Source organism: Oenanthe melanoleuca, chromosome 5 (genome assembly GCF_029582105.1).
Source record: "Oenanthe melanoleuca isolate GR-GAL-2019-014 chromosome 5, OMel1.0, whole genome shotgun sequence".
In the NCBI taxonomy this organism is placed as follows: domain Eukaryota; kingdom Metazoa; phylum Chordata; class Aves; order Passeriformes; family Muscicapidae; genus Oenanthe; species Oenanthe melanoleuca.
In genome coordinates, this window is record NC_079339.1 from 24,428,199 (window position 1) to 24,569,149 (window position 140,951).

Here is a 140,951-nt window from a genome sequence, read left to right on the forward strand (position 1 = left end):
TGCTTGAAAACTGGAGGCTCTGTTCCTTTGCTGAATACTGCTTGTCAGGAATGTGTAGCAATCTGCAGAGAGTGAGGACATGGGGCTCATTTCTCATTCCGCTGCTGAGAGATCCTGGATATGCTTTTCCAGGAGTCAGCATCTGAATTTCTTTATTGATGAAATGCAGCTACTCGCCCCATTTTTCAGTGTAATGTTTTAATATAGTTTCATAATAATTTGGATGAGACATGCTAAGAAAGTTCTGAACATTATTATCTGCTTGTACTTTCTATTTTTTACTTTTTTAGCCTAGCAGTGTAGTCGCAAAATACATGCTGTCCCTACAAACACTCAGAGAAACTGAACATATTCAATTTTTGAAGTAGCAGCCTGACAGATCTATGAAAGAAATGTTTTCTTTCTCCCAGGTGCTCAGTGCTAACCTAGTAAGAAATTTCATCTGAAAGTAATCTTTTGTGTATGAAACAATTTTTATTTCTTGCCCTGAAAGCTTCTGTGGAAATGCATGTACATGTATATATGTTTCTGTGTTTTTATGAAGTCCAAATTCTGGTTGCAGAGAAAGACCTGAAAAATGCACACTTGTAATATGAACCTTTAAAAAGATTCCCAAAAAGCAAAGAAGTTAGGCAAAAGGAGCAACTAAAAGAATAAAAACTTTAAAATGGCAAGAAAATATTGTCTGAAATGGCAATAAAATAAATACTAGACATTGTAAAAATACAACAATCATGCTTAGAAACAGGAAGCAGCAGAAATAAAGAATGGGATATCTGAATAGTGAAAATAAAAAGTAGTGTAAATTCTGACAAATGGCATCATATAACATGGGTTAAATGAGAATTTTAAAAAAAAATTCAAAATTGATGAGATCAGTAGATAAGCATTCCCTATAGGAGTTGATCTGAGGAAATCTTATGTTTAGGAAAAATGTCTCAGAGAATATACCACTGTGACATGAAAAGGTTTTAGCACAAATCAGAGCAGTAAACAGTAAAACTTACTAGGAGCAGATGACGTTCACCGAGATCAGTGGCAGCTCACACAATGAACTGCTCAGCTGCTGAGTGAGCTCAGTAAGTGCTGCTTAAATCACCACAGTGCCAGAGCTACAGGAAAGTGCAATTAAACTTTAAAAAGGATCCAGGATGAACGATTGCATTTCCTCTATATCATATCTTTGGCCTAGACTTGGTCTCTTTCCTGGACCTTAGGGCTATGTTGTGTCCTTGTCTTTAGTCTTGTCTCTGCCTTCAACTTCTGGATGCAATTCACATCAAACAGGCTGTGCTGAGATACTGAGAGACTCCTGTAGCCACAGCTCCTAGGGAGCCCCCCTTAGAGAGTAGCCCTTTTCTGGCTGTTCCCTTCTGGCCCATTTGTCTTGGTTCTCTTTCAAGGCAAATCAGGAAAGAGGTAATGATCTATGCTGTGTAGTTGAAGCGGAGCTAGAACAGATTAGGATTATTTGGGTTCTGCAGTAAAAGCTCCTAGGAGGACCCATCAATAAAACAAATCTTGAGATTTGATTTCTCTCTTTTAGAGAAAATCATGCAGTTAAACTGCCCATTTTCCTAATGAGCCATCAAAGCACCTCAGAAACACATTGTGGCATTTGTATGTATAATCTATAAGTATCTGAAGGAGGTGTGTACTGCAGTCACAAACTGCAAAAGCTAAACCAAGGTTTTGAGATGGTTCAGGCTAAAACTGATGAATCACTTCTCAGCACAGCTTACAGGACAGACTTTTCATGCCTATAAGCATTTTCTGCAGGAAGCAGTTAGTGGTCCCTACTGAGACAGGATCAAAGGAGCAAACAGACTATGAGTGGTGATGGGGCATTCCTGACTGTTTCTGGAAATGTGTCCCACTTGCACAAACGGCAAACCACTAGAGAGCAGCATTAAATCAGGACTTCTATTATGTGTCTGAACATAAGACAATGCTTTAAGTGTGATGTTTGCAGTAGGAGACTGGTTTCAGACCAAGTTTTACAGAACTAGGGAAGCTACAGACCAGCCAGTCCCATCTGGCTCAGTCCTTGGGTATGTAGATACTCAAACACTGAAAACAACCTTTGTAGCTTGTCTCCAGGAACCCAGCTTTCCCCATGCATCAAGTTCAAAAGCTATAGTAAAGTTCTCTTCAGCCTACAGCTACTGCAAATCAGAGAAAACCAACTGTGCTGTAAATGCTTCAGCTGGTTCTTGTCACAGGCATCATCTGGGGTTAAGGCTCACTGACTCCTGGACTTATCTCCAGTGCAAAGTCTTTCAACTTGCACCTTTCCTTTCTAGCATTATGGTATCACTCTGACACTGGAAAGGTAAAAGGTAAGTGGTGGTAAAATAGCAGAGATCACACTGCTCTGGAAGGTCTGGGAGGAACAGAGTCTGCACACGTGCTAGTTAAGTATTGACACTGGTGGCTTTTTTCTTTTAAAGAATAAATCTTTCATTTAATTAAAAACATACCTAAGATGTAGAAATATGTCAATATATGCAATGGAATAAAATGCTGCACCATACATCTCAATTGACCAATTATATTAAAACTAGCATTCAAAGGTTTTTGTTTATTTGTGTATGCTTTGCTCAAAATATTTTCTATGAATGGTTGCTTTTGCTGCCTGGTAACTGGGACAAAGTAAGGACCAGGGGCCAGATTTAAATCTTATTTTTGTGATTTTGACCTTTTTCTGCAAAAGCCAAAACACTTTTGCATTTGATCAAGGTCAATGATTTAATTATTCTAAACTGATTAACTGACTGACAACTCAAAAGCAGGAAAGCTCATTTTCTTCTCTCAATCAGTTAATGAGGCATGAATTGCATGCTTTCACTAATCTTAGAATCCTGAAAGACACAATATCTGTAAACAGTTAACTCTTAAATATCATTATTTTGAACACAAATAAGTTTTCTGTATATTTTTATTGTTTAACTCTTTTCAGCCTGTTATAGTGTAGTATAATAGCTTCATTTAATGGCTACAAAGTTATTTTAAAATACTCTTCTGGCAGAATCTGACTTCTCCCTAAATGCAGAGTTGCTCAAAGCAGCCTTAAAAAGAATTGTCATGTAGTAAGTGCAATGCTTTCTTTAACTGTTACTTTAAAAATTGGGATTTTTAATGAAGTAAGAACAGCTGGCCTCTTTAAACATGTAGAAATATCTGTGATTCCTCCTCAAAAGTAATAAGCTTCCTAAGGTGAGCACACAGTTAAGTTATGCCAACTGTTTGTCCACTAGAAACTGCATAACCTTTGAGTTAATAGCTGAGGAACAGAGCTTTAATGGGATATTGCACTGGATGCTGAGATTATCACATGGCCATTCACCCTCCTGAATTTTGTTTCCCTTCACGGAAAGGGAACTCTTCACAGGTTCATTCACTCAAAGGCTTCAGCCAGGGAAGATGCCTCTGTACTTTCTCATTCTGGAAAAAATATAGGACATACTATACTTAATGCTTGTGATGACATCTGTTACTGATACAGAACTAGGTAAAAACCCTCTACTTAAACACCTACAGGTGTTTGTTTTTCTAACTTTGTCGTTTAACATTTTGCCATGGATTGCATGGTGAAAAAAGTGCTCATTCTCTGTCATGGAATAAAGGTGAAACTAAGTAAGCATCCCCAAAAATTTGATAAATGTAATATTAAAATTTCTAACAAATAGCAGTGATAAAATAATATGTGGCAGATCAAGGACAGTGTGGCTAAGAATGAGAACTGTCAAAAGCAGTGTAAGAAAATACATATGGGAAAAGTAAAGCAAGTTACAGTTGTGTAGTCAAATTATTTGGGTAGATAATGAAACCAAGAGCTGAACATTATTCTGGTAGAATATCAAAACAGATAATGTAGACAAGCAGCATCAAAAAGGAAATTTGCATCTATGAGCCAACTCCTGATAATGTGTTATCAGTGATACAAGACTTTGGTCTATAAATTAGCCTTGAAAAATACCCAGTTTCTGGCAGTCAGGAAAACTAATTAAACCATGGGATTAATCTCTTGATTTGAGGGGGTTTTTTTCCCATGGAATGAATATGCAAAACCGTATGGCAGAACTTCAAAGGGCCCTCCCATCTCTGCTTGCTGCACACCTGGAGTGACCCAGCTGCAGGCTCTCCACAGTGATCTGGTCTTGTTCTCTTGCTTCTATTGCCTAATAACTTCTGTTCTCTCCTCTGTCATTTTGTGATGTGTAGCAGCAGAAGTATGCTTCTGTGACTCCTGTCTCTCTTTTGAGCCTGATCTTGAATAGACAGAGAGGTTGCTTGGAACTGTACTGGAGGAGCTCTGGTTAACAATATAACAAACTAATGAGGACTTCTGAACTTCATCCTCTGATCAGCTAAAGAAAAAAGGGTCCTTTTTATCTACACCTCATTATTTTTCTACATGGAAATGATAAATGCAGATAAATGTGACTGTGGAATGTTTTAGAAAGTTGAGGAGCAAACTATTAGTAGGATAAAATGAAAATATTAGTAGCAAAGCTTTACATAATATCAGCTAAAATTTTCCTAGCAAAATACTCCTTCAAAACAAAGGACCAGCCCATGTATCTCTCTGGAAAGGTACTTGCCATCTTGATTTTCTATGAACCACATAGGTTACTCAAAATATTGTCTGTGCAGGAAATGTCAAAGGTTTTCTTGCTTGTTTGTTAAAGATCTGATACAGTAAATCTTTACTGTAAAGATTTTCTATACATTTCTCAAATTTCTATAGCTCCTCAGTATTTGTGCAGGGGCTGAAGCTGAGAGAAGAAAACAGGATCTGCCTGCCTATGGTGATGTTCATGTGGCTTTAGCATGAATATTCTTATTCTTTGGCTTACTCTTACAGTGTGAGTTTTCTAGGATTCAGCCTGCTTTTCTAGTCTTGTTTCTATTCATGGACATCAAAGGAAGGAGGGCTTCCCAGAAGCTGGGAAGCCAAAACTCTGTCACCTGGTGGTTTTATGCATTTGCAGGCTCCAGAAAGACACACAATTTCTGTCAGCAATGATTATATAACAATACCATGTTGGAAAAACAATTTCTGTCAACAATCAGATTCATCTGTGACTCCAACAGATTTTTAGTGCTCCTGGCCAGAAATGCTTGGCTGGGAGCTGTGCACAGAGGGGACAGGCAGATAGATGGGCTCTGCAGAGCAGGGTATCTCCTGGCAGCAAGCTAAGGAGTTACTATTACAGGTAGTCAGTGTGGATGGATCAAAGAGTTCCTTGGGATGGAGTTTTGCTGTAAACAGACTGCTGCCGGATATCCTGTCCCTTGGTCAGTAGTGACGGGACCTGCAGCAGCTCATGGCTTCTTCTTAGAATTAAAGATGAGTCACTTTAAGGTTAGTGAATTTTCTTTCCTATTGCTCCACTTCCTCTGTTTTCAAAAGATAAATAAGAAATGAGAGCCTGGAAATTCTCTTGAGAGGTCCTGCAGCTTGTTTGTTTTGTGAAAATACTTCTTGTTATCTAATTTTGTTACACTTGTTAACAACAGCAGCAGCTTTCCCATAAAACTTGCCCCAAGTAAACTAACCACAATTAGAACTAAGCTGCAGAGCAGAGAAGATCATCTTGGAAATTTGAAGATGAAGTACTTTTTTCTGCCAACTCATTTAGCATTTCTCTGTAGCTTTGCACTAAGTAAACCCGTCCAGGTGTGTCCCTGCTCTGAGATGCTGAGAATTTACATTGCTGTTGCTGAGTTGCTCTATCTTAAAATTTATTAGAAACTCTTACTGCTGTGATTCTACTTGATAGAAGTTTTCTGCTATGGAGATGAGCATGTACTAAAATATATGCACTTTCTTTTTTCCAGATAGCTACAAGAAAGAATGACTTAGGTGAGTTTGATTGTAATTATTATATAAATTACTACAGGTTTTGGAGAAGCTGCATCTGTATACCTCAATATCATTATTTGATATATTTTTCTCTTTGAAAATGTTTGGGGTTTTTTTTCCCACCATCAGTGAAAGGCAATTCACAGAATTCAAATGTGTTTTAAAGTCATATTCAGTGTGATTTTTTATGTTGCTGCAATAAAGAAATTAAGAAGAACTATTGAACAATTCCTACATTAAATGTTCTTTTCCATATGTAGCCCTAGCAAATCAGAGTATTTTTAACTTTTTTGTCTTTCTTATGTGATATATTGTACTTTCCTAAAGTCTGCTATACCCAAGACTTCTATAACTTTTCTGCCTAAAAACAGATAGCTTTTGTCTGTGAGAAATGTATTCCCAGTATTTTAGAGTCAGAACTGACGAGCACATCATGTCTTATGTCAAATTCACAGTTGACCTGGAAATTAATAGCTTGCATACATTCAATATGCATGATAAAAATAGTAATTTCTGTTGTATGATTAATCCTATTTTTACAGAGATCAGTTGTGATTTTTCTTTAATTCCACAAGCTCTAATGAAGAGAACAATGACTTAGAACACTTAGCATTCCACTCTGAAAGCTCCAAAGCCTCTTAAGCTAAATTTTATTTAGTCACAACTTTGATTACAGCTGCACTATGACATTTATATTAATACTAAACTTTTCTATTCAGGAAGCAAGGCAGACCTAACCAGTCTTAGCATAGTAATCCTTCCTCACATTATTAGGAAATGAACTTCAGTGAAACAAATTTCTGAAGATGCAAAATCTTGGTTAGTGTGTACCTCCTCATCTCCATTTCTGCACACATATTTGCCTTCTCAGTGCCTTGTATGTTCTTGATTTTCTACACCTGCCAGGGAGAGAAATAGCTGTGTATGAAGGAGACATCCTCTTGAGAAGAGGGCGACGCAGTGCAATTAACTGTGAGAGCTGTTTATGGCCCAAGTCACAAGATGGACTGGTCAAGGTTCCAGTTAACATCTCTTCTGATTTCTGTGAGTGTATGCAAATGGATGCTCTAAAGTTAGCCTTGATTTTCCAGTCCCTGCACTCCCTGTTATTTTATGTTTCTCTGGCATGCACTAAAAGCAACCTTTGCACAAGTGAGAATTTATTGACACATCTCTTTTTCTATCCTGTTAGCCCCATGGAAGTTTGGCTAAGATTCCAAACAGATCACACTAAAATATGTGGTTACTTGGGCCAATAGTCAGGTAATTTATTGTAATTTCAAATATTAGCTTGCTCCTGTTGGCTACAATGTACTTGGATATTTAGCAAGTACATTAGAAGAGGCATAATTTGTTCATATTATGAATGTATTTTTGTCAAAATTACCACTAGGAACATGTTTTTGAACTCTATAATTTTCTTTCAAATCTCTCATAGAAATATTCTCACACTAGAATCCCTGTAAGAGGCAAAAATGGAGGAAAAATCCTTGGAGATATTTTTCCTTTGTTGATTCCCTCTCATCAGTCTGTCCTGTGCAAACTGGCTGCGGGAGTGAATTCCATACAGACCCTTCTTCAAAGATCTTACCTTGCGAGAAAATGGCATGGAAGTAAAATACAGCCTGAGCCTGATTCCTGTTCCTTGGGGAAAGGAACTGAGGAAAGCTCAATGTCTGTGTTATCTAGGCTGCTTCTCTGCCCATGTGGCTCCAGAACTGCAGTATATATTCTTTTTGATAGGTGAGGGCTATTCCCTCTATCCCCCTCTCTCAAAAAACTAAATATTAGGAAATTGAGATACACATCAGTTGTAGATGATTCATAACTGAGGAAGCCAAATAAGCCAAAATGTTCCAAAGTAGATAAACACTCTGATCCTTATTTGGTACCTGAATAGAAACACTGTGATCTTCAGAGCCTTGCTCTCTCAAGTGATTCCAAGGGGGCTGTGGCAGGCATTTGCTCTTTCTGATAAACAAACTGGGTTTTGGTGCTTAGCTACAATCAGCTGGCTCACTTGGGATACTTTAATCCAACTATTTGTATCTGAAACTGCCTCATTTCTTCTGTTTTGTCTAATGGAAGGAACAATGCCAATCTTTTGCTTTCTATCAGCTGTCTACTAAATAACATGCATATGGGATAGTTGTAATTGTTATACTTCCCTATAAAAGTCCAATTAGTTTGATGATCTCTGAATGTTTGGTGCCCTTTTTTCACTATACTTGCATAATAAAGAGCTAATGAGTGCTGTGAAGTTTGGAAGGAACGCACCCCATCAGTGCACCTTGGTTTTTGATTAACCAAGAAAGATTTCTCCTGGCCCCCCTTGTCTTTCTAGCAATAACTGAGAGGTCTTGGATTGTTGATGCTTTGCAAGAGATCTCCACACTGACATGTGTGCAATTTGTAAATCGGACTACAGAAACAGACTATGTTTATGTTGAACGAGCGCAGAGGTAAGCTCCCCATCTCCTGAGAGTGGCAGTACTCAAAATTCTTTTTTAATTTGTTTTGGATTTAAGTAATTATTTGATTTGGGTTTTTTTTCTCATCCTAGCAGTAAAGATTTAGAGAGAAAATGCAATTTTTCATTTTTCTTTAGATATACTGGTAGTTACATCAGTTAATAGGCTGCAGGAATAAATGTGTGTGTGGATTTAAAGATAATGGGCTGTAATTCAAAATAAGAAACTTTCTTTAATTGTAAAAATTTAAATAAGTTTGCTTAACATTTTATACTGCTTTGCCTTAGTTTGATATAGAAAATATACTGGTTTAAAATTTGCCATCCTCATCACAAAGGCTTTATTTCCCTCCCACCATGTCATTTGGCAGCTTTCAGAAGTCAAGATATCTCATGCCAGTGACTGCATGTGCCCCTGCTGTGGCTATATATCTAGAGAACCCTGGTGACATAATCAATACATCTATATATTTGTATTTGCTAAATGTGATCCTTTTGGTTATTGATTGCTTATTCTTAGCTGCTGGTCTTACTTTGGAAAGATTGGAGGACGTCAGGCAGTAGGCCTGGTGAAAAATGGCTGCATGGATAAAGGAGCAATTCAGCATGAAATGAACCACGCACTGGGTTTCATCCATGAACAGGCACGGAGTGATCGGGACAGGTTTGTCAAGATTATGTGGGAACACATAATGGCAGGTATGTCCACTAAATCTTCAGAGAAAATATATACTTACAATTAAAGGAGAATGTTTCTCCTGTGAACAGCAATGCAAATAAGAACCATGATTAATGTTGGCTGAATTGCAGCAGCAGCAGCACATTCAGTGTGATGGAATTTCTTGTTCAATGTTTGTATTAAGGGAATTTCTGTGGCTACACTTTTGGCAGTGTGAAAGATGCAGCCTAAAAGTAGCTCTATATTTTTATTTTGATTGCCATCCTGAGCCCAGACCCCAAAATACCAGCATCACCAGGATTAAATGTTGTTGCAAAGACTTGGCCAAGAGGCATGACTATGGGACCCTTAACTGAGGGGGGTAAATTGTGACATTCAAGATCATGTTGGGGAATCACACAACAATTCTATCCTGGGAAAGCCATGGAAATAGGGGAGGGCAGCACTAGGCATCTTTGCAGTGAGTAAAATGCTCATATCCTAAAATGTGTATGAACAAGGGGCTCAATGTGGAGACACTGGCAACACATGCAACCATTAGCCTTTGCAAAATTCTGGGACCTGGCTTGATGTGAGAGGAAAGACTTCAATTATTTCCTCCTTGTGGACAGGATCATATACACATGAAAAGAAGGAACCATGGGGAGCAATCAGGAGCGGTAATTCTGTAGAGGAAAAACAAGTGGATACTATTTACAGAAGGGAATACAGAATTAATAGTTTGGGCACATGCCCATGATCTGTATGCTGGGAACATGGACTCATTATATACAAGAGCTCCAGGCTCTAGGGAGGAAAGAGTAGAGAGAATGGCAAGAGATCCAAGAGAAAGTGAGAAAGTGGCACATAGAAGGAAAATACCAGAAAAAGTATACAGGGAGTCACTTGTCTGACAGCTATTAGAGAGCTGAAGAGTAATCCATAATAATTGTAAAAATACAATGGTCTATTTAGTTCATTATAGAAAATAATAGTAAATGAGGCTGGACAATTAAATACCAAATTCTATTAAGTCTCTTCAACAAATATGATACTGAACTAGTCAATATCATGCACAGCTAAAAATATATCCATCTTTTTCTCCAGATGTAACTTGATTGTTTTTATTGCAAATTCCTAACACGCTGTTCTCCAAACTTTCTTCAGCTATTCCCATGATATCCTAAGTAAATTCCATTTGTGTTATTCTTTATTGAGGTTTCAGCTCTAGTGTTAAGGTGTAATTTTGCTGTGAGTTGTTTGCCATTGTACAAGGGTGTGCCATGTTTGAAATGTCAGCAAAGGATGTGCTAGGAAAGAGAAGTTGAAAACATGAAGTTATATACACTAAACACATATAATCTTACACTATTATTGCAAAGGAAACTCCACAGGTTCAGATGTTGTAATTCCTGAAGGATACAGACATAACCAAGCTCTGATTCAGGCACAGTATCATGAAATGATAAATGAGGGGAAGAGGTAAAGAGGACAAGGCTATGCCAAAGGAGATGAGATATATCATTGGTGTTTTGAGTATTTGCCATGGCTGGAGAATGAGATGATTGGTATGGCAAGGGAGTTGGAATGCAGAGTGTGCAGCTTAAGCACTGTAGAGAAAATATGCAAAGAAATGCAGGGAAAAGGAAATGGAGAAAGAGCTATGTTCATGAGGACTGTAATGTAAAATCATGCTGCTGTTAACAGTGCTGATGGCAGAGTTCCTGCTGACCTTGGTGTTGCAGAACTAGACCTCAAGACCTTTTCCAGCATCCCAGCTCTCTCACACAAGCTGTTTTCCTCCTGCCAGGACTTTCATATTGTGAATGTTTTGTGGGTTTTGTTTTATCCAGCAATTTACCTTGGAAGCCATCCTGCTTCTTTGTTCTGACAAAATGCAGTCTGATTGGTTGCTGTCCACATAGCTACTTGAAACTCAGCTTGTTTTTCCTACACTTTTGGGGAAAAAAAAAAACAACATATTCAGAGTCTTCAGCCATAGTTTCCTTTTCAGCTCTCCTGAGTCATTGCACTTGCATTCTGGCAGAGGTAGATTTTTTTTTTTCTTTTTTGAAAGTGGAAAAGGTGGGGTAGGTCCCCAAACATGTGCAGGTCTAGACAACCAGATCTCTTTGGCATGAGATGAGATAGGTAGTAGTTTGCTGGCAGCACCTCAGTCCAGCCAGGATGCTGTCACTTTTTCTTTATTTAGCAAACTAATTCAGCAAAGCACTTCAGTGCCAAACAGTAGCCATATGCTTCAATGTTTCACCACGTTTGAACTGTGTTCTCTGTTCATCACCTCAAAAAAAGCTGCACACTTGCTGATAACTCTTTTTGAAGTCAGTATGGCAGATAAGAGGGGCTGAGATTAAAACAGAGTCAGGAAGGGCAATGCTGTTGAGAAACAGTTTAAGCCTTAACTAAGTTTTACAGCTATGAAAAGCTCCAAATTCATGTTTTTCCCCAAGTTTTCTATTAATTGGGATTTCAAATCTTCTTTTTGCATCTGTTAGCCCTCAGCCCAGGACCAGTGCTGAAGGACATCACTGGCTGAGTTGCAAGCCATCGCAAGTTGCAACTCATTATGTAGATCTCAAGGATGTCCAACTCTGAACTCTTGTCCAGATGGTCTGTGCCTTACAAACCACATTTGTAGTTACAATAATGAAGGTACAGAACTTGAAAGGAGTGCTCAGTGGCTAAGGGTTTAGTCTTAATGCCAGGCTGTCTGCATTCAGCTCCCTGCTCTGACAGTGCTTATTTGCCTGTCTCACCATGGAGAAGAGACTCAGCATATAATTCATATTCATGATCTCCAGTAAGTAAGAAAAAGAAGTGCCTTCTTCACATGAAACTCCCTCCAATGTCTCTCTTTCTTTCCCTCTCCTCTGACTATCCTGGAAGCCTTGAGAAATAGCTTCAGTGCCTAACTTGGAGAAATAAAGCTAGGTGACATGAAATCTAGGCTCTGTCCCTGGGCCCCAGCCCTGTATCACCTTCTTATCTCATATTGGCTTTTTAAGGCTAAACAGATGAAAAGTGATGAGATGCTCAGCAGCTGTTCTGACAGAATTTGTTTTTCTGCTTCATGTGAGTCATATCACTTCACTCTAGTCACAGCTGATGGGTTTGACCAGAGACAAAGCCAGAACATGTCTGGTAGCATGGGCTCTGGGACAAGTAACAGAGAAAATGTATTCCTTTATTTTGTGGCATTATAATCCTGTGATGGAAGGACTCAGCAAAACATCACCCATGCATAGCTCTGAATTTTTCATCTAGGTGGTCAATCAGATTTCCCTCTCAAGGTACGCAGGCAGCTTTGGGGACATAGGTTGGATGCTTATAGTATTCAAGATAATGCACTGAAATGTATTTGGAGACACCCTAATGAAGATAGACAGAGGAATACTTTTGCTTGAAAAGTAGGATGTATTTAGTGATTATATAAAAACTTAGTTGATTAACTTTATATTCTGAAACCTACTAAAATCCCTGGTAGTTTTGACAGATCCAAGATCTCATCAGAACACATATTAGTATCCCCTGTTACTCTCTGCATTATGACAGCAGGTAGTGTACTATTAGTAATAATTGTTCTGACTGAAATATTGTTTCCCTACCTTACAGGGGAACAAGGGAACTTTGGAAAAATGAATTCCAAAAACCTGGGCCTTCCCTATGACTACTCTTCAGTGATGCACTATGGCGCGTAAGTCATTTGCTGGGATATCCTTTCAAAGCAGCAAACAGCTTTCAGGTCTTCTGCTCAGATCTAGGAAGAAGTTGTTGCTCTGTTCAGGGAGTGACTTTTGCTGTTCCTTTAAAATTGAGTGCATGGACATAATTAGGATGAGTATACTTCCTTTGTCAGCAGGATTCCTGGAAAACGAGAGTTGACATGGATAGAAACAAAATATAGGACAACATTTTCTTCCAGCGTACTCTTGCCTCGTGCTAAAGGCCTTTGACACGGCTGTGGCCCAAAGTCCATCTCTACTGAATCACTGCTCTAAAGCAGTTCTGAAGTTTAAATTATTTTGTAAACATAGTAACAGCTGATTACAGACAACAACATTCAAGTATAGAGGCAAGAAAAATGGAAAATTTTTATATCATTGAGGTATTGTATGCTGCTTTATGTTAATCTGGGAACACTGTCTAAGACTGCATTTTAATCCATAATGTGCAAGCAAGTACCAATTTTGGAACAAAACCATTAAATAAAACTGGACTAGCAGAAGGCAGGAAATTGCAGATAGCAAATAGGCAATCAGTAACTGAGACAGAACTATTTCTGCTCCTCTGCCTCAGGAAATAAGAAGGTGGGATTTGGTCCATTTTGCTGGACATTGGTGAAAGGCCTTTTCAATCAGAACAGAGCAGCTTTTTCTGCTTGCTTGCTTTCACCTGCTGAACACCAAAAATCTGCCATGCTGGTCCTCTTCAGGGAAGGCTACCAGGTCTCTGAGAAATTTCTTGTCCATTTCCATTAAAATTATGTTTATGTGGTACATGAAAAATGATTCTGCAGTTAGAAAACTTCCCTGTCTATGAAAAGCAATCTAGAAATGTGATTTCCTTATTTCTACAGGTATGATTTCTCCAGCACTCCAGGAAAACCAACTATTGTACCAGTTCCTGACCCCTCTATACCTATTGGGCAGAGAGAAGGGCTGAGTAACTTGGATGTAGCTAAAATCAACAAGCTCTACAAGTGCAGTAAGTGCTGTAGATAGAAGACATGTGAATACAGCTGATGTCTGTAGGCACTGACAGACATCCACCAAAGGAAAGCAGCCCAGAGTCCCTTCACTACGTCTCTCTCACCCTATATCAGGAAACAGAACTGTCCTGTGCCAAACTGCTGCCTTCTTGGAAAAGACAATTTACTTGCAATAATTCACTCTCATTTTGAGTTATCCTCACCTAATCCCTGCTCTTTGAGATAAGCAAAATCCATCAGAGAACTCATGGTTGCTGCCTCTGTCAAATTCATATTTCAGGAAAGCTATGGAGGTTGCAAAGCATGTAAGCTCTCCTCAGCCATGAGTATAGCTTAGGGATATGTGCATCAGTAATGCCATCAGATTTGTGATTTCTCTTAATTACAAAATGACTGCAGGGCTGTAAGCATGGGTGCCATTCAGCCTGATCAGAACACCTTTGAGGAGAAAATCATAGGCATTTTGTATAGGTATCTACTTTCTTGCCACATCTATTTGTTAACTCATCCCTGTGGTATCTTAAGGTCTAGTAATACCTAGCATTCCTCTGTAAACAGCAACTACAGCCAGGATGCACAAAATAATTATAACATCATGCTCCTGCACTGCACAGGTTTTGCTTTAACTCCCAGGACAAAGGCTAATTGAGTTATATGGTATTTGACTTTTCTGAGATGTTATTCAATTAGTTTCTACCAAAACAGCAAGAAGCATTAACAAGACCTAAATGTTAGAGTACTAAATTCCACTGTTGTGTTAGAACTTAGTTAAATAATTAGAATTTAGAAGGAATCAGCATTCTTTCAGTTGGATTGTTAGGTACAGAAATCATTGCTGTGAGTGGTCCCTCCAAATTCGCAACTGCAGATAAGACAACTTTATAATTTATGTGTCTCAAAGATAGTGATAACAAGTATTTAGTGATATTTATTCTTGACAGTGGGGCTGGGAATGAATCACTCTTCAATACCATTACTATGTAATTTCATAATTAGATCTGTGTGTTTTGAAAGAAAGGGATTACATTTTTAAAAAAGATAAAAACTCAGGGACTAAAAAAACCCATAAAAAGTCTAGTTGTCTCAGGAAAAGTAGGAAGCAAGAGAAAAATGTCATAAATTCCTATGAGCAGATGTCATATATTCACATTTTGTAATTTGGGGAGTTACATAAAATGCAAAAAAATGAAGATGTGGAAAGACAGAAGTCAGATGATATCAGACTTTGTATATCAGTCACTAAGTCTGTTGACTTCAGTGTTGTCTGTTACTGTTTTCCCTCAGTGACTACCTCTCTTTGCTTTGACAAAATCATGTTTTCAAACTTGATTTTTCTGTACACTTATGAATACACATAGTTGCTAATGGAAATTGATGTCATTGAAAGTACTTCTGTGACTGAAGTTAAGGAATTTCACAAAAGATCCAGGCCTTTTTTAGTAAACTAAAATATGTGAGCAAAGCCCAATTGTCCTTAAAAAAACATTAGCAGCTGAAACAGGTAAGTACCTTAACTACTTTTATTTCACTTGCAGGTTTTTAATAACTTTTACCCCAGGAACAGCAATACAATTGTAAGCATTATCATTAATTTATACAAGCTTGACTGCTGCAAATAGTTGGAGAGACTTGTCAGGCATTATGGGAATATTTTTGTGCAGTTTTCATTCTCTTCAATGCTGTTTGGTTCTTCCCCTCAGATTGCTGTAGCTCTGTGTTGCCTAAACCCAAAGGCTCGTTCTCCTCTGTCAATTACCCATCCCCATACCCGAACAATAGCAACTGTCTGTGGTTGATCCGCACCCGTCGAAGTAAGGTAATTTTCATTAGGAGAAAATAGGTTTGAACCACAGTATCCAGGCTACACAGCATTATTTTGTTACCATGAGTAACACCTGGGAGTCAGTTTCATGGATCAAAACATTTTTGTTATGCAGTAAATGAATGTCTCAATAATTTTCATGAGAATTAAGGCTATTAGAGGGATTATTTCTCTCAATTTTTATCCAGTTCAGATTGGATGGCTTTTCAAAGACAAGCAGTAGTGAAACATCAGTTTCTGAGATCTCCGTAATAGGACAGCTAGGTGAAATTCTGTGCTCTTTTTATATAGAAAGTAAGGTTTCAGTAATACATGGATAGTAAAATGAAGGTTCACTTCATATTCAGGTAGATGGTTTGAGACTTTCCCTGTGTATAACATTAAACCCAACTTTTGCTTTTTTTTTCCTCCAGATTTTCCTGCAGTTTGAGGCTTTTGATCTCCAAGGCTCCTTGGACTGTTCTTCTGACTATATAAAAATTTACAATGGGAACAGCAAGAGCTCCCCTGTCCTGCTGGACAAATACTGTGGGAAGGGTCCACTACCCTCCTTAGTGGCATCTGGATCAACAATGCTGGTAGAGTTTGCAAGCGATGAGAGCATTACAGCCACGGGATTCAGAGCCTCCTACAACAGGGGTATGAACACTCCTTTACAAAGCTTGGAGAACAGCATTAGCAGTGTTTGTACAGAAGAACTAAAAACTTATGCTATACACTACAGAGCAGGTCTTTTTGCTGTCATTCTTTACACTTTCACAGCAACTGTAAATGCAGAAGTTTAGGCAATAATGTGTCTGAAGGTTCACAGGAAACAGAAAACAGGATGTTGAATGGGTGTCATGTTAGTTATCCTGAGATCTCACTCACGTTCTTCTGAGAGCCTCTGTTAGGCTTCTTCATATCTCCAGAATGTTGTCTTTAAATAAGAACAATGCAAGGACTGAAATTAATAGGAGCAGTGCAGCCAAAGAACACAAAGACTGCAAAATCAACAAGAGACCTAACTAATGAGATGCAAGGCGAGTAGCTGGGCAAGACATTATTCAAGATTTTGTGGGATTTCATGCAGCAGGAGAGGTACTGACCTTGAGTACCTTACACTTTCTGAATTAAAAGCTTTTGTTACATACACGAAACACAGTGCTTCCTGTAGTCACATGAGGGGTGTCTCTTTTGCAAACATACAAATGCATTCTGGACTGCCAGACCAAATTCTGTTGTACTGTGACATGATTTCAGCAAGAAGGCAGTAGCCCAAGGTTGCCTCATTTCAACTGAAAATCCAAATTTCTGTAGAACATAAATTGAAGAAGTCTTAGAAAAGTGTTATTTTTACTCTTTTTGCTTTATTCAATGGAGAATTTCTAGAAAGCACTAGATTTAGCTTGACAATGCATCTTGAATACTTGAGCTGATTCTTGCCTGAAGAGCAGCTAGTGCCATCAGAATGCTATGCTAATATGGTAACAGTTGACTGGAAAGTCAGATACAGCTTTAGATGCAGCTGTTCCCTGTCCTCCAAAGATTATTTATCAGACATGTTTCTAGTTCCTTCAGTACAGCTGCTGATACAAATACTAAGTGAAGAAATAGAGTACTTCAGCAGTAGATTTTCATGCTAGCACATTTTTTCTTGAAGAAATAATACAATAGGGTGTAAGTAAGCTCATTTCTACTGACAAAACAGTCTTGTTAATATATCTGGTTTTCTCCTTTACTCCTCAGTGAATTGTGGAGCCACTTTCAGAGATTCAAAGGGAGTCATCACCTCCCCAAATTACCCCAATAAATACCCCAAAAACCGAGCATGTTTCTGGGTCATCACTTCTCCAGCAGGATACAAGGTAAGGCACAGATGAATTCATTTGTGGGTTTCATCACTGTTCTCTGATGAAACCTCTGTTTCCCTTGAAGAATAAGAGCTGTTATGTCACTTTTTCAGCAGACATTCTCAGAGTAAAAATCTGAAAGCAGAAATTCATTTTAAGAATTTATGCTGAATCTTGGTATCTGAGGTGCTCAGCAAGGGAAAACCTTTACATGTGCAAGTGAACTCTATAAATCTAGCCTGTACCACAAGGCTTTATTCAAAATAATCCCTAGGTAAGAGCTCCCACTAGAAAACTGAAACATCACACAGGTGCTGTTTTTATATTTCTCTAGAGGAAAGAATGTGAAGTGTAGAAGATCAATCTTGTCCCTTGCTTCTCCTTCCAATCCAAATACTGATGAACTAAGCAAATAATTTGCTACTAATTTGCATTGCCATATGGGATCAGAATGTGGCACACACACAGAATAAAAAATGGTGCCTGCACACAAGGAGTTTAGAGTATTTGTCATTGTTAAAAAATGGGTAAGAGAAAAGGCAACCTGGAAACAAAGTGCTTTGGTTGTATTTTCTCCAGATATCTCTCAAAATGTTATCCTTTGAGCTGGAATATAGTGACAGATGCATTTATGACTACTTGCTCATACATGATGGAAGCCGCCCTGCGTCACCTGCAGTTGGCCCTTATTGTGGGACAGAGAAAGTTGCAGACTTTACTTCCACTGGGAACTTTGTGCTGGTTGAATTCCACAGTGATTTAGTGTGGGAGTTGCCTGGATTTGTGATGAGTTATACATTTGCTAGGTAAGTACAATACAGATGGGGTTTGAAAAACACAGAATGAGAGTAAGAGTCCAACTAGCCACAGAGAGAAGTCAAGATGCCACCAACTCCAGAAAAAAATATATATAGCCTGATACCTTTAACAAGCATGAAGTTTGACCTCTTAGTCTTACATCTATAGTGGTGTAATTTCCATGGTGAATCAAGGACAGAAATGTTCTGCCCATGGGTTGCTTCCATCTGAGACTGTACGCTTTGTATTATAGTATTCTTATTGCTGGTGTTGTATGGCCAAACAAAATAGCAGAGCTGAAACTATGTAAGCATCAAGAACTTCTAGTGGTAGAAACTGTGCCCATAAAAAAATTTAGAACATGGCTGTGTAGCAACTTTAACCTGTATTCTGGCAAATGCTATTACCCAACCTTTATGTGCATTCCAGCATGCATACAGAAAAATCTTCAGACACATTTATTTATGTTTTGAAGCCAAGATCACTTACACAGTTCATATAGGCACCAGAGCTTAGCCTGGAAATCACCACTTGACACCGAATAAGTGGTGTCATAGTACGGTATGACATACAGTACCTCAACTCAAAGATTTGCACTACTCCTCTGTGAGATGAACCAGGTCAGGGAACAGATTTACCTAAAGAAACTAAACTTAAGAGTGGCAGGAACAAGCAGTGAGGGAGAAGGAATGGAATGAAGCACATATTGTAACTTTGCTGTGGCCTGAGTCAGGTATTGAAATTATCCATAAGCTGTTACCAAAATATTTTTTAAAAATGAAGCCTGAAAACTTAATGCAAAGACTATTGGATGTTCTCTTTGGAGAGCATTTTAGGTGTAAAGTACCTTGTCTGTAAACAGAAATTCTCCTCCTCTAAGGAGATGGCTGGAGAAAGAAATCAACACTGTAAACACCTCACACTTTGCCTTGATTTGATGTGTTCAGAATTAAATGCTAGTGCCAAACTGGAAGATGCCAAAACATAATGAATAATAAAATATTTTGCTGAGATTACGTCTTTGTGAAAAAAAGAATGTAGAAATTGCCAATTTGCTTTCCTGGTGCAGCCAAGAAAATGTTGAATTATGACGACTTTGTAGCAGTGAGGAGGAGGGGTTTAAGATCTGTAATATTTTGCTTTTTAAGCTCTGGTTAATTTTCACCCACAGAAGAATTATAATTGATAAGTTGTGGACATCAGGGTTTAGAGCTTGCTTGCATCATGGTGGGAAAGTGCATGCACAGCAGGCAACAAATATTTGTATTTCTTACAAGCTCCAATCTTCTGGCTATAAAAAGTATTTCTTCATTTAATTTGGCTCATTATTTAGATTGTCATGTATTTGAAGAATGTAACCATTTCATCAGCATGACAGAAAATTAAACTCTACTTCTATTTTTAAGCTCAGCTTCAGACTGTAAAAATGCTAATTCTTCTACTTGAGTCTGAGGACTTTGATGGAGGTGCAAAAGCAACAACCCCATGATAAGTCTCATTGTATAACAAAGTTTAACTGGTCCCTGTTTTAAACAGAGCAGTGCTGAATAGCTTTGTAACTTGAGTGTTACTTTAGGTTCCCTTCCCTTGGTCTGATGTGGAGCTCTACATATGTGCAATGTTTTAGATATTCACCTATATTTGGCAAAAGAGCATGAACCACATATTCCAGAAGGAATATACCACATACAGGAATACTGGTCTTGCAATTTGTCTCTAGACATATGGTTTTAAGTAGGACATTGCCCATGCATAAATACACTCTGAATATATTCTGAACAATATGAAGGAAGAGTAACCAGCTAGTAGACACAAGGAACAGTATAGTCAAAAGTTTAGGACTTAAATACCACAATAGGAGGATTTTCAGAAGGTCTAATTGAAGTTCAGCACTCAACACACTTTTGAAATCCAAAATGTAAGGATTTAACCTTAAAACACAGAGGTATCCAGCAGTGTTGAATATAAGCATTCCCACAGATGTACCTAACTCATGACACTAGGTATTACCTTAATTGCATACAAAACCAGATGTTTTTAAAGAGAGACCCACTTCCACAAGCCTGTATATGTGGAAGAAATGAGTGTTTGTGCCCACATTTTTTACCTGCTTTGAGACTGGTTCCTACCTGGGAGGCAAATCAGAGGCTTTGAGTGCTATGCTTTTGTAGTCTGTAAGAACCAGAACAGAGATCTGTCAATTACTGCTGCAAGAGAAAAAACAGTCTGGAATAAAGCATTACAGAAGCACACAAAAATGTTCTACTCATAGGTCTATTTTTGTGTTTAATTTAAAACACATTTCCCTTACATAAATAAATAACTGTGGTTGAGATGATGCTTGCATGACTACAACCCCGCTTATTGAATCATAGAATAGTTTGGGTTGAAAGGGACATGTAAAGGTCACCTAGTCCAAAACCCTGCAATAAGCAGTCATCTTCAACTAGACCAAGTTGCTCAGAGCCTCATCCAACCTGACTTGGAATGTTTCCAGAGGTGGAGCATCCACTGGGCAACCTATTACAGTGTCTCACCATCCACACATAAAAAATTTTATCCTTATATCTAGTCAAATCAACCCTCTTTTAGTTTAAAACCATTGTCCCTTCTATCACAACAGATCCTGCTAAAATTCTTGTTCCCATCTCATATAAGCCCCCTGTAAGTACTGAAAAACTGCAATAAGGTCTCCCCAGAGTCTTCTTGTCCTTTGACTCAACTCGATTCCCTCAGCATGTCCTCATAGGAAAGATGCTCCAGCTCCTTAATAATTTTTGTGGCCCTTTTTTGGACTTGTTCCAACAGGTCCTTGTCTTTCCTGTGCTGAGGACTCCAGACCTGGAAGCAGCCCTCCAGGTGGGAGCTCCCCAGAGCAGAGTAGCTATAACTGTAGGACAGAGAGCGTTCAACTTACTGTGCAGCAACTGAGTTTGGCAAGAAGACATAGAAACTAAAGCCCATTTAATCTCTCCTACACTTCAAATAGAAATTGAAAACCTTATAGGCTAAGTAGTCACATAGGATTTGATAATCGAGTTGGCTTTACCACGGGAAACATCGGCGGGCAAAAAAGAGAAATAAAGGAAAGCTGCCGCTGCTCTGCTGCCAAATGGCCTTGGGTTCAGGAGCTGGAGAACGGCGGGGGCCGGGCCCCCTCTGGCGGACACCTGCAGGGAACGGGAACAGGGACGGGAATGGCAGTGGCAATGGCAATGGCAATGGCAGCGTGCAGCGCTTCTGCAGACAGGTGTGTGCGAAAGAGACACACAGAGACATGTCCCCTCCCGCCCTGCCAGGCTCCCGGCTCCGCGGGCAGAGCCGCCGAGGCGTTTCTCCGCAGGGAGGCTCCGTTTCCTCGCCGTGATCCCCTCGCTGCTCCCTGGGCGGGGAGGTTTCCTTGGGTGCTGCTTGTGTTTTCCCCTAAAGAGCGGCACTCCAAATTCCACCTGGCAATCGGTAGGTTGCACTGTAACATCAAGATTGAAATCTCCCGTTCCTGTTTTATTGAGCAGCTCAATAGCACAGACAATGAAGCCTTTCATTTGGGTTTATGTTTGTCTCCATTCCCTCTTTACGCCTGCAATACCTGGGTGGTCTCTTAACACAATTGCCTGACAGGTGCAAAGTTCATCTTCCAGTTGTCTCTCTAATGCTTTTTACCATTAAAAAACCAAACCAAACAAAAACCCCAACAAGCAAACAATTGCCAAAAATTAAAGATGGAGAGACAAACCCACCCCCTCCGATTTTTTCCCCTTTAAATTTAGCTTTATTCAGATATTAATGACTTTTACTTCCTTGAATAAATCAGTCCCTTTCCTAATTTAATTGTGTAGGTCTTTACAACGTGGGGTTATATATTAAACAGGAAAGAATGCACAATGTACCTGCAAACGCAGGCGGTTTGAGCAGGATGACTCATTTGCACTCCGTGACTCTTTTCACAAACACTGCAGGTCACTTACTCCTGAGGGCAGGCGGATCAACACTGCCAGGATGGGCTGGGGATAACTGGAGTTTTGCAGTTCAGCTGATTCTTGCTATTCTGAGCCAGGATCTCAACACAGGTTTAGGACAAAAAAAAAAACCACCCTAGAGGAGCTTGAGCGCAACACTGTCAGCCTTAGAGAATACACTTTTTTGCCTTATTAACACCCAAGATCAGCCAATGCCCCCCGGGACATGGCGCCTCCGGCGGGGGCGGACAGGAGCACCAGACTGCAAGTACCACAATGCAACGCGCGGCGATGGTGGCCCAGCCGGCCCGGCACTGGGGGCCGTGTGGAGCCCTGGGCAGTGTAGTTTATTCGCGGAGAGCCCCCTGGCGTCTGAAGGGAGAAAGGAGGAGCAAAGAACTACAATTCCCGTAGGGCCGTGCGCCGCCTGCTCTGTGTTGAGAGGACGGGAGAGTGGTGTCCGCACCTCCCCGCTTGTGACAGCCCCGCTCGCCACCGATCCTTGGGCCTGAGGCAGCCACAGCACCGGGGGCACTATGGAGCTTGGCATAGCGGGGCTGCAGCGCTGTGCCTGAGGGCGGGCTGGGCCGCAGCGCCATGGATAGCCGGTGCTATGGGTGCGCGTCCAAGTTCTCTGTCTTCAAGAAAGAGGCAAGTCCTTCTTGCTGCGGGCGGTCAGGAGCGGGCCGGTCCCGCGGGTGCCTCTCCCGCAGTGCGAGGGGCTGAGAAGGGAACCGGGAGCTGCTTCGCCCGGCGCGTCCCGGGCCAGCAGCCTGGCATTGATGTCCTTGTTTACTGAGCTCTCGTGGTGCCTAATTCCGATATGTCTTCAAATATGGGAAATTGCTAACCAAAAAAAAAGTTCTTGAATGCCATCCCTCAAACCCAGGATTCTGTCATGGTCTCAGACAGTTCACACACCTTGTTATACTATGGGGTGAAGTGGTGACTCAGCTCCCAGCAGGAGTTATGTGCTGCTGCTCCAAGGCTCTTGAGTCTCCATATCTTCAGCAGCAGCTGGTGGAACAGTTCTGTCACAAAAAAAAAAAAAAAAAAAAATCAGCATACCCCCATCATTATTTTGTGTGTCTGCTGCGGCCCGGCGGAGCGATGGGGGTGTGTGGTGCCGAGGTGGTGACGCCCTGTCCTGCCCCTCTCTATCTCTGCAGTGTGGCTGCAAGAACTGCGGACGCTCCTTCTGCTCGGCCTGCCGGAGCTTCAGTGCTGTTGTTCCCCGCTGTGGAAACACTCAGCAGAAGGTGTGCAAGCAGTGCCATGGAAAACTAACTGGGTAAGATGGAAGTGTTTCTTCACCCAAAGACTGTTTCCTGCTTTTTTTCTTCAGTTCACGTTCCATGTGGTTTTGGAGCTTTCTGCAGGAGAACTCTGCCTTCCATATGTGCATGGATGCTGCCTGTACCCCGGAATTTCAAGACAGGACATCTCTGAACTGTTGTTAAATGAGTTGTGCAGTCCTAAAGTAGGATTCAGTATTTGTACCTGTTCTCTATGGTTGACAAAGTAGTTTGAAAGCATCAGGTTTAAATCTTTGTGAATGGACGCTGAATTCCTGTGAAGAGCTTAACTAGATGGGCCGAGGTTAAGCCACACTGTGTTTTTGCCCAATAATCTACACCCCTTTAACAATTCTGACAGTCTTCTCAGATGTGTATAGTTGAGTAGCCTGACAATAAGGTGTTAGAACAGATGTTATTACATCTGGGGGCAAACCATGATATAAAGCCTCCTTGTTGAGGGATCTTCTATGTGTGTCCTGAAGACATAAAGCTTTGTAGCCTAAAATCTATAAAACTTCTGCTTTTAAAAGAAAACAAAATTATTTGCAAACATAATCAGTTGTTGTTTTCCTGTTGAAAACAAAACATGTAATTCAGTAGCAGCAGAATTATAAACTTGAACAAGCAACACAAGAACACAGGTGTATACCAGAATTCCTCTGTCAGGCAATTCTTCTGTGTCCTCCTTTTTCTCTCGCATTTCTCTTTTGCCTTTTCTTCACTTTTTTCCTATAGCAAGGAATTTTCACCAGTGAGGGGGAAATTTTCTGGCTCTGCAGGTGTGTAAAGGAGAAGAGCCTCATTAGTGAAGGTCTTCATCTTCATGGGCTGCTGAAAACAGTGAAAGACAACATTCAGTCTTTTCAGTTTTGAAGTTTTCTGATTTCGCTTCACAACTTCAAAACTATTAAGAAAGCAGGGCTGCCTGTCTTGACATTTCTTCTGGGTCTTTTTTTCTCATAATTTTAATATCAGCGCTAGAGAGCTACAGAAGAAGAACAATCTTCCCTGACTGCATAGCAGGTAGATTATAGAATCATAGAATGGCCTGGGTTGGAAGGGACCTTAAAGATCGTCTGTTTCCAGCCCTGTGCTGTGGGCAGGAGCATCTTCCACTAGATGTGGTTGCTCAGAGCTCCATCCAACCTGACCTTGAACACTTCCAGGGATGGGGCATCCACAGCTTCACTGGGCAACCTGTTCCAGTGTTCATCACTCTCCCAAGTAAAGAATCTTTTTCTAGTATCTAATCTAAACCTGCACTCTTTCAGTTTAAAACCATTCCCCCTTGTCCTGTCACTACATACTCTTCTAAAAAAGCCCTCTGTCTTTCCTGGAGGTTTCCTTCAGGTCCTGGAAGGCTGCAGTTAGGTCACCATGGAGCCATCTCTTTTCCAGGCTGAAGAATCCAAATTCTGCCAGACTTTCCTTGCAGGACAGGTGCTTCGTCCCTCTAATCAATTTAGTGGCCTCCTCTAGACACACTTCAGCAGGTCCATGTCCATCCTGTGTTGGGGACCCCAGAGCTGGGTGCAGCACTGCAGGTGGGGTCCCAGGTCAGAGGAATAGGAATATTCTTCTTCCCCTCCCTTGCCACACTGCTTTGGATATAGCCCAGAACACATTTGGCTGTCTGGGCTGTGAGAGCACATTGCTGAATCATATCCAGCCTCCTACTCACCAGCACTCCCAGGTCCTTTTTGGCAGGGCTGCCCTTGATCAGTTTGTCCCCCAGCCTGTGTTGATACCAGGAGTTGAGTTGCCCCAACCCAAGTGCAACACCTTGTACATTGTGTCATTTAACCTCATGAGATTCCCAAGGCTCCTCTCCTTGAGTTTATTCAGGTCCCTCTGGATGGCATCCTGTTCTGCACGTAATACACATAGGCTGCAGTTCTGTAAGTTGCATATGTTGTTCTTCATTCAAATAGCTTTCAGAATTGAAGCCTTAGAACTTTGGAAAGCGTTCCAACAGTGTTGCATTCAGTCTCATTACTGTATGGGCCTTAGCTGGGATTTCTAAGAACAAATAAAATGTGTTAACTAACTTACATAAGTGTCTAGTTTAGTCCCTCAGCCTGAACACGGCAAAGTAGAGGAGTTATACATGTTTGTGTTGTGATGTTCAAGTGTTCTGGAAGATGTTATATAATAACTTTTGTAACACTATGTTTTGCATGTACATTATATAATTCTGTATTTGTTGCGTGTCCCAGCTCCTTCCAGAGTGTCCTGCTGCATGGGAGCTAATTACACTGGGAGTCTTACCTAAGTACTCCCTGCTCTCTGAACTGGGAGGTGCAGGCTGTGGGAGGCAAGGGTATTTCAGCCCCACCTCCTTTGGATCACCAGTGACCATATTAAATCACATTTTGTCCAGATGCAAAACAACTGGACCAAAGGACAGAGATGAAGTCTCCTACTGTCCTGGGCAGCTATATTATCTTAATCCCTTGCATAAGCTGATTCCTCTCAGTATTAATGAGGTTAAGAAAGGGGTTGTACCAAGAGGTCAAGTAACACCTACTGATTCCTCTTGAGGTGAGAGACTTAAGTGATTGTCAGTATTGTCAAGTATTGCAAGTATCTCGAGTTCAGAGAAATCATTTTTGTCTTTTAGAGAAGGATCTCAAAGCAGTTCAGCAAAATGGTCACCACCAGAAAACTACAAAAAGTGAGTTGCACTTGTCAAGCAGTTCTTTCTACTGCAGATGAGCCTTTTAGGCCCTCCTCTTCCCCTATGGATCCCAGCAGAAGTGGGGTTTGCAGTGTGGGTATTTGCTTGTTCAGAGTTAGATTAAGGGTGGAGCTTTTGTTTTACTGTTTGGGTTGTTTGTCTGGAGGGGTGGGGGATATGCTCTTTTGAATATACTCCTGAACAGCCACCTGCCGGTAATTATCTGTGGCTGATCAGAGTTGGCTTGGAAACAGGAACCTTGTGGTGAAATGTTCCTTGTTTCCTGGGAAGTGCTGCCAGGTGTGCTATTCTTGTGAGCTAACATTTTCCTTACTCTTAGGATTACTTTATTGTGCTGATATTGGAGAGAGTGGTTTCATTTCTGTTCTGCCCTGGCATTCTTTAGATAGCCTGTTGGGTTCACAGAGGTTGTTTTCTTATCTCCGGGTTAAAATCCCTGTTCTCAATTGTCATGTATTTTTTCCTTTCTTATCACAGGCGTGTAGCAGCTTTTGAGGCTAAACAAAACCAGCTGAAAGACCAACAGAAGGCAGCTGCAAAACCCCCAGGTCAAGCAGGCTGCAGATACCAGGGGCTCTCAAAAGAGGATAGAGCGATTGCTGAGAGACTGGAGAGGCTCAGGGAGGAAAGGAAACCAAGTGAGTTTTAGAGAATACCATAAATGCTTTGGGTGGGAACACTGCTATTTGGGAAACAATGAACCTGGAGGGAGAGGGAAGTGCTGGGCTTTAAGAGGCTGTGATATTAGGGGGTTGAAGGTTTGAAATAGGACAGAGCATCCAGGTTCTGCTGCCACAATGGTCAACTTCTACAATGATTTTAGGTCAATGTACCAGTTTCATTTTGCTTCTTGGGGTTTCTCTTGAAAGAACTACTCAGTTTTGCAGCAGTGTCTAACCTGTAAAATCACTTTCTCATTTTCCATTTTGGGGGGGTAAAAACCCACTTGGAATAGAATGAAATGAAAGTCTTTGGCCAAACTATCTTGAAGAAGGTTTCCTGTGAGTCACTAACTTCACCAACAGCAGTTCCAGTCTCTGTGGAATTACGTTCTGACCAACCTCGTCTCACAGAGAAGGAAAAGGATTCTTATCCCAGTCCACAACTGTCAGGTTCTGGTACTGCTTTGAGGTGATATATATGGTCTCTAAAATAAAAAGAATACTCTTCAGAATGGTTACCTGGTTATCATAGAATCATCAAGTCCTACTGTTAACCCAGCACTACCAAGTCCGCCACTAAACCATATCCCAAAGTGCCACATCTACACATCTTTTGGAAATCTCTGAGGATGGTAACTCAGCTGCTTCCCTAGACAGCCTTTTCCAGTGCTTGACAACCCTTTCTTTTTCCTAATATCCAATCTAAACCTCCCCTGGAACAACTTGCAGCCTCTTGTCCTTTATGTGGCAGGGGAGGGCCTCAGTCTGATAAGGCTGGGATTGCATTAGGAGATTTGGGATCAATGGACTGAACTGCCTAAATGACGCTCATTTCTCTGCCTGTCCCTAGAATCCCAAGTCAGCTGATTTCCAGATGACATCACCCTAATACTTGTGTTGTGGCTGGGAGATAAAACTGTGAAGGAGGCAAGGATTTGGAAGGAAGGGATAGCAGTTAGCATCAGGGTAGTCTCTGAGTCATTGCAGTATGACCCCCTCATTCACATCAGGGCTGGGTGAGGTTTTTGCTCAGGTGTTCAGAGTCTGATTCCAGAAAGAAACACAATTTTGAGGGGAAAAAGCATGTAGCTTTTCATTTTCAATAACAGAATAATCTCCTCCCTTGGTTTATTGTGAATTGCAGAGTCCATCCCCACTCAGGCTGAGATTGAAGCTAGGCTGGCAGCCCTGAAGGAGGATGGCCGAGGACCTGTTCCATCCACACAGGAAATGGAGGACCGCTTGGCTGTCCTGCAGGGGAGAGATCCTCCTTCCCAAGCTCCCAGACCTGTAAGCTCCCTCAGCTCTTTAGTCAGCAATTTATTCTGAGCTGACACAGTAACTGGTGTCACAGCATGCTAACCATTCTTCCTTCTTCAGCCTTTTTTGTGTCCAGGTAGCTTCCTTCAGAAATCTCTATTTCCTGATTTTGTCATTGCTCCTGAAGCAAATCACCAGCCTTTACCAGTTCACTGCTTCAATTTGAATGTAACATGTTCCTTTATGCCAGATGTAGTTTGAGTATATTTTTCACAATAGATGCTAAAGCTTTTTACTCTCAACACATTTATGTACCTGGGTGGTCATAGTTTTTCAGAGCTGTTTGTGTTGGAGGCTTATCAGCCCTACCTTTTAATTACATCTTCTGGTTGTTACTGCATACCAGCTGGGCAGAATCCTGTTAATTTTTTTAGAAATGGAAGCCCAGCATGATTTGTCTGGGGTTGCAGAGGAATCAGTTGGATATATACCTTGAAAGCCTATAGGAATGATCTTGTCCCCCATATACCATTTGCTTATGGTTCTTTCAGCTGCATGTCCAGCTGTTACCATAGGTCTCTGTGGGGCTGCTGGCTAGCACTGTTGAGAATGGCACTTTGTTTACACTGGAGTTAGTGGCAGAGCTGGAGTTGGGACCCAGGAGTATGTATTCCTACACATTCAGCATCCCTTTGCCTTGTTTGGATGTCTGCTCTTAGAGCTGTGTGCATTCAGCACCTCTGAAAATGAAACCCCTACAAATCTTACACCACATAACTGTAAACTGAGATTCTCAATGTCCATGGAGCCATCTTTGTATGCTGCCCCCATATAGGGTGATCTTGGTTTCCAAAATTCTCCTTTGATTTGGTATGCTACTTTCCTCTCATTTGCCTTTTCTCACACTCCTCTGCTTTCTTAGGTACACCAACCTCCTGATACCCGGAGTCTGGTCCAGCAGACAGATGACCTCTTAACTCAACTGTCTGAGGAGGTTGCCATTGATGAGCATTACAGACCAAGAGTTCAGCCTCAAGGTATCTGTTTTGGCTTCTAAAGACCTGTTTATGTCTATTAATGTATGTGCTATGCTGAGAAGGAAATCTGTGCCTCCCTATGTAACTTACAGGTGAGCTGAGTGTCCAGTTTGTCCATATCTTCCACTTATAATCCCCCACACTGACCAAGAGCAGCCATCTGGCTTCACACTGGGTCTCAGTGTCTTTGCTTGGAGAAGGTTCCTTCTTGTCAGGGTTGTATTATTTAGATTCTCTGTTTCTCTAAAGTGATTCCTCCCTGGGGAGGGGCTGTTGCTGTTCCTAATGCACCTGTGTGCTGTTACAAAACATCAGAATTTGCCATACCATTTTCTTCCTATCTGCATTAATTTCTCTGTAATCTCACTGTAGGCCAGAGATTAGCTCATTTTCTTCTCTTCATATACAGTAAAGATCCTACTGGCATGCCTTTCCCTCTTGTTATCCAGTTTCATGGAGAGCAGCAAGCTGCTGTTATAGCATTATTTGTCACATTTACTGTGCCCAAGGAACATTGCTGCTGTGTCACCAGTGTGTTCTGTGTGTCTGTCTGCAGCTGTTAGTAGCCAGAGTTTGAATGATCTCAATCGGGAAAGTGAAGATAGCGTTTGCCCTGCAAATCTGGACCCAAAACAGCTAGAGGAAGAGAAGAATAAACTTCTGGCAGAAGCTGCTGCTGAGCTGCAGGAAGAGAACACTAGGCAGGAAAAGATCCTACAGGTTGCCAAGAGACTGGCAGCACTCAAAGGCGAAGACCCTGAGAAAGGTGGGTAGCAGATGAGAATACAGTACCAAGAGAGGAATCAACTTGCTATAACAGAGTAAATTCTTTATTAGTGTTTATCCATTTAATTCCTCCATTCTGCAAGAAACAGACTGAGATTTGGTTCTGTCTGCAAAGTTGTACAGGTTGGTTTGTCATGAAATCAATATGAAAGCTCTAAGCTGAGGGTGAAGGCTGGGGCTGTAAGGTCAGACTGCTTTGTCTTGCATCCTTCTTTGGGATAATTCCAGCACACTCTGGTGAGGTTAACAAAACTTTTAAAACCAAAACTCTGGTTTTAGTGGTGATCTTTTCCTTCTCTCTTCCAAGTACTAAAAATAAACAGTAGTATTGTTTTTGAGGAATCTACACCTTAAAAGGTCAGAGCCAGAATGCCACACCAAGCTCACAGTACAAAAATTGTCTCTGGTACATTAGTGGACACAAGGCTTGAGGCAGGCATGAGTTACAGTCTCACATTTCTTACTCCTACAGTTACACTGGAAGCCTATAAGCTCCCTGACAGTGATGAGGAAGTGGCTGAGGAGGAGGCCATTCGCAGAGTGCTGAAACAGGTCAGAAGTGGCAGCTGTTTTTCTTCCTCTAGCTTGTGCCTTGTGTGTGTATTACCTGGTGAGTTTTCAAAGGATGTGTTTCTGTTCTGAGAAGAGTTTCATTCCTTACTTTCTTAGTGTGTTTCCACTCCATGGCTCCCATGGGCCATTTAACTGTTTGACAGACAATTGACAACAGTATTTCTAGTCTGTCACATTGTCTTTTTCATTCATGCTTAGTGTCTCTTGTGGTCTGCCTGTGTCTCCTGTATAACCATGTTTTGCTAGTACTTCCTCACTTCTTGTTCTGTATTTTCCTCTGGTCAGTTAGAACATGGATGATGAGATGTGTGCTGTGTAGCTCAAGCTTACACCTACGTTTCTCCCTAAAATGTCTCTGAATTGTCTTGCAGGCAGACCTGAGCTAAAGTTTGTCTGATATGTCACATGTGTGTGATTAGCATGATGCTGAGGGCCTGCTAACTGCACTGCAGATTGTGTGAGCTGCAGGCCCTGGCTGCTGAAGCTGCATTCTGACTTGTCATCTCCTGTTTCTGCATGAAAGCAACAGTGCAGGAGGTTTAGGGCCTAGCACGAGGCTCCCAGCTGTGTTTGAAATGAGATTTCGTGCTTTGTGTTGTTACCAGCTCACAGAGGAAGCAGCCCTGGATGAAGCAAGTGGATTCAACATTCCCCCAGATCAGACCACCCAACCAGGATCCTCACAACAGAACCTGTGTAAGAAAGCAAAGCAAAAGGTCAGTGAACTGGTCAGGATCTCTTGCAGAGATGTCTCAAATGTTCCAGGGTGTCAGGAGAGTACAGTTCTGTAGCAAAAGTTTGTTGTATCCTAGGCTTGATGCAGGAAAGAAAATTAACCAACCTAGTTTCTCCAGAGCAAACAAGCCAAGCAGCTTCTGCAAGGCTGACCAGCTCTGAGCTCAGCTGTGAAATCATCCTTGTACTTACAAAAGGAATTGTTCCCTGGATTACAGTTCCTTATAGGCTGGCTTTGTGTTGAATGTTACGGTGTCATGTAAACCAAGAGAAGTTGGTAGGCACCTCACAATATGGATTTTAGAGAATTATACATATATATATGTATAATTAAATAAACAAGGCCATGGTCTAGTACCGTACACTCTGAACCAGAGTAAATGGGAGGTTTACCTGTGCTTTCAGCATGTGCAGAATAGAACTTCTAGATAATATTCTACTGTTCATGTTCTCATATAATGTCAGAAGAAGGAATTAGCAGCAGGATATCCTATGCTCAGAGTGGATTCTGGCCTACTGTGGAAATATATACATGATCTCTAATGAATATGACAAAAATTAAATGCAGCTGTGATTCACAGGCACCTGTCAGGCCTGCTCCCACTCGAAGAAATTATATAATTATAAGCATTATCAAAAACATCCATCTCAGGTATGACACCTTGCATTTCTGGCATTACTGATGCAAAAGATAGTGTTAGGAAAAGATTGTGTCAGAAAGCTGCCTTTGCCAGTGTCCAGGCCCTATGACTTGGTGTGTTTTCAGTTCCACAAGAGTTCTCTGTAAGAGAGAAGGAGTCCATAGTTGGCTGTATGGATGTATTTAAATTATGATTTCAGAAGATCTTTTTTGTCTCAGCCTCAGGTACAAATGAATAGTAGGGGCCTTTTGGCAAAGCACTTCCTTTGTCCCACAGTTTCCTTTCTACAGCAGGGAGAAAACAATGCCCCCACTTCTGCGTTCCTTTCCCTTCCCACATAGCCCCTTTCAGCAAAACTGTTTAATCTCTTGCTTTTGCAGCAGGAATTGTCTTGTTACATGGTGTTGTTATGGTGCCTGCCAGAATATCTGGGCTTTATGCCCTTAACACAGCACACACAATGTGGGTATACGTCACTGTAGACACTAAATGAGGCTGAATACCTGTTTACATTCCAAGCACCATAGATTCAAACCCAAATTCTAGCAAGTACCTTGGGTTTTATTTAACAATCTAGATGCATATGGAGCCTGTCCCTGTGCTCTGGGCAAGTCCATCTCACAGACTTAGGATCAATACAGGTGAAACGGGAAACTGTGGAGCATGGGACAGGTCACTGTGGCCATCATGTATTACAATTAAAGCCCTTTATTGTCTGTGCTGGGGTTTGAACTCTCTATCTCTTGTTTTCTATATGAATTAGAGCCACACTCCAGCCACCACAGCTCTTGCAAGGGCAGATGATAGTGACGAGGATGAGTTACCCTGGTGCTGCATCTGCAACGAAGATGCCACTTTGCGCTGCCATGGCTGTGACGGGGACCTCTATTGCCAGCGCTGTTTTTGGTGAGTCTCACAGTTCCTCTGGGTCTGAGAAGTGGGTCAAAGGAAAGCTTGGCCCCTTTTGTATGTTTTTCTCATTGGGCAGGAAAACAAGCAGTAGGAGGCAAGATTTGAGGAGTCCAGATTTGAACTGAATGCTAGCTGTTAGAGAAATACTTTGCGTGATCAGTAGTTGTCCCAGGCTTCAGGGACTAAACTGGTCCTTGGCAGAAACGCTTCAGTGCATGTTTGGGCACATTGTCTGAGTGTTGTGTGGAGCAGCTGATGTGCTGCATTACGTGGGATGGGATAAATGAGACCATTGTTCAGTGACTCCTATGGCTTGTTAATGCCATTGATGGATGACCTGGGCTGGATTCCCTTAAAGGGGGAGATCAGATAGTATGAATTCCTGAGGCTTTTCTTAGGTTGAGACTTTGCAATCCTAAACCATATTAAAAAATTCTTCATTGAAATATGTATGTGTGAGCCTTTTTTCACCAGTCAGGCTTTGCAGCAGCTGTAGTCTTCGTTCTTAAACATTTGATTTTTGACAAAACTTTCACGTCTCAGATTTGGAGGGTTAATTCCTTTGAATACAAAGCTATTCCTAACATGTTGTGTGACTTTTCTTTTTTCATGCCTCAAGAGTATTGGGTAATTGCCTGGGTTCTCAGATTAGTGCTGGATGACATTAAGACAGCAGGTTGCTAAAAATGTTGTTGGGATAACAAGAGATGTTTTTGTGCATATTCTCTCATTTCCTGCAATGCAGTCAGAGAAAACCATATGAGAATATTCATAAACATGTGACTGGCAGTGTTAGATTATTAAAAACAAAGCATACAAACAAAAGTATCTGACAGCAAACATTAGTAAAAGCAGATTTAACAGTCTGGCAGGTGAGTGTATCAGCCACACTCTGTGGATGCAGGCTTATATCTTACCCAACACTGCCTGCTCCTGAGCGTAGTTAAGACAGCTGCCAGTACACTGCATTACTTTCAGTTAATTTCCAGAGTTTTCTGGAAGAGACTGTCATTTTGTCTGTTGTCACAATTGCTAATGTCCCTGGAATCACAGACACAGTGCTGAAAATGAGTCATGAGTTAGATGAATCTCTTCAAGTGGGAAAGAAACAGAAGGACCTGTTGTCATTTTCAAATCCAGCTGACAAGGATGAGCAGACCTTCCCATAAAGCACCTCAGAAATTTCTGTTACAAGCAAATATCTTAAGTAGTTTGTCCACATGGCTGTGAGTCAGGTCCTCACAGCCCTTGGATAAGTTTCTGGTTAAGGACTGCTAGGAGATATCTTGTGCAGTGGCTAAGGGTGAGTTCCTGGCCTGGGTATTTACTACTGACTGTACTTTGTATTTGCTTCTTAGGGAAGGCCATGAGGAGTTTGACCTGAAGGACCACCACACCTCCCGCTATCATCTTCCTTGCAAACAGAAGTGATCACTCTCTTCATGGGCAGAAAAGGAGCTGGAGAATGGAAAAACAGAGGAGCCGGCCAGATGGAAGAATCCAAGTGGATTTGCAGCCAAAACGGGTGATGTTTTGGACAGTTCAAGGATGTGCTGTAATCTGAGAGAGGCTTGGAGGGCGTGACTTTGTCTTCACAAATACAGCTGAGAAGTGCAGGGTTTGTTGTGCATGCTTGGGGATAAATGAGGACTTGATATGAGGAGGTGGATACAAGTCCATAAATACAGATGGTAAAGCAATGTGGGTAGCAGTAAAGGTGTATGTTTAAGGCAGTACTGACTGGCTGATAAATAACTTCCTGCTTTTACTAACAGCTTATACACTGGTTCAACAGGCAGCAAAGCCCTTTGCACTGAGAAAAATGTCTGCATTGTGATCACATGTGTGATGAGAACTTTCAAAGCATAATAAAAATTATTTATTATAGAGGCCTGTGGTTAAAGTCTCTCCTGAAAATGCCTGATAGCCCTTAACAAAGTGTTGCTTTCTTATAATGGTATGGTAGTCCTCGTGTCAAGCGGCTTAGGGAAAGAAATGAAGAATAGTGAAGTCATCAAAAATGTTTTTGTGGCATGTCTGGAAAAGATGCAGGGCAGTGTTGCTCACTGACTTGAAAGGAAAGATCCTTTCAAAAGGTTATCTGCTACTTGATACAGTGTTGTGGCCTATAGTGGCTGTGCCAAGGTCATGTCATCTTTAAGAACAACCTGTTATTCTGAAAGATTTGTGTATTAGTCTGAAAGCAGGATTTGACTTTGTTTATTGTTTGGTCCCTGGTAGGATAAAGATGTTACCTGTGTGATACTCTTCATCTGGTTATGAGAAGCTCAGTTGCATATGTCCATATCCCTCCTGGGAGACAATCCAGATGCAAGTGGCACTTGCCAGTGCCCAGAACACCCAGAATTGCTTCAAATACCCAACTAAATTGGCTGTAAACATGCTCTATTGTTCCATTAAGTTGAGCTTTTTCCAAATAATGTAACTTTTGAGAGAGCTCTCTAAGGCTGATAAATTCCAATTGCAACAAAATAAAGGATTTGCCCTTGACAGGGAATTTCCAACGAATCTTGCCTGTCTGGTTTGACACTGCCACTCCCAGCTGTCTGCCTTGCCCCCTGTGCTTAAGGTCAGTGCCTCCGAGGTGAAGTGATGAAACAGTGTTTACCTGCACCTCTGGTCAGAGGACAGCAAATGAATTAAACCACTGTTGAAGGTGGGTTTCTGCTAACGTGCTGCTCTGGATCAGACTCTTCACCAGAAACCTGATTCAAACAATGTAGAATAGTAATACTTTAAGTTAACACACTAAAAATGGCCCATGTATCCAGCAATGCCATCAAAACCTTTTCTTAGGAAGGGGTGGAAAAACCTGATTTCTGTGGACAGTCTTCTTTGTCCTGGCAGCCCTTGCTTCACCAGAGCCTGTCTCCTTGGGACAGGTAGATGGAAAAACTGCTTGAGTTGTTCTGATGAAAGAGCTCACAATTAGCCCTGTGTTACACAAAATTTAAGTTACAGCTGTGAGAAGCTTGCAGTCTTAAGAGTCAAAACAAAATGCTTTTCTTTATTTATGTTGTCATAGGAGTGACGCTTTTTCATTGCTATTTGACATGGATAATTAGTCTGATAGTAAGACAGCCCAGTTCTGAGGTTAAATCCTTTCATGTTTTACATATAAAGGGGAAGGTGCAACTATCTCTTCTTATTTCTCTCCTGCTTTTCCACTGCTTTGGGCTTCAGCCTGTGTCTTCTCCAAGAAGTTAGTCATAATTTTATTTCTTGATTTACAGGTGCTGATTTTCTCAGTATCTTAGTATGACCTGGTATGATACTTGCAACATTTTGAATGCTTCATCAGCAACAACAAAACTTTGAGCTCCCTTGCAGTTAGGCAGCCTCTCTCTTGTATGCCTTGCCCTGCACACATCAGTAGGAATGAAGCAGGTTGCAGCCGGAAGCAGTTTATTTAGATTCCCGGTTTGGTTTCTGTGGGGCCATCCCAAGGAATCCAGAAATGCACCCAGCCCATTACCTGAAATAGAACTTAGTCATACATGGAAGAGTCTCTTCAGTCACACAGACACATGCTGCTGCTTTCCCTGCACCACTAATGGACATTTTTGTGGCTGCTGCACTTTCTGCATGTAATGGGCCATTTTAGTAGTAGCCCAATCACTTTCCCCTGAAAAGCCACTGTAGCTGTTGCCTCAGTGAGCTCCATGCAGGAGGGGCAGAGGGGCATCCAGATGGGCAGGAAGCACACCTAGCTGAATCTGTTGTGAAAGAGGAATGCTGCATGACCTTTAAGTGGGCAGTGCACTGTTAGTTGTGCTGCTTACTCCCTATCCTTGTGTTTGAAGAGGCGCTGGTAAACAAAGACACTGGTAACCAATCAGTTCCTGACAGGCCAGATCAACTTCAATCATAGCTGTTCAAGGACAGAAGACAGCTTGGCATCTTCCAGAAAGAGATTCAACTTGTTTGCTCTTGTCTTTGGAGCAAGTTACGAGGGAAAATAAGATTTTCTTTCCCTCTCACAATGTTTTGTATGTGAATTATCAAATTTATGCTCCACTCCAACAAGAATTCAAATTAGAAAAGCTCATGAACTTTCATACATTGAGTTATCTTGGTATGATCAAGAGGGCAAAGTTCCTTTCAAGCAACAGTGTTAGATAGTGTCTACATACTTACGCTAGTGGTGGTGCTGTTTCTCAGCAAAGTTAACTGGAAGATGTTTGTAAAGAAATTTTTCAAGCATTGATTTTAATCTATGCTTGTGGTCTAGTGTGAAAACAGCCAAAATGTAAATCAAACCAAGTATGATTTACTGCTGTTTAAGAACGAAACAAAAAAGAAGTTACTCTGATTGCCTTATGTTGCTCTTTCTTTTGCACCGGTGAGCTGAGAAACCATCTACCACTGGCCACATGTTGTCTTGCTCCCCTGATCTCACTATGCTCAGTTGAAATGCTCTCAGGTATCATTATGTATCAGAATTCCTTATGGATCAGAGCCAACTGCACATGATAGGGTCTGCAGCTTACTCCTTTCCTGCTACTTGCAGAATAAGAATGAAGACAACTTTGGTCAAGCAAAGTTTTCAGAACCTGCTTTGTCTTTGATTCTAACAATGTCTACCTTAAAGCACAGACAAAAATTCTTTTTGCATCACTCCATATTGAGGAAATACAGAACAGTATTCAGGGGGGAGAAACTATTTTTCTTGGGCCAGAGGAGAGGCATGTCATGTCTTTGTACTGTTGCAGCTCAGCAGAATAAAACAAAGAATGTTGGTGGGGTATGAAAGTAATCTGAACTCCTATACTATTGTGCTGCAGCTAACTGCATCTCTAGTTTAGGACACTCTCCTCATGTCCTGTCCACCTAGCTCTTCCACCTGAACTTCTGTTTGATCCTACTCTTTTTACCAATGCTCAGAGCTTTTTGTCAATATGCTGCTCTCCTTTCTCAAGCAGTGTGTTACATGAATCTTAGCACATGTCATCCATAAGCAGTGCCAGATCTGCAACCATTGCAGCTCTGGATTTAATTTTTTGTTTTTATTTTATTTATAAAGTTGAGATTTCATGAGGGTAGGCATGCCCCACTAGCTCCTTTTTAAGCCAAAACTGCATGTTCCCAGGCTACCAAAGATATATATTGGACCTGATAGAGACCATTTTTCCAGCCTAATGGAACGTCTTGGAGAGCCTTAGAACAAGGCATGAAGAAAGCAGGCCCTTACATCACAGTTGTTACTGCAGCTTGGATTTTGTCCTCTCAGAGGACACAACCCACAGTTTGTTCACTGACACCTGGAAAATAGGAGGAAAAAACAAAATAATAGTCATCACTCTGCTACTGATAAAGATGGAAAGACTAATGCATTTAAGATAGTACTGGTCCAGCCCAAGAATCCTTGTTTGTCTTTGTTAGCTAACCTGCACATCCCTCTGGTTCCATAGTTGTTTGCTTCTGCCCTGGCTCACCAAACAAAAGAGGTACTCAAAAGCTGGCCTTGAATATTCTGCTCTGTAGGAGCTCCTCTGGATGTGACTCAGACTCATCCCTTTTGTTTCCATGGCAGGCATCATCATAGGGACAAGGGCAGAATGTGAGAGTGCTTTGCCTAAGCAATCAGCCTCCGTTTGCTGTCTTATTTCCTAATCACATGTGTCAAGTTACTGACTTGCTAAGAGGCTGGATGTAGTTTCCTCTGTATTTTTCCAGGCAAACATTAGTTGTAGCCAGAAGAGTTTGTGCAGCCAGGTACTGTGCCCTGTTGCTCATTTGTGAGACCTACCTGTCTGCAAAAGACTTGTTCTGAGATTCTCTCTGGAGGGAAGTTAAGAGCAGGTATTTTTTTTACTTCAGTTTTTCTTTAGTATCTAAAGAGAGAGCAAAAGCAAGCAGGTTTTCTCGATTTTAATATAAAGTATTTTTCTAACACCTTTTTAAACTAGCAGAAAAATCATTCCCAGACCTTGTTCCTTTAGAAAAGGCTTCTAAGTCTTAAGTCTTAAATTCCACAAAAAGGAAAAAAAAATAGCCATTAGCCTTAGCAGCTGTTTCACAAACTTCCCCTTAGGTAGACCAGGTGCACTCAAAAATTTTCCTTCCATCCTATCATATATTTTCTGTCCAACCTTCATAAATAACAGAGGGTTAATAAAACTTACAAAGTATGTGCAATGCTGTAGAGTCAGGTACAGCAGTAACAGGCAGGACATCACAGTTGGGTCCAAGCCAGATTGAAATGAAGTGCAGCTTAACAGTGGCTGATTTTCCATGTTGATGAATGAGTGATAACCAATGCCTTGTTTTCCTTGCAGTGGATGAAAAAAAGAAGTCTTGATGAGCTCCTGAGAATTGTATTCAGTGCTCCTTGGCCAGCATGGAAATTCCTAGAAGAATCTAAAGAAGGGACATCTTGTCCTGTTCCTCAGGTTAACACACTCTTTAAGAATCAGAAAAATGTACAGTCTAGCTCCCTGCTGTGTATGTACATCTGGAAGGAGTGGAGACTTCAAACCGCTGGTACAAAGTTCACCAACTTGGTGATTTTTCTCAATAATAATAAGTCCTAAAGGTATTCAGAAGTTCTGTTGTGATCCTGGTTTTTGTGAGGAAGATGCACATTTCCTTGTAACCAAAGCTGGGTATTCCATGTGAGCCATGAGGTCATTTCTTCTGAGGGTTGGTGACTTTTCGGAGACCTCTCAATCGACTAAGCAGTTCTGTAATGAAGTCCTACAATAAGAATTGGTTGAAGAAGGATGTCATATTAATTCCAGTGCTCACCAGCCCCAAGAGTACTATGGTGTTTCCATCATTCCCCCATTCACCCTTGCATTGAGCAGAAACCAAAATTTTTACATATATAGAGCAGACCTGTCTTTCAGCTTAGGAAAGGAGACCTTGTGATGGAAGAGAAGGGTCTAAAAGCTCCTCTACTTCCCCTGTCTCCCTTTGGAACAGCCATGTTTACTTTCTTCTCAGGAGCTAGCCTGACCCTCTTCATCCCAGATACCTATTTTTCCCACTGTGAGATGACCTCAGGATGCTGTTGTTCTCTTTTAGGTTACACTGCTTCCTGTTGCCACCATAACCTCCTGCCCACTTCTACTGCCCTCCCAATCTAGGGCAAAGCGAGCTGCCCCTCTCGTTGAACCAGTAAAGCTCCATGTTGTGAATTGCAAACCATCCTGGAGCTGTGCCAGTTCTACAAGGAAGTGGCTGGTAGAGAAGAGGTGGAGCAAAACATGTAGGACTAATGATAACGTTGAGCAGGGGTTGAGGACAGGCAGAGCAGATAGATGAGCAGTTAATGGAGACAAACCCTGACTACTTTGCTGACACAGCCAAGGACTATGAACTAAACTGGCCTATCTGGTTATTCCAAGCAGAAGGCAATGTGACTGGTGCAAACTTTACCCTTTGCATGGCTAGTAACATCACTATAAAGAAGTGTGCAGCCTTTCTTACCCAAAGACATAGCTACATGTTCTTGTAATTAGGCAAGGCCACTGGAAGTATGGCAGCTTGTTACCATTTGTGCTATGTGGAAGCCCAGAGTACTCACTTGGGTGATCAGAGGTTGCCACAGTATGCTCTTTAAGTAAATACCTAGGATCATACATTCCTTTTCAGTCAGTCCTTTCAGTTGCTTGTCTGCTTTCTGCAGTTAAATTGCTGTGATCTTTCAAGGGGATTGGATTCAAGATCCCCAGGGTGAAAGTAGTGTTTTTGTCAATGGGGCAGCAGTATCTGTATTCAGCATGTATTCATGGTTTATGACTTAGGAGAGCAAACTGTCTTCAGTAATCGTTCTGGCAATGTGGGGTTCTTGCCTCAGATCTGACATTCAGACACTCTGAAAACTATTCCATATTGCCAGCTTTGCTGAAACCCATGCTAGGAGAGTATCTGTGATGATTGCTAAGCCCAGTTTAATTTCAGTGATATTAATTGTGATTCAGTGATTGAATTTCATGCATTCATCTCATTTTTTGTAAGTTCATCACTGCACAGCCACATTGGCTCAACAACATGTGGAGTCTGATGGATGATGTGCAAGCAGAATGCTCACCTGCAGCGCATGTAGCTGAAGAGTGATGGGGACCACATTTTGCACAGGTATGCAGTGCAGCAAAGGCAATCTCTGTGTGGTGAATGCACACAGTATTGCAGTCAATCATCTGGACATTGTGGGATTTAACTGTCTAGTTCAAAGTCAAAACTTGTGAAGTTACATGGGGGAAAGAAATACATGTGTAAAACTAACCTACATGGCCACTGCTCAGCAATTATCTGCCCCATCCAACCTTAAGATCATTCTACATTCTTGTTAATCATAACCCTAAAGTGTTTTAGGCTTAGAATGCTTTTTTTAATAGTGTAAAAAATGCTGTGTGAGTTACATCACTGTCTATAGCTTTGCTACGCTAAGGATCAAATAGCAACTCAGACTAATCAGCTTAGGATGCCCAAAACATGGAAAGAACTTCCTCTGATTGTAAAGCATAATTCCTTATTTGCTCCAGTGCTCTGCCTTCAGTTAATCCATGTGTATTTATATGTAATTTTACAATCACAGAATAAATTGGCAAACACCTCCCATTATGATTAAAGAAATCTGCAGCAATGTAGTGTCTTGGCTACTCAGCCAAGCAGGAGCAAAGACACTGTAACAGAATAGTATGACATGTATGCATGTAAATGCATATGGTGCTTCACTCACCTCTGTGGGGCTGGAGCACTCATGGAGGATTTCCTAAAAAAACAAGGAGTCATCATTTTAGTATTTTATGCGTTGATCTAATTCTCCCCTCCCTACAAAAAGGAAGGTACAAGAAAGCATCATGAAACACTACAAACATCTATTATCTGCCCCACATGCCACTAGTCTTTATGAAGAAAACTTCACAAACTTAAAAGTCACCAAGTCCCTCTATCTGACCTGCAATTTTAATTTCTGTTCTTCATTAGGGACCTCCAGGAGATCCTCAAGATCAATTTGTGGTTCAGGAGCTGCTGCCTCTGTTTCTTCCCTTAGCTAAAAAGGAAAAAAACCACCAGAGTTAATTAACCTTTTAAGAATTCTAGAGGCCATCTTTAAAGAACTAAGCAGCTGAGTTACAATAAAACTATGCTGCAAATTTAAGGTCAAGATATAAATCCTCTCAAAACAGGGAGGTTCTTATAATGCTAATTGCAATCACCTACTTTGTATTTATACTACGGTTTTTTTGCAGTAATGGAGAGAAAAATACTTATGTTGTTGAAAGACCTAACAATATTTTGCCTGCTTTCTCTAATAGTCAAGAGAGGAGTATAATAGTCTCCTTTAAGAGAGACCCCAAGTTTTGGTGACTGGAGTAATAATGTTGTACTACAAGGGGGTGTTAGTTGGAAACATTTTGTAGACTCAATCACAGATACTTTTTAGCTTCACAAATCTCTGCAAGGAAAGCAGCCTGTGTTTTTCCAGTGTATTTGCAAAATGAATCTTTCACAACACTAGTGATATTTTGGCATAGCAATCAGTTGAATAAGGATACTGGGTGAACAGTGAAGTACCTGACTGCCAGGCTGTGGCATTTATGGCAATACTTACAAGAAAAAAAGAAACTTTTCCTGAGCAGTCACTGATACCAAACCAGAATGGAAGTAGAAAGCCTTTGTTTAGCTTTGATACACAGCTGACTTAGGAATAAATAATAAACCAGAGTTAAATATATTGCACTGTGACCCACACAGTATTTCTTCTTAAAATAGTTTTCATGTGACTTTTTAGAAAACAGGTATTGATCCAGTCTGACTTTGTCTCTGGTTAAGAAGCTAAGTAGGCTGGGAGGGCAAGATAAGGTAGGAAGTCCCTGTGGTTTTTAGTCCTAGTGTGGATGCTGTTCTGGCTTCCATATGCAAGGAATCATCTTGAAAATCACAGAATCTTAGTTTTGTTGCAAAAAGGCCTTATGGCAGTAAGCATCACAGCATTCCCTGTATCAGGAGGTGATGTTAGACTAACCTTGCTGGCATTTGAATCTCTGGAAGGCACCCTGGAACGTTGCACTGCCAAGGGCAGGTGAAGCAAAGTAAGAGATAACAAAGAGACAATTGTAATGGAAGTTGATGGATACAAGGAAACCCAAAGAAGCAGGGCAAGTAAATAGTCTTGTCACAATGCACAGAGCAGAGCAGGATGACCTGCTGGACATCTCTGTGATTACAAGTAATTTACTGTGGCACATGTATGTATTTGAAGCAATCCTATTGACAGTCTCTGACCTGGCACAGCATTATGTTATGTAGTTCCTTGTAGCAAATCTCTTGTGCTGGCCTGAATACATCAGGAAGCAGAGAAATCTCTTGTGCTGAAGTGATACTAGCAAGGGCAATCCACTGGCAAACTGTTCCTGTAAGGGCATGGCTGGGTTTCTCACTTGTGCCTGCTGGGTTTTGCAGTAGGGAAAAAGAAATCCCTTTGGGCAGCTACTCTGATGACAGTAAACAGCTCTTAATTCTCTGGAAAACAGAAGTGATAACGTCAACTGACTTGTTTTTCTGACACCTTTACAAGTGTAAAGGTCTATCTCTGCATTCTTCAGCAAGTAAGAGTAGCACATGGAGAACCCCGTCTTGGGTCATGTTACTGGTCATACCTAGTGCTTCATGTCTCTCTCAGGAAAAAAGTGCCAAAATTTTAACTCTCTAAAACTGCAGTAATTCTCCAAAGGGCAAGATGTTCTGTTAATCAAAGCAGCAGCCATTCTCCTTGCTTTTCTCTAGCAAACCTCAACAGTCAGGAAAAGGACTCTCTGAACTGAGCTACCAACTCCAGGACAGTCCCTTAAATGCCAATGCAGGCATGGTGGGGAAGCACTATTGTCACTGCCACTCTTTTGAACAGCCTTCACTCACCAGGACTACCATGCTAGCACTTTGCTAGCATGCTAGACACACTGAATTTTGCCTATCTGACTGGGTCTGCTGATAATTTCTGCTCCCATGAGCACTGTATGTTTCATAATGCATTATCAAGAGGCCTAAGATACAGCTGAGAATTTATTAGTATAATTTTAATAAGCAATAGAAAATAACTAGAAATTCACAACTAACTTGAAGAGATTAGTAATTTTTACTAAGCAAGCTATATTTGGGAAATCTAAAAAAGTTAATTAACCAAACAGAAGCAGTAATATACTCATTTTCAGAGGAGATGCATTTGCAGCAGAAGGAAGGACGTTTTTCTCCATATTTGTTTTCTGCCTGTTCCTTGCGTAAGGTTTAAATTAAAACAGAAATGAACTATTTTCCTCTCCCAACATAGCATGAGAATCTGGCACATCCCCACAAATATCAAATAAGAAACAATCACACAGAAAATTATTATAATAATGATTATAATAATAAAAATCAACAGCAATAATAAGAACAGACTTAGAAGTAGACTTAGGGTCTTCAGCTGTGGAAGTGACATCATTCTATAGCTCTCAGGGCCCAGAAAATCAGCCTGAGCAGACAAAATTTTCTCTATACCATCATTGGAAAGTAGCACAAAACCCACCATTCCTGGCCTGTTCTAATATGTCTACTTCACTGTTGATTGCAATTTGAAACTGCTGATGCTCAGAGCGGAAGACTCTAAGCAGTCATCAGCTCTTATTTCTTGTATCCCAAAAGTGTGCTTAACATTGCACTGGGGTGCAAATACAGAATACAGGACAGCAAGGGCCTGGCAGTTCATTTAGTCTGTCCTCATCCAGGACATAAATAAGCATTTTTACACAATTTGTTAAACCCATCTGTGTCAACTGCTGAAGATGGAGATTCCCTGTGAGTCAAGAAAGCTGTGTTCTCTTACTGTATCACCCACTGCCCTAGAGGGAAAAGCAAAACCCTTAATCAAGCTATTTAAATGTGTTTAAGATCATGATGTACAATGGGGAAAAGCCTTTAATCTTTTACTGTACTGCACTCGAAAGGATTATCTCAAACACAAAAGAGCACTATTGCTTCTGAAAGCACCGAGCATAAGTGTCATGCATCTAAGGACAGTATATGAATAGAAGTGATAGTGCAGGGTTAAAATTTCAATATTAAACCCAGGCAGTGCTGGAACTTGAATGTCACTAACCCAGCAAAAATACAACAGACCTATACCATTCAGGTGCTGTAGGCACTCCTGGAGCTTTCCTACTGGAACCGCTCTCAGGCAGGCAGGAATAATTTTGGAGTGACTGTTCCTGGTGCAAAGGGAAACTCAGGCAAGGGAGACATATCTGGGAATTGGTGAAGATGAAGGCTTATGCCTTCTCTACATTTGAGCAAAACTTTTTTCCCATTCTTCCCTGTTGCCAGTAGTGTGTCCAGACTCTGCTGTTACAAATACAGCACATTCTGAAGTGTCTCATTCAAACAGCAGGTAGAGCCTCACTGTTGTGCCAAAAAGGAACAGGGATACACTGATCACTCTAACCCAGCTAGCTTGGATACTGCTCACTGCAAAGCCATTCACCACATGGAGTTCATCAACAAGAATCATCCTGGGTTTATACATCCCTCTAGGTTGTGCTACTCATGCTGAGCAATAGCTAGACCCGTTCAGTGGATGCAACAGTAGGCAGTTCAAAGCCTGTTGGATTGCATCAGTGCAAGCTTACCTGCCTGCCAACACACCAGTGCTGCAGAGGGGGCATGGAGAGACCTGCTGGAAGTCAAAGACAAGAACTATTTCCAGTGAGGCAGAGCAAGCAAAGCTCTGTGCAGCACACAGGGCCTCTGGATCCATTCACCTGACAAGCAAGTGGCTGATTTGCCCCAGCTACTCACCCGGCACTGGTACAGCTCCTGCAGCTGGGTGTTGATCCATTCCTCCAGGTCCAGCCAGCGCTGTAGGTCTTTGCGGTTGTACTTTATGGTCAACTTGCCCAGTTTCCTGTGTGATGATTCCTCCCCAGGTTTCTCTGGCGTCTGGAAAGTCACCCGGGGCAGTGCGCTGGAGTTGCTGGCCATGCTCACCACCTCCTCCTCTGACAGCAGGAACTCACCTTCCTCTGGGCTCCCTCACACCTTTTCTCTGTCTCCTTTAACCAAAGCCTCTCTGCAGCCAGTGTCTCCCAGCACAAGCTAGTTACAGGCACCAGAGGTGGGAGGCATTGGTGATCCTAGGTAGAGAGTTAGGGGTGGCCACAGGGCTGGGGAAGCAGCCAGGCTCTGCAGGCAGAGTTACAGCCGCAGACTCTTGGGTTTCACCATCAGATGTGCAGACAGGAGCAGGGAGGCAGGCAGAGTTGTTGTAATAACATCTGTTGTTAAAAGAAGCCAAGTGAACCAGGGAATTGATGAACCATGTTTGTTAATATTTAACACAAGTCAGCTCCAAGAGGTGGGGAAGAAGGAGGTTTTAAATTACTGTTTTCCTACAGGCATAACTTACATGCATGTGCAATTCCAGAGGGCTGATCCATGCATAATGCATTGAATCCTGCTGAAATTCCTACTCCATAAACTGCCTGCAGCTACAGGGTTTAGCTCCCTTTGAGATGGGATATTTGGCATTTCCCAGCTAAAGCACTGGACCCAGCACCAATAAGAAGTGGTCTGGAATCAGGCAGCTCATCCATTATTTTATAGCAGTAGATCAGGAAATGACACTGCAACCCAAAGTTGGGCTCAGCAGTTCCATTTTTTGTTCTCTATTCTCTAAGTTAACCCCAGCTCTCTCAAAAATTTCTGTAGAAATCCTATGAATTTGAAATCATTTGAGCAAGAAAATTCTGGGATAAAAGAAATCTGTGCTCATGTTAGGCAAAAAATACAGTATTTGATGTGATAGCACTGCAGGGGAAGACCTCACTAGGAATATAGAACCATCTCCTTCCCACAGAAAAGTATTCACAGTAAGCAGGCTTACCTGATGAGGCATCATAAATGGCTATCAGACAATATATTATCAATGCTTGGTTTGCAGTTCCTTCCCACCTGGGTAAAGGTCTGCAGCATTATTGCCCTGTACCATTTAAAAGGATATGTGTGAGAAGTGCACACTGCTGTTCTGTTCAGAGGAACAGAAGTCAGCTGGCTGTGATTACAGGGTGCCAGGACACTGGAACACCTGTGTCCCTCCAGACACTCTCACACCTCTTAATTGAGCTTTATTCAGAGCCCTCCAGCAGCCTGCCCAGGGAGCTGCCCCACCACATGGACAAACCAAAACTCTCCATCCTGAAGCAGATCAAACACCTCCAGTCTCATGACTCATGTGGAAAAAGCAAGTAAGCCTCTGCTGTCAGGAGCCAAGGTAGTTCCAGTTTGGAGACCAAGAGCTAGATAAGTCAAAGGAAAAGCAACCAACCCTTCTCCCACTGAAAGGTTCTGCCAGGCAGCATGAGGCAGTCTGCAGAGGGGCTGGTCTCTGAAAAGCTTGCCCTGTCCCTCTGGCACAGTTCTGTCCCCAGAGGGATGGTGGTACAGCCAGCCAGCAAAATCTTGTACACAGAGTGGTAGAAAAAAAAAGCAGGGCCATTACAGACCTTCTTTTCATTCTTAATGCGAGCAAAAGAAAATCCTTTTCAGATGGGTAGGTATACCTGAAACTGATATCTCCTCTGTTTTTCTGACAGCCTAAAACTTCTGTTCAGAAGACAACTGCTAGCTAGTTAATGTTAGCAGCTTTACCCATTTTTCCTCACTGTTTGGGCTGTATCCTCCCTCAAATCCCGCTCCTAAAACTTCCTTATTTAGATCAAAGTTACACAGAAAAATGTGTTGAGAGGCTCGTAGCACACTTAGTGAGTGCAGATTCTTCAGAGATTCTTAACTAGTGGACACCTTGTAAAACCCATTGAACAACTTATAATGCCTTTACAACTATTGACTTTTCAAAGGTTAGCATGGCCGAAAATGGGCAGATATTCACAAGGTAAATCTGGACCAAAGGACAAACATTCAGGTGATAAATTCCTGTCTCCAAATAGGAGCACTCTATTTTGGTGTTCGAGGACCGACATATTTGAAAGGGGAAAAGAGAGGGGAAACTGCACTTCTTTGGTCCCAAGGATGTCCAGAGAGCCTGGCATTGAGAGCAGAGAAAGAGGACCACACTTAAAGGCGAAGCTGCTTATTATCACTGAGTCACTCCAAATATCTGCAGCAGCTGAAGGACTGGGAGGGAAGCCCCTTTCTTCCATCCCCTGTGCTAACTCTGGTGCTCTTGAGCACTTCAGGTAATCTCTACATGAAAGGTGGAGTTTGTCCTGTTAATATTCTGCCAGCATGGTTGAATTTATGAAGCAGAGGATCCAGAAGTCTCAGGAGAGCTGTGAAAATGAGGAAAGAGGAAACACAGCCTACTCTAGTGACTCTTCAAATAGCTTGTACCAATGTTGAGTTGTAATCTCACATGAGCTGAGATGCCACATCTGTAAAGGTCCACAGGCCTGTTCTCTGAGTAACAGACTCACCCCACAGCCTGTACTCTATCAATAAAGAAGCAAGGGGCACAAGCCTCAGTGCTGCTCCATCAGTGCCATCCTACAGCTGAACAAGATGTTCAGAGGATGATGTCAGAGGCCCTCTCAGGAAAGCTGTAAGCCAAAATGAGGCAGATTACAGGATGTTCATCATACTGCTTTGGCTTATTTCAGCTTAGTCATGAATTTGTCGTAATACGAAGGTGGCAATATAGGAACAAATGTCTACTGATAAAGTAAGCCTCCTCCAGTAATAAACTGTTTTAATCGATGATTAAAGCAAGAAGAAGGAGCAAAACCAGTGCAAGATCAGTCCTTGAGGGTGTGGTAGAAGTTCCTGCAGGCACAGGACTCAGTGCCTCATTCGAGGTAGGGGATATTGTCATCTGGAATGAGGCAGCATCTCCTACGGGTGCACCAGCCACCTGCCAGTGCTGGTAAATGCCAGCTGCCACCAAAAAAGAAGCAGCTTCAAGACTTCCTTCGCAGTGCCACACCCCATCCTGTTCTTTGTTTGCATTACAGCAGATTCATGTGGCCAAAGGGACAGAAATTCATCATTTTGTTTGGACAGAATCTCAGAGATCTCAGGCATGGCTAGGAGATGGAATTTTATTTTCAACCTAGTTATTTCTCCCTATAGCCTCAGGCATACAACCTGGAACAAAATTTCTGGAGTGAGCACACATACTTGGACAACTCAGTCATCTAATCAGACAACCTGTTTTTTCACAAGAGCTGTGCACATGGAAGTAGCAATGGACCTCCTGCTGCAGCTGCTTGTGATTATGTCCTCTGCAAATCTGCATATCATTTATCTTGGTGAATAAAGGGAGTTTAAACAAGGCCGACACATTCAAATTGTTAGACTGAAAGAAACATTGTGCCTCAGTTTCCATGTGTACAACCTGGGGTTGATCCTCCAGGCCCACCCTAAAAGTGAGGTGCCTCTGAAAGGAGGAGAGGATTCAGTACTTTGGAGTTGGACTTTTGTGACTATCTATATTGCCAGAGAAGGCCACCAAACTGAGCATAGGCATCATAGTACCAAACAGCTTTGACATTGATCCAGGCAGCAGAGCATCCAAGGGCATGAGTCAGATCCAGTTACACTCCCCTGTTCTTGAAGCCAGTAATCTCCATCCCACACCTGTGACCTAAGGTGGTGCTTAATAATTCAGCAGGGCCCCAGCTCATGTTTCCACAGAAGCAGGTTGGCCCCTTTCCCTTGAGTCCCAGCCTAGAGAGGAATATTTCCATTCAAGACAGCAGAAGCTACTCTCCACCTGCTTTAGAGAATAATCACTTTCCCTATGGTTGCAAACATGATAGTTAACACAAATTAAACCAGAGAAGCCATTAGGGGTGACTGTATCAATACTACAGTGGCACCACAAGGTAAAGAGGTTCTGCTCCTTCCTGAGAATGGGAATAGGCATGGAAAAAAATGTTGTGCAATAAGACAACGTAGCCAGGACTGGAGATTTAAAAAATCCAGAGTCCTAAGTGAGCAACCCCAGTACACCCAGCATCCTGATGTCCATCATCCACCTTATTTTTCAGTGTCTCCATGGGAGCATGGAAACAAAAAAGGCTGCACCATTGCCCCAGAGTTCTAGCAAGTAGAGGGAAAATGCATTATCTCTCACCCTCAGCTTCTGGAGAATAGGGAAGCAGACAGGGATATGCAGCTCATATAGTCCCCAGCTTTACCTGAGATATACAACCACCTTCCCATCAGCACAGGCTGAGAAGCCTTGTGTTCTTCAGCCAGGTATCAGTGATCAGCCTTACTCCTTTCTCCTTACAGGCTCACCTTTCATAACGCACTGGAAGGGCACTGGAAAGAATAATGACAAGTGGCAGAGGGAAACATTTCCTGATTTGACTGATCAACCCAAAATTGCACTATTTGGCATTATCTCAGAGAATAGAGAGGTCTCAGCAATGAAGAGGTCAGGTGAGCTGGCCTGTCCATCTGTCCTTCCTCTGGCCTCTGCTACTGACAATCAAGTGAAGCATAAAGGCTAATGTCTCATCAGCAGTTCTGAAGGGTAAATGGGAAATAGTTGTACCTACTCCTTTGGCACACCAATTTTCCTTGTCTGTGTCCATCCACAGACATCCTGGAGGCAGCAGGTTGAGTAAGCATCTCCACTGAGGATGAAAACCCCCTTCCCCTTGAATACTTAGGTGAAGCTGACAACATGAATGAGATGTCCAAGTATTTGTTTGGAGATCTTTGAAAACCTGCCATGTTATTTGTTGCTATCCCTCTTGTTTGTTGCTCTCCCTCAGTACTCTGCTGTTTTCCTAGAGGAAGAGGCCTTTCGTACTGATAGAATAATCAGTGTTTTCATGTAGCACAGAAGTTTCAGCAAGTCTTCAAATGGTGGAGTTGGAGAAAAGAAAAGCATTGGCTGAATAGTTGAAGAGGATCTTCCATGTTTTCCAGCCTGCTTTCAACATTTTAGGCTTGCAGAGACTGTATAGTTCTTGCACCAAGAATTTTATTATGACCCAGCCCCCTTGAAAGGGTACCATTCCATTTGCAGGGACTGTACTGCTCACACCTGCAGAGAAATCACCATCTACAAGCTGAGTGGAGAGCAGACTTTCCCAGGAGGCACTGGCAGCTGGTCTGAAGGTGTTGAGAGAAGATTTCTGGAGATGCATTTGCTGTAGGAAGTAATGGAGGAGAGTCTATAGGGAACCCTATACTCAATCCTGTTTTATTCACAGATGCTTTGAAGAACAGATCAAGTTGTCTGTGAGAACTTCAGTGGGAAATACAAGTTCATTATAGTTCCTACAAACTGAAGGTTCTTTGCTTCACATTTCCATACTCATCTCCCTGTAAAAGCCTAGCGTAGACAGCACAAAAATGCAAATACCTTCTTGGTGTAACAGTCTAGACACTCTTTCCACTTCTACCTTTCCCACTGCTTCTGCCCTTAAGGGTTTACCTTGAGCAGCAACATTAAAATAAAAACTAGTGCCATGAAACTGTAGACAAGAACATCCCCAAAGAAACAATATACCCTCACTGTGACTCCCTTCCCCATAGCTACCTCCTTGCAATGGGAACGGCTCCCAGGAGGACTCAGCAGCCTGTCATCCTTTCTCCTGCTTTGTTCCACAGGACCAGGGGTTAGTCATAGCCTGATGAGGTCCCTTCCTGTCTCCTTCCTTTGCCACATCTTTGTGCCGTCACTTGCATCCAGGTCTCACCCCTAAACCACACCAGGAGGTTTAACCTGAGGCAAATACAACAAAACAAGCAAGCAAACCTGTCTGCCAAGGGCTAATTACACATGGAGCGGTTCCCAGGTAAAACACAGCAGAATGGATTGGTCTGCAGCAGCCGGTGGGACAAGCTGCTGTGAGGAAGTCATTGCAGATGGTGATGCCATGGAGCTGGGCTGCACAGCGGGGCAAAGGGGAACCTCAATCAAGTCTTCCTTATTTTTCTGCCTGTTGGAGTCACTTCCTCCTGGAGAGTGAGCATCCAGCTGCCAAAGCTGCTGTGGTCTCAAGAGCAATCAGAAAGAAGGCAGGTGATGGAGGCTCCTGCACTGCATTTGTTACAAGGCATGCATGTCTAAGACCTCTTTTAATCTTAGTCAAATATTAAACTATGGTGTGGCTTACCCCCCTGAGTCATCTCTGGAATAGTTATCACCAGACTGAGAGCAGACACTTCAAAGACAGACAGAAGTTAACAATGACTCACTGCTTCAGGACCCCTTAAAAACACTCCCAAGTTATAAAATCACACACCCTACTTTCCCTTCACACTAACATGAATAATACATGTCTCAGCTGCAGCCGTGGGAATTTATTAATTTTGCATATTTAAAAACTGTGCTACTGTTATTGAATATACTGAATAAAACTAAAGCAACTGTAAAGACAGGGTGAACAGCATAAAACCTTGCAGCAGAACGTAGCACACCCTTCTGATAAGAGTAAAAGCCTTTAAAAACCCCTACTCTAAAGGGTAGGCTTCATCCTCTTATAAAGGGGCTCATCCTTTCATAAGTAGTTTTTTTAAGTGGGGGGAGACACTAGAGATGCCAATCAATCCTCCTAGCTTTGTTTGTAGGAAATTGTAGTTTGTAGGAATTATATTACTTCTATATTGCTTGGCACAAGCAGAAGAGACATCAAGTCCTTCAGATTTGCAGGAAATCTGTGACAGATTTTGTAAAAAAACACTACTGCTGAGGTAATTTAAATTATTACCAGTGAGAGAAAATCACCAAACTGGAGCGTTTAGGCACAATCCTGCCAGTGTGGATATCCAAACAAAGTCACTGGTTTGCCAAGAGGACAACTGCTTCCTGAGCTCCCTGCTCCTGTGTCAGAGAACTGCACTGAGCCTTATCTGGCTCCACACTGAAGGCTTTGAGTATTTATCCAGGAAAAATATTTTCCAGGTTAAACACAAGAGAGACTACCCAGCAGAGCATCTCAGGCAGTGCAGAACAGAAGAAGGAGACCATCTTGTTTCCATTTTTATTTCTCCTGAATATATTTAGATGTCCAAATACAACAAAACAAGCAAGGTAAGCTCCCGCTTTACTGCTTGCATGGTCCGCAGCAAGGTCCAAAAGATCTGGTTTGTAAATGGAGTGGGAGACACCCATGCTGCTTCTGACAAAGATTCATAAAGCCAATGAAGAAAGCAAACAGATATTCATGTTTTCTCCTATCAATTTTCAATGTTTCTTCAATACCTTACCACTAACAGATCAAAGGAATTCCCTTTTCCTAACAGATGTCAACATCAGGCCATAGAAAGTCATGAGAGGTATGGAAAAATAATATCTTCCCACGGTGCTTGTGGCAGCCAGGAGGCAGGAAATATGTCCTAAGGACTCTCAAGAAATCCTGTGAGGATACGCAAGCTGGATCAGAGGTACAGAAAGAAAGAGCAAGAACTGAAATACTGGACACCAGAATGGTCCCTCAAACCACAATGCCAACTGCTGTTTGATACATAGATGCTGCTCACCACCTCTTTCCGAAGACATACCATGAAATGCCATCTCAGATTTGATGTTGTTATTTTAAGTGATGGAATATTTCATTATAAAAAATGTCCAAGCAAATCACCAACACTCCCAGCTTTCCTAAGGACAATGACAGAGGGATAAGAGCACTTTGCCCAGGGGTTTTAGGACTGTTTACAAACAGTTTACAGAGGGGGTGTGTATGTGTTGAACTGAGGAATTTGACCGTGAATCTGCAAGTGTAGAAGCACTGAGTGGAAAAATACATGGACAGGCAGCCTTTGCATTTCCGTGGCCCCAAACAGCACCATCCTGCAAGGCAAGGGCACTGCAAATAGACCAGAGCTAACCTTTATGAGACTGAGGAGAACAATGAAGTGTTGCTTATGAATAGGAAGTGATTACTTAACATTTTCCCTGCTGTGGTAGCAGGGGTCCTGCCACTGAGGCAGCCTCCAAGTATGATCCCAAGAGGTTTGACTAAAAAAAAAAAAAAAAAAAAAAAAATTACTGTGTCCCAAGAGCAGGAAATTAATTATTTCGGGATGCCTGCATTGAGCACAAAACCTCTTGCAGCAGCACCGGCGGTGGGCACTGTAGACAGGGCTGCAAGGCTGACTCATTTGGGTTAGCGAGACGCTAATGATGCTAATGGTGCTCCGTGCCAGTGACCACACCGGAGCACAAGGGCGACTGCCACAGGACACAGACCGCCCTCTTCTCGGCTTTCAGTGCCTTCGGAGCATCCCTCGCACGGGGATGAAGCTGGCACCCAGCAGGTGGGACGCTCTTCTCGAGTGGCTCCTCGCACCTGCGGAAGCGAGAGAATCGCTCCCGGCTCCGCTCCAAAGGGAGTAAAAGATCGTATCAGCTCGTCTCTCCTCCCCTTCCTCTTACGCAATTCAGCATGCAAGGGAGTGACTTGATTTTTTTCTTTCCCACTCTCCCAGGGAGTTAGTTTTCACTTCCTGTGCTGCCGAGCCTTTGTCTCCTGGCCGCGGCTGGAGGCGCACCTGGCGAAGGCGCGGGGGGCGGCGGGGACACCCCGCTCCCGGCAGCGGCTCCGGCGGCAGCGCCAGGTGGGGCTGGCGGCACATGGGGACGAGGTGCGGGGTCAGGGGACACACCTGAGCTGCCGGGGGCGAGCCGGAGTCCAGAGCGCAGCCGGCTCGGCACGCACTCGAACAGTCCTTCTTAGCTGCGTATGCCTTCTCCCTTCCTCTAGGAAAGGACTGAAGTCTCCAGACAGCGAGGATCGGGGCGCCAAGATGGCCAGGAGGAGTCCGGCTCCGTGGTTTGTGCCCTGGGTGTGCTTGGTGCTGGTGCTGGACTTGGGCGAAGGGCAGAAGGAAAAGCCCTTCGGTGAGATGTGCCTGGAGGACTTCACGGCCGGGCTGCCGGACTGGGTGCTGGACACAGACGCCTCCGTCCAGAATGGAGCCACCTTCTTGTCGTCCCCCATGGTGCATCGGAGCAGGGACTGCATGAGAGCCTGCTGTAAGGACCCTGCCTGTAACCTGGCTCTCGTGGAGCAGGGCCCGGCCTCGGAGGAGGACCACATCAGGGGCTGCTTCCTCCTCAATTGCCTCTATGAGAAGAATTTCGTCTGCAGGTTTGCTAGGAAGATCGGCTTCGTCAACTTCTTGAAGAAGGACGTGTACGATTCCTACCTGGCAATGCAGAATCACAGACCTAGTGGTAAGGTGCCCTAGTGGATCCCTGCAAACCGAGTCTGCGAGAGCATTAGTGGTTACTTGGTGCCAGCTCCTCTGGCCATCAAATAATGGTGCTTCTGTGTTTTCTTCTGCCACAAAGTTTTTCCCAAACCACAATACTAAATTTTAATATTTTATGCCTCAGTTTACCTGTTAGTAAATGAATAGGGAATCTCTCTTTAACCTGTTTGAAGCAGGTGGAGTGCGTGATCACCAAAGTCAGAGTTTTTGCTCCTTGACGATGTAGACAACAAGGTTTTATTTTTCCTCTCTCTTCCTCTGGGCCTTTGAGGTTGGAAAGTGAAATCTTTTAAAAATCTACACATCACCAAGTTTTAAAGGGCTGCATTAATCTCTTAATTGCTCGGGCTGAAAGCAAGATGCAATCCACTTACCTTTATTTAACAGCAGCCTGGATAGTGAGGCGTGTCAGTGTTGCTCTGCTTGTTGGGGCTGGTCACTGCTGCTGGGAGAGGAGTGGCTGGGGGAGGCTAGTTATAAAATTGCCCCTTTGGAGGTGGGTTTCTCCTCTCCAATCCCTGTTTTCCTGCTCTAAAAGATTACACCTGGACACAGAGAGACAGGTGGAAAATGATCTAATTTGAAGCTGGCCACCTGCTATCTCTGAAGAATTGCTGTGTGCTCAGAAACACTAAGAAACACAGCAGTTCCTCCTTTTGCCCCCTCCTTCTGTGTTATGGTTGAAGCCTAAGGAGGCTGGAATGTTTCTAGCCTGGCTGGGTCTTTGGCAGCCATAGCCAGTTTATCATTTGTTGATCCCTGGGCAGGGCTTTCAGGGGATATCTCTATGGGTGATCCTCCCCACACCCCCTCCCAGCCCATCTGTGGGAGGGAAAAAGGATGTGTGGAGATGGCAAGGAGAGCATGAATGATGATGTGAGCTGAACAGATCTTTGATCTTCTGCTGGGATGTGGGAGCCTGAGGCCTTGTGGGTGCTGGAGATGGGAGATGGCCCCAAACTCCACAATGACCACTTCTCTATCCTGAGCAGCAGTGTGAGGGGTTTGGAGCAGGGCACAGCTTCTTGGAAGCAGCCCTTGGGTGTTGCTGGCTTTAGCAGCAGTGCAGCAGAAGTGGTCCTGCTGGTCCTCTGTTCCTGCTTGTGGCTTCCTACTGGATTTTAGGGACTTTTGGTAAAAGTGTCTCACTCTTTCAGTAGTTCTCCCACATCTCCGTTCCAGGCTCAAAGGCCTTTTCACAGGAGCTGCAGCTAGGAACTGAAGGCCACATTCCCAAGACTGGAGGTGGCATGCTGGCAGTATCTCAACTCCTGTATGCTTTGTTGTAGGAGGAAAAGGGAATGCATCATCTCCAATACATCCTGATTTCATAAGATTAGATTAAAATACAATGTACTAACTGTTGAGCAATTCAGCCTCTACCTCTGTGGAGCAGTGCCTCATACAAGGAGACTGCAAGCCCCTCGTCTCTTGGCTGGTCCCAGAGTCTGGCATTCCATATGTGTGGATCTTTAGAAAGTGTCCCAGGGTCACTCCCAGTGTCTGGACCTCTCTGTGTGACCATGTTTGCTAAAATATGGCACCGAGCTGCAGCACCTCAAACACCAATACGCAGTTGCTGTCTTGCAGTCCATCCCTAGTGCTCCTTTCACGGCTCCTGGGATGGCTGAGGTGGAGCAGGAAGACCCAGGAGGGCTCATCAGTGAGAAGTGAAAAGCACTCCAGAAATGCAGTTCAGGTTACTCTGCCCGGGGGTGCCTCTCCTCACTCACCTGGGGCTTGTGCCCCGGCTGCTGTGGGTGCAGGAAGGGCTCGGTCCCTTCTGCAGCCCTGTCTGACCTTTGGAGGGTGCTGGTGCCAGGCAGGGCTCCAGCTGCACTGACAGAGGCTGGGTAGCTCACTGCTGTGTGTGTGGGTCAGGCTGCAATGTTCGTGCTGGGCTTTGATGGGAAATGCGTTCCCCTCCTCGCTGAAGTTTTTAGGCATTGTCTTTGATACCAAAAGCTCTCTGAATCACCTTGAATGAGACTGGAGGGCTAGCAAGGGAAAGAGACCAAGGGATTTATCTTACTGGAGAAATAGCTAGTCCTCCTCCCCACACCAGTTGATGAGACACTCAAGAATGCAGATGCTCGTTTTGATTCAGATACAAACCAATAAAATCCAAACCAAAACCCCAGCCCCCTCCAGCCATGATGCTGGAATTGGGTCCTTGCAGGACCTGTCTGGACAGGAAGGTGGATGCCTGGCTGTCACTGAGGGGGAAAAGGGGAAGGAGCCTCTGGGCACTGAGTGTGTCCACCTGGCAGCAGGAGGAAGCTCTACAGCATTTTTGCTTCTGGACCTCTTAGGGATGCCTGAAGAGGCCAGGTGAAACAAGTGTTAAAGGAAGCTGTTCTCAGCATGTCAGGTCTTCCTCCCAAAATCCAGGTTTTGGACTAGAGACAAAACTGTAGTTTTCCTGCTGTTGTGCTGTATCAGTGCTAAAATGTGAAGTTTTGTGACTACTCTGGATTCCAGGTTACTGTCAGCCCCCTGATTGTGGCCCTAAGGGTCTGCAGGAAGCTTATCTGCTGCTATATCATGCATTCCTTTCCTGTACTGCTGCTGTCCTAGATAAGAATTGAGTGCATGTTTTTTCTAGTGAATAATGAAATATCCAGTTAGTGATCCCACTGATCATTAAACAAAAAAGTCACAACTTATAAGATCCACACTACTGCTACTACAGAGAGCAGACCTGTTGAATTAAGAGTTTTTTATATGTTTAGAAGGAGACTAGGTAACACTTGAAAGAGAGCACACAGCTGGGGGCTGCTGAATGGGAAAATTTAATCTTAGAGTATTTCTGGAGCCTGATGGAAGTAGCTGAAAGCAGGGAGAACATACTCTTGCAGTGCTCTTGCTCTTGTTCAAGCACCCACAGTGAGACTGTTGGCAAGTGAACACAGGGACAGGGGTACCTGCTCTAACCCACTGTGGCCATCCTTACAGTGTTATGACTTCAGAAAAACCTGTGGGTACAGGCAGCAATGATTACAGCTGAAATCTGGGTTCTGCACATCTTCTGAATATATTTTCAGTAGTTTGCAGAGCAAGAGCTTCTGAGTTCTTTGTAAGCTGGTGACAACAGCTTGGCACTGTCTCTGGCCTGTTTCAGCTAACATACAGCCTGAAGTCTCTGATGTTATTGTCAAAAGGCATGATCTTAAATGATTCCTGAGCCTGAACTTTGGTGCGAGTTTTCTGCCTGGCTCATCCGGGAGGGGCAGGCTCACCATGCACTTTATTGGTTATAATGGAGCCCAGTGTTTAAGTAACTAGCCCAGCTTATTCTGGTCTAGGCAAACCAGTTTTGGGTGTGAAACTGGAAAATAACCTCTCTGAACCTTTGTCCATTTCTTGAACTGAACCTTTTGTGGTTGTTGTGAAATGCTCAGTGACACTCTCCTCCTCCTGTTGAATCCAGGGCTTGTGAGTGGGAGATGGGAAGTGCTTGGGAATCACAGGGTTCTGCTCCTGCCCCACCATGGAGGGAGATTTGCAGACTAAAACTTTGGTAATGCATTCCTAAAGGAGAGCTCCCCAAGGGTGAAGCTCATCCCTCCTCAAATGTTTGGTCCCATGCTGGTTTCCATTCTGTGGGCAGCTAAAATGAGCAGCACTGGAACTGGGACAGGTCCCCCTTTGGCTGATGCTGTTGAGCCCTGAGCCAGCTGCTCATCCTTAAGCTCAGGCCAGGAGATGGGAAGTTGCACAGTCAGCACCCACAGCACAGATTCAGGGGCTAATGTGTACTGGAAGGGTCCTGGAGGACCAGCTGGTCCAGCTCCCTGCTCGGAGTGGGCAATGAGGGGCTTCCACTCTGCTTGCTGTGAAATTGGTGTTTGTCATGAGCTTTTACTGTAGTGGCTACATCATGTCCTGTCTCCAGAACTCCAGTCTCCTCAAAGAGACTAGAGGTACAAACCAACCTTTACTAAAATGGCAGAAGTACCTGTGGGAAAATCTCTCCCTCTGCCTGCTAAAGCAAATAGGACTGGTTTCCCACACTCGGAGGAAGGATGACAGCAGCATCTTACATTATTCTGCAGATATAATCCACTCAGTCATACTGTATTGGTTTTGAGAGGTTAAGGTGTCCTGCTGTGTGCACCATTTACAAACCACTACAGAAACCTCTAGAAACTGATGCTGAGAGCTGCTTTTCTGTGCATGAGTTTACAGAAAACTGTATGGCTTTACCATGACTGTATTTGCTGCCCAGTCAGGGTGAAGCCCTAAAGTAAGAGCCTGTATTCTCTTTCTCCAGGCACTGCATTGCATTGCCTTGCTTCCTTCTCTCTCTTGCCACCTCAGGCAAATTAATACTGTGACAGCAGTGTCACCTTTCATTACCTCTGCCCATGGAAATGGAGAGTTTTCTAGTGTGCCTGGGTGAGGAAGCTGTTCACTTTTGAATTACTTCCCTGGAAGCAATGCAGGAGCAGAACTTCAGCATTTTTGAGAAGAGTCACACTGCTGCCCACCTGCTTTTGCAGCAGACAGGCTCTGCTAGCTTCTGACACTTGAAATCTCCAAGGTCCTGTGTCTCATGGGTGCTGGAATTTGGGTGGCCTCATTTTTGGCCTGGTCAGTGGCTTTGAGCAGTGGCTTTTGTCCCCAGTGAGATTTTCCCTTCCTGGTGCTTCAGGGTCCCCAGTGCAAGGCACATTTGTCTCCTTTGCAAGTTGCTTCTGCACAGGCAGTCAGCAGTGGGCTGTAAGGGCCCCTCAGTCACCACGAGAAAGCTCTCCAGCTTTTGCTAGTGACAGCCTCAAATCATTCTGAGGGATTTTTAGGCATTGCTTTGTAGTCTCAGCTACTCAGGGTGTATCTGCATGAGCTCTGGAATGGAGGAAATCTGGTTTTCTGTAGATCTCAAAGGCAAAAGCCAGAATCTGAGTTCGCAAAGTAAAGAAGCCTCCAAACTGTGAGCTTTGCAAGTACATTCTGCCATGGGATTTCAATGGTGCTTGCAGGTTTGCATAGCAAGGTCCCTAGTGGGGTCTCTCCCCCCACTTAGATACTTACTTTTGAAACTCTTTAGAAATTTATTATCTTTTAAATTCCTGTTCCCCAATCAATTTTGGTTCAGGTTAACTCATTAGAGATGAAGCCACACCAACCACTGACTGCATGAGCTTTTAAACAAGAAGAAATTTTTTTTTGAGTGAAAATCAGGGACTCAGGTGTGAATACACTATGAGTAGTAAAGCTTTTTTTAAGCAATTTGGATATTCTCTATCAAGCATTCCTCTGGAATCATAGAGAAAAGATACATCCCCTACTGATGTGTTATATAAATGGGAATGGAAATTGTCACTGATGGTGTGACTCCAGGAGTATGTTTCACAGTAAAGAGCATGCCACAGACAGCATCAAAAAGCTTTAACCTCCCTGTTAATTACAGAGTTTTACAGCAGAAACTTCCCATGGTCAAAAGAGCATTATAGCAAAGGTGACTTTCGTTTTTCATGCAGACTTTCAGAATAAAACAGAGGAGCCTCCATTGTACAAGCATTTGTGGATACTCTGGCTTGGTCAGCACTTGGTTCTGAAGCTCAGGTGTAAAACAACCATGTTTCCAGGGAAGGTTTCATACAGTCAGCGTGGCAGAAATACTCCAAAGCCTCTGAACTTTCAGGCATCCTAAGGAGAAAAGGGATAGGCATGAAAAACAAGTCCTTAATTTCTAGTGAGCATTACTCCTTGGCAGTCACCACGAATAAAGAAATACTCTTGACTTTTCTTCTGGATGTGAGGAGAGTCAGTAAATTTGGCTAATCAGAGATGAGAACTGGAGAAGCTGCTGACCCATTGAATAGAACTGAGCTTTTACTTGATCATGCAACCCGCAACCCAAAGTAACTGGATATTTGGCCTGCAATTTTTTGTTTAAAGTGTACACGCTTAAAAATGTCAAGGAAAAACATGATTTGGAGTCATGAGTTAAGGATCAGGCTCTGTGTTGTTGAAAAACTGGTCTTTTCCTTGTGCAATTGCACCCACCTACTGGGCTCACCCTGGCAGGACGGTGGCAGGGAGTAGGCTGCCTTTGTCCCTGCCAGGCTCCTGGTGTTTGCCTAGCAGGAATGGCAGGAATGTGTCCCCTTTGCAGAGCTTGCAGTGGTGTGTGCAAGGTGACAAAAGAACTGAGTGGCCTGTTTTGATGTCAGGTTTGTTTGTACATATGCCTTGTGTTGAATGTCCCTTCAGTAGACTGCAGTAAGAGTCAGCAGCTGGGATATGAATCCAGATACACAGGATTCAAACAGGAAATTAGGAGCTAGTCTGCAACAGTGAAAATAATCAGCTAATGGAGTAATTTTCTGAGGGGTTTGGGCACTAATCCTCTCCTTCAGTCTCAGTGGATAGCAGTGTAATGGCCGAGTGATTTCTATCTAGCTCATAAGTGGTGGCTGGCGCCTTTACAAACGACTCAGGCTGAGCTGGAACACTGAGTTTGCACTTGGTACAGGAGCTAGCAGGTGGAGCTTTATGGGCTGAGCTGTGCACAAAGCCTGCCATAGAGACGTTCAGGCCAAAAGGAGTTATGAGTCAGGCTCAGTGGTGTCATTGGACAGGCTGTTCTTGCTGGCACAGGCAGGGATCAATTTTCATCTCTTGTACTTGCAGTCTGGAAAAGATTAATAGATTGTGGAAGTTGCTGGTAAGCTAATCCACGGAACAGTACAAAAATAACAATCTCATGAATGGTGTTTTTGTGCTGTTTTAAAGGGATGTAGGTCAGAGAGAGGGGTGGAAGATGAGTTGGAAAGTCCCACATTTTGTAGCTCTGGCTAAATACTCTAACATGTTAGTGTTAGAGGTAGTGGTAGGGATGATGAGAGTGACTTCCACATTCTTCATCAGGCCATTTCCCTAAGTGAAGGGCAGACATTGCTCTGTGCTGTTCTGTGAGGATGTGGTCCCACTCTCAGAAGCACAATGTCTGTAGCCACAGAGCCGCCCCCTTATGGGGTTTCCTGTGGACAGAAGTGCCCAGGGAGCCAGCTGGCTCAAAGAGACTGCCATAGTGGGTTGTAGACTCACTAAATTAGTGAGGGCAGTAATAACAGTACTGATTGCCTGTTGCTTGCTCAGGCTACAAGGAGCACAGCTGAATAAAAGTGTTTTCCTTCCAGCAGTTGGAGTCTGGGTTGATTTAGCCTTGTCTTCCCTTATCTTCCTGTAAAGGAGACAAGGACTGGACCCTTCAGCCTCTTACCCAAGCTTTGTTCTACATTTCTTCTGCAGATGACCACCCTCCAATAGCCCGTGCTGTCAAGGACATGAGGGTACAGCCGGGGGAGCCAGTGATGCTGAGAGGCACGGAGAGCACGGATGACCACGGGATAGTCAGCTATGAGTGGAAACAGATCCTTGGCGACCCCTCTGCAGAGATGAAGGTAGGGAGCTGCAGGGAACAAGCAGCTTGCTCAGTGGCACCTGTGGTCTGCCACAGGTTGGTCAATCAGAGCCCTGATTTAAAGGTCACCTTGTCCTTCCCTCTTCAAGCCAGCCCACCCAGGAGTCCTGTTCCCAAAACCTATGGAGCACTCTTTGTGGTTGCCCTCCTTCTCTCAACACTACTTAGAAGTGTCATTTTTGGTCTCATTAGGTCTCAGGCTCCCTGCACAGGATGCTGTCACAAGCCTTCCTGAGCAACACCTGACCTGCTTGGGTGGGAGCAGCTGGGAGGGCAGAGCTTCCCTTCAAGAGCTGCCTCTGGTCCTAAGATCCTGTAGTTCAGTGAAAGGGCCTTCTCTTTGTTCTACTCTGTCCACTTCAGTGCATTTCCTCTTCTGTCTCTGAACAATCCAGTCTTAGGCTCTCTTTCTGTTCTCCTGGGGCTTTCCTGGACTTTACCTCTCTTTTTTATCTGAGCTGGAGCAGAACTTATGACTCCTGTCTGGATCCAAGATCTCTGGGGTGTGAACACTGCCTATTTGCTGAATTGTGGCTTTAGAAGGACAAATTATTTCTTTTAAATTTCTGCAAAATGCTTTGAAAAGCCATGGAGCTGGTATGGAGTTCTTGTGGCACCTTTTGGAAGAATTAGCAAATGAGTACCTCAGGCCCACAGCTGATTTTGAACATCAGCAGTGACAAACTCCAGAGTGCCAAGGGGTCTGTGTAATTCAGCAAGTGCTTCTTTCCTTTTGCCTTTGCTTCACCAAAGCAACTTCTGTGAAAGGGGAGTGGGAGGTCCCCTAATGTAATGCTGTATTAACTACATAAAAATTATATATGGTGAGGCTGTGTTCTATTGAAACCTTATCAAAACCAGAGATAGCATGGAAATGAAGGTCCAATTCTGTTGTAAATATAGAAGAAAAGTTTGTGTCAATAATATAGTAGCTTTCTCTTCTGACAAAATAGTTAAATACAGCTACCTTATTCTTTGTATACAAAGTGAATGATTCATAATAGGTTTTAAGTTTTAAAAAGTAAAATACAAACTACAGGTATTTCTGTCCTCTCCAAGGAGTTTTATTTTCTTTTGTGTTTTCACAATGCCCCAAAACATGAAATATCTAATTATGTTTGTGTTACTTGTTCTCTCCATTCCAGTTGGGTACCAGTCCATGGGTTTGGGGGGATTGTCTAGCACTGAGACATTTTTCATTTCAGACATCTGCTTGAAGATTTCCATCCAAGTTCCTTTCTCCCTAATGCAGGAACATGGACCTTCCCTAGGTTCAACCATTTCTTCCTTAGAAGTACTTTTCTCCTATATAAGCCTCTCTTTTGCATTCTCAGAAGCACGAAGGAGATCAGGTAGAAATCTCCAACCTCCAGGTGGGGACTTACGTCTTCCAGCTCACTGTCACAGACACTGCACAGCAGCAAGACTTCACCAACATCACCATCATGGTGTTGAGCTCTGAGCAGACAGAAGGTGAGCCTTGCTGTCTGCAAGTCATTAAATGTGTCCCTGGATATTTATTTCTTTGAAGGCTTTGTTTAATGATGACAGTGTTCAGCATTATATGTGTATTAGGAGTAAGGAGATCTTGTACAAATGGTTGACTAGTTGCTAAGCAGGGGATCCTCAGGTACCATAAAAATATAAGAGCAGCCATGTCAAATGATGCTAAAGGTCTGACCAAAGTCCAGTATACTGCATTCAACAGTGGGCAGGGGTTGGTACTTTTGAAGGAGTGCAAGAACATGACATGCTATCAGTAAATCTCTACTACGCTTAACTAATCCCCAAGGATTTTGCAGCTGGGAGATTTTTTTAAGCAGAAGATGGTTGTCTTTGTGTTCAGTAACCATGTATGAATCTCTTTTTGACCTCATGTAATCTTTGAAAAGCAGCAGCCTCCTGAAGCAAGGAGTTTTACAGCTTGACTATGTGCTATGTGGAGATGCAGCTCCTTTTGTTTTATGGATGTGGCACCTTCTAATTTGATTTTGTGACCCTCCCTTTCATATAAAATAATTCATTCCATGATTCCCTACTCTCCTTTTCCATGTTGGTCATGATTTTATAAACCTTTCAGACATGTCCTTTGGAAGGTTTTGTTTCCCTTCACATATACAAAACAGAAAGTCTTCCAAAGGGCTTACCTAACCCAGACCCTTTGCTGTTAACTTTCTTGGTAGAGCACTGTTTGACTCCAAAGAAGGTGGGTTGGTGTCGGGGATCCTTTCCACGCTGGTTCTACAACCCCAGCCTGCAGCAGTGTGAGGAGTTCATTTTTGGTGGCTGCAAGCCCAACAAGAATAACTACTTACGGGAAGAGGAGTGTGAGCTTGCCTGCAAGAATGTCAGAGGTGAGTCCTTCAGAAATCCAGCCCACTCTTTCTCATAGGATTGGGATGACCCTATGGGCAAGTACTGCAGCCTCTTGGCTGACACCTGGTTAGAGCCCACTAAGCTGAGGAGACTGGGCTAATTATGGATGGGCAGTCATTGCCTTAAGCTGCCAAAGTATCTGATCCAGCTCCTAAAGCACTGGACAGTGTCCCTGGTATTCCTCTGGATGCAGGAGCCCTCACCAAATCTTTGTGTCACATCTGAAACCAAAATTCAGAGAGCAGTGTTGTACAGCTAGGGGCCAGAAGTACTTCATTCACAAAATGAAATTTAGCTCCCTCCTTGGCACCCTCAAGCCACTGAGAGCAATTTAGTGCTGCTCAGATAAATGGGATGAGCCTCTGCTAGGCCCATTGCAGTGCACAGCTTAAGAAGGAGGTTAAAAGCCTTGGAAAAAAAGGACAATTTGGAAATGGTCTAGCTTGTGGTGGGAGGTTCCCCAGTGCTCCTCCAGACCTGCCTCACATAGGTACAACTGATCTGGATCTCTGCGTGCTGGGCATCCATATTTCACCTCTGTAATCCAGGGCCTCCTTCCAGAAAATGTGCTCTTCTCATGTGATACATGAAGGCAATATGAAGCTGCTGTTAAGCTGACAAAATGCTGTGGTGGTAAATTTATTTTTTTTTATTTTCCCCTTGTCCCTTCAGGTTCTGTTGGTGGGCGACAACAGCCAGGTGAGTCTCCTGTGGGGCAGTGAAATCCTACTGCAAGCTTGGGCTGAGTGTCTCACGTCCATTCCTGTGGCTTTTGATTAGGACTCAGTGTGGAAAGTGGGGCACTGGAGACTAATTTCTTTACTAAGCCTTTCACTTTCATGTCACAGCATAATTTAGGTTGGGGATTACCTCTAGAGGTCATCTGATCCAACCCACTACTGAAAGCAGCTTTGAGTCACACTAAGTTGCTCAGCACTGTATCTGGTTCAGATTTGGGTATCTCTGAAAAAGGAGATTTTACACTTTGTCTGGTCAAACTGTGCCAGTGTTTGATGACCCTCATAATTTTTTTTCCTTATATTGAATTGCTTTCCCTTGTTGCAACTCCTGTCTGTTGCTGCTCATCTTATTACTCTGCTCCAAAATGAATTTCTCTTCTATAATCTCTGTCTTCTCCTCATGCTGGGTCTTGTGCTCCAGGATCTTGCTGAGATTTACTCTAGTATGCCAATGTTTTTTATCACTGGGCACGGTACTCAGCACTTGGGACCACCCCTAGAGCAAAGAGGTTTGAAGCTCTTGCAGCCCAGTGTGCAGGTTTCAGTTTGACTTCCCAAATTAAACTGCTTGGGCGGTGTCTCCATATTCTTCCCAAGTAGCTCATTCTTGCTTCCACCTGCTATGTACTTCTTTCTGAGAGGAAACACAGCTATTTTCAGAGCAATGTTTCCTTTATAAATAGGATTTTTTTTTTCTTTTTTAGTCTAGGGTGGCACTGAGGAGAGACCTTTACCAATCTGCCTTGTTTCTTGTTTGCCAGCCCTATCAGCAGCTTTTAAGTCCTTCATAAAGCATCTGGCAGGGAGAAACAATGAATTTTAATGAGCTATCTGAACTGTTTCTGATGCAGTATGCAATGGGAACTGCCAGGCCCCTTTCTTCAGATGCAAGGATGGTTGCTGCATTGATGCCTATCTGGAGTGTGATGAAACTCCTGACTGTGCTGATGAATCGGATGAGATGTACTGTGAACGATGTAAGTACTTTAAATTCTGCCTCAGACAGCTTTGCCATCTGCCCAGGAATGGGTCCAATATAACTTACAGGTGCTGAATCAATACTTTTTGGTGTCTTCTATTCTTGTCTCCTGACCCGACCTGGCATTATCTCTTTCCACAGTTTTATGTTTGCAGGTTCTGCCATTTCCTGTGTCTGCTGACTGCACGAGATGACCTTCCTTCTGTGACGCTTCCTGCCTCTTAAATACGCTTTGACTCTCTTCTCTGCACCTATCTGTAAGAGTTCAGGCCTGTCTTGCTCTCCCCTTTCAGTATTTTCCTTGCTGAATGACCTTACCTTCTCTCTTAAGTTGGGAAATGGGGAAGGAAACCACTGTTTCTCCAAGTCTGTCCAGTGGCACAGTCCCCTTAATATCTTATGCTAATATAAATGGTCTCTCCTCCCTTCTTCCATCCCTCCTCACCTCTTCTGAATTCCCATAAACTCTTTCCTATGTGTGGGTATTTTGTTGCCTTTTTTAGATTTGCAAGCCTATAATTGTTTTCTCTTGCCCTCTCTTATATTCTGCACTAGTGCTCTTTTATATTTCTTAAAACCTGGAGTGACTTTTCCTATACTTCTTGATGGAAAACAAAAATAAAAGTGCAGCCTTTGTTTTCCTTATTTTTGTCTCTGTATCTGTGGATTGGAAATTGGGAAGAGTTTTTTACTACATTTTATTTTTCCCCATGTTCCTCTCATAGCTTTGAGATACATAAGAATATCAAATGATACCTCCCTTCCTCTGGCTTCTGATAGCAAAGGAATGTGCAGGAAAACTCTGTCTGCTCCTGTCTGCATGGACAGAGGCATTATTTTTCAACTGGTGAGAGAAGTTTTAACATGAAATGTTTCCCTTGCAGATGCTCGTGAGTTCAATAGACTGCAGAAAATCAATGTCACACATAAGCAAGGTATGTACCATCCAGAGCACCTAAACTGACTTCTGCCAGCTTTTTGGTTTTTTCTTCAGTTTGTTGTTCCATGGTAAAACTGCCTCCCTCTGTAAATCCAAAACCAGGTGTAGCATCTGGATAGTGCCTGTATTGAAAATGAGCAAAGGCCTGTTCTCTGACCTTGAGGACAGCTGTTGACAGCAGGCTTTCACTCTCCTGCCTAAACTTTTTCCATCCAGGTAGGTCATTTGCTTGCTGGAGACAGTACCTGCCCTGTGCAAAACCCTGCAGCACTTTTTTTTTTTTTTTTTTTTTTTTTTATGTAGTGCAAACCAAAGAGTGGGGGACACAGCAATGTCTGTGCTCAGTCCCATATCTTTGCCTTGTTTTTGAACTGTGGACAGTGGATCTATCACTGGGTTAAAAGAGTATATTCCAGATCACTTAAATGCAGCTCGGTTGTAGAGGAGACCTGAGTTGATCTGTGGTTTTTGTGTGTCCAGACTCTTCATGTTTCCTTCTGCCTCCCAGAGAGGACAGGTCATTTCCACAGGGAGTGAATCCAGGGTTTACCATGACTGCACACTCTGATATTCCTTTTCCTACTTGCTAGTGGATTTATAGCAGGTGCCAGCTCACCTTGGCATTGCCAATTTGACCAGCTGGCAACTGAGCAGTGGGGACCTGAAAGCCACAGTTCTGGCTATGGATTTCCTCTGCCGTGCTGCTTATGCTCTTTTGTTGTGAGCAGAAAATTTTGCTGCTCTGGGAAGACACTGCTTGGGCTAAAGCACCTCTGCCTTGCTTTGCCAGGCCACTGTGTGGACTTGCCTGATACTGGACAGTGCACTGAGAGCATCCCCCGCTGGTACTATAACCCATTCCTGGAGAAATGTGACCCCTTCACCTACGGGGGCTGTGGTGGCAACAGCAACAACTTTGAGCAAGAGGAGGAGTGCATGAAATCCTGTTCAGGCATCACAAGTAAGCACACATGAGGGCTGGAGTTTTACTGATCAGGCTGGGAAAACCACTCCAGATAAAGTTCTGTGGTCTCAAAGAGGCAGTGCCTCCAAAGAGGAGCTGTCAGTCAAAGCTGCTCTGCTGCCAAACCCTGGCCATGACCCATAGCATGGCCTATGGGGAATACTGCATCTACAGCATCTTCCTGCAATGCAGCCTGTCATTTCACAGAGCTGGAAAGTATTTTGGGTGCTGTGTTGAAAAAGAGACAAAGGAGGATGACAAAACTAACCAGAGAGGATCTAACCTCCTCACTTGGCCCCAGTTCTCCCCAAGTGAGGGGAGAAACTGAGAAAATCCTCAATGACCCATACTAGCCTGAAGTTTTAAATAAAAAAGAGAAAGGGTTACACTGTATACTTGGTAGGTATTGCTTTGGAGGCCAACAGGAAGAATTCTGCCAAACTATATCTGTTAAGAGGCAGAGTACCTCCCTCAGCTGGGCCTGGCAGCCTCCCTGAGAGCTCAGTGCAGAGGCTGTGGAGGAGGGATGCTGTGTGCCTTCAGTCACTTCAGAGCACTGCAGATATGCTCCTCAGAAACCTGCCTTATTCCTTGTTCCCAACCTTCTTTGTAAACCTTCTTTCCCCCCATGTTCCCAATTCAGAAGCGGATGTCATTGGCCGAAGATGGGAATCATTTGAGTCCCAGACTGCTATGTTAAGTGAGTAACCATGTTCCCAACCAGTCTTTCTTGTTGCTTTTCCTTGTCCTGAAAAATGCATTGTCTTTCCTTGCAAAGAGTAGCCCTCTCTCCCACACCTCCTTTGGAGCTGGGGGCAGTGTGTGATTTGGGGGATGCTGGCAGTGGCAGGAGGTGCTTCTGTGCACTGTGCAGCTGTGGTCCATTTCTTCCTGTGTCTGTGACTTGGTAGCTCATACAGAGAGCCCTGTTTTTCTTTCCATCACTTGCATGAATATTCCACTTCCAACATCGAAAACTTGGAAGTAAAACTCTTCCTAAGGGCCAGTTTCACATAAGGACTACTAACTTCTGCAAGAAAGCTCTCTCAAGTGGTTATGTGAATAATATCAAGACTGTGGGGAAATGTGATGACCCTGAAAAAGCCCTACACTATTGAAATACAAATTCTTTAAAAAATGTCACATGAAGGTTATTTTTCTTAAATCCTAGAGATTGATTTAATCTTTAAATTCACACCATCTCTCAAATGTTTGACTGTCTCCACTGATGATGCAGGGGTTTGGTTGATGGGAGAACAAGTGCTCACACCACTGCCAAAAGTATTTTCCCACAAACTCCACCTATCCTCCATAGCTCACTCCCCCAGTGCTGTCCCAGCCAGGAGGTGCTTTCTGTGACCACCCTTTGGTGACCTCCCTGTTGAAGTATGACACAAGGCTGCTGTTGCAGAAGAATTTGATATTGCTGGGGTTATCAAATGGCTAAGCCTGCCAAGGTCACAGAACAGCCTTTAGAGGGCGTGGTGCATCTGGGAAATGATGGGAAATATCATCTGGGAGAGACAGGCTGGCTGTGCCACGCACTTGCCATCTTTCTTCTTTGCTGGTTGTGCAGTGACCACCCTGCTCTCGTGCCAGCTGCTGCCTCTTCTCTTTGCCAGCACAACTTCTGCAGCATATTTTGTGCTTGCTTCATCCTGGCCACTCCTGCTGGATCAGATTTGTGGAGCATCCCTCCTAACATGTCCGTGTATTCCTGCAGGTGCCTTTGAGGTAGTGATTGCTGTGCTCCTGGGGATCTGCATCATGGTGGTCCTGGTGTTCATTGGCTACTTCTTCCTGAAGAAAAGGAACAAGAGCAGCCGCCGCCGCCAGCCTCCCACTGCTACCAACTCAACCCTGTCCACCACAGAGGACACCGAGCGTCTGTTCTACAGCAGTGCCACCAAGCCAGTCTGACCTACAGCCCCTCTCTCCAGCTCAGCACTGGGGCACTCCCCAAAGCTTCTGGAGGTCTGTTTTTAGACACAGGTCTGTGCCTGAAGGACTCGTTCTCTGTGAAGACATTTGGAGCATCAGGCCAAGATTTAACTGTGATTTGGCAGTACTAGTATTTGTGATTGTCTAGGCTAAATGGCTGCTCTGGAAAGTCAGGAACTGGGAGCAGTCTGTTGCTCTCAGACATCCATCTGTTCCTAACCTCAAACAATCCGGTGAAACTCTGAATTACATCTTTCTTCCTGCTCAAACCTGGAGCACAACTTTGCTCAACTTCCTGAAGGAGCCTGGAACTGGATCTGTGTAGCATTTTTGTTGGTGGATGGTGCAAGCTCACCAGAAGCAGCAATTTGTTTTCAGTGCTACTTTCTGACACTTAACCTTGTATTTTCCTCCCCTTCTCCCAGTCCTTTGCAAGGTACCCTGCCTTGAAGCAGTCTGCCTGGTTGTGGAGCATCTCTTGAGGTCTGTAAGATTCACATAACCATTCAGACCTGATCCAAGGGCTCTGTGACACTCCTGTTTTGCACATGGACAGAAACAGAAATACCTGCTTAAGTTACTAGGCTTTGTTTTTTAACAAAAAAACACACCTAGACTTTTTTTCTGGGTGGCTGCTGTGTTTCAGTCTCATGTGCATAGTACATGTTCACCATTTTCCTCTCTGTGAATTCCCCTGGTTGCTTTCCCAGTGTTCAGTCTGAACCCAAACATATTGAGAAAATATCTATTTATTCTCACATGAAGTAAACGTCCATACTTTTCCTGCTGATTGTGCAGGAAAGCTGCAGCTTTGATTTTACTGCATGTTCCTCTGGGCACACAGCCTGACCTGAGTCCCTGGCACCTCCCAGAGCACAACAGGAGTGGGCTGGATACCACTAGCTAATGTCTGCAGGATTCCTGCTCCTTCTGGCATCCTCCTGATGCAAGGTGAGCCCAGCCCAGCTCCAGGAGGTCCAAAGCTCATCTCTGGCCCCAAGGCAGCATGTGAAATCCCTACTTTGGCAATGTCCTGGTCCCAGTCCTGGTCCTGGATGTTCCCCTGTAGTCCATTTGAAATGAGGTGCTTCCGAGCTCTGTCCTGCAGCATCTGCTGGTCCAGGCTTGTACCTCAGTGAGCTGAGGATTTCTGTTGAGGCAGAAGAAGCTATTTGTGAAGGGCCTGATGTGCCAGCTGTGGGGCTGGCACCAATCCCTAAGCATCCCATGCCTGCTGCTCTTGGAAAACTGCTGTGAAGAGAGAGAAAACGTGTGTGTGTGTGTGTGTGTGTGTAAAAAGCATAAATCTATGTACAGACTTCAGTTCAGGAGCTGGGACTCTTTCAGGGCTAAGGGCAGAGTGGTTCTGGAATGCTCTGGTGAAGCCATTCCCAGCTCAGGACATGGCTCTGGTCCTCCCAAGGCAGTGGCAGGAGAGCTGCCTCCTTGGGCTGATGCCTTGGCTGAAGGGAAAGGAGCTGCTGGCAATCTTGACTGCATGCCTGTCCCCATCACAGACATCTGCCTCAGCATTCCTGGGTCAGATTCCCCCTTTTGTGATCTCTCTCATATCATTTCCATCTCTATGTTTTTCCCACAGCCTACCACAGCCTTAGCAATAAACCTAATGTTTTGATTTATTTTTTTGTGTACTTACTCTGATAATAAAAAGGAGATGTTTGTCTTATCTGGCTTGGGAGTGGTGTCTGAGGAGCAATGACCTGCAGAGGGGGCAGGTATTTTCCCATGCCTGCTATCTCACCCTTTCATCTGCCCCACTGTGCTGTCTCAGGAGAGCTGCTGCAGCAGCGGTCCCATGGGCTGGGGAGGGCTGGAAGTGGGGGATGCAACATCTGTGGATAGCTGAAGAGGAAACTACTGCATGAGGTGTTCTGGGAGAAAGATTACTACCCACTAAGTCACCCAGAGAGCAAGGCAGGGTGTAACCTGAAACTGGGCTCCAGCTGGTCAGACTGGTTTGGGCTTTGGGTCTGAAACCAAAAGCAGACACTGCTCTTCAAACAGGAGTTGCTCTAAGTGTGTCTTCAGGCTGGTGATCGCTCAAGAACTGCCATGTAAAGTCAGCTAAATGTGACTGGCTAATTGGCAGCGGGTTTGTGTGGCAACCAGGTGGAGCTGCCCTGCACCACTGACCTCTGAGTGCTGCTGGCAGCAGGAGCTCTTTGTCCTGCACTGCTCTGGGCTGTGGGCTTTGCTCTGTCACGGCCATCCTGCCATCTCCATCTCCTTACAGCTCTGAGTGCAGACATTACCCCTCCTGTCCCCTGAAGCGCTGCTGCAGGAGCAGCTCTGCAGAGCCCAGCTCAGCCGGCCCGATGGAGTCACCCAGCTGTAACCCCTGGAGTGCCCCCTGGAACCAGGACTGCTTCTCTGGACAGTCTCCAGGGAGAGGCAGGCCCGTGCTTTGCAGTGTCTCTCACTTACACGTCACCTTTGTGTCCCCTGGGGTGAGCACAGCCCTGCTGGAGGCTGCAGGTCCGGCCCTCCCCTGTCCTGGGCCCCAGCCCCGAGCCCCTCCTGACACAATGGCTGCTGCTTCCCAGGAAATCTCAGCTCTTGGGAATTTTCAGATAGGAGCAGGAGCCCAGAATTTGAAACTTTGCAAGGTGAGAATCCCACTGCTCAGGGGTCAGCTGGGCAGTCTTAGTGCCCAAGCAAAGCTGAGCTGCCCCATTGCAGTGGCTGTGTGGGACAGGAGCACATCCTCCATGTTCCCCAGCTGCCAGGAACAGCTGTGAGGAGCTGCTGGTTCAGGGCAGGGCTGCTCCTGCTGTGGAGCTCCTGCTGCATTCCCACAGCTGCTCTGTGCTGCAGCAGGCTCTGAGGTCTGGACCTGCCCCTTGTCCTTGCAGTGTGCACAGACAATGCCTGTTTTCCAAAGGGTTGTTTGCAATCCTCGAGAGCCAGGCTCCTGCCAGGCCCCAGGAGCTGCTGGGTCACTGAGGAGAAACTACTGCCCCTCTGCATTGTCCAGTCCTCCCACTAATGGTGTCCCCCCCTGCAGAAGGATAGCCATGGAACCTCTCTGCCCTTCCTGGCCAGCAAAGCTGTTTAGTCACCTTGCTTTGACTATCAGGAAGAAGGATTTGCCTGAGCTTTTGGCTGAAATGATCCCAGCAGGCTGGAGGGGACCTCTCAGGGTTTGTGTGGCTTGCTGGCCTGGATGCAGGAAGCATTAGCTCAGTTAAACATCATGTGTCTCTGGCTTCCCCAGGGCACCAGGGCTCTGCAAACAAATGCAGCAGCTGTCCTGATGCAACCAGGGATGGCTCCACAGTGGCAGGCCAGGATACTGTTCCACACACAGAAGCCACAGGGGTGAAACTTTCTGATAAGTTTCTTTAGCCCTCAGGGCCTAATTTATTGCCTAAGGAAGAAATTGTTTTTGAGACCAAACTGTTCATTCTGGTTATAAAGAAGAGCCCTAGAACTGGAGGAAAGAAGGAAGAGTTTTTTGTGCAAGTACTGCATAATGTAAAGGCAGATCTTGAATCTCATTTCTGCCCACCTTACTTCAAGCATTAGGAATGACCAGACTTGCTCCTACTGCAGTGTGCTTTGAGCTCCTGAATGGCACACATGTAGATTTGAAGTCTAGTCCATGCTTACCATGTGGTAAGCAAACCTTGCTCACTAAAACAGCACTTGTGTGAGAAATAGCCTGTGAAAACTTCCCAGATGGCCTTTTTTTATTTTTCCTTTTGTCTTTGGTTATCAAGCACAGAACTGCATGTTATTGTAACAGCTTGAGTCACAGAGAAATAGAGTCACCTCTAGAAGTTCTTGCACTCTGACCTCTTCTGCAGCCCCCAACAGGGCATGGAGGAACCTTTCTACAAGGAAACCTGGCTGACCAGGAGGTGTTTCCTGGGCAAGGTGCCACATGAGGCGTGACAGAGTTTGTGTGGCCCTTATTCAATAGCTGCCTCTCCAAGATGTCCTCATCTGTGTTGGGAGTTTTGAAACTAACCATCTGTTCCTGTAACAGCTTTAGAAGATTTTGCAGAGGCCACCCAACGTTTAATTACCATCTTCTCCAAATTGCCCAGAGCCAGCCTACATGGGAACATACACAAGATGTCAGTGAGCAGCTGATGGGAGAGGCAGAGGCAGAGGAGCCCTGCTGGAGCCTGCCAGGTGCTCTGATAGGAAGGGACTTTTTGCACAAGTCTCAGTGCATACAAAGAGCCTGTGTCTTTGTTCTCTGCCCTGACACACCTGACCCACATGAGGGCTGCTTCGGGATTGTTAAAAAATAGTTGTGAGCAGTTGAAGCAAAACATCAGTCCAGAAATTTGATCTGCTGGGACTCCCCCAGTCAGAAACTCTTCTTTAAATGAAACGACAGTGTCCCTCTCAGGTAGGCATTGTGGGATCCCTTCCCTCCCTCAGCTGCATCCCAGGGGCCCCAATACTCCTGCCTCTGACAGGCTCTGGGCTGCACTGCTGCGTTTTTCGTTCACTGGGGGATATTGTTCAGCCAGAGCAGCTGCCCAGGGTGGTTTGCCAGCTCCTTTTGAGATGTCCACAAGAGGGGGCAGCAGTATCTCTGTATCCCTCTTGGTGTTGCCTTGGACACTGTGCTGTCAAAGCAGCAGGGATGTGGAGCACTGCTGGAGTTGGTGCTGAGGTGTGAGATGGGAGCCTCTGTGAGGTCCTGTTCCCTTCCTCCCCATTTATATTAAGGTCTAATGTTATGGTCTCAAAGCATCACATCCACCTGCAAGACAGGTGGTAAAACCTTCAGAAGAGCAGAGAATTAACTTAGGGTCTCCCATGCCTCTCATAGGTGTTCTGTGCCCTGGGTTTACATCCCTTTGGTTTTGTATGGGTTACACAGAGGAAACCCCAGATACTGGGGTCACCAGTCCAGCCCAAAAACTTGTCAGTGATACTTAAAAAAACCCCCACATGGGTATTTCTCTTTCTTCAGCTATTTGGATCAGTTTCCCAGATTTCGTTTGCTGACTTCTACTTCTCTCCCAAACATACACACTACATTTTGAAAGAGCTAGGATACTTTTTCCCAGTAATCAGAGGACTTCAGGCAGTAGAACCTTCATTAAAACCAAAGCAAGCCAAAACAGTTCCTTTAATAGACTGTCATCACTTGGAAGCTCTGTCTCCCAAGCTTCACCATACAACCCTTCCCTGCAAATCTACATTAGAGGATGGAGGGGCATTTGTGACACACTTGAGGAGGCTCAGCAGCTCTGGGGAGCTGTAGGTCATTGCAGGGACCATGCAGCTCTGCAGGCAAGCAGACAGGAGCTGCCAGCAGGGATGCAACGCTCTTATTCTAATGTCCTTGCTAGAGGTTTTTGGTGAATGGAGTTTCTGTTAAACCAGTTTGAACTGGTTCTCTCTCATATTTAGAAACTATCCCTGCTTATGCTGTAGAATTACACCCTGTCAACAAATTTTCCTTTCCCTCTCCTCTTAGTATTTTGGGACAGGGGACCTCTTCTCCCCTGTACCCCAAAGCCTGGGCTAATCTGTCTTAAATGGAAAACTGATTTCCCCAGGAATTACCTCTTGTCTTCTGCTATCTGATCCATACACCACTCCTCTGTTGCTCAGCCATGCAATTTCCATCTTACTTCCATTTATCTCCCCATTCAGCAGCTAAGGGACTGGCCAGAGACAGAATCCGTGCAGAGCCAGCCCCTCAGGTAAAGGGAAGAGCTGGCACAGTGTGTATGTGCCCAATACCATTCTTCCCATCACCTTGTAGATGCACATTCTCAGCCAGGGAGCTTTACCTTCTCTCCTTTCTCTTTCATTCCCATCACATTACTGTGTTAAATATTCAAGGCTGTAAAACCCATGCAAATACCTGGCCATCACAAAATGAGTAAGCATCTGGAGGGCTCTGCTTGGAAACACTCAATGCACCAGACACTGCCATTTGAATATTAAAGCGTTGTGTACTGGGGGAACTTCCACTGTTGGCAAACCCTGGGGCAAGTGGGTGAGGTCCAGAAGGAAGTCTAAGTACCAGAAGACAGCTATTTGTTTTCATCAGTAGTTTTTCACCACTAGGCTTCTCTTTCTCTCCTGGGTGAGCTTTCTGCTGGGCTGTCCTGACCCACTGCCAAGGGTGCAAGGCAGGGTAGGACCCTGGGTGAGCAGCAGCCTGCAGAGCTGATGGCTAAAAATGAGCCCAAAGGAGCAGCTCAGCATTACAACTCAGTCTGTCCTACAGCTAGCCCCTGCTGAAGGAGTAGCTCTACACTAATTTAGCTTTCCTCACATTAGTGCTGCTCCCCCTGAAACATCCTGGAAAAAAGCAATTCACTTTTCAGGGATGTGTTTTCTGCTAGTATGGCTCCTTGAATGCCCCAGGGCACCAGCTGAGCACCAGCCTGGCAGAAGAGAACATACAGGAACATGGCTTGGGGGAAGCTACCCAGAAACATCAAACCATAGCAGCCAATCCTGACATCTGCCCTAGCCCCATATGCTCTGGCTCTACAGTGGTTCTGTCTGTTGTCCTGCAAGGCAGGATGCTCTTGGCCCTGCCCTGGTTCAGGGAGCTTTCCCCTGAGCCATCTGTAGCAAGGCTGCTGTTTGGGCAGGCAGTTTCCCTGCTGTCCTGCTTTGGCACAGTGCTGAAGCTGAGGGAGCCCAAGTGCTGCCCTAAACGCCCTCATCTGCCCTTTCACATGGATGGGAAACCTCATGAAAGGCTCCTGCTTCCCCCATGCCTCCAGGCTTTCTGCAAATTGCCTCATCCAGCTGCTGAGAAAAGGGGGCTTTCCCAGTTTTCTTTTCTTCCCCACTACATTCAGGTTTATGTTAATTGTGTGTGATTAGCCAGCTGTGGGCTGGAAACTCTTCTGACAGTCTTTTCCAAGGAAGCCATGAGGAAAGAGCCAGGAAACAGTGGTGGCAAAGCCCGCATATAAAACTGCAAAAGCTTCTCCCTTGAGCCTGGATTTCTGCAGCAGGAGGAGCAGGCTACAAATGCCCAGGAGTGCAGTGTCAAGTAGAACCTGTCTCTGGGAGAAAAGCGACCTCTTATTTTGCATAAGTCACTGGAGACAGCAGGCCAAATATTTCCTGGCAGGGTTGTGTGTGTGACCATCAGTAGAGAACTCGGCAGGTTTCTAGGCTGGAGGGAACCAAGTCCTTTTTCCCTGCTCCCCTTCCTGCACTCAAGAAAGTTCCTCCTGAAGATTTTTGGGGCTGAGGTGATCTCAAGTCTCAAAAACCTGCAGATTTGGCACTTGAGCCTCCCTTTAAATGCTGTCTTAAGCAGAAGCAAAGCAGAAATGCATAGTGGTTGTCTCCAAACCTCGAGAAGAAACTGAGGAAATGAGGATGGCAGAGAGCACAGGATGCTTGTCCTTCCCTGGGAGATAATTGTCTTTCCTGACTCTGTCCACTTGATGCCCTTTCTACTTCATAGCTCCTAATGAGCTTTCCTTCTAAGATGGCCTAATTGATATGTAATTAATGAAAGCCAGAACAGTTAATCTCAGCTTGTAATGGGCTTTGCAGTATGCTGTTTGTTTCAAAATGGAGAAGAGCTTGTGTTCCCATCTGTTTGCTATTTTGTTTGAGTGCTACCTCTTCTTATCAAGCTCAGAGCACAAAGATCATACTTTGTAGGGTTGGAGAAGGGCAGATGTTCTGGATAGGGAGGGCCATTTCTCTATAAAAAGAGGGTCATGTTAGACTGCAATGACTGGTGAATATACCTGGTCCTGTATCCAGGGCCTCCTCTGCCATCCCTTTCTGCAAGGAGATGCACCTTGAGCTGCAGAGATCACTGACTCCTCCTCTGGCACTGTCCCCTTGCTTCCCACGTCCTGCAATGGAGATGTCACATGTGGATCAGTGTTTCCTCTCCAGACCACTCCTGGTTCCTGCACCTGAGCCTGTACAAGGGCTGCCAGCTGACTGGCACACTCATTCAGGTGTCTCAGCCACCTCTGCCCCGCAGGAACACGACCAGCAAGCAAACCCTGTGCTCAGTGCTGCTCAGCACCCCCGTTCCCACTGCAGTCCCTGGGCAGACTGGGTTGTGGCCAGGCAGCAGACAGGTAGAACCAGTACCTGAGGCATGACTGGGCTTGTTCAAAGCCTGAACTTCCTATTGCTCCCTTGCCCCTCTCCTGATCACTTTCCCATAAACTCTACCTTTGTTTGACTCCCAGCACACCCTCCTTTCCTGTCTTTCTGTTTTGGTTTTTTTCCCCAGAGACTTCTGATATGCATTGCAAGATGTCTGGAGCTGCCAGACCGTGTGGCACAATCCAGATATCACAGCATCAGGCAGGAGATAGCATCTTTCTCCAGCTGCAGAAGCACCATGTCTCTCTGCATGTTCCTGGACTCTGTAAACTTTCTGCACAGATGCAAGGATGTCAGGAAAGGAAGTGGTAATAATTTTTCCCAGTTTTAACCACTAAGGAGATTTTTGGCAGTGTGCAAAACACTGCAATAGCTGTCTGGGTGGGACACTTGCAAACACTGCAGGAAGCTCCACAGGAACCCTAATGACTGAAAATACACCTGCTATTAAAAAAAAAGAGTGCCACTGATTCAAAGAAAGCCAACTTCAGTTGAGTAAACAGCGAAATTCAAGATAAGGAAATGTTCACCCCAGTATATCCCACACTCCAGCTCCTATCTGTGGGAAATGTCCAGCAATTGTGTGAAGGTAAAAATGACCTGGCTGCTCTCTCACCCAGATTAATGGTGCTTTTCAGCAAATATGAACCAAACTGTCCTCTCCAGAGTGCCTTTCATCTTCATAGAGCAGAAGACAAAACAACCCCTCCTTAAAATGTTCAGAGCTTGACTAGCCACCTCCTTGTGACCAGACTGCTGCTTATGTGACATGGGTTTGGGGCTGTCTGCTGGGAGGTTGTGCTCCTGGTGTCTTGGGTAGATTTTTGTGACTCCAGACCTGTTGGGGGCAGAGTCCTTGTCCCAGCTGAAGCAGTAAGGAAATCAGCTCTCTGCCCAGTTTTCCCTGGAAAAAAAAGTGATGATGGGGAGCCCAGGCTCCTTACTAAGGACACTGTTACAAGGGAAAAGATGATGCACGACACATCTTAAAAGTGGCCACTGAAAACAATGAGACAAACCATGCTTGGTTCCTAACCAAGCCATTGCTGGTTTGTGCTGCAATTAGATGGAGTAATAATGTTGCACATAGTATGGTCCAGATTTCTCACAGAGATGAGTGTTGTGGAGCTGGGCAAAGCTCAGGAGCCAGCCCCAGAGTGACTGTAGTTGTGAGGCATGGCAGTCCTTTGAAACTGCTTTTGAATGCAGGGCTGGAAAGGGCCTCCTGACTCATGTCCACTTACCTTCTATTTTAGACAACTTTGTCATCTAGCAGTTTTCATAAACAAGACATGTTCAGTCTCCAAGGGAAGGGGGTGTCCTTGCAGTGTTCTCTCTGCAAACCTCTCCAGAACCTCCAGGCTCTGTGATGAAAAAAAATCTGCTTTCTGACCTGTCTTGAATCTTGTCCAGCTCACACCCACTTAATTTTTGTCCAAAATTGCTCTTTTGTTTAAAAAGTTTCTTTTCTACCCCTAGCATGAGCAAGTTGATAATCTCATGGAGAGGCTAGCCAGTGTCTATGTCTCAATTTCTTCTTTCAGTTCATCCCAATCTGCAGTATGTGATGGTTAGAACATTGGACCTCCTAGCTCCATAGGATTAGCCATGAATCTCACAAAATAAGAGAGATTTCAGAAATTCTTGGGGTGTCTAAAGAAGGTAAGACTGCTGATCACCTTTAGGACAAACTAGAGGGACTATCCTGTTGTCCTAGCATCCCTGCTCCTCTCAGGCAAGGATAAATACCAAAGAGGATTCTGCCATGGCCAGCCATACTTGGCCAAAGTTTAGGCAGGGTGAGAGGAAACCAAACCTCCGTGTTTTCATGACAACATACATTTTAACATAGCAAGATCTGTTTGCTCATTTAATTTAGAAGCCCATCTGTTTTCAACCTCCCCAAACTCTCAGGGAGCACCCCTCCCTTTGCAATGCCTCTCCAGTCCCCAAGCCCTAAAGCCTTGCAGGTTGTCATTGCTGAATTGAGGCAGCTATTTAAATCAGGGATGGGGACTCCACTGATGCTCTCTGCTTCACAGATACAAAAGAAAGAGATCAACCCAGCTCTGAGGAGTTGATTAGCTGATGCAAGCATGACCCCATGCCATCTGAACCTCCAGGAAGCAAGTCAGATTGATGCTCTGCTGATAAACATATCAGCAGCTGAGGAGCTCTGCTCGGTGCAGCTCCCATAATTACTGACTCTGGTTCAAAGGCTTTTATGCAAAGGAACAATGGGCAGCAAAACAGTTTTGTAGCCTGTTATGCACTGCAGTGTTTTGCTGTGAAGGAAAGACTTGCCCTGTCAGAGAAGCCTGCTTTTCATGTCCCTGTCCTCTTCACAGCACAGAGGTAGTTCCTGCTGGTAATACAAGGCTATTGTCCACCTTTTAAGAACAGAAGCCAGGGATGTACATGCTGGCTAAGGAGATGAAAAAAAGGTTTTAGTAAAAAGGGAAGTGCCAAGCAAAAAAATATTCTTCTCATTGCAAATCTGTCCCTATTATCCAAGGATTTCCCTGTCACCAGCCTGCCTGAAATGGAAGTGACAGCTCATTTGTTTTGCCTTCACTGCCAGCAGTGGAGCACATCTGTGCATGTCACTAAGTAGTGTGCAGAAGACATTTACATTTTTTCCTCATGTTCATTTTCCCTCTTTGCTCACCAAGCTGACGTTCTGCCTTTGAAAATATGTCTGTGTTCAGCATCATCTGGAAAACTGTGGGATGTGAGCTGCTGCCCAGCCAGACCCTGCCATCCCAGGGTGCTCAGAGCTGCTCTCACCTACGTCAGAACCAGCTTCTTCTTGTGCAACTCTGCAATCAGCCATGCATATTATGACTGGGCAGCTTCCTTACACCCAGAGCAGTATTTACTTTGCAGGGGAATGCTTTGTGTAAAGCATTCATGTCCTGCTCACTCAGCAATGCTGAGGCAGGACTCTCTGGGCAGCACCTCACATATGGAGTGAGTCCCTCCAAAGTGTTTCCAGCCTTTATGAAAGGCAGGCCTTTTTCCAGTTCCCTGGGTTTCTTAGAACTCTGACCTATCTACCCAAAACTAGATTATCCCTTGGAGTATTTCATCTCTTTACTGGGATGTGGTTAATTTTCAGTCAGTTGCTTTCCTCCCTGCTCATTTTTCCTTCTTGACCCCAGAACAGCAAAGCAGTGTATTTTGCACAGCAGCCAGAGCTACAGAAAGTGCATCCATGTTATTGCAGAAGAGCAGAATTCTGTTCCAGGTGATGGACTGCTTGGAGGGCAAGGGAAGAAATAAAAGGGCAATGATCCTCATGGAGTTATCCCAACAGGCTCCCAACACTTGTACATTTCCCACCTCACTTCATAGCATGGCAGGTGTGATGTGAAATGCTCTCCTTCCTGACCAGACAGAGAGACTGGGCTGAAAGTCAGGATGAAAGTGGAATTTTAAATCACTAGGCTTCTTTTGCTCTCCTGCAAATACTTGCTGGGATCTTTGGAGGTAAAGGCAGGCTGGCAGGTCAGGGTCACCTGAGTGTTTATTCACAGTCAGGATCCCTGTGAGGCTGCCAGGGATTTCAGTGGTAAGGATGCCTACAGCCAACATTCAAGAGTGTGTATTGGCAGGCTGAGCTGAATAGCAAAAAACATGGATTTGTTAGCAATAGTAACATAATATCTACTTCATATTGTGCATAATACTAATTTTCACTTTTCTTCCAGATGCTGCAGCTTGCTGGAACTCCATTTCTTCTCTGGGGCATATATTTATAGTGCCTTGAAATATTTCTGGCAAATATTCCAGTGCAGATTTTTGATATGACCTACACTGAGCCCCAGGATTTCTGTAGGACAGAGAACTTCCCCTCTAGGAAACCATGAATTCTTTCTTTCATAAATGAATGAAGCAGCGTGGTGTGTTCACCTCTGAGAGATCTCTTTTCCCAAAGACACAAGGGATCTTGAAAGGGATATCCTTCCAGCCAGGGCTCTTATGGTATCAGAGCTGCAAAGGCTGAAGGTGCAACTTGTTTATTTTCAGCAGGAAGGCAAGAATCCTGAAGATGACCAAATCAGGAATGGTCAGTGTGGCTGGGTTTCTCCAGGGTTCATAAAGACTGGTTGCATTGCAGTGGGTTATCACCAAAATGGGACTGTTCCACACAAAAATCTAGTGAAAAAAAAAAAATCTGTTGGTTAGATAATTCCTGGCCAGCATCACCCTGTAACCCTTTTATCAGCTGCACTGTGTGAGATGAAAAGACAAGTATGCAGAGTACATGAGGCTGCACAGTAGTTGGGGCTTGCTCCTTGCCAGGAGAGTTTCCCAGGAGTAGAATGACCAAAGGCAACAGCTGAGGTCTCCAGTCAAAGGAGATGTCTGGAAGAACCTTGTAGGGGGAAGCAATCTTGCAATGAGTCACCCTGGGCCCAGGTTTGATATCTCTGCCTAAAGAGGCAAAGGTAATTGCCTCTGATTAATGCTGGCAAACTTCTGTGAACTCCAGTAAGGATATGAAAGGACTGACATGCCTCTTTGAGATGGGGGTAGATAGAGTACAGCCAAGTGTGGGAAGAAAATTAAGCTGAGATGTAGTTTTTAATTACCAATAAACCCATGCTCTAGAATAGAGGGTTGAGAGCAGGTCTCAGTCTCTTCCTACTCTTTTGTGATCCTTGATGTACTGAAAGGAGTTTAGGGAAGAGCAACCTAGGACTGCTGTAGAGTCCCATTTGTAGCATTTAAATGCTTGTGCTGCCCCTGACCCTTTCTTACTCAGAGGCTGTAATTATTTAGATGTAGCCAGAGATTTCCAGTGGATGCCAATAAACCATGAAGGGCAGCATCAGTGGGTTCAGGCATGACTGCCTGGGCCACCAGCTGCTTGCCCAGAGACCTTGGCTTCTTGGAAGCCTGTGCTGCTCATCAGCTGCTCCTGTCTACTAAAGTCTGTAGAGGTGTCTCAATTCAGAATGCCTCTTCCTCCTCTGTCCATCCTAAAAGCAATAGACTCAGAGTGGGATGCTGTTTCTCCACCCTTAATTAAAGCTAGTTCAGACTCTTCTCCTGGAAGAGCTCCTGCTGCTGCTGGGCTCCCAGACTTCCTATATGGTGTCCTCTCATCCACATGAGCTGTACCTATGCTCAGATAGCTCTGCCTGTGCTACAGGCATCACATAAAAGTGGCAGAACAGACTTGAATGTCCCACATTCTGCTCTTGGGTCCATATCTTTACTTTATCTGGGGGCTTGATTGCTGTGTGAAGACACCACAATTCAATCTTCCTCCTCTCCCACCACATCACCAAGGTGGCATATGTACTATTTAAGTAGCAATAGACATAGAGCTTCCTTTTAATCATCTCCTAACTTTGCAGACCATAGGATTCATGTTTCTTTCAATGGCACTAAAGTTTGGTGATATTTGCTCTCAATGAACACTGTTTCTCCTTAATTACCTGAATCCCAGAGCAGGAAGTGTAACCAATAGAGTTTGACTTTCCAGTTCTCTCTGGAAACTCACAGAAGGCAATAATGGAGACTGGTATCTGGACAGTCAATGAAGACTGGTATTTCAGGACTTTTATCCCATTTTGAGGACCATGAGAAGAAGCATTGTGATGTTCCTGGCAATAACCTTTCCACTATTATGGCACCCTGGAAGTAACATTTAATAAATGCTTATCACACCACATGGAGGGGAAGGAACTCCATTTTGTAAATGGAAAAGGAAAGTAATTCACCCAAAACTGCACAGGGAAGTGATGTTAAAGCCTGGGATAGCATTTCCAGGTTTCTGATGACCTAAATTTTATTTAGACTTACCTTCTCTCTCAACACCTAATGCAGTATCTTTATTATCCAAAAAGAGATGTTTGAAGATACTGAATAAGTGCACTGCCTGTAAAGCCAGCACACTGCTGTTACTGGTACTCACAAGGCAGGCAGGCACTGCAGGAAATCCTCTTCCTCCCAAAGTATGGTTGTATTTTATTTATTAGCACAGGGTCCCTGTATTTCAGGTTTAGCATCCTTTGACAGGAGTTGTGTACATGTAAGATTTTACTGTGAGATGCTAATAACTTATTATTCTACAAATCTATTTGACTTACAAGAAAGAAACCAAATCATCCTGCAGAAGATATCACGACATTAGATATCCTCTCCTACCCTCCCTTCAAATTATACACTGCTGGTCAGATAATATTCCAGGGTGGCTGACATCTTTCATCTGCTCTAGATCATTAAAACCCCTTAGCAAGTGGAATGAAAATTCCTCTGTGCTATGTATAGCACCATGTGTACAACTATCCAGGCTGGGAGTACAGCCTGGGTACCCACGCTTGGATCTTTATGGTTTGGGTTTTGCAAGCCCTTTTTTCTCAGTGCCTGCCAAGCCTGTGGCTGGCCGGTGGCATCGGCACCCTGCAAGAAGCCTGCTGCTCTCCCTTCCTGGCAGAGCTTTCACAGGGTTTCAGTCTCCCTGCACTGCGGTTATTAAAGGCTTTTGTTTATCTTGTGAAATCTGCCCCGTGAATGCTGACACTGACTGAAGCGCTGGGAGAGTTTCCCTGACTCTTCCTCTCCGTGTCTCTCACGGGTCTATTCCCATGAAAATGATCTCAGGTGTGCTGTGCGTCATCAGCCTGCCCCGGGCGCTCCCCGGCTCGCTGGCAGGGAAGATGAATGCGCTGTTTCTGAAGCTCTGCCCGCAGCTGGGTGCTCCTGCCGTCTCTGCTGTGCAGAGCCACCCCAGCGGCTCCGGCCAGGGCTGTCCCCAGGCACACAGCCCGGCACAGCTCCGGCAGGAGAGCGGCTGGGCTCTGCAGCACCATCCCAAAGCCATGGGCACTGCCTGGGCAGCGCTTTCCCAGCCTCTCTGCCATCCAGCCCTGCAGGGATGCAGCCTCTGACGGGAAAACCGAATCCTCCCACGATGAGCTCCCCTTCAGCACGTGATGCTGACTTTCCCTTTTGGATGGGAAAGGATCTCAAGGCTGTAGGGCTGAGGTGTTGACACACCTTCCAAGGGAGATCCCGGCCAGATCCTTGGCAGATTCCAGCTAGGTCCCTGCATCCCTGCTGCCACTGAGCAGTGTGCTTACCTAAACCAGCTGTTTGCCTGGAGAAGCGGAGGGTTAAGCTGGATGGCAGGGTGAGATGCTTATGAGGATGGTGGAGGAAGGGGCAAACCCATGGCTTGAGAACCCTGAGCTCCCTACAGACTTTAACATTTGTGATGGCATCACATGTAGGTGGCTGCTTGGGAATCCCCAGTGCTGTCCCCACCAAGAAATTCCACCGTGCCACCGATGCAGCCACAGGAAGGGGGCTTTGCTGTCTGTGACTGATTTGCCAAACTGTGCTCTCTTCCACGGGAGGTCGAGCTCTTCCAGCCTCAGCACCAGCAGAGCCAGGTGCCATGGGTGGGCTGGGGAAGCAGCAGGCACCAGGCCTGGCTCAGAGGCTGACACTGCAGTGCTTCCTTCTGTGCTGAAAGCCTGGGGAAGGTTTCACCAGTGCCTGGCTCGCTTTCTGAGAAAACAAGGAAAGGGAGCTTTACCCTAGACCCTGGGAAGCCCGTGTATTTTCATTGTATTTTAATTTTAAGAGATTGTCTGCCCCGCCCAAGATTATCTCATGGGAAAGAAAAGCCTGGCTCAGTGACTCGTGGTGAAACTTGTTCCCGAGCCAAATTTCTTTGCACCTGATGTTCCTCCATAGCAGCAGAAACCAGAGTATTTCAGTTCACAACACTGCCCTAGGGGTAGTGCTGGGGATAAGGGGTTGGAGGGGGAGGATGGGACCCACATCTCCTCCAGAACAAGTCCTGCAAGTTTGGATGCCGAGCAGCTCCGTCTGGGAGCTGGAAAGGGCATGGTGTCACCCTGGGAACGAGGATCACGTGGGGCTGCAGCCCAGGGAACCTGTCTCAGGGATAAGTTGAGACATACCCTGCCCTCTTGTGCAATAGGTCTTTGCAAGTACAATGCTGTATTTATACGGTGGGAACGGGGAGCCCAGGGCTGGACTCTGCAGAGGCATGAGTAAGCAGCTTCCAGGAGGCCCAGGTGCCAGCTGGGCCAGCTCTTTGATTCCTTTCCTGGAGCAGATGCAGACTAACTGCTGGGTCTCAACCAGCATTCTCCAGCACAGGAAGGACAGTCTTAGAGCCATATTGCAAAGTTCAAGTGGTTTCTTTAGATAAATGCTCTATCTCCCAGAATCACCACAGGGTGATTTAGCACAGTCAAAGAGAGGCAATGATGTAAAGCAGAGCCAAGATGGACAAGCAGACCATGCAGCCAAGGACAGCATCCTGAGCAAAAAGGACTCTCAGCAGAATGGAAGAGCAGCAGTTCAGCTAGCACACAGGCTGTGAGGGGACAAACACTCCTTGTGGTGACAGCATCTGTTTGAGCAGTGCCTCAGTGCTCCCTTCTGCTCTCCTGGTTCCCAGGCTGCTCTTTGAGAGACTGCCAAAAGGACCCTGGGACAGGACCAATCTAGCCCAAATTAGGGGCAGGAAGGCTTAAAGAGCAAAGTTGAAGCAGATTACTTAGCTGCCACTACAGCTAAGGCCTAATTGATAAATAACACCTAAACTTGGAGCAATCTGAAGAAAAAAGCCAGTTAGCACCTGAGGATTAAATTGGGGAGTGTTAAGAAAGTGATAAGGTTGTTAATGCAATCACACCCCTCTCAGGAAATGGGGGGAGGGTGCTATGCCAAGGTAATTGCATTTCAGCAGGGTTCCTCCTGCTGGACTCAGGTCAGCTCCTGACCTGGTAATAGTTTAGCCTGTCTCTTCAGAGTAAATAGGATGTAGCCTACAGGACATAAAGATCTTCAGAAGGACTTTTGGACTTGCCCTTTTGGTGCTGGAAGGAGGATGTGCTGAGTCAGATGAAACTTAGTATTATTTTGGGGTTTAATTTCCAGTCAGGGTTCAGCTGAAGCTGAGGAAAGTGTTGCTAGGTGGAAACCTTTTTGGCACAATTAAGCCCATTTAGGGTGTGATACCTACAGAAAAAAGAAATTAAAGGTCCTTTCCATACTGTGTCCCTACTGTTGCTGACATCCAAGTTCAGGTCCTTTGGAGATGGCAGCAAGCACACTGGCTTCACGTGGATTTGCAAAATATGGTGTGTACCTGTACTGAAATACTTACACTGTTGCCTGTGCAAGGATATATATACATACATATATATATATATATATATATATGTATATATATATCAGGAGTCTGCTATCCAGCACCCAAGTTAGAGCCCTGAGCAAGAAAGAAGAGAGAGTTTCTACCTTGTAGGAATGTTGGTGCTTTTAGTTTTGGGTGCCGAGCTTTGTGCTATGGAACAAATCAGATCAACTATCATAAGGATCCTTTCGGAAGAAAGTAAGCAGACTTGTGAGGAATTGTGCTGGCCTAGCAATGGACTGGGCCAGCCTGGTGGAGTGCTTTGTGTTAGCAACAGTCTCCCAGGAACTCCTCTGTGCTCTCAGCATCTGAAAATACAGGTTGGTCAAGCAGCACTGCAAGGCAGAAACAAGCCCAGACTCTACCAAAGCCAGCTAGTAGCACAGATCCAGTACTGCACCATAAGAGGATGAGAACAAGGCTTTGAAGACACCTCAGGTGGCTTTGGTAGGAAACTCCATTTAATGAGATAGATTCACCCCCCCCACACCCAGGAGTTCAGCTTTGTTCAGGGATTTCAGGGTGTTTTAGAGTGCTTATTGTGCATATGACAGGATATGGCTCAGTGGAATGACTCACTCCCTGTAAAGTTAATTCACACTTTGCTGCTATTTCCATTCACAGGTGCTTCTGTAAGATTTAGTGCCAGGAAGCTACAAAGTTGGGAGCCAGCTCCAAATACTCCCAGAGGTTACTTTACATTTAGTAAACAGCACTCTGTAAGGCAATGTGATTACAGATTTGGTAAACAACTATGCCCCCTCCACCCAAAAAAATCCCAAACAAATCCTAAAAGTCTTGACAGCCTCCTCACCCAAAATACAAGTTCCCAAAGCATGTTTTATTGGTAGAATTTTCCCATTCCCTTCTAATCTCTGAATTTGCTCGTTACCTCTGCTACACTGGCTTTTTGTCCATTTTCTATCCTAGCTCTGCTGAACCACCACACTCCTTCCTCACAGCCTCACTTTCCAGCCCTCTGACTCTGGAGCAGCTATGGGGCTCCACATCTGGATAGGCAGGAGCCCTGACCTATCTGTAACACCCAAGACAGGGCTAAAAGGGTTAGTCCTGTGAGCTGTCTTGGATAAAGCCTTTGCACCCTATGTGGCACAGACAAAATTTAACTGCCAAGGTAAGTGAAGTGAAGCTGGTCACTAAATGACCCATCAGCCTAATGACAGAGCAGCATGCTGTCATTAAGGCTCCCAATGCAAGTCCTGCACAGACTTGGCTCAGTGGGTGCTGAGAGGGCCTCCTGACTGTTCCCTGGAGGGTGGCTTCTGGGGGGAGGCATTGAAAACCTTGGATGCTTGCTACTCCATCCCTCTCAGCAGCCTCCATGCTGAGTGGAAAGATTAACTGAGGTGACAGAAGGAACCTGGAAAGTTTCAGCTATGAGGGGATTTTTACCATCGCTAGTGGAGGTTAGGACATGGAGTGAGAAGTGAGGCTATTTCCCTGTTATGCTTATTGCCAGTAAAATGGAGTAACCCTTTCTCCAAATTAAAGCCCAACTCAATTTGCACTGACAAAATTACAAACACAAATTGTAGACATTAAAAAAAATTTATTTGAACAAATTTTAGACATAATCACATAGGAAGAAAGTAGCTCTCAGTACAGTTTCTTTTCCAGAATGAAATAACCCCTGTTTCATACCAAGCTACTGCAGGACAACCCTTGCTCTCCTCAGCAGGAAGGAGGCTGGTATTCTTTCCACCCGTGCATTTGCTCCACAGGGATATGGCATGCTCTTTGGCAGGTCACCACAGCCCTTGGTCTCACAGGCTAAAGAAATGTGTAAAGACCCAACAGACAAACTGAACTAGTGATGCAGCAAAGGTGCCTGTACAGGTAGGACATACACACAGGGATGCATTGCTGAGTGAGAGCTTTGTCGGGACGTGATGTCCTACCTAGACCCCTGTCAGATGTGTCACTTCTAGTCACTGTCTCTGCGCTCACCGTCTCTTAGGACTTCACTTCACAGGAAGACTTCTCCACCTCTTTCATCCTGCAATACTGCCCAAGGAGACAGCAGTCATGTCTCACATCCTGGGAACTACATAAGCTGCACTACAAAACCAGATGGCTGTGAGAGATGTTCGCAGGCATTTGTTTGGAGCCAGACTGCATTACTCATATTTGCCTTGCTACAGGCTCACTACCTCACCTATGCTTACTTTTGGTCTAGGGCAAAACATCCACAGCTATTTCTCTTTCTGTCACATTAGTCCAGAGCGTCCCCAAAGTGATGGGCCGTGGCCAGATGCAGAGAACCCCCCGAGTATCAAAAGCATTCATTGACAGACCTGTCACGCCCTCTGCTACATAAACCAAAATGAAATGTCTCTGCAAAAGAAGATTTATAAGTTGATTCAAGTTCTGTAAGGAAATATAATAAAATGTGGATAGACTCACTGGGGTATTAATCCCCTTAGAAACAGGAGAGAGGGGAAGAGAGTGAAACAAAAGGAATTATTTTCTCCAGCATAAACTTAATGGATTTCCTTTGCTTTTGATTTCAGCAGATCAAGCAGTGACTTTTAAAACAGAGAAGCGTAACAGAAAGAAGCCCTGAGTCCTCTGTTCCTGTTCTGCAGCCTCAGGAAGAACTGTGCAAGGTAAATTCCATTCTTCTGTGTAGATCTGAAATGGAGAATTACTAATGAAGAGGAACTCTCTCTCACTACAAGCCTCTCCTTTTGATTCAGAACTGAATGTACAGACAATATTACTTTGAATCTCATATCACTAGCAAAATTTTCAGGTTCCTAAAGGTTTCCCTGCATATTAGCATCTCAACTAAGTAGAACCACAACTTTCAATTAACAACATTCATTCTTCTTTCCTTCTCCATCTACCTTTCTTCATTCCATCTTTCTCCTTCCTAGTTGCTTCCTTTTCTTCCTTCTCTCTCCATCTACATTTGACCCCTTGGTAGTTTGCTGACACAGTTTTTTCTCTGCTAGACAGAGCCACTTCTCACTGTTCCTCACCTCTTCTTTCTTTCAAAACACCATACACACAAAAGGCCTTTCGAAGCTGGTCCCCAAGTCCACAACTACCTCTTAGGACAGGACTATAACACTGGCACCCAGTGGACTAGAGAGTCCTCTCAGAGAAGGTTTTGCTCAAAGTATTACTGTAGCTCCCAGTGCATTTTCTCCCTTTATTCAGGAAATACCTTCTCAAGAGAACTCCTAGTACAGGGCCTTTGAGAAAGAGTGCTGCTTTTTCACAGCCAAGTGAATTCTACCTATCTTGGCAAATGGAACCAGAGGGGGAACCCAAGTCTCATGTTACAAACTCTGCACCCCATGCCTGACCACATTGCAGTTGCATGTAACTGCCCCTGCCCTACTCTCTGCCACACCTATAAATCAGCCAAAACACAGGCTGATTTCAGAAGTCCCTTATGTTTATTATGCTGCATCAGAACTCTGAAAGTGTGTGAGCGTCAACCAGAAAACTGGTTCAAAAAATTTTTGAACAATGTAAGGAACCTGCCTGTTCTGAGGTACTGAGTCTCGATGCATTAAAGGCTCCCATTAGTCTGGGACACTACAGACATGTCCAGCAGGTATTATAGCTGCCTGGACCATTTCACATCTCAGCACAGTGGAAATCTAGTTCATGTCTCCTGGGCATCTGATACTGTACCCAGCAAGAGACAGGTTTCCAAGCCCAGCAGCTTATCATACCCTCCTTGCTGGGGCCATAGGAGCAGTCACTCCAAGAAGGTGCAGAGCCAATACTGGCATTGGATGTTTCTTTTCCCCTCCCTCAAAGCAGCTTCAGACAAAGCAAAAGAACTTCTTCCAGCGGCACTTGGAGAGAGTCTTGATGCCTTTGGCAGTCATCTTCTTTTCCTGACGCGCCTTGTGCTCGACACCGCTGACAATGGCCATGTCAAAAACTTCCTTAAGGTTCTTCTGGGTCAGTGCTGAGCATTCCAGGTAGGCTTCAGCCCGGATTTTGTCAGCTAGACCTTCTGCCTGAGGCCGGGGCACTGGCTTCACGTGGTAGCGGTCCAGGCTGATGAGGACATTGACGTCGTCCCGCAGGTCTGCCTGCGTCCCCACCAGCAGCACCGGCGCCCGGGGGTTGTGAGTTCGTATCTCAGGGATCCACTTCTCTGTAATGTTCTGGAAGGAGCTTGGGTTTACCACACTGAAGCACACAAGGAAGACGTCGGTGTCAGGGTAACAAAGAGAGCGCAAACAGTCAAAGTCCTCCTGTAGGAAAGGGAGGGGAAAAAAAAATCTTCACTGGACTGCTCTCCTAACAGCATGATGCTGCAATAGCTTTTCTACAAGTTAACTAGGACAGCAACAAAGGCAGGAGGGCATTGTACTGACTTTGAGGCCATGCCACATTTCAGACACAAGTTTCAGTGTTGAGGACATCTGTCATTCACTTGTCTGTGACTGCCATACCAGCAAATGGCTGGTACTCAAACAGTGCATTTCCTTTCTTCCCAGTTAAACACTGCCTTCCTCAAAGCCTGAAAACAATCCTGGTCCCACAGGACCAGAGTTGACAGCTGCTTTAATAGAGCTTACCTGTCCAGCAGTGTCCCACAGCTGAATCCGGACTGGGGCTCCATCCACGAGGACCTGCACTGTAGCAAAAGGAGAATAAGGATGAGTCTAAAGCAGCTGGCCAGCATACACATGTACACTCATACAGGCTTTTCCTGAGCACTCTGGTTTACACCCTGCTGAAAGTTGCTCATGTCTCCTCCTTGCTGAGCATCCTCCTAAACCTCACTAAGACTGTTGAAGCTTGCATTGGAAACATTAAGAGAACTGCAGCAGACCTGGTTTTGTTAGCTCTCAAGTGTTTTGTATTCTTCTCCAGAATTTTGAAGGAATATTTACACATTACTGGACAACTGCTCCTCTAGACAAGAAGAGCTCTTAGCCAAACAGTTCCCTGAAAACCGCTCGTTCTTCTTCTGCAACCCAAGAAAAAGGATAAGAATAAAACCAGAGGACTTCAGCAACTTGCTCCTGTCTTCTTGGCCAAACAAATTCAAATCAGTCTCCATCAAACAAACTATTGGATATTTTTCCCATCCAGACCAGAATGGCCTTAAAAAAACATTGTGTGAGTGTCCTAGCTTGGGAAAAACCCACCTTTGTAATGAAGAAGCTATTAAGGAAACAGTGATGAGTGAAATCCCTTTCAGAGGCTATCCACACACTGAAAAACTGCTGAGTTACACATGTAAGGTTTGCTCCCGTTTCACTCCCTAATCACAGTAAGCCTTCATGTGGTATCAGCTGACTCAGACTGAGGGCTGGCAGGACCTCTGATGGCAGTCGGGAATGAAACTGTTACGATGTTTAAGTGCAGAGACACCACAGAGATTGGCTAGGAACTGAGGAGAAAGAAAAAGGGGTTGTGGAGCTGGAAATCACTTGAAAGTCCTGACCAGGTGGATGGGGCTGTGCTTGCATGAATAGAGGCAGACTTCATGACTAAGGTGACAATGGCTGGCACTTGACAAGAACTAGCAAAACTCCACTGCTGTGTGCAGGGAGGAGGCTTTTTGTTTAAAAAAAAAAACAAACAAAAAAACCAACCAACCAACCAAACAAACAAACAAAAAGCCCCCCCCCAAACCCATGAACAAGCCAAAAATCTCCCAACCAGAAGAAGCAGGACCAATCTTTTGTGATTCTTGAAGTAATTCATCAGGTGAGAAGTGACAGAAACAAGAGTTTAACACAAGCTTTTGAAAGAGAGCACTCCTCCCTGAAAGCAGTCTGGGGAAAAAAAGGGACACACAGACAAAAAAGATGAACTGAAGTTTGGTGGGAGATGAAGATGGGAAGAAAAATGAAGGGTAGGTGCGTCCACCACAGTGCCCTCCTCGAGGCGTAGCTGAAAGTCATTGCTCCCGTGTGACTGGGAAACAGTTGGGCTGTTACCATATCTTTGCCCAGAGGAGGAAGAGAAACCTGTTCCTGATCAAAGAACCTGCTAGATCCTGACTTGATCTTCAAGGCAGCAAGCATTTGACTTTCTAGTATCTGGTTTTCTCTGTCTCACAAGTGCATTGAGAGAAGGAATTAGCATCTCTGACATGTCTTGCCATCTTCGGAGGAAACTCACCACATGTACTACCTACTGCTCCAGCGTTTGCACAGTTTATCCCATCTGCTGCTAGCTTGAGCTACGCCAGCAACTCTGCACCAGCCCTCCAAATACCGCCCTCACAAGGCCCACACCCTCAGGACGAGGATGGATCATGGTACAATAGCGAAGGGGCTGGCAGAACAGGATAGCCTGGTGGAGAAAGGTCACCGGGTACGCATTTCACTCAAGGCTGCTCTTGTCACCTGGCAGCGACACCCAGCAGGAGGTAGCAGCCAGAAAAATGTATGTGGCTGGGTCTCTGTCCCTTGATAATGCAACACCTTCTCCTATCTTGTTATTGGCATCACAGCCCCATGACCGGGATTAAGGTTAGAATTTAAACTGCTCCCTTCTGCCAGCAATCTCAATGGCAGGTATTCCCCAAAAGTGGAATGAATTGGGCTGAAATTACTGAGCTGGATCCTGACTCCAGGAAGGGACTCCCAGAAAGGGACTTTCTTCAGGCTTATTCAGGGTCAGAGCAGGGCTGGGAAGGGAAACTTATCTATTTTTCCATTTCCTCCCAATAAGTAGAAAGTAAACTTCACAAGGCACATTTTTAATGTTTTTGATTTGTATCAGTTACATATCCGATGAACCTCTGAAGTCAGACTTAGTACTGGAACATCCAGGCTGGGACTAAACCTATGTGCAACTATCTTCACATTACCTGCTGTTAATCAGGGAGTTTCTGCACTCATCTTGCCTTCACCTTTCTGGACCGTTTTTTAATGGATTTGCCCTTCCAAAAATGTGCAGTTTAATAACTACAGTAATTTTAAACCTCTCTTAGTCTAATCCATACACATGAATGCAAAGAGAGCAGAGAGAGAAGTAACCTTTCCCTTGAAGGACTCAAGATTCCTTACGTGTGATCACAAAGGGCTTCTGGACCGTGAACAGAAGTTCCCAGTTCAGTCCCTTCAAGGGACAGTGGAATAGCTTGGAGATGGTCAAGGTAAATCAAAAACTCTCAGAGTGAGCAACTGAGGGGGGACATTCAGACAAACAAAACACTCCTTCTAAGCACCCCTAAGACTATGACACATTAGATGTCTCATTCCTGGTCTGACTTGAGCACATCTCTAATCTACCAATCTACATCGTCAAAGAGTGCTGTGTTTCTTCATATCAAATGAAGATAAGAAATATTTCAAAGGGCTTTGTATTCTCCTGGGGTTTATATTAGAAGCTGGAGCCCAAAGGAAGAGGAGTGTAGAACAAGAACAAAGATAGCATTTACAAAAGTGGAAACTAATGAGAGTTCATCAGCTTGCAATTCTAGCCAGACTTATAAAGCTCGTCAACTTTTTGACAACCTCTGTTCAATGCCAGCTTCACCAGACATGGAGAGAAAACGGTGGTTTGCCTGAGTATCAGTTGAAGCTAAAATCGCAGTGTTACACTGTAGGCTATTTATGAAGCTAAAACCACCACAAACAATAATAATAATAAAAAAAAAAAAAAAAAAAAAAAAAAAAAAACGAAACAAAAAAAACACCTAAGCCCCATTCTATTTAGTCATAACAACACCACAAAACCAGGAAGGTGCCCGAGTTCATAGAACTTGCAAATCAACTCGACAGAACGGAGGACGTCCACCTGCTAAAGGCCGGAGGGACCCGGCCGGAGCCCCAGAAATGCTCTGGGGCCGTGTGCCCGCAGACCCCCGGGAGCGCTCGCCTCCCTCCACCCGGGACCCCGCTCCTCCCGAGGTTTCGCTGCTCCGGGCTGGATCCCCCGGGCGGGCACCTACCGGAGAAGGTGTCCAGGGCGGTGGGCTGGTACTCGTCGGGGTACCCGTTGGTGGTGTAGCTGACCACCAGGCTGGTCTTGCCCACGGCGCCGTCGCCCACCAGCACGCACTTGATGCCCAGCTCCGGGCCGCTGCCGCGGGGCGGGCTGTGTCTCCGCAGGGCGGGCGCGTAATCCAGGAGCTCCTGGGGAGGCATGGCGCTGGCACTGCGGCGGCACCGCGACCGGCGGGGCTCAGCGCGGGGCGCGGCGCGGCGGGGCCGCTGCCATGCTCCCGAGAGCGGGCTGCTGTCGGGGCTGCCGTGCGGGGACACCCTCCGCAGCCCGCCGAGCTTCGCTCCTCATCGCTACACCTGCCGCCCTGCGCACAAAACCAGCCCCGATTTCCCTAGTCCCGCCCTGTCCCGCCCCGCCGGGAGGTGGCCGGGCCGGCCCTGCCTGCCCTGCCCTGCCCTGCCCGGCCCGGCCCGGCCCGGCCGCCTCCTCCCGCCGCCGAACCGCGGACGAGGGTCCCGCTGCTGCACCCCCATCCTGCGATGCCCCGAGCGGCGCCTGCCCTCGGAATTTCGGCAGGTGTCACACACGGCAAAGCTGTGCCCCATCCACGTCGCCCCCGCTTCCCTTTCGAAAGAAGAAGCCCCACTGTCCCATTTGGGACATCTGTGATTTCTGCCCTGAAATCAGGACGCAAATAAAACCAACAGTGCTGGTCAACAGTGTGAAGGACAATATAAAACAAATGGCCAAAAGTCATGGCATCTGTTACCGATGCGATTGCCATTACTGGTTTCCTGGGGCCCAGCCAAGCTGTTGCTACCCACTGGCAAAAGCCACAAAGTGTATTTTCCCAGCTGCATGGACAAGTGCAGGAGTTCCCAGTCTGCTGCCTGTTTTTCATATTCACCTCTGGTAGCTCACACACCACACGGCAGCTAAGAAGACGGCTCCATCCCTGCCCTGAGGAGCTCACCGTCTAAAAAGGTATGACTAAACAAACAGAAGAGTGGGAACACACCACTTAAAAGGAGAGATACAGCCACACTATCTCAGCCATCATTGCACGCCAGTGTAGCACCTCCAGGTGATTGGAAGCACTGGAGGGAAAGTATTAATTCCTGCAATACCCACTATTGCTACATTAGCTTTGCATGTGGAGCTGCTTCCCAATGGAGAAGCTAAACTCAGGCTGTCAATGAACAACACTCATTTAGTTACCATGATGTCCTTCATGGTCCTTTCAGCAAGGCAGACCTGTCTGCACTAGGCAGGCTTGTGCTGCAAGCAGCTGCTGATTAGCAGCTCATGAGTTCGTCTTGCATCCCTGTTGAGAAGATACAAAGGTGTTTCACCTACACTGATGTTAAACTTAAGAAGAAATCTTTAAGCCAGGCAGAGACTAGAGTGCTTTTCCCTGTGGTTGACAGAAAGTCATAAGCACTGCAACTCTTCAGGCTCAGTGGACAAAGCATGTCCACTCTGGAGGCAGCCAACAAGCTTCCTGGGAACTGCAAAAATGCTTGTCCTCCACACTTTCCTCTGGCATTTTGCTTTAATGTGTTTTTACACATAGCACAGCCTTAAATTTCTACAGCTACAAAAAATGGGGATGGCATTAGAAACTAGGCTGCTGTTAAAACATGTGCCAGATAGTCTTGCTACTGCGAGTGGCTGCTGTCTCAAGGGACTGGCTTGCGTTAGACTGGCTTTTTCCAGTGCCATGCTCCTCAGTGCTAGTTCAGAGCCAGGTGACAGCTGAACTGCTCCAGAAAAGGAGAATGCGCTGGGGCAGGCGATACTCCGCAGTGTGTGAGGTGTGGCAGTGCCTCCAATGGGATCGGCAAGGACTGCGCTGCAGCCGGGACAGGCGGCACAGCAAGCGAGGGAAATGCAAAGCTTTCCCAGTGCATTTCAGACACTGGCTGACTTTCTGTGAACTATGACATTTCCATTTAATCAGAAGATTAATGTAAATGAGGGACTATTCACCAAATCGTACACTGTTAGGAGGGACAAGTGACAATTATTCACCAAATTGTCCACTGTTAGCAGGGACAGTGAAGAGAATTTGACAGCTCAAGCTCAGAAGACACATTGTTGCCCCACTCCAAGGATCCAGCCCTTTTTCTCTTATTCCTTTCCTAAAATCTCTTCCTTGTGGGACTATGCTCCTTTTTCCTTGCAGTTTCTGACAACCGTTGGTTGACACACACCTAACTTGTCAATGAGCTTAAGTGATTTTTAATCTGTATTTAAACTAGGTGATTAAGCAAACAAACAGGGCCGTTCCCACGGATTCGTTTCTCAGGTCTTGCCTTTGTCCTGACAGCTAGCAGAGGATGCAGGTTTAGTCTCCCAATGCAGAGAGCAGTCAGATATTTTGGCTTTGCTAGATTTTTTTTGGTACAGTTTTGGCTTTTTTTTTTTTTTTTTTTTTTTTTTTTTTTTTTTTTTTTTTTTGTTGCAGTGAAAGTCTATCCAATTCCCCGAGTTGCTGAACCAACAGGTCTGGGGACTGGCTCTGCCCATGTAGGCAGCAGGTACATTAGGAGAGCCCCATTGCGTGCTGCTTGCCTGACGTGCTCCTCTGCCAAAATCAGCTGTGCCTAAGTGGGAAACACGCAGTCTGCAAGGCTGCACTTGGCCTTGCTCCCAGAAATTATAATTACTACAAATTATGATGATATTTCTCATGATGTGAATTCCTATCCACCAGGAATTAAGCACAGAAGATCAAACTCTTTCCAGGCAGATCAAACACAGATTTCAGTTACTGTTAGTGTTCAGCCATTACTCAGCTAGGCTGTACTATCTGGGCTGCACAGGAAAGCTGCTCCATTAAAGTGACTTGCAGTGGAAATAGATTTCTATATGGAGGCAGTGTGTGATTGTCACCACCGAACTAATTCTATACATCTGTACAAAGTCCTGCTACTTAAAAACCCAGTTATTTAGAGGAAGATGCTTCCTTTCCTGCCCATTTCTATTAATTTAAATAATTTTTCTCACTGCTGCTCTGGCAGGAGAAGTCCATTTATGGACCAAATCAAGAACAGTATATAGGCCAATTTGGATGAGGAGGGCAATGGGCTTATCCCTTGTGGGGGTGAAACTACGAATCAGCTCAAACTATTCTGTATAATTTCCCTTCTGAAGTGCAGTGCTAAAATACTGGGAAATGGTGACACTGAGCTTTTTTACAGGCAGTGCTTCTGACTTTCAATGGCTACTGAGCAATGCTTGACCACCAACAACCTCGTATTCTGTTCCTCTGACAACATTGTATTCTGCCTCCTTGGCTGATATTCTGCTTCCCAGTCTTGTCCGAAAGTACAGAGTGGAAGCCATTATCATTTTTGCAAAGCCTAGCAAACTACTCGTTGCCTCAGAAAAAGCATTGTATGTTACAGGAGGTGGCAGTTTTAAAAATAGCATGGTTCCCTTCTCACCAAGGGAAAGCAAAAAAATTATCAGCCCCTCCTAACATGGTGGTGAGCAAACCCAGCCATCAACATTACCTGCGTTTGTACAAGTGGGCTGCATGTGTCAATACAGTTCCTTTGCAAATGGTGCCCTGGGATCACATTTCTGAGTCTGTTCACAGTGCTGCACAAGAGAAACCCTAAACAATGAGAAATGGGAGCACAGTGAGAACAGGCGACAATGCCACCAGGCACAAGGCAGATGGATGGGGACTGAGATTGAGAGGGGGGCTAAACCAGAGTGCAAGTGCCACAGCAAACTGGATCCCGTGATGCCAAGAGACACTGAAAAAATCGACGTACAGCCTCTGCCCAGCTGGTCGAATTCGTAATTGCAAGCAATGACACAACCAGTTCTGAGTCACCCGGTGTTTGTCATGCACCTGAGTGTGCATCCTCCCTGGGAAAAATCAAGCGCAACTATAATTACCACCTAAAAGGAGTGACAGACAAAAGGGTGAAGACAAGAGCCCGAGCCTGGTTTTCCCTTGCGGTGTGTCTTGTCTAGTTACTGTAACCTTCAGGAAGTGATGTCAAACGCTTCTTTATATCATTTTCTATCAACTCCGCAGAGCCAGAAACAGACACAACACAAAGTCAATGAAACATCAGGCTGTACCCATTCACAGAAAAATTATGACAAGAGAAATCCAAAGAAATATTCCAGTACTTCCTTTCCTACAGAGATTTTGGTTGATAGGAACTCCATAGTTTCTGAGTATACAGCAATAAAACTGCTTTACAATTCTATAGCAGATAATGGATACTTATGGTGTGAACTGGAGATGTGTGCTTTTGAAATGCCTTTGGGGGAAAAAAGCAAAAAAAAAAGAGATAGAAGCAATGTTAGAATACAGCTCCCACTATCCTGCCCTCTGAACTACTTCACTGCTCTTTGGAAATAAAAGCAATGCCTGGAAGATGCACAGAGATGTTCTGGTTCACCTGTTCACGGCCACTCTTGTTAAATGCGAAGGCAAAGAGCCACAACAACATTATAACACATTTTCAGATTAACGAATAATTAGTTTAAGTGAAATAACAATGCCACTAGCTTCAAAAATATTTTCTTAAACATTTTTTTCTTAAATATTTTTCCAAAGGAAGAAAAGCACCGCATTGTACTAAGTCCCTTCCTCAAACTCAACTTCATCTCCTCTCTGACTTGCTTAGGAACTAGTCCTACCTCTCAGACATGCTATGAATAATTTAGAAGTGTGTTGCCATCTGCTGGAGAAAGTACATCTTTTAATTCATCAACCGATGAATGTGAAAGAACAGGCAAAGTTTAAGGCATTCAAAGACTTTCTTTAAATCTGAAAGAAACAGCAATTTTCAGACTAAAGACAGGTTGGAAGACAATGGTCTGAACTTAATTTAATTATGTCATTCAATCGGAGACTTTACACAAAAAAGAGGCGCTAACGTTTAACAGGAATGGGTGGGGGAATTAGCAAGAGAAAGGTGATAAAGTTCATATCCCCCCTGTGAAAGAAGGAAAGGCAGGCAGTTAACACTAAACAGTGAAGGGCTGGGTTGAAGGGCGATCGGAAAACCATAAAATGCTGTAAGATCACTGTCTCTGCCAACTTATCAGTTTCAGTTCTCAAGCTTATCATTTATGGATCTTCCTCGGGGATCAAAACTGAGGGATTAGCCACAGGGTGCTGGTGATGGGAAAAAGGTTTTCTCACTGTAAAAGCATGTTCCTGTCCTGCTTTTTGTGCATTCTAGGACAGATGAGTTACGCCCTAGGGTTTCCATGGGGGCACTGGGTGGGTTTACAAAGGGCAGCCTGCTCTGGAATGCACATGTAGCATCAACAGTCATTGGTAGTTCACTTGTGGGAAAACTTCTTAAAGTGTCAGGGGAACCGTGGTCTGCAGGTCTGCAATTGCTGCTCGGGCATGATACAGTTCCACCCAGTGTTTACTGGTCTACAGGAGTCTGCTTTGACAATGGGTTTGAAGAGCTTGGGAGGCTGGTTAATGGTTAGGAGGCGGGCTCTGGCAAGATTTTAAGCTTTGATCTCTTCTAAGGTAAATTATAATTGTATGGCTCCCCATGTAGGTTCCAGTTCGGTTCTCATGGGTAACTGTGATACCCAGGGTACACGGCCACTGTAATCCTGTTTACTGCATTAAATTTGTACACAGCATTCAAAAGGTCTCTCAGAAATGCTGTCCCTTCTCTTGGGAGAAGGTCTCTTGGTTGACTGGGGGACACAAGTATCTGCAAGACTCTCCTCAAAGCAGATACAGGGGTGTCTCATAGCCTGGAAGTATATTACACTTTTATTGGTATCTTATGGAGGCTGGTGCATTTAGGGAGTTACACCTATTTGCCTATGGCTTTTAAGAATATAGGGTATTTTTTATGCTAATCACTATGAAGGAATATTCTATATACAGCGAGGTGGAGTGATGATCAGTACCTTCAGTAGTGGAAATCTGTGAGGAAGTCCAGGGTTTAATTCAAATTTTAATCACGTCACTAGATTCTGCCCTTCCATCTTTCCACAGTCATATTTTCCTGCCCTCTCCTCTGCACCAGCATTCATGCTTAGATCATGGATCACAGAGTCATCTGCTGCAGGGCAATGAAATGTCTCACTCTGCAATCATAGGTGCACTGATGTGCACCAAGTGGGGGTTGGACAGGGCAGCCAGGAATGACACAGACAGCATTGAGGAAGCCCAAGTTTAGACAGGGTTAATCTGCTGGGAGTCTGGACCTTGGACACATTATATGTTTGTCAGTGTTGCTATATAGAATTACCTGTTCCTCTAGGCATCTGAAGAGAATAACATGCCATGCAACACCTAAATGTTGATAGCTGTGTCCACAGCTTGGAGAAAATGCTAACTGTCTAAGTCAAAATTACTGCAAATTGCTGGTGTGACCACAGCCATAACAAAGCAAGACAAGGATTTAGGGTTGCAATCCAAATGTATCACCAAAATCTCCTAAATTCTCTCTCACAAGTCCCTTTTATAGACTTACACCACTGCTACACACAAAATATAATCATCTGATTCTCCACACATTCCTGGTAAATCAAAGTGCTGATAAATCTTTAATCTAACCATTGCTCTTCTTTCCTTCTTTTCAGAATACCAGATCTGTGAATGTAGCACTGGAATATGATTATTGCACATGTTTGTAAATTAAATAATCACAGCAGATGATACTGCAGATGGATGGAGCAGGCTTGTGGGCTTGGGTTAGCTTTAGGCTGATGTTTTATTTCCAAATAAGGTGAAAACCTGGCTTCCACTTTAACCACATTACAATCAGACACAGGTTTCTCATGAGGATTAGCCTTAACAGGCAATAATACCTGCCAGAATGAGAACAGAAATCTCTTCCATTTCTAGATCTGACCAAGAAAAAAAACAACTTATAAGACATGGCCTAATCTAGGCCTTGAGTAGAAACAGCCCACAGAGCTGCACGCTGAGAAGTTTGTGCAAAAATGTCAATTTAGCCTAATATCCAGATATATTTCAAGACAGTTTATTTCCCCCTTACCAAACAACCCTTTTCTACTACTAAAAATATGACTAGAAAGAGAAAAATTAGAAGCATCATTGCTGAAGACAACAGGGGGAGACCTCATCTCAAATGTGGGGTCAAGCTTATGCGACCCCTGTGACATAAACCTGAGCTGAAGCTGCAACCAACGTAGAGAATTTCAGGATGCTCCCAGGAACTAATTATCTCTTTTTAAGAGAAGTCAAGAACTTCTTGGTTTGTTAAATCTTGGATTTGGTAATAAAGGCTATGATTTGTGTTGATTTTTGCAGAGAAAATGAAATCCAAAAATGGACACTAAAGGACAGTGTTTGAACAAGAACAAGAGGATTCAGACTAGCTATAGCTTATATTAGACTGGAAATCAGAGCTTGAGATCATGGGAGTGTTTGGAACAGATATGAGCTAGGGCAGTCAGGGGAAAAAATACCCACACTATCAGACAGGAATAGAGAAAGGACTATATGATGTGGTATCTACAAGAGTGGGAGAATGGATCTGATAGTCCAAGAAGTCCCTTCCTACCTCATTACCCTAAACCTAATGTAATTTGTTTGTACCTTTTGAGATGCTGAAAGAGAACAGTTGCTGCTTATGAAGATCAGGATGATTAGACAGCAAAAGAATGTGGTTTTGCTATTTTGGCTCAGAGCTGCCACATAAAGAGGGTAAACAGCAGAGGCTGGGACTGGTGCTTGCAGGCAGGCTAAGTCAGCAAAAGCCACGTTCTGTTTTTAGCAAAGCAGGCAGCAGTGACCCTGTGGAGGCGTGCCATGGGAGCCTCCAGGAACCCAGCTAGCGTGGGACCTGCATGTCTGGCTCAGCACTGGGGAGAAGGCCTGAGGCTGAGTGATGCAGAGCACAGCCCTGGTTTATGAGGGTGCGGTGTCCAGTGAAAGAGCAGACAAAAAGGAGATGTAACTTTGTGAGAAGCCAACCACATGCAACTGCTGCTTGTGGTGCCTCACTGCCACCTGATGTGCAAACTAAGTTTGGGAAGACCTCTTGTATCTTGTAATGGATCTCTCCATGTTGCAAGCTGTCCTGTACCCTGAGAGACATTTCTCCATTGCTTCCAGAAAGTGAAGCTTATATCTAGTATGCAGTACATAGTATACTCACAGTATAGTATATAGCACACATACAGTGTACATATATACATCTCTATTCATTTTATGTAGGATGAAACGCAAAGGGTGTGTAAGAGACTTGTCTTTTTGTTAATGCCCTTGTTATAAATTCTGCTAGTTTAAGCTAGAGGACAAAATTGTAAATAACAATTGTTGGCACACCAGAACAAAAGAAAACTCCAGGTTACAGATAATATTTAGTGACACAGAAGTTGGATCCAACATAGAAACCTGGGATAAAATTGCAGAGCAAGTCTAGTATAGTTCAAGGAGAGCCTTATGCCCTTATGCTGTGCCACAACAATCATTCTAGTGATAAAGCCAAGATTTTGCCACCCAATGCTACACAAGAGCCACAACACAGGAGTTTTTACAGAGTGTTTTAAACCAGACAATTCCCAGTTGCATTCAGTAGGATTGTTATGGCACTTAGCACTGATTCTAGTAGAACACACTGCTGCGTTAATGAGGTGATTTCTCGAGCATGGAGCTGCACATAACAGGACAGTGTCACTGAAAAGTGGGAAAGAAAACCTTCAAACAGGTCAGAAAGCTTTGTTACAGTGCCAGGTAAATGGGGGTGGGATGTGGGGGTGCCTTTCTGCCTATCATGCACACCAAGACTCACACTTCTATATACTTATATACAATTTATTATATGAACATGTATTTACATTCCAATAAGTTTACACCTATTTCCAAGTAGTCTTGTATGTATGTAATTAGTTGTGTAGGTCTTATTACAGAAGCTCATGTATTAGGGAAGGGGTCTCTAGTGATCATGTGAGGGGTCTCTAGGGTCGTGGGGGTGGTACCCTGCCTCTTTTTAGCCCTCTTTGGTGGTTAATCCAAGTTCTGATGCTTGGCTCTCGTTATATTCGGCAACAAAACTAGAGCCTACAACCCACCTAGAGGATTACTGGCATACAAAAATATTTGTTTATTCGAGTGGGCCCTTTCGTATTTCGGCATCTGTGACAGAGAGCAGAAGCGGCGGGCACCGCGCGGACCCCTAGGGTGGCAGGACGGGCCCAGGCTGCTTGGGGTGCCGGGGATGGGATGCGAGCCCGCCCGGCCCGGCCCGGCCGCAGCGCCATCGCTGTGAGGGAGCGGCGCTCCCCCCAGCCCGGCCGCAGCGCCATCGCTGTGAGGGAACGGCGCTCCCGCCCGGCCGCAGCGCCATCGCTGTGAGGGAGCGGCGCTCCCCCCAGCCCGGCCGCAGCGCCATCGCTGTGAGGGAGCGGCGCTCCCGCCCGGCCGCAGCGCCATCGCTGTGAGGGAGCGGCGCTCCCGCCCGGCCGCACCGCCATCGCTGTGAGGGAGCGGCACTCCGGCCCGGCCCCAGCGCCATCGCTGTGAGGGAGCGGCGCTCCCGCCCGGCCCTGCCCGGGCGCGCATGCGCGCGGGGCGCGGGTCAGCTGAGCGCGGCTCGCCATGGCGTCCATCCTGGACGAGTACGAGGACTCCCTGCACCGCTCCGCCTCCGTGCCGCAGGGCCGCGCCAGCGTGGGCATCCCGCACTCCGGTACGTGTGCGCCGGGGCCTCCCGTGCGCGGCCTGCCTGCTGAGAGCGGGAGGCCAGGCGGCAGCTCCGGGTGGGGAGCAGGGCATGCTGGGCTGTGCTGCCTGAAGAGGCGTGTCACCGTGTGTGTGGGGCTAAGCGTTCGGCCGCGGCTTGTTTTTCCCCGGGACGTGTTTAGAGGCAGGGAGCCCTTGGTTGTGGCTCGGCAGAGCGGTGCTGCAGGTCGGGCCGGCGGTGCTGCGGTGTGTGGGCGGCTCTGGCCTGCGGTGCTGCGCGGTGCGTGAAGTGTCCGTGTGGGCACAGGTTGTAACCGAGCCCAGCTCGGCCCTGCGCGGCACTGAGCTGAACATCTCGTCACTTCTTCTTTCTGCTGCTCTCGGGGAAGGCCGTGCTGAGCCGTGTTATGGATGTGTGCACAGCTGTCCCTGCACCGAGTTCCTCCCTAAACCAGGCGCAGTTTGCCAATTCGTTTCTCTAGAGCGGTTCCTTTAGGCTGACTGCACGATGGCAAGGTGACCAACAAAGCAGTCTGTATCACTACTACAGTTTTCTGTCAAGGGGTGTGAGGCTTTGCTGTACTGTGCTGTTCAGGGAGGTGTCCCATCAATGTAAAGTCATGGTGTGACGACCAGACCGTTTTTTCTTCCATCTCAGAGAATTTTTTTTCCATTATTATTCCATGATAAAGTCAAGCTTTATTAGGTTCAGTAACCATTTTGTACTCCATGTCACCTCTCAATTTTTTTTGAGTGTGGCAGGGAAATGTAGGTTTGAGAGAATTCCCTTCTACCTGGTATTATCATGGTAGTACCAGCTGCTATGAGAGCTGGCATTTTTGAGTTACAAGTTTGGAAATACATGGGCACATTCTTTAGAATTTTTTTTCCTTGTATAGTGCTGCCCACTGGTAACCTTTGGGGAAGCCAAAAGTGAGGTTCATATATATGCTAAGAATTGATAAATTCTGTCATGCTGTGTCTATTATGGAGTATAAATACACTGACAGTGTTACTCTGAGTCTAGGTACTAAAGTAGGTATGTTCCCCTTGTTTGTTTTGACATGAATGGCTATTTCCTTGTGTGATGTTAGATAAAGAATAAGTGGCCTGGTTAGGTGTTGTGCAGAACAGTGTTGGGACAGGTCATGTCATTGAAAATAAATTTTCCAGGACTCAGGTTTTCTTCTTGACTGCTGCAACACTGTCTTCAGTCATAGCTGTCTTAGAGTTGAGAAATCTGCCTGTTTGCTGACAGCTGATATTGGCAGAGGAAGTTTGGGAAACTACTTAATTGCAAAGGCACAGCCTAATTAGGATTTCAGTTATTCTTAAATCAGGCCACACAAGCAATTTTAAATAAAATTTTGCTTGGGAAAAGTTGTGGGCAATCTGGAGTTTAAGTAAATTTTTTTTTTTGTAAAAAGATGCAATAGTTAACTTCCTGAAAGCAGTCCTTAAGGTTAGGTTTACAATTTTGGAAGACAGTGAAACTTATTCCTCAGTTTCATGGAGTTCTCCCCCGTGCTTGTTAAACTGCAGGTACTGTTTCTCAAAGTTGTAGATAAACAAGCAGTGACTCTGTATCCTACCTAAAGTCCTGCTGCATTGTGAGCTTCAAGTACTGTAGCTCCAGCTTTGAAAAGCCTACTTTGACCCACTAGACTTGACCATAGTGGTGATCTTAGATCTTTGGACAGATTAAAAGGTCTGAGGAAATATGTAGCTTTGCCCAGAAATCAGGGTGGGAAATACTGTAGTAGAGTCTTGCCTAAACAGAAGAGGGACACTGGGGACATAATGAGGGAGGATACTGTTTGAAAGGAATGAATGTTATAAAATAGACATCTCCTTTGTACAGAGAGCTGTATATTAAGGAAGCTTATCCCTCTCCTGTTAGGGACAATGGCTAAATGCTAATGGTGATGATCCTATGGGTGTTGTAATGGATACAGGCCTAAAGAGTCTAGAATGCTGAAGTTCAGTACTTTGGCTTGAGCCATGACTGAATTAACCCATAAACAGCTTCTCCTTAGCTCTAAACCCTTACCTCTCTATAGATGCTATTTGTTCCCTTTCTTTCCTGAATTTAAGTTTCCTTGCTGAGTCAGCCTTACTTTGCCAGGTGACAGTCTAAAAAAAATTTGAGATTACCTGGATGAATGTGACTTGATGATCTGTTAACATGTAGGTTTTTCAGAGTAATCCTTCCCTTATATATATATATACATGTAAAGACAAATTTATTGGTTAGCTGTGATACTAAGCAAATCTGCACCTTGGAAGCTTTTTGTATGTGTTTTGAACTGCAGTTCATACCAGCAAATTTAAACTGTGGCATTACAGTTCCCTAATCTGAAAAGAAGAACATCAGTTCTACTTAACTGTGGAAATAAGGGGATGCACACTTGTATAAATGGGCAGTGTTTAATGTGGGTCGATGTGTAAGAAAAAAGCACGTGCTGAGCCTACTCAGTTTGTGGGTGCTTTGTCTCTTCATGTATGTGCATCTTCCTTCTGGAAAACGTGTATTTTAAGCATCCTGCAGCTGGTCTAGAGGCGAGGCAAAGGCAAGGGGAAAGTATTGGTGGAACAGACAATTAAAGGATTTGTCTACTAGTAGCAGGCTACTTTCCACTACTGCATTGTTTTTTTCAACACCAGTCGGGCTGGAATTAGAGTTTTTTTCTCTGTGTTCCTGCTCTATGGAGCACACTTCCTTTTCAGTAAAACTTGGAGCAGGACATGATCCTTTTAGTCTTTTAGGCTGGATTTTGATGTAGTTTGGGGTTGTTGTTGTGGGGTTTGGTCTTGTTCAGTTTCTAAGTGTTCACATTCTTTCTCCAGGATATGTCAATGCACGACTGGAGAAGGAAACGCCAATATTTAACAAGCAGAGGATTGATTTTGCTCCTCCAGAGAAAATCAACAGCTTAGTGGTCTCCTCTAACCAGCTCTGTATGAGCCTTGGGAAAGACACCCTTCTCAGGTAATGCTGCCAGAATCCTGAAGTTATTGTTTGTTTTTCCCCCGCCTTCTTTTTTTTCCTTAAGTTGTTAGAGAACTTACATTTGCAAACTGGATAAAAAGCCATGAGCCCAATATGGAAAACAAGTGAGGAGCTACAGGTGTGTGAGCTTTGTTGGCAACATGCTTTCGTGGTTTCTCTTTGCAGGATTGATCTTGGGAAGCCAGATGAACCTAATCAGGTAGAGCTGGGACGCAAAGATGAAGCCAAAGTCTACAAGATGTTTTTGGACCACACAGGTGAGGCAGTGGGTCATGGATATTTACAGACAGTGAACAGAGCAGAGCAAGTGCTGCTGGAGTTCTCTTTCTGCTTTGTATATAAGGAGAACATATCAATCTTCCATGATACAGACTCAGTGTCCCAGGGCAGCTGCCCACTGGTTTGCCCTTTTGCTATTAGTATGGGTTTGTTGTGCCTCTTGTGTTTTTGAACTCTGAAACGAACACATGCAATTAGGCTGCTCCGAGCAAAGCTGCTAAAACCTATCAAAGGAAGTGTTTGCAGTCACTTTCTGCTGTATGGTTTATATAGGAATTTTTAAAAAGGGACATTAAACATCTGCAGTTCACTGTAGCCTAGAGTGATTTTAAAAAACTAAACAAAAGTTTGGAAAGAGATGCTCGTATCTTTCACCAACTGCCAGGCATAGGAGGGAACTCTGGGAAGTGTTTATCCTTAGAACATTTATTGAAACAGAATACCTTCTTGCTAAAGCATCTGGTACCAGTTATTTAATGTTGCAACATATGGACTGCTGTTCTGATCCAGCATGGAAATCCCCCACATTCCCGTGAATGTCTGGGAGAGTCTTGGATTAAGTATGTTGATAGTGGAATTTATCAAATGTTAGGATTAGAAGCTTCAGGAATTTGGCTTGCTTAGGCACAGTCTTGATTTGTTTTCTCCTTCTCCCTCCCATACCCCTCTGCTGTTGGCAGGCTCTCATCTCCTGATTGCTCTGAACACCAGCGAATGCCTTTACCTGAACAGAAGTGTTCAGAAAGTGCGGGCACTCTCCCGCTGGAAAGGACACTTGATTGAAAGTGTGGGCTGGAACAAATTTCTTGGTACAGAAACCAACACAGGGCCTATCCTGGTGGGGACATCCCAGGGGCAGATCTACGAGGCTGAAATCTCTGTCAGTGAAGGAAGCCTCTTCAGCACTAACCCTGACCAGTACTTCCGGCAGGTCTACACTCTGGAGGAGGAATCTGGACCTGCCCCAGTCTGCTGCTTGGAAATTGAACGAGGGATAGAAGGGAAATTTTTTATTATAGCCACCACTAGGAAGAGACTCTTTCAGTTTGTTGGCAAAGTGCCTGAAGGGACAGAGCAGCAAGGCTTCAGCTCCATATTTGCTGTGCATGCTGACCATCTGCCCAGCTTTCGGGAGTTTCCAGCTAACTTGGGTTTCAGCGAGATAGCCTTTTACACTCCAAAACTGCGTTCCAGCCCTCGCTCCTTTGCCTGGATGATGGGAAACGGTGTTTTATATGGTACATTGGATTACAGTCGTCCTGATTCAATTCTGAGCGATGAGCGGGTCTGGGTTTATCCTGCTGATATTGACATAACTGTGAACAAGCCAATATCCATTGTACTTACCCAGTTCCACTTCCTGTTGCTGCTGCCTGACCGAGTGAAGGCTGTCTGCACTCTGAATGGACAGGTTGTTTTTCAGGATCTGTTCCTGGAGAAGTTTGGCTCACTGACACGCATGATTAAAGATCCCACAGTCCAGCAGATATGGATCCACACTGAGAAAGTCGTGTTCCGCTACCATGTCCAGCGGGAGTCTAGAGACGTGTGGAAGATGTATATGAATATGAACAAATTTGATTTAGCAAAAGAGTATTGTAAGGACCGACCAGAGTGTCTTGACATTGTGTTGGCCAAAGAGGCAGAGCACTGCTTCCAAAACAAGAGGTATCTGGACAGTGCCAAATGTTACGCACTGACCCAGAACTACTTTGAGGAAATTGCTCTGAAGTTCATTGAAGCCAAGCAAGAAGAGGCCCTGATGGAGTTTCTGATTAAGAAGCTAAGTAACCTAAAGCCTTCAGAGAAGACACAGACCACTCTGCTAACCACATGGTTGACAGAGCTGTACTTGAACTGGCTGGGTATATTGCAAGGCGACCCCTCACAGCGAAATCTCTATTTGGATACACGGGAGAAGTTCCGCACTTTCCTGAGCAGTCCTAAAAACAAAGACTGTCTTTTTAATAACCGGGCATCTATTTATGAGCTGTTGGCAAGCCATGGCGACACAGAGCACATGGTCTACTTTGCAGTCATCATGCAGGATTACGAGCGTGTAGTATCTCACCACTGCCAGCATGATGAGTACGATGAGGCTCTAAATGTGTTGTCCAGGCACAGAGATGAGAAACTCTTCTACAAGTTCTCTCCGGTTCTCATCCAACATATTCCCAAGAAAGTGGTTGATGCTTGGATTTCTATGGGCTCTAGACTGGATGCCAGGAACCTCATTCCAGCCCTTGTTAACTACAGCCAGAGTGCCAGCACCCAGCAGATCAATGAAGCCATTAGATACATGGAGTTCTGTGTCTACCAGTTGGAGGAAACCCAGCAAGCCATTCACAACTACCTGTTGTCTCTTTATGCTTTGTGTCGGCCAGACTCGCTGCTGTCATACCTGGAGCAAGCAGGAACCAACCCAAACAGGATCCACTACGACCTGAAGTATGCACTGCGCCTGTGTGCAGAGCACGGGCACCACCGTGCGTGTGTCCACATTTACAAAGTGATGGAATTATATGAGGAGGCTGTGGATCTCGCCTTACAGGTATGTGTGTCTGTGCATGCTGCGATACACATGTAGCTTGTTCAAGTTACCTTGAGCAGCAGAGCATTGAGAGGAGCTGGACAGACTCACTGGTATCAAAACTGTGCAGCTGAGGCTTGGAGGGAAGACCTGGCTCTGATAACATTTTTCTGTGCTTTCACAACTGTTTCAGGTAGGCAGCTGATTGACAAGCCATAACTGAGGGTGTGGGCATGGAAAGTACTAGGAGGAGTACTGTTTGTGTCAAGCACAGTCTCTGATATAAAATACCTGTAACATATCTGCATTTATGCAAGATTTGTATAGTTATTGTTAAGGATTCTAATTACTTCCTATTCCTGGCTTTGGTAGTTATCACAGAAGCCTTTGTCAGCTTAGTCTGACCTTCAGGGAGATGCTGGATTTTTTTCCTGTTGGAATTGCTGTGTCCTTGCTGAAATGTGTGGCCAGCAAAGATACTATAACATGAATTTGTGCTTTCTGTGCTGACCTTTGTTCTCTGTTGGGTAGCAAGCTAATCTTCAGTTAGGAGTACTGGTGGAGAGGAGATGTGTTTGATGTGTTTGACATGGAAATGAGGAGCAGGCCAGTAGTGCAGTCCTAGGCATAGAGGTTTTCTGAGTGCCTCTTGAAATGAACAGCAGGCTTTGAAGCTGAATTGTGGATAAACAAAGAGGGAAGCTTAACTTTTGTTTCCTTGTCCATCCAACTTCTAGGTGGATGTTGATCTTGCCAAGTCCTGTGCAGATCTTCCTGAAGATGATGAGGAACTCCGGAAGAAGCTGTGGTTGAAGATCGCTCGCCATGTTGTTCAGGAAGAGAAGGATGTCAAGAAGGCAATGGCCTGCCTCTCCAGCTGTGCTCTGCTGAAGATTGAAGATGTGCTGCCATTCTTTCCAGACTTTGTCACTATTGACCATTTCAAGGAGGCAATCTGTAACTCCCTGGAAGATTACAACAAACACATCGAGGAGCTGAAAAGGGAGATGGAGGAAGCCACACAGAGTGCCAAGAGGATCCGAGAGGACATCCAGGAAATGAGAAATAAGTATGGCTCTGTGGAACCTCAGGAAAAATGTGCTGTTTGTGACTTTCCACTTCTAAACCGCCCCTTTTACCTTTTCCTGTGTGGTCACATGTTTCACTATGACTGTCTCCTCCAAGCAGTTTTCCCAAACCTTCCTGCCTATAAGCAGGCAAAACTTGAAGATCTTCAGAAGAAGCTAGCAGCTACCAGCCAGCCATCCAAGAGCCACCATCGTCCCAAGGATGCAGACACCATTAGCTTGGGGAAGGGGCAGCAGAGCCGGGAACAGATCAAAGCTGACATTGATGATATTGTGGCAGCTGAATGTGTGTACTGTGGTGAGCTGATGATCCGGTCCATTGACAAGCCTTTTATTGATCCCCAAAAGTATGACGAGGAAATGCAAAGCTGGCTGTAGTTTTTCAAATCTTCAACTATCAAACAAATTGTGAAGCTTCTGTGGTGGGTATCTAACCTCCAGGAGCAGGAACACAGTGACTTCTGTGCAAAGGGTAGTGCAGTCTTTTTACCAGGGTTAGGGAGAACTAGTCTTGAGAAATTGGGAGATATAGCTATGGCTGTCTAAGAACTTTAACAATACTTAGAGCTAACCTACTGGAATATATTTAGCAGATGTTTCTGCTTGCTGTTCTTCTGAGGTTCTCAATGTGAAGCTAAATGGAGTGCCTTGTTGTCCAGAAGGAATTTGGAACAGCCTGTGATTTATCTGCCCTGTTGTGTGGTATTTGTTTTGGTGAGGACAAGCTGAAAGAGAAAGGTAGTGAAGGCCACTAAGCAGTGTAGTCTTCATTCATAATTTTCAAAGCTAGAATTGCCCTGTGTTTCCTTTTTGTTGAGATTCTATAACCACATACATAGAACATGAAAGGACAGAAGCTCTTACATATTTATATTTTGTAAACGTTATGCTACACAAATACATGTTTCTATACAATGTGATAAAAAAATGTGTTTAATTTTCAAGCAGGAGTGTCTCATAATGCACTAAAGTAATTTGCCTGCAGTTCAAGATGTATAATTCTCTTTCTCACAAGCTTTATGCACAGGACTACACACATTTGGACTTGCTGTAGGTACTGTTTCTCAAAATGTCTGTTCACCCCTTCCTTCCTCTTCCCATCCTGTTTCTACTGTGACTGCCTTTGTATAGTGGGTCTTGGTTGTGTCTTCACCTCAAATCAAAACTGGTAGATGCAGTAGTAAGGTTTCAACTGATACTGTGTAAGCAGGAGCACAATCTGTTTGTATTTCTTGCTGTGATTCTCTTCAAGCTTCACTTAAGCATTAGACTCAAGATCTTGCCAGAGGTTTGCTCAAGGGTAGTCTACAGAAAAGTTCTGTTGGTGTGAAATTTGCTTTGCCCTTTGAAGCTAGTACCTTGTGCCTAAACAGTATTTTGCCTTCCACTTTTTGGAGATGGCTGCAAGTCAGTGCTTCTATCTATTGCTCCAACCTGGAAAACTTTTCCCAGAAGGTAGCAGTCACTACGTTGGGAGTGAGAGAAAAAAGATTTCGTTAGCACTTTAGCAAAGGTTCTTTGTTTTAAGAAAATAAAATTTTAATTAGGTTTTGCTGTTTGGGACTGAATCACAAAGTAGTAATTGACAGAAGAATTGAATATTCTAAAAGAAAAAATATAATTATTGTAATTAAGGCAATAGAAAATAATGTCTTCTGAAAAACCACCTCGAATATGTGTGCTTGTCTTAAATACCTCTCTCATTCTCCTAACCACTTACCCTGTTTGTAGGTTGTAGAATTAGGTCTTCATGTTGTTGTAGGAGAATATGTATTGGTTTCCTCAAGGATCTGACCTAAGAATTCTGAGTTCAGAACTTCAGAAGAACATCTATGCTTTTGTTGGGAGCATCAGCCTGGAATGAATGAATTTCATCTGTGTAAAATGACATGAGTAATGAAAAACAGATATGAAAGAAGGAAGACCTGAGGTTTCAAGATCCTCTTTTTGATGGAGCCATGGGATAGGCAGTCCCATTACCACCTGGTGGTGTTTGTTTGCTGGCTTGTCAGAAAGCACTGTTTCAGTGGTTCCATTAAGTGGTGGTTCAGAAAACCCACGTGCTAGAGTTTTCTTTGGCTTTGAATAAGTTAGTGGGTCTGGCAGAAGAATTTGTGATGAAAACTAAATGTGATGTCTTTTGAAGTTTACCATTAAACCTGTTATAACTGGCCACTCCTGTGAATCATCATCTTTTCCTGTGAGCAGTGTGTTATTTAAGGTTGTACATGTCATTATAAACCAACAGTAGCCTCCCACCCAAATGAGTTTCTGGTCAGTGGTAAGTGGCTGTTTTTCTGCCCTTTAGCAGAACATGGGTACCAGCTCATTCTGATGCAGGGGTAATTTCAAATTATTTTGACATGTTCTTAATACTTATTCCATCTCTCCTGGGCTTTTACAGGATGTTTTCCTGATATACTAGAATTACTATAGTCCTCCATTTTTTTCCTGTTTGTGCTAGAGGAGTCACATCACTAGATAGACCATTGCAGATTGATCTGCTTGTCCATAATATTGGAAGAAGCTGTGGGAAATGAGGGATAGCAAGTAAATAAATACCCTCTAGTCTTTGCCTGAGATTGGGTGGTGGGGAAAGGCACTTCTGATTCCAGTCATGGGTATTAATAGGTCTCATTTAACAAAATTAGAACTAGGTATTTTTCATTACTAATATGCAGTATTCTCTGAGGGCTGTAGGCATATGCAGCAGATATATGTACCACAAATCTCGTTCTTCCTCACCATTGTAAACTGAAAAATCATTTAAGTAATTTGTTGTCAAGGTTATAGAGAGTGTTACTGCTGGCAAAGGCTGCAGCAGTGATTAAATGACTAGTGCCAGTAATACAAAAAGGTACATAAAGATATCTTCTGAACTTTCTTTACATTGTCACATACTTCAAAAGTTTCAGTAACCACTTACCTGTGCTTCTTGGCAATTTTACAACATTACTCAGTGAAAAAGGTAAGAGGGTTTATTTTTTCTTGGGAGATGGGGTGGGTTTGTGGTGGTGGAGGGAAGTGAGCTGCTTACTGTTTTCCCATAAATCTAATCTGCAAGATCTCTTCCTCCTTGCATTCAGAATAGCATTTTTATCTTTTCTCCTAATTTCAGCACAGTTACTTTGTATGTATTTTAAGCTATGAATGAACTGTGCCAGCTGTTAAAAATGATGTGGCCTTGGGTCTCGTCCTTGTCTGTGTGAATAACTCCTACCACTTAGCCTAATGCAGCTGAGGAACAGGATAACCAAAAGGGTGGGTGGGAGCCCCAGCCCTGTGTATTCAGAACAAATATCTGTAGCTACATCTACACTGAGGAAATTCAGTTGTGCAGGCAAGGCCTAAAGCAAACTTGTGCCTACTACATGACTTCTAGGCTTTGAGCAAGGGATAGGGGAAAATGCTTTGAGTTGAGTGAGACAGTGGTGAGTGTGTGTTTTGAAAGAGTTTATAGAGACTTTTGGGTGCACTTCCTGTAGTTGGCAACAGCTAAGTGAAATGCTGAAAGTGGTGGGTTCCTGTCTAAAAATGAATGCCCAGGCTGGGAATTTAGAAAGGCAAATTCTTAACAAGCCACTAGATGTCATTGCTGTCCATATAAATACTGAGGGTTGCTGCAGACAGCTGAAAGTGTTCTGTAGCAGAAGGAAGAATGGTACAAAAGTGAAAAACTGAAGCAGGATCCCAGTGCCTTTGGGGGAGTGTGCTGGGTGTTTGGAGACAACTTTTGGTGTAAGGTAGCTTGGATTTGGTGTAAGGATTGGAGGTAAAGATGCTCAAGAAATTGTCTTTAACTAAATGGCAATTTCTGCTCAGATCACTGATTTTTATATTTTGAACATCAAAAGCTGGATTTACTCAGTTAATAAGTATCATAGAATTGTAGAATCATTTAGGTTGGAAAAGACTCTTAAAATCACCAGCATAACCAAATCCATCACTAAACCATGTCTCCAAGTGCCACATCCACATGCCTTTTAAATGCCTTCTGTGATGGTGATTCCACCACTTCCCTGGACAGCCTATTCCAATGCCTGACCACCCTGTCAGTGAAGAAATAGTTCATAATATCCAATCTAAATCTCCCCTGGCACAATTTAAAGGCCATTTCCTCTCTTCCTGTTGCTTGTTGCTGTTCCCAGCAGGGGAAGGGACCAACTAGCCTCTTGCTACAAACTCCTTTCAGGTAATTGTAAAGAACAGTAAGATTCCCCCTGAGCTTCCTTTCTTCCAGGCTAAACAACCCCGGTTCCCTCAGCCACTCCTCATAAGATTTGTGCTCCAGACCCTTTTGCTCTTTGGACCCCTCTTAGTGCTCTAGCCTCTCAATATCTGTCTTGTAGTGAGAGGCCTGAGACTGAACACAGTGTTTGAAGTGCAGCCTCTTGTTTAATTGCATTCTAGTGTGAGTTCCCTACAGACCTGGCTGGTTTAGTAAACTGTAGAGAGATCATCTTCTAGAGGGGCTTGGAGTTGCAATATCTGGGCCTTGGATCTGGTCATTTTTGCATGCTTCCTCTTCATACTCTCATGACAGTAGACAGAGGGTAAGCCAGCTCCTTAGCTGCATGAGTTCATGTTAAAAGCACCTTGTCTTGTTAAAAGCACCAGTAAGGCTGGGTTTGCAATGTAACATTAGACACTGACTTGCATAAACAGATAAGCTAGTATGTTTGCTTTTTCCTTTTGAGTTGTGGCATCATAATCCCCATAAAACAGCAAGTGGGAGTAGGTACATCTTGTACTCTATCAAAATAAGATGCAGTTTGACTCAGACTGTAGTCATGTATTAGCATGTATTTCTTGGAATGGGTAATTCCCATTCACCCCTGTCCTGTCAATGCCAACATATAGATTGTCTGTGTTTACAAGTGCAAATTCTTAGTTTCTAGTGGGATTTCACGGGAAGTCTGTTGTTCCTTTCCTCACTTCATCCAACAACCCTGTACTGAGCTATGGGAAAACAGACTAAAACTAAACTTCTTACTTACAGTAAATGTGCTGAGCTGAAATTTGAGGTTTGAAATGTACAAGATTTACAGTATGTTTGAATTTTAAATTGTTACTATTGAGATGGATTAAGTATTTTTCTCCAGAATAGATGGAGTAAGATGTGATTCACTGTGGTATGTAGTGTTTATGAGTAAATCTTATGGCATCTGCAAAGCAGAGAGGGGCTGTCCAGGGTCTTCTGTTGGCTTTGTACATGTTGGAAATGAGACACTAGAAGGGAAAGGGAATGATGGTTTCTGTAAAATAATTTGGCCAAACTTAATGTATCTGACTTCAGGGAAACTTCTCCAGTGAAACTGTGATATTGATGGATCTGTACTTCTCATGCTAAAAAATTAATTTCCTTTGAAATAAGGACTCTGTTAAGAAAGAGGGACATTACAGGTATTCCTTAAATTGTGAATTATGTATGGGTTCAGCTCCTAAATTGTCTGCTATCTCTGATTCTGCCCTGCCCTGACTTTACACCTTCTGAACCCTTTGGGATTTGCATTTCATGGTAATACTGTGATTTTGGAGACTTGTGATAATTCCCCCTCAGCTTACTGTACTTTTCACTCCTAGATCTCAAGGAAAGGTGTCAGGGTATTATTTAGGGTATGCATTTCAAAGCAACCTGGCCTGCAGCTGCTTTCAGGTGAAAGGAGGGGAAAAAGGATTAGACTACTGGTTGAAACTTGTTGGGATGGAGAGAAAAAGGGGCTCAGGCATTTCCTCTCTGTCACGGCCAGAGTTACTGGAGGCAGCTTGTTTGAGTAGGACTGGTTGCTTAGAAACAGGGAAGCTACAGGAGCACTCTAAGGTTACAAGTACACCTATAACTAATCCTATACACTGTCTTTGCCATGGAGGGGCAGCTCAGTAGAGAAGTTTCCAACTTGCAGCATGTCTGTATTGAGTTCAGTCTTGCTGCAGTGCTTTTAGGCCTCTGTGGTGATGGGGAAGTCAACACCTGAGCTGCAGAGCTTGGTTGGTGTAGGAATAAGCAGAACTGATGTGTCTGTACAATATCAGGCTGTCTCACTGCGCAGAGATTTCCATCATATGCTTCCTAGCACCACATGAGTACCCTTGCTTTGTAAAAGGTCATACAGACTGTACCTGATGTGTGACAGGTAGTAATTCTGGCATTTAACCACTTTGCAGGAGTTCATACATTCCTGCTGTGCTGTGGTGTTGGCTGGGGGCTGTGTTGTCTTCAGAAAAGGATTAGATACAGCCTTTTGTTTGTTTAACACATGGTTTGTTTGCTTCATCTGAACTGAGAATGCTAGTTTTTGGTAGTTTTATTACAGTGTAAGTGTTCCAGAGAAGCTGAACTGTAGCCTACCCCTCATTTCATGATCCATTCTGAATGGTTCATTGTAGGTGATGGCTGATAGGGAAAGTATTGAACAACTGCTTTGGTATCCAAAATTAGATATTCCCTACTGCATGCAATTTAAACCCACGTGCTGGTCACTTAGCATGGGGCATGATCTTCAGAACACAGCCTGAACTTGGAGGCTGCTGGATTCTGCTTAAGCAGACATCTGTGTTTTCCAATTAGTCAGTTATTCAACAGTCTTTTTTCATCTCTTTGTGTGTACATGCTGAATAGATTTTCTAGTAAACAAATTACTACTGTGAAACTGGGTTCCTAAGAAAGTTGTTCCTATCTACAGATCCTCTTTTATTTTCATGCATTTATTAAAAGTGAGGTACACAGTGTGGTTTTGAGGAATGTCACGGGCAAAGAGGAGCACAAAGGCTGATGGATTAGTTTTTGAGGACTCTTTTCTACTGACTCTACATGACAATTATTAGCAGCTGCCCTGGCTGTGTTTGATGGCTGCTGCATGTTTTTCACCATGTGAACAAGACACTTATTCTCTGGTAAGAGCCTAGGAAGATATGGGTAGTAAAAAATTTTTGGTCTTTGACTAATTACCACAGTTTTAGCAAGATATCTGTTGTCCAATTTTTCTCATAGTTCTCATAGCTATCAAGATAACAGTATAGTCAATCTAAATAAAATATTCCATATGAAGCTGAACAGTGTGTTGCCATCCTTGATAACAGGACTGCAGACTTAGATCAGCTCATGTTGTTTGAGAGAATTGAACAGTGGTTGGGTGAGGAGGAAAGAGAGACTTGAGGCTTATGCTCCTAGATGCCCCAATTCTTTACTGAATACTTGCCTGTGTGTCACAGCATGACTGTCTCAGAGTGACACCTGCATTTGTTTGACAGTGGTACATTCTGCTGAGCAGTCTTTTTGTGAGAAAACATTTCTTTATATTCTTGCAATCTGTTTCAAACGCTTGCTTGCCCAGTTAATGAGATTAGAACAACTAGGACCACGTTATCTTTCTACAAACGTGTTCTTCTGATAAGTTGCCTATGGTAATCCTCAATATATGCTTCAAAGACTTGCAGTGGCAGGATTTCCAAAGCAAAAAATATTTCAGTACAGGAAACATCTAATGGAGGGCAAACAGAAATATCATCTTCTGTGAACTTGAGTGGGTACAAATCAATTAATGTGGACTTTTGTTCACTGTTTATAAGTAGCATCTTCTTAAATTTGTTGTTGGCTGATGATTGAGCAATGTCTTGTGATCCTGGATGTACCTGGTATTTTGGTATTTTGTTACCTACAGGCAGTCCTAGGAGATGGTGAAGTGGAGCAATGTGTAGCAGTGTTCAGAAGGCAGCAAGACTAGACTCTGGCAGTAGTTTCTTCACTGATGTAGAATCAGAGTTTTCTCTCTGAGGGAAAACAGAAGGGAGTTTTCAGAAGAATCTTGAACAGCCCTTGTACCCTTAAGTAGAGGTCACCTGGAAACTTCATGGAATTGAGTGGTTCAGTATGGTTTTTTAGTAGCTTTGAATTGAGATGAGGTGCTTGATTTATGCTGTGGCAGCTGAACCAAAGGTAAAGGTGTGGATTATTTGCCTGCCAGGTATCTTGTCCTGCCCTGGGTTTTGCTCTGAATGAAACCAACAATTTGAGAAGTTAAAATGAGGAAAGAGGAAGAATTTCTGCACACAACATAGATATTGCTGTGAGTCCTGCACTGTTTAGGTCAGAGCAAGGCTAAATGCTCTCTGTAGGTCAACAAAAATCTGTATGTAGGGCCATGGACAGAAGTTGGCAGAAGTGGACACAATACTCCCTTCTTATCCTGTTCTTCAGAAATTAGGACACTTGTGGAGCTGAGTACCTTCGTTTGAGACCCTGAGTCAAGAGTGATGCCTAAAAAATAATTTTTATTTATTCTTCTATCACTGTGACAGGCACAATCTTAGCAGCCACCTTTGTCTCTCACTTAATTCTTTCACCTCCTTTGCTCACTGATTTAGCAAAGAACTGTTTGATTCTGACATAAATAGAAAAAGAGTTATATAAATATGTGGGGAGTGGTGAAGCTGCCTGCCACTAAGCTTGAAAACTAAGGAAGAAAGGAAGAGAATCATATGAAGAACAAGAGGCCCACTGGGTTTCAGATTTCAGAAGGATGAATCATGGGATAGAGACCAAAGCTGTGCCAGGGTAGTGTGATGAATGTATTGCCATCTTTGTTTCAATACAACAGGATTAGTACAGGCTGTGAAAATTCTTGCTTCTGGCAAGTCTCTTTTCTGAAGAGTGCACTACTTTTCTCTGGGTCATAGACAGGAGCATCACAAGTTTGTGAATGAAGAGGTGATGATCTACAAGCCTCCTATATCAGTGAAATGAGGAGTTAGAGAGTAGGACAGAGCATACTTTGGATTCAAGAGGGTTACTGGTGTATAAATAGCTCTCCTAGAGGCTGCTGAGTATCATACCTGGCTTTTAGGTGCTTTTATTTCCTGAACAGCACTGTGTATATATGAAAATACTCAGGATCTCTAAAATGCTCTTAGATGCTTAGAGCTGAGTCACCCTGAGGTGTCAGCAGGACAATTCAGTGTCATGTCTGAGCTAATGCCACCACCTCTCACATGTGCAGCGTAGCTGTGCTGAGATGTCTCAGTAGTGAAGCAATAGGATTGCAGTTTTAGCAAAACTTGAGACTTAAACTTACAGATATTGCCCACACTAGCATAGTCATGCTGAAGGACTGAGTCTGGATTTTTTTAGTATTTTTTCACTGCTTTCTCAGAGCCACAAATGACATGTGAAGACAATTCGGTTTTTCACTGTGCCTGCATCTTTCTGACTTCTACTATTATTGAGTGTGAGAGGCTCAGGATGGCTGAAGCAATGATTCCTCCCATTGACAAATGGTATCTGCTCTTGCAGAGAAGTAATTGAGTTGTTCTTCCCTGTTTCAAGGTGGGTCACAATATCTCTATTTCAAGACACAAACAACACCCCAAAAGAGCAGTGCAGCAAATTTCTCTTTACCACCTTTACTTCTGTTCCCTCTCTGAGAGTTTAAAGTTAGCTAATTTGGGTTACAAGCTGTACAAAACCCTTGGGTTTTGGTAGCAGTCCAAGTTGGTAGCCTATGAGAAATTATTGTGTTCAGATGCCTTCTGAGTGGGGATGTAAATGCAACATGTCACAGGCTGCAGCTGTTAGATGGAGATTGCAGTAATGTCCCTGAAACACTGAATTTAAAAAAAAAAAAAAAAAAGGTTGTTGGGTTTGAATAAATGGGGGTGTTGCTCTCTGCCCTTATGTAGTCCAGTACATATCAAAGTCCCCCTTCCTTTAACAGCAGGAAGGAAATAAGATCTGTATCTCTTGGGAACATGCTTCTAAAACCAACTTACACTTGCATTCCTATGTCTCCTTTTAGTCCCTCTGAATAGTAGAAATTCACATTCTCACATTTTAGTCACCCTAGCCTGGATATTAGATCACTTGAGGGTGTTGGTTTTTGGTCATAGTCTTACTAACATCATAGTTTGGGTGTTGGTGTTCCTCTCCCATGTTCAGGTGCCTAATATGGATTCTTATCACCCCAAAACAGTTACTTTGGATCCCAGCCCAGCATGCGTGGGCACTGGCATCACATGGATATTTTTAGGGACTTCTACTTCCTTCTTTTCTTCGGGCCACTTTCTTACTACAAGAATTCCTGATCTCTTCCATGCACCAATGAATGCAGCCCTCCCAGGGTGGTGTCTGGGCAGGGGATGTTATGTATGTACCTTCCCAGCTGCCAGGGCCAGTGCAAACAGGCATAGCACAGCACTGGCCTGCAAGGCACTGAGGGGAAAAAAAAAGTACTATCCTTTTCACACCCTTGGATCTAGTTTTGGGAGATTACTCAGGCTTGTTGATTTATTGTGTCAGATATCTTGACATCTCAAACGCCATTACAATGTGGTTAGAGAGGGACAGAGCCAAATGCCCTGAATATTTTTCTGGTTGATAATTTCCTCTGGATCTATAGAGTGGCAGAAGGGTGGAACTTTCAAACAGTACAGTACTGGTTTTGTTTTGATCCATTATTTGAAAGGTGAATAAATAAAATCTGATTATTACCAAAATCTTTACAATTGCCACTTAAAGTTTCATCTTACTTCCTGGGTGCTCATGGCAGAGAAGGACATCAACAGAGGTAGCTGCTTGACAAGTCCACATGTGCAGAATAGGTCAAAGTGTTTGTTGACCAGCCAGCTGACAGTGGGAATACAGAGCAGCAAATTCCCTTTTTCTTTCCCTTGCTGGTGTTTCTGGCTGGGTTTCTCTGTTCCACTCAGATGCCATTTTCCTTAAAAAATTGTAGGAATCTGGTAACTCTGCCTCATTCTGAAATTTCAGTTGAAATTTGTCAGTATGTCTCTGTTGGGAGTTCAGCACCAGAAATATGATTTTAGAAGTTTTGTTTTCCTTTGGAAGCCAGAGGAATAATGTGAATATTAGATCTGAGATGCCGTAATCAAGACTATGGGGAACAGAGCCGAGCCCTGAATGCATGTTTGGAGAAGGAAAACCTGCAGTGGACATATTTTGAGCATTTCTTATCAGGAGGCACTAAGAGATTAGGAGCCATTACTTGAATGAGTCCATAGCATCCTCTGTGTCTCATTAACAGATGGTTCTAAAAGGCAACTGTGGAAATGCAAACTCATGCATGTTTGTGCTTGCTCTGCTTGTGCCTCTCCTGGCAGCACTTACTGGCATAATCTGTCAGAAATTAACCTTTTGCTTGAGGTATTGTTACAGAGGCTGGTATAATTCATCCTGTTGCCTGTGACAAATCTCTGCCTAACCCCTCCACACAGTTCCCACCTAGAAGGAATTATGTCAGAATGGTAGAGAAATGCTGGGTGTAGCATCTCACCCTTGTGACAGGCAAACTTTCTTCTCCTACTCTAAGTTTTTCTGTGCTTTCATTGCCAGGATTGTCCACACAATCCTCTACCCCAATTACCCATTGATTAGGGCTCCTCTGGTAATCTGCCAGATGCAGGTTTGTTACCAACAGATGGCAGAAAGCATTTGAGGTAATGAGAGAAAGGATAACGATTGCTGATCTGCATAATAATCAGCTTGTGAACAGGTTTCATGGTTTTTTTCTGTTTCCACTGGCTCAAAGATTGCACTGTCAGACAACCAGGCACCTCCTCTTGAGTTAAAGAAATAGTAAGGGAGGAACCAATTTCTTCCAGCTACTGTTAAGATTTCTGGAGATACACACACTCTCCACCACACAGATTAAGATTTTAGCCAGTCAGAGACTGCACCCAGAGTGTTAGGACTGACTCTTGTGATCAAGACCTCTAACTGACCAATCTGGTTAGAAATATTTTGCTTTTTCTGTTTTCTGAGACAATTTCCCCCACCTGTACCACAAGGCAAGAAGATCCTCATCTTTCTTGAACCAGCATCACCTTTGCACTGTCTAATACCTAGTCTGACTTCCCACTTCCATCTGTTTTGGAGTTCTTCAAACAAATTCTGCTGCTTTGCACATTGACACAGCCACATACAAATCTACATCTAAGCTACTCCAGAGTCCTTGCAGGAAGAAGTCTTCTCTGGAATACTCTAGAGCAGTGTTACTGCAGTTAATTATCTTATAACACCAGTTTCCTATGCTGCACAAGACCTGTGGTACAGATTTTCACTGTGAAATCTACAGGGTACCTAGACTCTATTACTAACTGTCCCTATCTGAAATGAGCCATGTAACATCCACTCAAAAATCATTTTGGTGCCATTTACTGTGACTTTTGGCAAAGGATTTGGGTTGAAGAATTTTTCTCCAAAAAATAGCCTTACACTGGCCTGTCCTCCATTTATTCCTCAGGTGGATTGGAAGACACAGCAGACAAGTTTCCATCAAATCCCTTTGCTTTGCAAAATCCCTTCCTTCTTTCAAGATCTAGACAGATTTTTGAAATTCAGACTTGATTCCATAGAACAGTAAATGCAGATGTTTTCCTTGATAAACCTTTCTGTTTACTCTGGGTGCTGATAATGCAGCAGCCTCCTGCTATCTGCAAGGATGGCATTTTTCACATTCTCAGCTGTATCACTTGTCACTAATAATTGTAGCATCTGAACCTTACCAGGCAATCACTATCTACTGCTGTCCATGTGTTGCAGGTGTATCCTCCCTCTCCTCCAGGAGAGAGAGGATTTTTGGTTTTGAGCTGATATTCTAAAGGACAAGGCTTTACTATTACATCTTCAGGCCCTGCTACAGACATTGCTGCTGGTTACAGGATTTTCCTGTTCTTAGTCTGGTTTCTAAGGAAACAATGCCTGGGCATCTGAGGTTGTGCACATTTGTTATATCCTTTTTTTTTTTCTGTGTCTGTGTTTTTTCCTCTATGATTTCTGAATTTATTTGCAGAGTGCAATTTTATTTGATGCATACATTTAAAGTTACTTACTGTAAGTTTCCTGAAAATAGATGTTGGGGAGTGACTCTAAAGACAACACCCATGATGTGTGCTCAAAATTTGAGATACTATAGAATCTGTATGAAAGAAAAATAGGGGAGGCTGTGGCCAGAGGAAAAACTTCTTCTGATGCTGGAACTTATTAGACACATGAGAATTCAAATGCTAATTCATATAACAGCCATCTTCTTTGATTTGACTTCTGCAATTGTTGGTGAAAACTAGTCACAGTAGTCACTGTGAGGGGGAAAAAACCCCAAGTTCCTTGTATTTTTCAGAGACTATCTATGACTGTCCTAATTTAGCACCACTGCAACGCTACAGACTATCCTTGTAGGTGCCTGCAGGACACTCATTAACATGTTCTATTTATTTTCTGGAAAGAGAATGGCTGAACCATGTCCTGTGTTAGGGAGAGAGTGATGCTTGTGAAGAAAGATGGAGCTTTTGGCCATTCTGTTGAACAGGTGACCCCTGATTAAGTTGGGTCTTGCCCAGAAGCCCTGCAGGGAGAGAGAAAGCCCAAGGCAGAGACTTCACCATGCATCTGAGCTGACATTTGATTCTTCTGGCTCGTGGATGACACCAGTGGGCAATAAGATCTGACAAGATACGTGTAGGGAGGGAAGAGGTGAGAAATGGGAAAAGGACTTTCATCTCTTGGCAGTAGTGAGCTATTTAATATGCTGTGTCTCAGGCTGCTGAGAGTTTGGATATGTAATGATAGTGTGTATTCCTAAGGCAGGATCTCTCTTGGTGGAAACAATAACCATGACAAATGGGAGTCAACTGCGAGACTGTGTGTATCCTGACAGCAGCATGCTGGGTGAAAAACAGACTTCTTGGAACTGATCAGAGTGTAAGTAAAAACAAGTGTGTGTGGGGTGGAGGGGAGCTGGTTTTGGGTTTTTTGTTTTTCCCAAAGAGCACTGTGTGTTAATGCTTCTTTCTTTATTTTCCCAGGGACCTGCCTGGTGTTGCAGGTTGCAGGGTGGTGGGCAGACTGTAAGGTGCAGAACTCTTGCAGGGTTGGGAGTTCTCTGCCATGGGAAACAGAGGCACACTGCAGCAGGGCTTGCTCAGGCCACTTGGGAGACAGTGACAGCACAGGCTGCTGGTAATGGCCAGAGCTCTGTCAGGCAGCAGAGACTGGGAGGTGTCCCCTGTTCTTAAAGGGAACTTCTTTAACTGGGTATCTGCATGAGGGAAAGGGGAGTTTTCCAGAAGAGATGGAGTCTGGACTGTGTCTGTCTCCCCCCTCCCGTTAATCTTTTAGCATTTGTTGGCTGGTACAGCAGTTACTTGACCACTGGCAGAGGGTAAAGCTGCTGAGCTTCCTTCCAAGGGAGGTCGAGCAGGACTGCTTCTGCCACTGAATTCCCGGGGACCATGCATAGATTGAGGCTGTCACACTGTTTACAATGATTCACAGAAGTACTGGAATTTCTACACTCACCTTTTAAGAGAGAGTGAGGGTTTATTTAGGGGACAAATAGAAGTGCATCTGGAATACAGAAATAAAAGCAGAGGGGCTTTATTGTTTTTAAGAGCATCCCTCTCCATAAGTTTCCTTGAAAGTCTTCTCCAGGCTGCTGTCACTTCCAGCCTATACAAGACTTCTCTTTAGCAGGTGAAACAGATGCTCAAATAAATGAGGCTGTATTGCTTTAGGCAGTTATGTTGAGTGAAGTAGTATCCAGGACCTTTCCTGCTGGCAAAATGAGGCTAATCTTAGAAGCCACTGAACTGCTGTTAATAGCTTATCACAGTTATTTTTTCTCTGCTGTTATCCTGGCTTTGATTCCTGGCTTTGGTCCACATAATAATACTCTGCATCTCCTGTGAAAGATGTCCCACACACTATTTTTTCAGGCAGCAGAGAGGTGCAGAGCTTCCTGTTCAAAAGCAGTTGATTTGCTATTGATTACAGATACCTAACTGCTATTTCTGGCCTTAGTCTTTTTTAAAATAAACATAACCAAAAGAAGGGATTGGGGAGTAGGGAACTCACATTTCTACATGTCTCTGTGTCATCCTTATTTGCATGTGCTTGTCCAGAGTGCTGAACATCTGTGTTTGCTGCTGCTGAAACTGTGTCTTGGGACTTTTTGGAAATAAATTGCAGGGTTTTTATTATTTATCCAGTACACCTGCTTTCACTTTCTTCCTTCCCTCTTTCTATGGGAAGCCTCATCAAGGCCACTTTTAAGGCTTCAGAGACAAACTACTACAAAAATATTGCCAGTGGCTTCATAGAAAAGAGTGGCTGGCACAAGGCATTTCTAATTCCTTGTAGTGCTTAACTAACTAGTCTGAGAATGCTGAGCTATTCATTAGCACACATAACAACAGTACTGTGTGCTACTTCAAAGAGGGAATTTAAGCTCCACAACAGTCCCACTGAGATATTTTATTGCCTTTGACTTGAGAGCCTTTCTTCCTAGTGAAGATGTCTGGCTTCACAAGTGCAGGTTGCTTTATTTACAGATGGCACACTTTTAATTCATCTTTAAAGGAGCTTGTTCATAGCAGCCCCAGGTCTGGAGTGAAACTGATTGTGTTTTGTGTTTCATGTGGTGGGTGATTCTGTGGGAGGACTGGATACTTGTAGAGGCTAATCTTTAATAAGAGCTTGGAAGATTTGCAGCCACAGAGTGGTGTAAGTTTTTGGGTCCTCCACAAAGCATTCCACTCTGCTGTACAGCCTGAATCATGGTCAGGCCATCATAAGGCAGGACACTTCATTAGTCTGTCAGTGCTCCAAAGCTCCAGAGAAGTGTAAGAGCTGCAGAGTAGGGATGATGCAGGTAGTGCACAGGCAACAGATTAAGTGAGATATCTGAACAGATTAGGATCCTCCTGTTCTGTCCCTTCCCAAAATGGTTGCTTTGCAGTGGTGTTAGCTGGGGAAGATCTCAGTAGAAGAGGAGTTTGAGCACTGATTTTAGAGAATAACCTCTTTTCTTGAACCAGCCTGAACAGCTCTGCTAAGTAGGAAAGAGGATGTGGTGGTGAGGAGCATCTTAGCTCTTGATAATTAGCAGGAGATACAAAAAAAACCACATTGTGAGCTTGACTTTGATACATGATGGTGTCACAGGAGCTGTTATGGCACTTCACCTGATTGCAGCTGATCCTGCAGTGAGGGTTCTGCTTCTCACTGGAGGGAGACATGGTAGATGGCTGCAGGAAGAGATTGTTTCATAACTATCACAGTTTAATATGCCACCACACATGAGAAGTGCCACAATTCTAGGTTTTGTTCAGACAAGCTCCATTTTCTGCTCTCACTTACTGGGTTGACCAAAAGAAGGTCTATTTTTTAGGGGAGTCTGTTTTTAACTAAGTACTGATTTTTTTCTCTTCCCCTATTTTTATTGTATGCCACTATAGTATATCAAAGGACTCTTCATGCAGTCAACACCTTTTACTTAAAATTGATGCAAACCAGAACTCAATAAAATAGTTGATGATCCGTTACCATCTGCTTAATGCCATTGTTCTTTGAAGGTGTAAAAAACATAGTGCATCTTCCTGATTCTGATACTTGCCTATCCTGTAGTTTTTGAGTCACATAATGGTGTGACAAAATGAGAATTATACCTTTGGCAGGTGGCTGTGTGGCTATCTCAGGCCCTCAAAGCCAACAGGAATATAAGTCAAGCTTATTTCTGAGTCAGAAAAAGCTCTGTCGCCATGTCCATGAAGTGGATAGGGAAAAAAAGGCTCCCAAGGAATGTCTGTTGGAGGTTTTCTGTCCTCTGCCTGGATTGCTGCCAGAGCTGGTGATGGAATGAATGCTGCAACAGATTAAAGTTACACTAATCCAGATCATCCAGAAATGCGAGACCTCCAATCATGCATGGGGTGGCCAGAAAATTACACTGTTGTCATTCTAAAAAAAAAAACTCTTTCTAATGTTCCATTGGGACTATCATATTGCTATCCAGTGACCTTGATGATTTATTGCTGCTCTTGTTTCATGTCTTTATTCCTCAGGAACTGAGGAAAACTTTAGAGGTTTCCATCTAGGGGCAACACACCTATTCAGTATTGCACCTTGATTAATACATACTTAAGTCTTTGAAAATTGTTATTTATAAGAGCAGTACCTGCAGTGGTTCAGGGTGCAGATACATTGCTTGAGCGTTATCAAATAATTGCCAGCACAAAGTCTCATCAGGACCTGGACTCACAGAGTACCTCTGAGGAGGCAATGCTTGTATGGACAGCTTTATTTCATTCACAACACATTTTAAACTGTGAAACAAAGTTGGTCTGTACTGGAATGACACCAGCTGAGCTCCCTTTTCCTGCCTAAAACACAAGGTTGTGGTCAGTTTTTCCAGCTTTTTTTTTTTTTTTTTTTTTTTTTTCTTTCCACTTGCCTTCTCCTTGGGGTGTTTTCTGTGTTAGATCAGAACTCTGAGACATCTCCTGACTGCCTTTTTTAATCTGTCCATTAGAACTATTCTCTCTGGCATTCAGAACAGTTAGGGCTTCGATTTGAGCTGATGCTACAGAAGAAATGCAATTGTAGTGAGTCAAAACAGAGAAAGGGGGAGATCCTTCTTTGAGGACAGGGCATGCTGTGACTGAAAAACTTTATGCGTGTACAAGAAATAGCATCCAGTGATTCACTTGCAGTCAGTCATGTGAGTTTCTTTGGCAGCCTGCTTCTGTTTTTCCTTGTTATAAAAAGTAGCAAATGCACTTCCACCAAAATTCTCTGCAGGAGTGGTTAACTTTTATTAGACTCTTAGGTACAAACAAGAGCAACAACATGTGGAAACTTACAGATTTTTCCCCTGGGAAAAAGACAGTTCTCATGGAGAGTTAGACTATTCATCTCTCTTGTTAGCTTTCATAAAATATGAATAATTATAGGAGCAAAAACTGCAGGAAAGCAATGAAAGGATGTGTTCCTGCATGTTTGTTTAGGTGTTGCAGGTCAGGCAAGCTCCTGAGGAAGAAGCCCCCTGGGCTTTCAAATAATCTTGCCAGCTGGAGAGCATGAGACCAAGAAATTTTGACACTTACAAAATGCCTCTTCTGTTTTGGGCCTCCAGCATTTTTTAGGCTTTCTTCCATAGCAGAGAGGGACAGAAGCTAACTTCGAAATTACAAGTGTTTCATCATTGTCTTCTTTCAGAGTCTGGGCTTTAAAACAACATTTGAAAAGAAAGATGTGAGAGCTGTGACAGTGACTATTCCATCTTGCTTTTCCAAGCTCTTCTGTACAACTGTCACTCAAAGAGGTGCAGCTCTGACCTAGAAGTGAAGTCACACTGCACAGTCACAGCTTTGTCACGAGCCATGGCTGCCCATGCAGTGTGCAGTGATGCCATAGGGCTCTAAAGTCACTCAGGCTTTCTATTGGGCCCCCACTCTCAGAACTTCATCTCTGTTTTCTGTGTAACTGATATCCTTTGCCTTTTGCAAGGAGAAAAGTGAATGCCACTCCTTGCCTAAAGAAATGCCTTTTTTTCCTCTAATGAGCCCCTGCCAAATGCTGTATCTGAAAAGAATCTTTATTGTGTGCAAATATTCGTCTGTAGCTCACAAGCTGATTGATTCCCTGTGGGTCAAGAGGAGAGTGCCAGGAAAGGGAAGAATTAGATTCTGCCTGTTCAAGACTAATCCTGAAACTCAAGTGTTTGCATGCTGGAAAGTGTTTCTGTACATTTCTGAGAATTATGAATATAATCCAATACAGCTGTTGTGCTATGTGTCCCTTCCTCTCCTCTGGCACCAGATGTGGGCCCCTGGATTTTGAAGATCTATATAGGAAACCTCCATACCTGGTTGTACAAAGTGTTTCTGCTGGCAATGAAACTAGGCAGGACTTAATACTCTGTAATAGTGTTATTGCCTTTTGTGCTGCAGAAAGTCCTGTTAAACTTCAGCCAAGTGCAGGGCACTCAGCTTGGCTTCCTCTGAACTGTCACAAAGTAGAAGGAGGTGCTTAGTAAAAAGAACCTCACCTTTGTCTTTTTGGGAGCACTGTAGCTCCTCAGTCTTCATCTGGTGTTGAATTGAGTGTTGTTCTGTCTGCTATAGACTTTGTCCTGAATAAGATTGATTTGCAAAAAGCAATGACAGTGGGGGAAGAGGGGAAGATAAATAATCTGTGTGTGCTATTTTACCAGGTTGTATTTACTACAGTTCTATAGGAATTTCTTCTTGCTTTTCTTGGAGAGAGGAAAGGGTGGGGAATGGGGGGGCTTGGAGAGTGGAAAGGAATATCCACCATTTAACTTTAGTTTAGCCATGTTTTCTAAGCTAAAAGAGAGATTTGGAAAACCTAACTGCTCTTGCAACCCCCACTATATAATAATTCAAGCTGCTCACAAAGCTTACAGGCTCCTCTACCTCTCCAGTGCTGTTTTTTTAGCCATGGAGAAATCTATAGTTCTGGCCCTGTGGCACTTTTTAGAGGCATGGGGATGTTAATGCCAGAATCTTGGCAACTTTCCAACCAGAGTAATTACATTCTGCCGACCTGAAATTCTTCCTGCTTCTACACAAGGTCACTTTAGGCACCAACAGAGCTAGCTGGTTACAACTCAATGCCCTGCTTTGCCCTGCCCTCCATCCCTTTGCTCTATCCCTCAGCACCTTCTCCTCAAAGGCACAGAGGGCTCTGTGCTCACTCTAAGGTACCCAGTGCCCCATAAAAATTGGGTGAAGGAACTGGGTCTGATCAAATCCCCTGAACTGCTGGCATTAGGTTTTGAAGTATGACCTGATATCCCATTTCCTTTGAATAAGTCAAGGGCTGGTATTTTAACAGACAGTGGCTCTTTTCTTGCTCTCCCTTCAACCCCTTTGGAGCCAGTGTGGCACAGCTAATTCGTGGAGGAAATTACATTTATTACTTCTCCCAGCAAATGCGCCCTCTCTACAGGGCTGCTTCGTGCAGCGTAGGGCAGATGCAAGTCAGCCAGCCCATTTTCCTAATTTCATTTGGAAGGATCAAGAGACACCATGCTGGTCTTGCAGGCTGGGGGTTCAGTCTGGAAAGAAAAGGCACAGCAGGCTCCCGCATTGATGGAATCTATGGCATTGCCCCAAATGTTGGTTGTCCAACAAGAAAAAATCTCAAGGACAAAGCATATCCTTCCAAAACCAAAACAAACTGCCCCAACAAAACCAAACCTGCCTTTGTGACAGTCCTGACTGGGAGGAAGGGATCTTGAGTTGAGGCAGTGACTCTCCAGTTGTTTCAGTGTACATCTGCTTGTGCTGACTTTGCCTTTCCATCCTGCAAGGCAGAGCTGAAAAAACCCTTGACCAGGAAACTCTGATGTTCAAGGCAAATCTTTTCTCATGCCCTGCCTGCACAATCTCCACTGTGGCTGTGAACAGACCTAAATCTCCAGGCACTAATCCCACAGGTCTTTGTGTATTAATTCTTTACAGTGCCTCCATGCTTGCTTTTCTCTTATGCCTGGCTCTCTTTGATGTCCCAGCTTGCTTGCAGGTTTTTAAAATGACACAACCTAGGAAGGATTTGGGGAGAGGATAAAACATGTGAGAGAGACATACTGGCCAGCTTTGGAGCTGTTTTTGTTGTAAGAAAAAAAATGAAGTTTTCCTCCTCTACAGCCTCTGTTTTCTTTTCACTCTCCTTTGCCTCTGACTGTTTATCTTAAGAAGGTGGTGCTAGAAGGAGACATGGTAATCATGTCTGATAAAATTATACAAAGGTGGTTTGAAGAGAGATCAGGTGGCCCTTCAAGCTTTTTTAATTCAGCAGTGCTGTCAACACAAATAGTACAGGACCTGTTCTCAAATTTGTCATTCTTATTTGAAAGTGGTAAAAAAGCGAACAATCATTCAGAACAAACGCCCCCACCAGCTTCACCTCAGACTGAATTTAACACTTGTATGGCTTTAAAAAACTTCTGTAAAGAGTCAGGAAAAGAAAGCATAATTACTTTTATGCTTTAATCAAACCTAAGGCAATTCTCTATGAAGGTTTTATCTTTTCAGTGGATGAGGCTAAATTTGAAGCTGCCTCTTGAAAAATGTTAAGATAGAAGTGCTGGGACCAAGTCTGGTTTTCAAATAACTGTGAAATCTCATGAATAGCATGCAGCTAAATAGCATAGCTAAAGATTAAAAAGACTGATCTAATAGGGAAAGCAGATGACCACCTAATATTAAAGCTGTTTTTAAAAATGTATTAACCCAATTTCTAACCTTGCAGTCAGCTGGCTCAAAATTCTACTGCCTTTGGCTTTGAGCCAAAGCATCACTGTGCTACACAGAATTACAATAACCTATAGACAAATCTAGAAAACAAAAGAAAAATAGAAATCAGCTTATTTGAAACTCTGCTTGTGATTTCTTGCTACTGTGTTTTTATCCTCAGTGTGCAATGCCATTCACCACAAGCCAGTCATTGCTCTGGTTCTGGGGTTTTCAGGTGTGCCCAGCTGTGCCCCTGGAGTGCCAGCCAGAGGTGGGGTGTGGGCAGGCTTCAGCACCTCGTGCTGTCTTAATCCCTGCAGCATTTGGCCCCTGCAGCTCTTCCCCTGATGACACCACGCTTCAACAGAGAAGTTGCTTGATAAAAAGCACCAGTTCAGTTCAGGTGGGGAGACTGCAAGACTGACTAGGTAAAGAGAGGGCATGTCTGCTGGCAGGCAAGAAAGCAAGGCAAGGAAAAGGGTGAAGCCTGCAGATGGGAGAATTAGTGCCTGCTGTTTGTGGGGCAAGGGCAGAAGGAGCTCCTGCCAGAAATCTGGTGCTGGCAGAGGGACACATATGCACACGCACACGCGGAAGGAAGCGCGTGTGTATTCCTGGGTGCATATGGCTGAGCCCATGTGCTTAGACATGTGGCATGTTTATGCAGATTCCCTATATGTATAAACACACCAGGAAGAGGTCTGCCTTTTCAGAAGTGATTCACAGTTTGGAGTAAGCTAGCATGTTGCTTTGTTGGGAGGAGTGGAGTTCCTGGTGCCCTGCAGTGCAGCCCAGCGAGGAGGGAGCAGCATGACCTGGGGTTCCTGCTGTGCTGTGTCCGTGCCTGGGAGCCCCGGGCACGGCAGGAGCTCCTGGGCCAGGCACAGCCAAGGCTGACACCGGCACTGCACCCACTCTGAATTTTAAGAGCAGCCTCAAGGCTGGGCCTGAGGCCAAATTTGCCGACTGTCCACACGGGATTGGGCTGAGGGTGCAGCAGTGAGTGTATTGAGGGAAGAGCCCTGAATGAGCTCAGTGTATTTACTTGTGGCACAGGCAGGTCCCTGCGTGCCGTGCCTGCCCCATCTGCTCTGGTGGCGATGGCACACGAGTGACAGGCACACAAAATCCCCCTGCCTCAGCTGTCACCTGCCACAGGGGCAGCTGGGGTTAGAGCTCCACCGCAGCTCAAGGCTGCTGGGCTTCCATCCCTCCCTGCTTTGGCCTGCTCAGGTGCACGTTTTTGTAATGTCAGGGAATGTCACCCCTCCAGAGCCAGGCTCCTACTACCTGCCACTGCTGGGACCTTTGAGGTTCCCAGCTGGAGGCCTGGGTGGGACACAGCTTTGTGTCCTGTACTGTGGTACCAAGCTGTGCCTGCACACACAGCCCTCGAATGGCAGGAAGCACTGTGCATCAGATAATCACTGCTCAGACATCCCAGAAAGTTTTCTAGTGACCCAGTAGAAAAGTTTCTAATATTGATCTAAGCATAGAAGCATAAATATGGTAATTTACCCATAAGATGCATGAACTGGAAAATTTGTGTGTCAGCCAAATCTTGTCTGGCATCAGCTTGAGGTACTGCATCAGCAAATTGTGAAATGAGGTATTTTTCCTCTAAAATTCAGTTTACTTTGAAAAAATAGGCACCATACATCTGGCCACAATTATACTATTAAGAGAGCAACAAAACAGATTTGGATTTTTTTGTTTTAGTTGTTTAGGCTCAGAAGGGATCACTGTTTCAGGTGCCTCACTTTTTGAAAAAATTTTAATCTTTGGAGCACTTAAATGCCATGTATCAATGTGCATATCAAAATAGCATTGCAGTGTTACACTAGACAGGGATCAGTCCAGAAACAGTTTATTATATTATGATTTATGGCCCCACTTCAATGCAAGCACTTTAAGGACTTTGATGAACTGGGGCTGAGTTCAGTTTCAAGTCCTCATCCTACAGATATCTCCAAACTTTTCTTATTGATGGATTTGCCGTGAGAAAGGGAACACCTCGGGGGCCAAACACATAGCACAAGTTAAAAAACACAGACCTGAGCAACACAGAGCCTAAAAGAGCTACATCAGCAGTTAAGTTACCTGTAAGGCAGATAAAAATAGGTGGGGATGGCATAAGAGTATCTGAAATATCCCTCTCCAGCCCTCATCTTTTTCCCATGCCTGAGCGGAAGCTTTGTCACTTGTCAAGAATCCAAAGCATTCTTGTGTGCTGCAGACAATTACACTGAACCACTACCACCAGAGTTTCAAAATGCTTTCAGGATTGCAGCAGAACTGTAGACTGCAAACTCTGCTTGCCTGTCCATGTGGAAAATGCAGCAGCAGCAGCTTCCTGGGTCTGAGGGGATGCAGGGAGGCACAGGCAACCCTGAGCTGTGTTAACATGTGTTGGGTGATTGCTGGCTTGTGGTATTCCATGGCCCAACAGCTGATGGATGATTGTGAAAGAGTTGTCCCCCCATGAATGTAGGATTCAGCACTGCCTGACACGTGGAGTGCAGAAGGTGCATCCTCCAGCTTCTCTAATTCATGCACCTTGTAAAGCCTGTCCTCCCTGCATCTGATAAGGCAGTGGTCCCATATTTCACTGAAGACAAAGGCCCCAGAGCACTAGCCTGTTCCTGTGATATTAGAAAGGCTCAAGGAGTTCTGTCTGTCCATGTTTTTGGGTAGAACTGGATTTTTTGTATGAGTCTTGGTTTGAAATTTATGCTGCTGGTTTTAGTTTGTTACAGGTTCAGATATAGTATAGATTTGGCCATATTGGTTGTTCTGGGTACAGATTTTCTGGAGGACTCCAAATGAGGGGGTACAAGAGGAAGAATTACAGATTTTACTATACATCTCCTTTTACTATGTGAAGTCCCAAGGGTCATTTGAAAATCTTGAATTAAGGTCTTAGTGTTTTATGTGCCAAGCCTCAGTTAAATTTGCCAGCACGACCCTCTGCACTCTGGATCACTCTAGCACTAAAGACTGAAGATGTTAAATCAGTGTCAGAGTGATTTGCAGCAGTATCTGTGTTATACAGCAGACTCAGAGGGAATTGTACAAAATTGGAGACTGGATGTGCTGTAGAAATGAAGAATATTGCCACCCAGCAGGCAGTGGGTAGAGTCCAGTTGCTGTTTATGGCACCTGGCAAAACGAGACAGATGCCCTTTGGCCTGGGGTTGGGCAGGTTCTTGCTTTGAATACAAGGGCATTAAAACCCAGTTTGTGGTAAAAAAGGAAAAAATGAAAAAAATCCCAGCCAAACAGGAAATATCTTAAGAAACTGTTACAAAACAACTACCAGGAAAACATCTTGCCTGTATTTAAATGGGGAGAAGGGGCCAGACACTATCCTGGCAGAGGAAGATATCAGACATGCAGGAAGCAGTGGGAGGCTTAGGAAACTTAAATTTGGGCAGTGGGCTGAGGCAAGCTGGGCTGAGGAAGTGCCTCCAGCCCACCTGGGTAAAGGGGCTTCCAGAGAGCAGCACATGCTTCCCTGTAAAGGGCACATGGGCTGGATTTCAGGAGAGGGGACAGAGAGGAATCTTGCTTGTATGGTTTGTTCCTGCCTTTGAGCACGCCAGAAGATATCACAACAATCAGTCCCCTTCTCACTGATTGCCCTCAAGTCAGGGCTGCAACAAGATATATTGCCACCCAAGATACATGTCACCTATTTCCCATCAGTTCTTCCTCCTCTTTTGCAAGGCTCCTGCCAGCTGCATCCACGTCCTGGGAACAGCCAGCATGCCAAGAGCAGCTGATGGGTGTCAGCACATATGCTCCCCCCAGCACTCCTTGCTGGAACTGGCCCCCAGCAGAGGGTGGCAAGCAGAGCTGAGAAGTTCCACATCACCAAAAAACGAGATGCTTCCATTCTGTGTAACTAATCTTATGTCAGACTGGAGGGATGAAGGGAAATGTGTATGCCCAGCACAGGTAAGTCTGCAAGTCTCTGCATGACAGTGTCCCTCCCACCACAACACATGCACAAATTATTCTCAGATTGCAAATATAGCTGATTACCTGTACTCATTATTTGTTTGGCCTAAGTGGAGTTAGGTGTTTGAACAGGCTGTTTGGCAGAATTCTGGAAGTCGAGCTCAGGTTGTAAATCCAGAAATTCCTACTTTCCTCTCTCCCACATAGCTAAAATCCAGCTTTTTTTTTATTTCCCCACTCTCAAAATAAATCACCATGCCTAGAGAAAGCCTTGTTTTTGTTGTTCTGAGCAACTCAGCACCTGTCTTCCTCAGAGCTCACCTAACCTATTCCCAGGTGTGTATTTGCTGAGAAAAAACACAGGATGCTGGGGAATAGTTTTGATGGCTCCCATTAAAAGTTTCACTGTGTGGGAAATAGCCTAACACCCATCGAGCCAGAAGACAATGCAAGAGGGATTCTCACACCCAAACCCCCTTCTCTGCTGAGCTGCCTTCCTCTGTGGGAAGTACACACTTCCAGTCTGGGGGATCTCATTTGCATTTGCAAGGTGGAGCAGTCTTGTGAGGAGACTCAGAATGCCTTCCCAGCCTGTGGATCTGGACTCCTTTCTGGATGCTGGGCATCAGGAACTAGATGTGGCTACATCAGGTCCCTTAACTTCCTTCAGATGAGGTTAAAATTCTTTGCACCTGGTGCTGAGTGTACCCTGGTGGCATTTCAGCTGTGTTTTTAGTAGTACAGAGCTAAAATATTCCCTTGACTATCTTTTCCTAAATCTGATATGTAAAAAACCTTCATCTGTTTCTTGGCACTGTCAGCTTCTCCTGCTCTCTCTCCCTATTAAAACTCTTCTCCCCTTTGCAGTGGTTTGAGATGGGAGTTTGAAGGAGCTCTCTCATTCTGGGATGTATCCTGCTGGATAGGCCCTTCTCCTATCCCACAGTGGTCTTAAATCAGACATCCAACTCCATCAGGTGAATTTGTACATGAGAAATGTCACAGAGCCAAGCTCAGACACTGGCCAGTCTGGAGCAGCCTGAACCTGTCCAGAGCTCTGTGGTGCAAGGGGAGCCCAGGTACAGCTCTGTCCACCTTTTCCTTTTATCAGTTGCTTGTTCCATGCTTATCTGGTCTACAATGTGCTTGTGTGGCATGGCAGCAGCACTGTGTGCACACCTGATGGGTTTGAGAGTGCAGAGCAGCATTTCAAAGCAATGAGGGATCATCAGGAGCACTCTGGCTAAAGTCATGCAAGCTCCCAGAGCACAGACCAGTGCCACTGAATTTCATGTGATCCACTGTGTTCAAATCCAGAAAAAACAGGAGAAAAATATATCTAATGATACTAAGGCCAGAAGGATGTAGCTCAATCCAAGGTGAAACCTGGAGGAAGGAAATATAGTAGCAGTGGAATATGAGAAGGGATTTTAAATTCTTGCAAACACAGATACCTTTTGTGACCATGGCCCTTCCTTCTGCTATATCAGCACTTTGCTGGTAACAGCTTGGGAATCTGAAATCAGTTTCTAAACCCTTGACCTCTCAGTGTGAAAAAGCAGCAGCAGGCGGAGGTGGATTTGCTGTGGATAAAGCTCTTTTCCACAAACTGATTATCATTTAATATCGGTCTAGGGACAGAGACAGCCATAAATCTATGTGAAGCATCTATATACTGTGTTCATCCTAATACTGAATGGGATGTGTGCCAGGCAAGTGGACTGTGGGATGGGTGGGCTCTTACTCTGTGAAGAGTTCTGCCAGAAAACTGGGAAAATTGCATTTAGGCAAAAATCAGATTTTTCAAGAAGGTGCTATTGCATTTATGTTTATCATTAAGGCTCCTACTTAAATGTAAAATATGTCACTAGCTTTTTCAATTTAGGTTACCTTTTAAAACTTCATTCAAAAAAGGCAAAGAAAACATGAAACATTTTGATAGATTTGATTTCTCCTGCCTTTATTCCTACTTTCCCCTCTTTGTCTGAGATGTGCTATTTGCAAATACAGTTAGGATAGATTTTCTTTCTTTAATTTGGAAGGATAGAGACAGGATTGAGGGTTGGAAAGTTCAATATCATCAAGAGATCTCTTTCTTTTTTTCTTTGCAGTGCTGCATTACTGCTTGCTTAGGAGTGTTTACCTTGGTCCATGTGATGTTATAAAATATGAATTCCAAGGCAGTCTATGGCTCATTTTTCCTTATGGACTGCCTACAGAAATTGTTCTAGGGATGTAAACTCCCAGATGATCAGGTCTGACCCTCTTCTGGAAAAATCCAGTCCCTTGTTTCTTGAAGATCAATAGCTAACTGCACAATGTCCACCTCCAGCCTTCAAAGGCTGTTCCCTCTCTTAGGATACCTGTCTGTCTCTGTTTCTGGTAGTTTTTCTAGCAATATCAGCTACTCCAGGGTTCTGAGCCCTGTACCAAGGAGGCCAGGATAACTGGTCTGTTTTGTGGCTGTCTGCCTGTGCTTGATGGAGAGTTATGTGCCAGAGAGCAGGAAATTTGCAGTTCTGGTTAGGTGACATTGTGCTCGTGGCACTGTAACATGAATGTATTGCTGCTCTGAGGCTCTGCTTTCCTGAAGGGAATTAGAGCCTCAGGAGAATGGAATGAACATTTTTGAATGTCAGCAGTTGACAGCCGACCATAGCAAGGGCTCCAGGAGCCACCTTCAACACACAGAAGCCAAAAGTTCAGCAGCAGTCTCCAGCCTCCCAAAGCTCTGTGACAGTGACCATTCTAGGTTTGGTGGGAAGTAATCTGAGCCTCAGGTGTTCCTTGAAGCTTGGTCTTTCCTTCCCCAGTCATATTTTCTTTTTGTTTTTCTGTTTTGTTGTTGTTGTTGTTGTTGTTGTTTTGGTTTTGATTTGTTTGTTTAGTTTCTTTTTTCCCCCTAGCATATTTCATTGTATTACAGGGGAAATCTAAACATAGTGGGTGGGTCTCAGTGATCCTCCATGCCAAGGCAGGGTCATTACAGCCTCTGACGATGCTGGGCAGAGCGAAGCCTTGGCAGCATGGATGTCTGCTCTGTCCTGTTGTCTCTTGACACTTTTACCAGAGCATTTTTCTGCCCCTATGGAGTGTACTGAGGCAAAGATTTGCTTTTATATTGCTATGTCCTTAAATTGTGCCCCAAATTGTGGAGAAGTACAAGTTGGTCATCTGAGGAGAGTTTATGGCTTCCTCCTACTGCTGCTTCCCACCTCATGAGACAAAAATCCTTCAACTCTTCCATGACACTGCAGCAGCACTCACCTGCCAACCTGTCTGTGACCAGTGCTCTGTTCTTGTAATGGCATTTCACCAGCCCACCCTGTCATAACAAATAGGCACCTTTGCCAAATAAGCCATCAGACCTGTGTTCTGCCTAGGGCTATGTGTGTCCAGCTTTCCAGGGAGCCTGCAGGATTTTGTCTCACTGTTTTCTCCAAGCAGCAGCAGCAGCAGCAGACGTTTCTTCAATCTTATATTGCCCCAGCTGTTGCTCTTTTTTATCCCACACTCACCTCTTCCCTCCAGGGCTTCACGTGACCCCAAACATCTGGAGCATCTGGCACACCCATGTTAGCAGGAGAGGACAGTCCTGGGCTCTGCAGGGCGAGTGTGTCCCTGAGTTCTTGCTGCTGAGGAAGCGTGGGGCTGGGCTGCTGAACGGCTCCTTGTCTGCTGTCTGCAACGCAAGCAGCATCTCCCCCTCCCCACACCCAGACAGACCCAGATGCCAGGGTCGGCAAGCGAGGGCACCACGAGGGGACCTGCCAGCTCTGCCACTGCAGCTGCTCCCTCTGTTGCTGGCAGCTGGGCTTGAATATTCATGGCAACAAAAGATTAGCACTGTGTATGCTTGGCACTGGAGACAGATAAAC

At 44.2% G+C, this 140,951-nt stretch overlaps 6 protein-coding genes across 10 annotated transcripts; 4 read left to right on the forward strand and 2 right to left on the reverse strand.

Annotated features, from left to right (window-relative positions):
• The first annotated feature begins 5,598 nt into the window (after window positions 1-5,598).
• On the forward strand, window positions 5,599-20,511 carry LOC130253831 (embryonic protein UVS.2-like). Its single transcript, XM_056492769.1, has 11 exons — window positions 5,599-5,683; window positions 5,845-5,869; window positions 6,776-6,913; window positions 8,214-8,331; window positions 8,860-9,038; window positions 12,631-12,712; window positions 13,595-13,722; window positions 15,427-15,542; window positions 15,962-16,187; window positions 17,277-17,395; window positions 17,960-20,511. The coding sequence occupies exons 1-11, from the start codon at window positions 5,615-5,617 to the stop codon at window positions 18,188-18,190; spliced, it is 1,431 nt and encodes a 476-aa protein (XP_056348744.1). The 5' UTR covers window positions 5,599-5,614; the 3' UTR covers window positions 18,191-20,511.
• A 2,051-nt stretch (window positions 20,512-22,562) lies between these two features.
• ZFYVE19 (zinc finger FYVE-type containing 19) lies at window positions 22,563-39,298 on the forward strand. 3 transcript variants are annotated; one of them, XR_008840581.1, is made up of 12 exons: window positions 22,563-22,788; window positions 23,307-23,428; window positions 26,056-26,109; window positions 26,611-26,771; window positions 27,940-28,085; window positions 28,978-29,092; window positions 29,649-29,858; window positions 30,351-30,430; window positions 31,057-31,167; window positions 32,591-32,733; window positions 34,098-34,264; window positions 39,039-39,298. XR_008840581.1 is itself a non-coding variant. In XM_056492277.1 (11 exons), exons 1-11 carry the CDS (start codon window positions 22,735-22,737, stop codon window positions 34,168-34,170), a joined length of 1,269 nt encoding a protein of 422 aa, XP_056348252.1. In that variant the 5' UTR covers window positions 22,563-22,734; the 3' UTR covers window positions 34,171-34,628. The 3 variants fall into 3 exon arrangements, 2 of the variants coding, with proteins under 2 accessions (XP_056348252.1, XP_056348253.1); XM_056492277.1 differs by lacking the exon at window positions 39,039-39,298 and having other exon boundaries at window positions 34,098-34,628; XM_056492278.1 differs by lacking the exons at window positions 22,563-22,788; window positions 39,039-39,298 and adding an exon at window positions 23,483-23,617 and having other exon boundaries at window positions 23,308-23,396; window positions 34,098-34,628.
• Window positions 39,299-39,365: 67 nt separating this feature from the next.
• PPP1R14D (protein phosphatase 1 regulatory inhibitor subunit 14D) lies at window positions 39,366-46,223 on the reverse strand. Of its 2 annotated transcripts, none has more exons than XM_056492280.1 (5): window positions 46,148-46,216; window positions 45,541-46,016; window positions 41,666-41,761; window positions 41,447-41,479; window positions 39,366-39,456 (listed from the first exon to the last, which is right to left on the reverse strand). In XM_056492280.1, the coding sequence occupies exons 2-5, from the start codon at window positions 45,721-45,723 to the stop codon at window positions 39,388-39,390; spliced, it is 381 nt and encodes a 126-aa protein (XP_056348255.1). In that variant the 5' UTR covers window positions 45,724-46,016; window positions 46,148-46,216; the 3' UTR covers window positions 39,366-39,387. The 2 variants fall into 2 exon arrangements, with proteins under 2 accessions (XP_056348255.1, XP_056348256.1); XM_056492281.1 differs by having other exon boundaries at window positions 39,385-39,443; window positions 46,148-46,223.
• Window positions 46,224-54,118: 7,895 nt separating this feature from the next.
• On the forward strand, window positions 54,119-71,992 carry SPINT1 (serine peptidase inhibitor, Kunitz type 1). Of its 2 annotated transcripts, none has more exons than XM_056492282.1 (11): window positions 54,119-54,303; window positions 54,423-54,895; window positions 62,194-62,345; window positions 63,700-63,838; window positions 64,549-64,719; window positions 65,414-65,440; window positions 66,333-66,458; window positions 67,345-67,395; window positions 68,191-68,361; window positions 69,008-69,064; window positions 70,088-71,992. In XM_056492282.1, exons 1-11 carry the CDS (start codon window positions 54,293-54,295, stop codon window positions 70,282-70,284), a joined length of 1,575 nt encoding a protein of 524 aa, XP_056348257.1. In that variant the 5' UTR covers window positions 54,119-54,292; the 3' UTR covers window positions 70,285-71,992. The 2 variants fall into 2 exon arrangements, with proteins under 2 accessions (XP_056348257.1, XP_056348258.1); XM_056492283.1 differs by having other exon boundaries at window positions 54,120-54,276.
• Window positions 71,993-89,865: 17,873 nt separating this feature from the next.
• RHOV (ras homolog family member V) lies at window positions 89,866-95,872 on the reverse strand. The gene is made up of 3 exons (XM_056492650.1): window positions 95,499-95,872; window positions 92,161-92,219; window positions 89,866-91,833 (listed from the first exon to the last, which is right to left on the reverse strand). Exons 1-3 carry the CDS (start codon window positions 95,692-95,694, stop codon window positions 91,393-91,395), a joined length of 696 nt encoding a protein of 231 aa, XP_056348625.1. The 5' UTR covers window positions 95,695-95,872; the 3' UTR covers window positions 89,866-91,392.
• An 8,934-nt stretch (window positions 95,873-104,806) lies between these two features.
• On the forward strand, window positions 104,807-114,256 carry VPS18 (VPS18 core subunit of CORVET and HOPS complexes). Its single transcript, XM_056493380.1, has 5 exons — window positions 104,807-105,165; window positions 108,006-108,147; window positions 108,334-108,425; window positions 109,128-110,998; window positions 111,715-114,256. Exons 1-5 carry the CDS (start codon window positions 105,075-105,077, stop codon window positions 112,441-112,443), a joined length of 2,925 nt encoding a protein of 974 aa, XP_056349355.1. The 5' UTR covers window positions 104,807-105,074; the 3' UTR covers window positions 112,444-114,256.
• Window positions 114,257-140,951: the final 26,695 nt, after the last annotated feature.

Bases quoted from the DNA above. Each gene is read 5' to 3' on its own strand.
- LOC130253831 (XM_056492769.1), top strand. From the start codon at position 5,615: ATGAAGTACTTTTTTCTGCCAACTCATTTAGCATTTCTCTGTAGCTTT. The intron at 12,713-13,594 runs GTAAGTCATTTG...TTATTTCTACAG, and splicing joins TCAGTGATGCACTATGGCGC to GTATGATTTCTCCAGCACTC. The intron at 15,543-15,961 runs GTAATTTTCATT...TTTTTCCTCCAG, and splicing joins TCCGCACCCGTCGAAGTAAG to ATTTTCCTGCAGTTTGAGGC.
- ZFYVE19 (XM_056492277.1), top strand. From the start codon at position 22,735: ATGGATAGCCGGTGCTATGGGTGCGCGTCCAAGTTCTCTGTCTTCAAG. The intron at 31,168-32,590 runs GTCAGTGAACTG...TATATGAATTAG, and splicing joins GTAAGAAAGCAAAGCAAAAG to AGCCACACTCCAGCCACCAC. The intron at 32,734-34,097 runs GTGAGTCTCACA...TTTGCTTCTTAG, and splicing joins TATTGCCAGCGCTGTTTTTG to GGAAGGCCATGAGGAGTTTG.
- PPP1R14D (XM_056492280.1), bottom strand. From the start codon at position 45,723: ATGGCCAGCAACTCCAGCGCACTGCCCCGGGTGACTTTCCAGACGCCA. The intron at 41,762-45,540 runs GTGAGTAGCTGG...TTTCCTTTTTAG, and splicing joins AGGAGCTGTACCAGTGCCGG to CTAAGGGAAGAAACAGAGGC. The intron at 39,457-41,446 runs GTGAGTGAAGCA...TTCTTATTGTAG, and splicing joins AGTGCTCCAGCCCCACAGAG to GACTTCATTACAGAACTGCT.
- SPINT1 (XM_056492282.1), top strand. The intron at 63,839-64,548 runs GTGAGCCTTGCT...CTTTCTTGGTAG, and splicing joins GAGCTCTGAGCAGACAGAAG to AGCACTGTTTGACTCCAAAG. The intron at 66,459-67,344 runs GTAAGTACTTTA...TTTCCCTTGCAG, and splicing joins TGAGATGTACTGTGAACGAT to ATGCTCGTGAGTTCAATAGA.
- RHOV (XM_056492650.1), bottom strand. From the start codon at position 95,694: ATGCCTCCCCAGGAGCTCCTGGATTACGCGCCCGCCCTGCGGAGACAC. The intron at 92,220-95,498 runs GTAGGTGCCCGC...CTTTTGCTACAG, and splicing joins CGCCCTGGACACCTTCTCCG to TGCAGGTCCTCGTGGATGGA. The intron at 91,834-92,160 runs GTAAGCTCTATT...CCTTTCCTACAG, and splicing joins TGTGGGACACTGCTGGACAG to GAGGACTTTGACTGTTTGCG.
- VPS18 (XM_056493380.1), top strand. From the start codon at position 105,075: ATGGCGTCCATCCTGGACGAGTACGAGGACTCCCTGCACCGCTCCGCC. The intron at 108,148-108,333 runs GTAATGCTGCCA...TTCTCTTTGCAG, and splicing joins GGGAAAGACACCCTTCTCAG to GATTGATCTTGGGAAGCCAG. The intron at 108,426-109,127 runs GTGAGGCAGTGG...TGCTGTTGGCAG, and splicing joins GATGTTTTTGGACCACACAG to GCTCTCATCTCCTGATTGCT.